The sequence below is a fragment of the Eschrichtius robustus genome, chromosome 18, assembly GCF_028021215.1.
Source record: "Eschrichtius robustus isolate mEscRob2 chromosome 18, mEscRob2.pri, whole genome shotgun sequence".
NCBI classification, from domain to species: domain Eukaryota; kingdom Metazoa; phylum Chordata; class Mammalia; order Artiodactyla; family Eschrichtiidae; genus Eschrichtius; species Eschrichtius robustus.
The window spans coordinates 26,775,189-26,919,367 of NC_090841.1; the positions used below are offsets into that span (position 1 = coordinate 26,775,189).

A 144,179-nucleotide genomic window follows, 5' to 3' on the forward strand; every position below is an offset into this window, starting at 1 on the left:
GCATTTACTTTTTATTGTTTTTCAGCCTGTAGTGCCACATGTAAAATTAGAAAAAACCCAAGAATTGGAATATCTCAGGTTAGTTCAGTTAAAAATATATTAATTGGAGGAGTCAAGATGGCGGTGTGGGAAGACGCAGAGTTAGTGTCTCCCCACAACTAGGGAGCCTGCCAGCTGCTGGTGGGGGACTCTGATGCCCAAGGAGGCGGGAGTAACCCTAGAGTGAATTAGTAGGACATAAGGGGACTAAGGGGGGAGGAGGAGTGGAGGCCAGACAAGATCGGCGCCCCTGAGGCTGGGGAGATCAGGAGAGGCAGGCGGGAGGGACTCTCCTGGAAGAGTGGGAGAGGAGTGGAGGGCGATCGCCTGGTCCACTGGGGCCAGGGAGCCTGCTGAGCTCCCAGACCGATCCCCTGTGCTCCAAAGACCCCTCCAGGCTGCGGGGGTCCTTGGGAGCATAGGAGGGAGGCTGGAGAGGTCAGAAGAGGCAGTCGGGAGGGGCCCTCTGGGAGGAATGGGGGAGGAGTGGAGGGCGATTGCCCCACCCACTCAGCACGGGGAGCCTGCTGAGGTCCCAGGCCGGTCCCCTGCCCTCTGAGACCAGGGGTGGGGGCACGCCTGGGCCCCTTCTTTTCCTTGAGCCTAAGCCCCACTCCCCACAGACCCAAGGGCCTTTTCCAGCCCTGTGGGTCCTGAGCATTGGCCCCGCCCACCACCCAAAGCTCACCCTTGCTTAGGCTCTGCTTTCCACAGCCAAGGCCTCCCCTCCTCCCTTTTTTTTCTTTTTCCTCCTCCTCTTTTTTAGTATTGTGGTACTGATGTACCTTCTGGTTGTTGATTCACTTATATTTTTATTTTTACATTCTTTCTAACATATCTGTTAGTTTCCTAGTCTAATTTTAGTTTTTACTTTGTTATTGCTTTCTTTTTTTTTTTTTCTTTTTGCCACCCCATGCAGCTTGCAGAATCCTGGTTCATGAGCCCGGGGTCGAGCAGAAGCTCCTGTGGTGGGAGCTTCAAGTCTGAACCACTGGACTAACAGAGGACCTCAGACTCCAGGGAATATTCATCAGAGTGAGGTCTCACAGAGGTCCTCATCTCAGCACCAAGACCCAGTTCTATGCAATAGCCTACAAACTCCAGTGTTGGAAGCCTCAGGCCAAACAACCAGTAAAACAGGAACACAATCCCACTCATTTAAAAATAAAAAAGTGAGACGGCAAAAAAATATGTCACAGATGAAGGAGCAATGTAAAAACGTACAAGGCCAAATAAATGAAGAGGAAATAGGCAATCTACCTGAAAAATAATTCAGAGTAGTGATAGTAAAGATGATCCAGAATCTCGGAAATAGAATGGAAGCACAGATTGAGAAAATACAAGAAATGTTTAACAAAGATCTAGAAGAACTAAAAAACCAACAAGCAAAGATGAACAACACAATAACTGAAATGAAAAATACACTAGAAGGAATCAATAACAGAATAACTGAGGCAGAAGAACGAATAAGTGAGCTGGAAGACAAAATGGTGGAAATAACTGCCAAGGAGCAGAATAAAGAAAAAAGAATGAAAAGAATTGAAGACAATCTCAGAGACCACTGGGACAACACTAAACTCACCAACATTCAAATTATAGGGGTCCCAGAAGAAGAAGAGAAAAAGAAAGGGTCTGAGAAAACATTTGAAGAGATTATAGTGGAAAACTTCCTTAACATGGGAAAGGAAATAGTGACCCAAGTCCAGGAAGCAAAGAGAGTCTCATACAGGATACACCCTAGGAAAAAAACACCAAGACACATATTAATCAAACTAACAAAAATTGAATTCAAAGAAAAAATATTAAAAGAAGCAAGGGAAAAACAAAAAATAACATACAAAGGAATCCCCATATGGTTATCAGCTGATTTTTCAGTGTAAACTCTGCAGGCCAGAAGGGAGTGGCAGGATATACTTTAAGTGATGAAAAAGAAAAACCTACAATGAAGATTACTCTACCCAGCAAGGATCTCATTCAGATTCAAAGGAGAAGTCAAAAGCTTTTCAGACAAGCAAAAGCTAAGAGAATCCAGCACCATAAAACCAGCTTTACAACAAATGACAAAGAAATTTCTCTAAGCGGGAAACACAAGAGAAGAAAAAGACCCGCAAAAACAAATCCAAAACAATTAAGAAAATGGTAATAGGAACATACATATCGATAATAACCTTGAATGCAAATGGAGTAAATGTCCCAACCAAAAGACATAGACTGGCTGAATGGATACAAAACAAGACCCAAATATATGCTGTCTACAAGAGACTGACTTCAGACCTAGGGACACATACAGACTGAAAGTGAAGGGATGGAAAAAGATATTCCATGCAAATGGAAATCAAAAGTAAGCTGGAGTAGCAATTCTCATATCCAACAAAATAGACTTTAAAATAAAGACTGTTAAAAGAGAAAAGGAGGGACACTACGTAATGATCAAAGGATCAATCCAAGAAGAAGATATAACAATTATAAATGTTTACGCACCCAACATAGGAGCACCTCAATACATAAGGCAAATGCAAACAACCATGAAAGGAGAAATTGACAGTAACACAATAATAGTAGGGGACTTTAACACCGCACTTATACCAATGGACAGATGATCCAAACAGAAAATAAATAAGGAAACACAAGCTTTAAATAACACAATAGACCAGATAGACCTAATTGATATTTATAAAGCATTCCTCCCCAAAGTGGAAGAATACACTTTCTTCTCAAGTGCACATGGAACCTTCTCCAGGATAGGTCATATCTTGGGTCACAAATGAAGCCTCGGAAAATTTAAGAAAATTGAAATTGTATCAAGCGTCTTTTCTGACCACAATGCTATGAGACTGGAAATCAATTACAGGAAGAAAACGTATAAAACACAAATATATGAAGGCTAAACAGTGCACTACTAAATAGCCAAGAGATCACTGAAGAAATCAAAGAAGAAACAAAAATATACATAGAAACAAATGACAAGGAAAACACGATGACCCAAAACCTATGGGATGCAGCAAAAGCAGTTCTAAGAGGGAAGTTTATAGTAATTCAATCTCACCTCAAGAAACAAGAAAAATCTCAAATAAACAATCTAACACTACACTTAAAACACCTAGAGAAAGAAGAACAAAGAAAACCCGAAGTCAGTAGAAGGAAAGAAATCATAAAGAGCAGAGCAGAAATAATTGAAATAGAAACAAAGAGAACAATAGCAAAGATCAATAAAACTAAAAGCTGGTTCTTTGAGAAGATAAACAAAATTGATAAATCCTTAGCCAGACTCATCAAGAAAAAAAGGGAGAGGACGCAAACCAGTAAAATTAGAAATGAAAAAGGAGAAATCACAACTGACACTGCAGAAATACAAAGGATTATAAGAGACTACTACAAACAACTATATGTCAATAAAATGGACAACCATGAAGAAATGGACAAATTCTTGGAAAGGTACAATTTTCCAAGACTGAACCAGGAAGAAATAGAGAATATAAACAGACCTATCACAAGTAATGAAATTGTTCACAGGTGATCCTTCACTGATCCTTCTCAAAGTCTTCCAAAAAATTGCAGGGGGAGAAACACTCCCAAATTCATTCTACGAAGCCACCATCACCCTGATACCAAAACCAGAAATGGATATCACAAGAAAAGAAAATTATAGACCAATAACACTGATGAACATAGATGCAAAAATCCTGAACAAAATACTAGCAAACAGAATTCAACAGCAGATTAAAAGGATCATACACCATGATCAAGGGGAATTTATCCCAGGGATGCAAGGATTCTTCAATATATGCAAATCAATCAATGTGATACACCACATTAACAAATTAAGGAATAAAAACGAGATGATCATCTCAATAGATGCAGAAAAAGCTTTTGACAAAATTCAATACCCATTTATGATAAAAAAACTATCCAGAAAATGGGCATAGAGGGAACATACCTCAACATAATAAAGACCATATATGACAAACCCACAGCAAGCATCAAACTCAATGGTGAAAACCTGAAAGTATTTCCACTAAGATCAGGAACAAGACAAGGATATCCACTCTCACCACTCTTATTCAACATCATTTTGGAAGTCCTAGCCACAACACAGAAGAAAAAGAAATAAAAGGAATACAAATTGGAAAAGGAGAAGTCAAACTGTCACTGCTTGCCACTGACATGACACTATACATAGAAAATCCTAAAGATGCCACCAGAAACCTACTAGAGCTAATCAATGAATTTGGTAAAGTTGCAGGATACAACATTAATGCACAGAAATCTCTTGCTTTGCTATACACTAACAATGAAAGATCAGAAAGAGAAATTAAGGAAACAACCCCATTCTTTTTGTTGCAACCATTGCAACAAAAAGAACAAAATACCTAGGAATAAACCTACCTAAGGAGGTAAAAGAACTGTACTCAGAAAACTATAAGACACTGATGAAAGAAATCAAAGATGACACAAACAGATGGAGAGATATACCATGTTCTTGGATTGGAAGAATCAATATTGTGAAAATGACTATACTACCCAAAGCAATATACAGATTCAATGCAATCCCTATCAAATTACCAGTGGCATTTTTTAAAGAACTAGAACAAAAAAATCTTAAAATTTGGATGGAGACACAAAAGACCCCAAACAGCCAAAACAGTCTTGAGGGAAAAAAACGGAGCTGCAGGAATCAGACTCCCTGACTTCAGACTACACTACAAAGCTATAGTAATCAAGACAATATGGTACTGGCACAAAAACAGAAATATAGGTCAATGGAACAGGATAGAAAGCCCAGAGATAAACCCACACACCTATGGTCAACTACTCTATGACAAAGGAGGCAAGGATATGCAATGGAGAAAAGACAGTCTCTTCAATATGTGGTGCTGGGAAAACTGGACAGCTACATGTAAAAGAATGGAATTAGAACACTCCTTAACACCATACACAAAAATAAACTCAAAATGGATTAAAGACCTAAATGGAAAACCAGACACTATAAAACTCTTAGAGGAAAACATAGGAAGAACACTCTTTGACATAAATCAAGCAAGATCTTTTTTGATCCACCTCCTAGAGTAATGGAAATAAAAACAAAAATATGGGACCAAATGAAACTTAAAAGCTTTTGCAAAGCAAAGGAAGCTACAAACAAGACGAAAAGACAACCCTCAGAATGGGAGAAAATATTTGCAAATGAATCAACGGACAAAGGATTAATCTCCAAAATATATAAACAGCTCATGCACCTCAATATTAAAAAAGCAAACAACCCAACCAAAAAATGGGTCGAAGACCTAAATAGACATTTCTCCAAAGAAGACATACAGATGGCCAAGAAAAGCTGCTGAAACATCACTAATTATTAGAGAAATGCAAATCAAAACTACAGTGAGGTATCACCTCACACCAGTTAGCAAGGGCATCATCAGAAATCTACAAACAACAAATGCTGGAGAGGGTGTGGAGAAAAGGGAACCCTCTTCCACTGTTGGTGGGAATGTAAATTGACACAGCCACTATGGAGAACAGTATGGAAGTTCCTTAGAAAACCAAAAATAGAACTACCATACGACCCAGCAATCCCACTACTGGGCATATACCCAGAGAAAACTATAATTCAAAAAGACACATGCACCCCAATGTTCATTGCAGCACTATTTACAATAGTCAGGTGATTGAAGCAACCTAAATGCCCATTGACTGACCAATAGATAAAGAAGATGTGGTACATATATACAATGGAATATTACTCAGCCATTAAAAAGGAACAAAATTGGGTCATTTGTAGAGACATGGATGGACCTAGAGGCTGTCATACAGAGTGAAGTAAGTCAGAAAGAGAAAAACAAATATAGTGTATTTATTAACGCATATATGTGGAACCTAGAAAAATGGTACCGATGAACCGGTTTGTAGGGCAGAAATAGAGACACAGATATAGAGAACAAACGTATGGACACCAAGGGGGAAAGTGGCGGGGGGTGGGTGGGTGGTGGTGGGATGAATTGGGAGATTGGGATTGACATGTATACACTGATATGTATAAAATAGATAACTAGTAAGAACCTGCTGTATAAAAAATATATAAAATTAAATTTAAAAAAAAGATATGGAAGCAAGATCTAGTTGCCATTAGCATCCTACCTAAATTGAAACATCTACTGAGACATTGACTCTTGGGCTTCTCTAATGGGCAGCCTCATCTTGCTGAGTCTTTAGTCTACCTGTAAATGAATATAATATATCTTACTTTGTAATAATGAGGAATACAAATTCTATTTTTAAAAGATCAGACACATAAGAAACACTTAAATGGTATCAATAATTATGTTATCATATGTTTGTACCTCAATATGAATAAATGTCTCTAATTTGTGATAATAGAATGACTACTGTTTTTCTCTTTGTCACAGCTTTTAAATGTGCTTATGTGCACTACTACTTCTAAACGGAAAGTAAGAAATTCCCATCTTAAAATTCCCTTGGGATATAGTCCCAATTGATGTTACTAACTTTGTGTTTAAGTGAAAAATTGAGCACTGAAATATTTTTGCAGCATCAATATCAGTGTTGAGTTGTCTTCCTATATGTGCCAAAAACCAGAGTTTTGTCTGTATGGGAAAGACCCACATTACTGTAAAGTCAATGAGTTGTTGTTGTTTTATGAATCTCCCACTTGGCTCAGGCTGTGAACAGTAATATTATAATTCATAAATACCTGTGCACAGAAGAGTATTCCTCAAGAATAAAGAGGCTCTGCCTCAAAATGCACCAAAAATCTGGTAGAGATAAAAGCAAAATGATTATGTTACTATTTATAAGTTACCTGCATTATTTATTTACTCTTCAGCAACAATCCTGTGATATAGGTTTTATTGTTTTTATTTCTTTTAATGAGGAAACTGGGGCTCTGAAGGTTAACATATCTTGATTTTAGTTAAACAGCTGAGATGTGGCTAAGTCAAAGTTCCATCAAGGTCTATCATTCTATCCACAAAGCCTCTGATCCACCACGTGACACTGTGATGGAGAAAAAAAGGAAAGAGATAAAAGAGAATCACAGACTGAGAAAAACTACAGAGTGAAGACAACACTGGAGGTCTACAAAAAGCTGACTGAAGGACATAAATTGCTTAACCTTGCTTTGAGAATATGTTCCTTTATTTGTGTGACTCAAGACTAAAAGGAGCTTACCTGTTTTATTCACAGCCATCTCCAACATCTAAAACGGTGTCTGGAGCACAGTGGATGAATAAATAAATAGTTGTTATTAAAGGATTACATTCTCTGGCTTGAAAAAAAAAAAAAAAGAAAATCCTAAAGATGCCACCAGAAAACTACTAGAACTAATCAATGAATTTGGTAAGGTTGCAGGATACAGAATGAATACACAGAAATCTCAGGCATTCCTATACACCAACAATGAAAAATCAGAAAGAGAAATTAAGGAAACACTCCGATTTACCCTTGAAACAAAAAGAATAAAATACCTAGGAATAAACCTGCCTAAGGAGGCGAAAGACTCGTACTCAGAAAACTATAAAACACTGATGAAAGAAATCAAAGATGATATAAACAGATTGAGAAATATACCATGTTCTTGGCTTGGAAGGATCAATATTATGAAAATGACTATACTACCCAAAGCAATCTACAGATTCAATGCAATCCCTATCAAACTACCAATGGCATTCTTCACAGAATTAGAACAAAAAATCTTACAATTCGTATGGAAACACAAAAGACTCCGAATAGCCAAAGCAATCTTGAGAAAGAGAAACGGAGTTGGAGAAATCAGGCTCCCTGACTTCAAACTATACCACAAACCTACAGTAATCAAGACAGTATGGTACTGGCACAAAAACAGAAATATAGATCCATGGTACAGGATAAATACCCAGCGATAAACCCATGCTCATATGGGCACCTAATTTATGACAAAGGAGGCAAGAACATACATTGGAGAAAAGACAGCCTCTTCAATAAGTGGTGCTCGGAAAACTGGACAGCTACATGTAAAAGAATGAAATTAGAACACTACCTAACACCATACACAAAAATAAACTCCAAATGGATTAAAGACTTAAATGTAAGACCAGACACTATAAAACTTTTAGAGGAAAACATAGGAAAAACACTGTTTGACATAAACCACAGCAAGATCTTTTTTGACCCATTTCCTAGAGTAAAAGAAATAAAAACAAAAATAAACAAATGGGACTTAATTAAACTTAAAAGCTTTTGCACAGCAAAGGAAACCATAAACAAGACAAAAAGACAACCCTCAGAATGGGAGAAAATATTTACAAATGAAACAACAGACAAAGGATTAATCTCCAAAATATACAAACAGCTCATGGAGTTCAATATCAAAAAACCAAACAATCCAGTTAAAAAATGGGTGGAAGACCTAAATAGGCATTTCACCAAGGAAGACACACCGATGGCTAAGAAGCACATGAAAAGATGCTCAACATCACTAATTATTACAGAAATGCAAATCAAAACTACAATGAGGTATCACCTCATGCCGGTCAGAATGGCCATTATCACAAGAGCTAGAAACAATAAATGCTGGAAAGGGTGTGGTGCAAAGGGAACCCTCTTACACTGTTGTTGGGAGTGTAAATTGATACAACCACTATGGAAAACAGTATGGAGGTTCCTTAAAAAACTAAAAATAGAACTACCATATGACCCAGCAATCCTACTACTGGGCATATACACTGAGAAAACCATAATTCAAAAAGACACAGGCACCCCAATATTCATTGCAGCACTGTTTACAATAGCCAGGTCATGGAAGCAACCTAAGTGCCCATCGACAGATGAATGGATAAAGAAGATATGGCACATATATACAATGGAATATTACTCAGCCATAAAAAGAAATGAAATTGAGTTATTTGTAGTGAGGTGGATGGACCTAGAGTCTGTCATACAGAGTGAAGTAAGTCAGAAGGAGAGAAACAAATACCGTATGCTAATGCATATTTATGGAATCTAAAAAAAAACAACAACAAATGGTACTGATGAACCTAGTTGCATGGCAGGAATAAAGAGGTAGACATAGAGAATGGACTTGATGACATGGGGGTCGGGCGAAGCTGGGGCGAAGTAAGAGTAGCATCGACATATATACACTACCGAATGTAAAATAGTTGGCTGGTGGGAAGCAGCAGCATAGCACAGGGAGATCGGCTCGGTGCTTTGCCATGACCTAGAGGGGTGGGATAGGGAGGATGGGAGGGAGGCTCAAGAGGGAGGGGATATGGGGACACGTGTATGCATATGGCTGATTCACTTTGTTGTGCAACAGAAACTAACACAGTATTGTGAAGCAATTATACTTCAATAAAGATCTATTTTTAAAAACCCAATCATACTGGCAAAGACTTAAAAAAATATATACATATTAATTAACTATTCTATATCAAGTACTGGAATCCTGGGTTGAGTAGGACATGATTCTTGCTCTCAAAAAGCTTACAGTCTTGGGCTTCCCTGGTGGCGCAGTGGTTGAGAATCTGCCTGCCAATGCAGGGGACACGGGTTTGAGCCCTGGTCTGGGAAGATCCCACATGCCGCGGAGCAACTAGGCCCGTGAGCCACAACTACTGAGCCTGTGCGTCTGGAGCCTGTGCCCCGCAACAAGAGAGGCCGCGATAGTGAAAGGCCCGCGCACTGCCATGAAGAGTGGCCCCCGCTTGCCGCAACTAGAGAAAGCCCTCATATGAAACGAAGACCCAACACAGCCAAAAATAAAAATAAATAAAAAATCCTTCCCTAAAAAAAAAAAAAAGCTTACAGTCTTCATGGACCTCTCAGGGATTTATAAGGAAAGTGCTGAATAAATACCACTTCTCTTCCCTGCTAACTACAAACATCCCAACTCTCACCTTCCCCTTGATATAAGGACTTTCTAAGCAGGGTGGGCAAGCACACATTAGAATCCTTCCTTAGCTTAGATTGTTCAGTTTTTTCCTACTTCTTTTTGGATATCCTTGGTACAGCATGGCATCTCTGTACTCATGTATGACTTTGCATATGCTTTTACCTCCAAACTGAGCAAGGGATGTTTGTTGAATGAATGAATGAGGGCCTGGATTGTTTATCAATTATTGTTATCAATCTGTCTTTTACTTTGGGCTCTAGGAGCTCTTCCAGGGAGGAAAGGCCACGTCTCTCTTATCTTTGTGTTCCCAAATAATATGTGCTCTCAAAAACTCTTTGATTTACATTCAATTTCATGCTGTTTTTTTTTTTTTTTTGGTAGGAAGGGAAGTTTTTTCTCTTTGCCTTCATTCCAGACACACAGGGTGTAGGGTTGTTGTGAGGCCTTATAAAGTGTGGATCCCAGTGGATCCGAGTAGCTTAGAAAGGAAGTGGTTTAGAGGATGGTGGCAGCTGTTAACACATCCATGAACAAATGCGGCAGCGTGTTTCTGCTCTGAAGCATCTGTAAGAGGGTTAGATATTCTTAGATTTCAGAATATCTGCTTTTAGACTGACTTAAAAATTCTTAGGATACTATGTCTTTGAACAACCCCTGTATTTTGTTCCTTGACAGTGACCTAGAGGCATGTTACCCTACTCTCAACTTTGGTCCATGGGATGCCCTAGCCTAGACCCTTTGACCTTGTGCTGTATCAATAGAGAAAGATGCTATTTCCCTAGGACAGTTTGTTGTTCAGACAGGTTCCAACTCTATGAGTGAATCTAAGATAAGCATCTCTCTTTCTCACCCAGAGGGCACTCAGCTGACCCTAACTTCATCCATTTGCACAGGGGTAAGAGATTTGTGGGTTCTATTTGCATCTCTCTGCTAAGGACAGTCAGAAAGTTCATGCTGACTCCTAAAAGGAGCAGGGGGATGCCATAAAGAACCTTCTTGGGATAAGAAACTAGTGAGATTGCTAGCCTCATTAAAGAAAATTCAGAACAGGACAAATCTAAAGAGATGCATCTGACACTGGACTTTTAAAGTTATCCCTCCAGCCCCAGACCTTCAACTCAAGAGAAATGGCAAGTATAGGGAAAATGAAGGATCTCTGGGCCTGGCTATGCAATGCCTTTTCATTTGTTCAGGTCATGCCTTGGACTTTGGGAAGCCATCCTTGATATCTGAAGGCTGGGTTATGTGCCCCCGCTAAGTGCCCCCTTAGCACAGTGTGCCATCCCACGGCAAGGCCCGCGTCTGTGAGATGTAGGGGTACTGAGTGCAGGGCTCAGAGAGACATTCCAGGAACTTGGAAAGGACTTGCAGGGTGAGTAGAGCAGGCAGTCCTTTTCTAGCATGTGTAGTCCACTCTGTAAAATAAACCCCATCACCTTCAATGGCTCCTATGTAACTCCCACCCAGGATGTGACGGTGAGTGTGGACTTTAGGATTTAATTTCCTTCTCCCAAAGTCTTAGGCAAACTCTGTGAATGAGCACAGTACCTTCTCCTTCTGGATTTATGAGGACTGCCTATCTCAGCCCCTGGCATAGTCTTCAACGAGGGTCAGTTTCCTTCTTATTACTTGCAAACAACCCTGGAAGAAGTGGCATTTTACCCTGTCCAAAATTAGATAACAATCTGGAGAAATTTGTGGTGAAGGTGGTTGACTCAGGCGAGAACCCAGGGGGAATTAACTGAATTAATATTTGAAAAGCACACAGCACTATTTAAGTGTTTGTTAAAATATTACTGCTGCTCTTATTATTATCAGACACTAAGGCATCATGCAGACCAGAACATTATTTCCTAAACCACTGAATTTCTGATATTGTAAAGAAAAAAAGTACACTTTAGATTTTGGAAGCCCCCAAAATAAAACATGGAAGTGCTCTTGGCTTGAGGCTTATTCTATTTAACACCTTTCAATAGGGCAACATCTGGATGTTATCATGGCTTGGCAAGATGAGATGTCGAAATTACAAATTCTGGAAATGCTGTGCATTAGGCACTCTTGTCTTTGCCTGTAATTGCCTTAAAGATATGAAAGAGCCTGATTGTAATAACTCCCCTAGTGTAACTACTCTTCATTTCTATTCTGCAAGAGAAGATAGCAGGAAGTGGTATCATTCTAAGGATATGAGTAAGGAGAGAGGGGAGCTAATCCTTCAATATGTGTGCCCCGCATCTCAAATAAGTACCAAACAACAGTGTGAAAGGATTACCAGTAATCTTATACATATATATATATATATATATATATATATATACATATATATATATATATACATATATATATATATATATACATATATATATATATATCCCTTAGCCTATTAACTGGAATAATTGTTGCACTAAGATAAGGAGTCCCTAAGTCTTCCAAGCTAGGTGGTCCTAGGTCAGAAAGCATTTATTATTTATTTCCTAAAGTCCTGTTCCCCAATGGTAGGGATGGAAATCTGGCAGAGTCGGTCTGCCCTTGTCAAGCAAGAGAAATGGTTGTTTCACTTTTAATCTGGATCTTTTGCCCTGACAGATAAACCTGAAGAGTGCTGTTAAGGATGGGATGAATTGGGCTCCTGGTGATGGCTGTGGGAAGGGTGAAAGATACGGCAGCCTAGGACTCCAGTCATTGTCATGTGACTGCAGGCCTTTTAGAGGGAAACAGGTAGAACCAGCCATTTCTGTGACTTCAGCAAGGAGAAAGTTTGTCTCAAACATGTTTTGAATTCTTTCAGTGGACTTTCTCCCTTCAGGGAATGTATTGAAGGCCTTTGGGCTGAGCTGGGATGATGGGAAAAACTGAGTACTATTCTATCTAGCTGGGTTTGTTTTGCCCCTGGGTACCATGAAGCTTTGTGGGCAGTGAGTGCTGTGGTCCAACAGCTCTAGCTGGAGGTGGGCTGCAGTGAACAAGGGCAAGTAGGGTATGTCTGAGTAACCTGTGGTATCTGTGGTCAAATGCCATGTCCACCAACAACCAAGGCAAGTAGCAGTTTAATCCTCGTGGGTCATCCATCTGATCTGTGGAGACTGCCACACTGTATGATTATAGTTCCCAAGTAGGCTTTTGTTTTGGACCCCAAAATAATTTAGATTTCATGTTATATAAGGTGGGAAGTTGCTGCAGGGTTTTAGCAGGTTTTGATGTATATTTAGAACAAAAGTGGTGAACCAGTCAGGAGAATGAACACACAATAGTAATTTAAACAGGGAAAACTAAATACTGCATACAAATTTTTAACTAGTTAAAGGTTATTACCACTAAGAACTCTAAAGGGAACCCTCAAGAACACAGGCATAAGATGTAGAAAGCAGTCATTACTTACGGGACCGAGAGAGAGCACGCAAGGAAAGGACAAAACTGGAAGAGGTTCCCCTCCCTGCCGCCAAGGGTATGACTCATTAGTGTGGTCCAGTAGAGGGCAGAGGAGTTCGCTGAGGCGCTGCAGGCTGGGCTGGTGAGCAGGAAGCCACCTGGTGGAGTGTGGAAGGAACTCGTGGGAGGGTTTGCGTCGCTGGGTCTCCTGGACACCACCGGCAAGGGAACTGTGGAATGGCGAGAAATTACGCTCAAGACTCAGTAGGAACAAAAGCGCTGGAACCAAGAAGAGAAGCCCCTTCCTCTTGCAGTCTCCCTCCAGCGCCCTCTACTGACAAGACCTGACACTGTGCCCCCTCGCAAAAGAAATGTTTATTAGGTTCAACTCCAGTATCTCCAAGTAAGGCAGAGAAGGGTATATTTGGTGCTCAGAGACAATAAAGTAACTGGTACAGGTGGTGAAGAAAAGGTTGGCTTGAAGAAGGGAGAGTCTGGGGGCTGGAGTGGATGGGGTGGCGGGTAAGGTATGATGAGTTTGCTTAGAAGGATGCACTGACCTTGGTCCTGAAACGCGGCTGAGAGAGCCGGGATACAGGGAGGGAGGGATTAGAGTGGTATTGATGAGGTAGAATAGATAGGACTTCATTGCGGATAAGATGGAGACGCTGGAGAGGGAAGCATGAAGGATGGCCCCAGGTTTAGGGGACTTCCTAGCTGGGAGAAAGAATAAATTTGGGTTTGATGGGAAGATAATGAATTCTGTTTGGACATGTCAATTTATGGTACCTGTAGAATATCCTGACAAGATTCAGAATTTCCTGGAAAAAACACTATGGATTCACATGTGTAGTGGGGCTATGGATTTCCACAATTGCAACAAAATTCCCATGTGGAAAAAAAAAAAAAAGGAATGAAAAATAAAGTTCCACCTTAAGAAGAATTTAAGTAAATTCTTTTTTACGAAAAAAAAAACTTTCTTCAAATTCATAAAAGTCATACAAATTTCAATTAAAGCCTGGAGCTATGTTACTTTTTCTTCAAAACGCCCTAAGGCTTTAATTTAGACTGTGGGTCATCATCAGAGCCCAGTGTGTGTGTGAGTGTGTGTGTGTGTGTTTATTTCTGTATGTTTTTGTTTTTTTGTACAGGAAGAAACTTTTTTAATATGTATATAATTCCCAAATGAGTGAAGTTTCTGTATTAAGCATCCTAAGAAATGTAATATTTTACTATGGTAATGATTTATTGCAGGTCAAAAGTTGGTTAGACAAACATGTATAAACTCAAAGGAAGGACGTGGGGTTAATGGGCTGAAAAGCCAAAAAAAAATATAATTCTCCCCTAGCATTCATTTCTTGTGCCAAACATCACGGCACTTAGTTGTATTCTGTATTTTGTGTCTAATTATTTTCTGTACATAACTCTTGCTTCCTCTTCTGTGCTAAATTCCAAGAGAGCAGGAAAGATTCCACATGTTATTTATTCTTCCCAGTTTAATAATAGGTTCTCAAGAAAGACTTCATTTGTATTGCTCAACTAATGTTTATTAGGCATCACTCTGACCCTACACAGGTAAAATGATCCTTGGAAATGATATGAAAAACACACAGTTTTTTTCCTTAAAGAGTTCATAATTTAAAGAGAGAAAAACACAGAAAAAGCCCATTTTCATAAAATATGGTTAGGTGCTTAAAGTGATCATCCTTTTTCTAGGCAGACCCTTCAATTTTTTTTTATTTGATTTTTATTTTACATTGGGATATAGTTGATTTACAATGTTGTGTTAATTTCAGGTGTACGGCAAAGTGGTTCAGTTATACATATATCCATTCTTTTTTAGATTCTTTTCCCATATAGGTTATTACAGAGTACTGAGTAGAGTTCCCTTTGCTATATAGTAGGTCCTTGTTGATTATCTATTTTATATATAGTACATAGTGTGTATATGTTAATCCCAACCTCCTAATTTATCCTCCCTTCCCTCACCTTTCCCCTTTGGTAACCCTAAGTTTGTTTTCGAAGCCTGAGTCTGTTTCTGTTTTGTAAATAAGTTCAGAACTTTCAATTTTCAGTGAGTCTTTGGACTAATGAGGCAGGAAGTACCATCTTTTCTTCACACTAAAATTTGTGAGCTGACTGGGTTTATCAGACACTGTGTGGGCTGATCAGATCTCCAGTAGTGTTTGTTTGCTAAAATCAAATGAATGTTCACATATTATACAGAATTATACTGGAGGGAACATCAGAACAGGCTAAAGCTTTATAAACTTGACAAGAACGTTGGGAAGATTAGCAAGTTAATATTTCACAAAGTGCTTTGAAGATAGAAAGTGCCAACATAACTGCTAATTATTATTATTAGCCCCACAACCTTTTTCTTTTTCCCTTTAATGTTAGATCTATCATAAAACTTCTTAACTTCAAGGGAAATTATTTTTTTAGATGAGTATTTTTTTAATGAAGTCAAATGTTAATATATGCATTTATGGAAATACCGTTTCTTCCATTATTATTTTTTATCCTCCCTAGAAGGCAGAGATTGTGTCATTTATCTATTTTGTAAGGGGTCTAGCAAGGCAATACTCATTTTGTCACTTTAGAAGTGTGTTGGCAATGGCTGGCTTACCTTTAAGAGAAGCAAAATGCGTGTTTAGAATCCTAGCTGTGACTGCAAACTACCAAGATTAAAAAAAAGAATCAGAACTTAAGTAACTAAAGAGATTTGCATTTTAAAGTGGTCACCAGGGGAGATTGTAGGGTCTATTCTACCAGAGATGCTGACATTACTCCAAATATTTTGGTTCTCCTTATTTGAAATTGCTTTCAGAAGCACTTTTACAAACCATATTAAGAGCTAGTGTCATTACTTCATGTCACATCTTATGTATGAAAAGAGCATGAGAGATCAAAAGCGGGAAATGTACCCAAAGGGACCTCTCTGTATTGGTGTGTGTAAGGCTCGGAGAGTTAATGAGTTAGAAATCCATTGTAATAATATGAAGCAAACCATCCTAATGCTTTACCCACTGTATAAGCTTGAGAAAATTTCAAACACAAACATTGAAAGGCTTTAGAGCATTTTAAAATTTAGATGTTCTGTTAAACTTGGTTGCTTGGGATAAAAATCAAAACTGTGCTTAAAAGACATTCACTAAAGAAGAAAAAAAAGCAAACATAATAACACCACACACACACACACACATGCACACACACACACACCCCTCTACCCACTCTTTTTCCAGTAGCTTGATTAGATATTCTGAAAAACCAGCTCAGTTCCCACCAGGTTTCTTCCTTTTTTCCATCACAGGCAATGATAGCCAGAAATTTTTGGTTACTTTCCTCCTTTTTCTCATCAACCTGATTTGTTGCCAGGAAAGAAGAGGAAAGAGAAATAGATAATGCGCAGCTGGAACACGGAGTTGGCTGAATCGTTGCAGGCTTTTATTCCTTTCCCTATCTGCCGCCTCTGTTTAAGCCTGCATTGGTTTGCTAAGGCTTCTGTAATAAAGTACCTCCAACTGGGTGGCTTAAACAACAGAAATTTATTGTCTTATGGTTCTGGAGGTTAGAAGTCCAGATCAAAGTGTCAAGAGGGCTGATTCGTGGTAAGGGCTGTGTAGAAGGATATGTTCCATGCTTTTCTCCTAGCTTCTGTGGGTTTGCTGACAATTTTTGGTGTTCCTTGTCTTGTCGACACATTACCCCGACCTCTACCATGATGTTCACCAGGCATTCTTCTTGTGTGCATGCCTGTCCTCACATTTCCCCTTTTATAAGTACACCAGTCAAGTCAGATTGGGGTACACTCTAATGACCTCATTTTAACTTAATTACCTCCGTAAAGAACCTATCCTTAAATAAGATCACATTCCGAGGTACCAGAGGGTTAGGACTTCAACATATAAATTTGAGGGGGGACATAATTCAACCTCTAACAAGCCTAGAATGGGAGTGTACAGAGAAATGAGAATGTGGGGAAACAGCAGGCATCACAGCTTGATCTTTTGTACTATGGCACGTATGAACAGGAAGTCATTCCTCTCACTTTCATAAACTGCCATGCTTATAAGGATCTAGGCTAAGAAATCTTTATCATGTCCATCTCAGGTAGATTTCCATAACACTTTACCTGTACCTAACTTATGACCCTCACAATTTTCTACCTTGTATTACAGTTCCTTACGTACCCAAGTTACCTCTCCTATAAAACTATAAACTCCTTGAAAGTAGTATCTAATTCATATTTATTTTTATTCCTTGACCTAGCAGAGTGCCTTGTACATAATAGATACTCAGTAAATTGTCATTGAATCTATAAATCCATGCAAGCTTTATAGTTACAGAGTTCCAAGAGTATACAAACTCATTGCCAAGCACTGTATCAGTCAGGATAGGTTAGGTTGTGCTGCAGGATCAACCAACTCCTAACTCTCAGTGACTCAATACAACAAAGTTTATTTCTTGCTCAGGCAAAATCTTCTGCAGGTCCAGAGAATTCTCCAAGGTGGTCATGTTCAATTGTGGGAGCAAGGCACCCCAGGAAACTCAGCATGAAACTTCAGTGTTTCCTGTGGCAGGAGAAAAGATCATGGAGAAACCAGCACTGGATCTTAAATGTTTCAGCTGAAAAGTGACACATGTCACCCTGCTCCCAGTCTGTTGGCCAGAAGTAGTGTCATGACCATAATGACCCAAATGCAAGGGGGCTAAGAAATGTTATCTTCCACATGTCAAGAAGGGGAGGAGGACTAGAAATGCTGCTGAACACTAGTAATTTCTACCTTAGGCACTTTTTCCCCTAAAAGGTATATTTTATATTAGCACTGTGTTTCATAGGGCATTTATTGAGCCCTTACTATGTGCCAGGCAATGTTCTAAATGCTGGTGGTCCAACATACAAAAGACAGACTAGAGGCTACATTCCAGTGTGGCACAAGGATGACAAAGGGGTGACCAAATAAATAAGTGAGATATCTGCATACTGTAATAAATGCTATAAAGAAAATAGAACAGGATAATATGGTGGAGAATAACTTCCCTGTGATCCCAGCACCAGTGTGTCCTAAGGCTCTTCATCTTCTATTGAAAAGTTAGTGCTTATTTTTGCTTTCTCATATAATTCAAAATGTAATATAATCATTCTTATACTGTATTATACTAACTGAAACCCAATTGAAGAGAACCTTTAAATTTCTGGAATTTGAAACCCTCCAACACATTTTTAGGTATTAAAGTCAAGTAATGAGAAAATTAAGTCACACAGAATATTTATAAAAAGAAAAAATAATTTTAAAAAAGAAACACACACAAGCTGTTTTAGTTATCTATTGCTATATAATAAACCGCCTCAAAACTTAGTGGTTTAAAACAGCAGCAATCATGTACTCACTCATGTTTCTGCAATTTGGCCCAGACTTGGTGGGGAAAGCCCATCTGTGCTCCATGTCTGCTGGGCTGGAATGTCCAAGATGTTTTCATTCTTCATTAATGACTTAGGTGGATGACTGTAATTGCAGAGGCTATCTAGGTATCTCTGTATCTCTCTGTGGCCTTTCCTCTCTCTCTTTCTAGCTTGGGCTTCCTCACAGTATGGCAGTTGGGTTTCAAGATGGAGCATTCCAAAAGGATAAGCCCAATACATAGTTGCTTATTAAGCCTTTTCTGGCATTGCAATTGCTAATGTTCAAGTAAAACCAAAGCTTGTTCCATGGTCAAGTGCAGAGTCAGTCAAGGAGGCAACTTTACGTTCTACCCTTTCTGAGTCTCCCATAGTCTCATTCCATTAGAGCATCAGACTCAGGCTTGAAGTCTAGAATCTCATTGTCTAAATCAGGTCCAGGGAGGATAAGGCTTCTTAGGTGTGGTGGTTTTCAGGCTGAATACCTCTAAGGTAAATAGATAAGTTATCTTTACCCTTTCTGCCTACCACCCACAATCTATAATCGTGGAGCAAGGACAGAAAACAAAAGCACCTATTCAGAGAGGGGAAATGGGAGAAACATGAGTCACTAGTCCTTAGCAAGTCTGAAATCTAGTTGGGTACATAATGCCAGTTTCATGGTTAGGGCCTAGTTCTGCTATCTGGTGGTGGTTCTCCATGGCTGCAACTGAGTCACTTTTTCAGTTTTCTTTCTGCACAAAGAAGGTTGAGGGGATAAGGTTTTCTTTTAATTTTGAAATTCAAGTTTCATTTTGAAATACTTCTGTCTCTTTTAGCCCAATCTGGCAATGTTGATATTGTATAATTCTCTTAAAAACTTTGTGGATTTCTTATAAATCTTATTATGGGTTCATTTCATTAGGCAGTAGTTTTGTCATATCCATAAAGATTGACCCCTTTCTAATTTTGCCTGCAAGTCAGGGTGCTGTAGGACTGTGCCCTTAATATACTTAGAAGACCTTTTTTTTTTTTTTTCCTCCTAGATGAGAGATTCTATGAGTCCTGAGGATTATTAGAAGCCCATTTGTCTAGCCAGGAGTATATGAGGCAGTGCCCTAAATCTTTCTGAGTTCTCATAAGCAACATCTTTGATTCAGTCTTTACTTTGAGGTCTCATTTTACTGGTAGTGCCCTGGATTTGATATTTTTTTGAGGCAATTTCTTACTTTGAAAATATTTCACCAACTTACACTGGGGGTAAGAATTTGTTTTATATTTAAACCCCCAATTCGTTTACATTTGCTTTAAATTCTGCTTGAAAACGAAGTTACTATTTTAGCTCATCTTACTCCTTCCATAAATTATCTTAAGCAACTAAAAGACGTCAAGTGCTACTTTCAGCGTTCTGTATCATCCTTAGCTGGATCTACAAATTAGGTATCCTTTCTGTTTTCCATGTTACTGTAGATGACAGTTTTGCTAATTAATCTGCACATACATAACTTCGGTTTTCTTTTCTCCAGCTTCAAAAAGCAATTCCTACTGCTTTTCTAATGATTACTAAGAGTCTTCTTGAGGTTTGTCAGGTCTCTGCTCACTTCACTAGTTTAGGTTTTTGTTGTAGCATTACTTCAACTCTGGGTACCAATTTCAAATTTTCAAGTTATCTTAAGGGGCTGTTTTACTAATTGTTCTGCCAGTACATACCTCAGGACCTTTTTTCTCCAGCTTCCAATAGCTATTGCTTTACTGCCTTTCCATTCTCTACTAACACAGAAGTACAAACAAAAATCTCTTCCAAGTTATTTCCTTAGGACAGTAAGTACACATTTAATTTGATCTCCTATATTTTCTGAATCAAAAGTTATAGCATGAATAGCCATAATTGCCATTATTAAAATTTCTCACTGCCAAAGATTCAGTTTTCTTAGACTTGGAAAAAATTGCATTCAATAGTTCTCTTTTCTTTCCTACTTTTTCTCTTTCTTCTTTCTCTCTTTCTCTCTCTCTTTTCCCTCCCTCCTTCTTTCCTTCCTTCTTTCCTCACTCATGCATTAATTCATAAAATATTTACTGAGTACTTCTTATGAGCCAGGCACATAGTATTTGTCATTAAGGTACAGAAATAAATAAAACAATTTGTTTGCTTGCCTGAAGCTTATATTCTAGGGAGGAACTAATTCTTAGTCACCCTAAAAATCATGTGAACCAGAGAACCTATTTTGGTTATTTGATAACCCAAGTGAAAATTCTAAAGTGAGAAAAGTTCATCTTTGATTCACTTCTTTTCACCTGTTGGTGAACTCTTTCCCTCCTTTGGAATTCCTCTCCCTGGAGCCCACCATTCTTACATTTTTCCTAGGAAGACTTTGTTGTCTGCTAGGTTTCCCCCAGAAAAGGCTTCAGGATCTACCCATATTTTTCCTGTCTTTCTTTACATGAATACATTTATCTCTACCTTCTTTGATTCCGCCAAGGCCTTGCTTTTGACTCAGGTTCCCCAAACTCATTTTCAGTAATATGATATTGAGTAATCATTGCTTTCTTGGATAAAATAATAACAGAAAAGAGTATCCTAAAAATGTAATGCCTCAACCTAAAGAGTATCTAAAATTATGCCTGGGCCTGTGATGGAGATATGTAGGGGTAAGTTGGCCTTTCAGGCTTCCTTAGATTGCTATGGCAATTCCACATGGCTTCTGTACCTCCTAAGATTCTCCATGTGAACCAGGCCACGTGCTGGAGAAGGCATGCTTTCAACTGTGGGTAAAACCAATGGCTGTGCAATTAAATTTATCCATTGTTTTTTTTTCAAACTAGAGAGGTTTGCAATGTAGGTCTTGCTTCTGCCTTGGAAAACACCTTATGGCCCCTCAAGTTGCTGATGGGACCTGACCAGCCCAGGGGTAAAATTTCTGCCTCATGGCCACCAGAACTCTGATTACAAGTGCAAGTAACTTTGTGACCAGCATTTGCTCTTCATATTTACTTGAAACAAATCTATGTTAATTTATCTCTTTTGAATATTTAACACCTGAGAAAGAAGATTTCCAACCCCACCCTCTTTTTTTCCTCATGCAATTTTCTTTTATGATTGTTTATGCCATCGTCTGCATCAGCTGGCCTGGATATCCAAGGGGAAGGTAAGACAGTGAACGTGACCCACTCATAGTGTTTGTAGCTCCCCACCACATTGGGGTTTTACTTGTGGGGATTAAATAGAGGTATCTGAACCCCAAAGAGGCAGTTCAGCCCAGGGAGATAGTCCAGCGCCTGGCTCCCAGTGAACAGATGGAGGATAGAAGCTGTGGAGTCCTGCTCTGCCCCTTGACACCTGTGGGACCTGTTAGGTCTGGAAATTGCTACATTTCTATAAACGTGGAATGTTCTCAAGTGAAGAGAATACTGGGAAAGACTCAACCTCTTCAAATGATAGTTTCTTAATGTATAAAATATGAATAAGAACATCTGCTCAGCTTTCCCAAATATGAGTTGTAGTTATAGCTCTGGTCATCCTGGGAATGGAGGTGTTCATCAATTTCTGACAGAGTTTCTGCAAACCAAAACAAAAATATATTCCTGCCGAGACAGACAGGTCTAACTGACTTTCTGACTCAGCTTGAATTGCTGTTGGTGGTCACATAAATTTGCTTTTCTGTGCTTCTTGGAGAGCAAGTTGAGATGGAGAAACAGAGAGGGACATTCCTTTGTACTTTTGTTACTATCTGAAATAATTTTATTTCCCTCTCTCTGTAGGAATAAAAATAGAATCTAAAAATGTTCCCTTTCTCTGGGGATAGTTAGGTGTGAAACAGCTTAAAGCCATCATCTAAACAGTTATGACAAAGCTACTTTTTTTTTAGGGAGGGAAGGTATAATCCTATTATCTTTGTGTGGTTATCAGAGCCACTTGAAATTCCAATTAGTGCAGCTAATCACCATGGGCTCCTCTGGCACTTAGCTGGCAAACAGCTAAGTCTAATTAATACTTTGGAGTGGTGGGTAAATGGCATTTATTTTATTCCTTCAGACACATTTTCTAAGTAAAATTCTGATTTGGGGCTTGTTTCACTGCCAACGGGCAATTTATAAAAAAGAACAAAGAAATAATTCTGTATGAAACTAACAAAATAAGGTCCTTAAGTGATCTTGTCAAATCTGAGAGGAACTAGGGGTCCCAGAGATAAAGAAAGGTGGGATACTTGATGGCCAGTCAAAAGTATATTTCTCATCTATTTATTATTTTTTTTAAATGTATAAAACAGGAGAGGCATTATTCATTTAAACTCAGATTTGTATAAAGAGTCATTACCATTTGACTCATTAACAACGATTCTTTGCCTAGAAACAGGATAAAGCATTAATAACCCAGGACTCTGGGTCTTTTTATTCAAATGGCTTAGAGCCAGGGTTGCAGGCAAGTTCATTATAATTACCTGGGTAATCTCCAAGCAAAATAATATCAATGCCTTCTCTGTGATCAGTAGGCATTTTAAATGGGAACTAGGGCTTGGCAACTGTGTTCCTTTATGCAGAAGTTCTCTATTAGCACCTGCTCCCCAAATTCAGAGTCCCACAGTCTCCTGTCCTAGAAAGGTCCTGGAGTTGACTTGGATGTGAGTCAGCTTCTCATGGGGAAGCCAGGCTTGACCACATGCCCAATGTTGACCAACATGGTCTACAGATGCCTTGGAGGAAGAGGCAGATATGCTCACAACTTAGTCAAACCCACCATGACTACCGAAAAATCTATTCTGCTGGTTATCAACCTCTCAATGTCTGAAGAAAATCACTACAATATTAATATTAACCCAAAGAGTAAGGGTCTGGTTTTCTTTCAAGGCTGTCTCTCTCCGTGGTCCTGGTGGATTCCTATACTTGTGTCTCAGAGTAACTTGTTTATAATTCAACAATTGCTTTGTTCTCTCTCTCTCTCTCTTTTTTTTTAAAGTGCATATTTACAGAGACTTCCAGACTTTCTAAACCAGAAAATGCTGTTGAGAAGAATAATGAGTCCTAAAGTTTTGTAAATTCCTCTGGTTTTGAGTTCAAGCCTTTGACTGGGCCCTGGTATGGGAAAAGGGGACACTTATTTTTAAGACAAGAATTCTGTGTTTAATTTTTGGGAATATGAAAGCACTGAATGTTTACTTGGGAAGGGATTTGAAGCCTTTTGTAGGCTTTTTGAGTTTTTCAGATAAAGGCAATCCACACCACCGTTCTTAGGCAAAGTGGTTCTGCAAGTAGCTCTTCCAGGAACCAAGAGCTGTTCCCCAATGGATAAGCATTATTCTGTATAATTATGGATATTTTCCCTTCCAAAAATATTTTTTTTTTCTAGAAGCTGCTGTTTCAAAGGCTTTCAATTCTGTGTGTCATTATCAAATAATCTTTTTTGTACTCGGGTGTTTATTATTGGATTCCAACAACGATAAAGCTCTAGGGGTTTTTGTCTCCTTTGGTATGCTAATTAGCCAGTTTCCTTTTGATCTTTTTGTCACTGAAAAGAGTGAAAAGCTATCTCGGTAGGGAATCTTAGTGCTGTACATTCATCCCCTCATCTCCATAATCTGAGGATCAGAGGAAGACAACAATTTCACTGCTGAATGAGAGCTTCTAGAAGCTTTAGTTAGAGCCCAGTGCTGCCAAATAATCCCACTGGCACTCAGAGGTGGGCACAGAGGAAGGAGACGCAGAGGGGAAAGAGGCACAGATACTTCTTTTGGCAGGGTGAGCTCAGTCGCTTTTATTTCTTCCCCAAGTATTCAGTCCATGCAGATCCTTGTCATTTCACTTAATTTTTAACTTTTAGATGTCTTTCTCCTATTGATATGTTTTTAGTGACAATGAATGAATATTTAGTTTGAGGAAAATGGCCTGAATACTGGGAAAACAAGCAGCTGACAAAATCTGTTAGACTCTAAAGCCGTCTTTCAAAAGACACAGTAAATTCACATATGCAGGAGTAGTATGTGGGAAATTTTGTGTCTCTTACGGGTTGAATGCACATACTTGTATGCTTGGGAACGGATAGGAAAAAGAAGTTATTAGATTTTTAGTTTGATCACTGATTGGTCTGCTATAGTTGTGAATATTCGCCTTTTTATTAAGATCTTAGGGTGTAAGATAAAGTCTGGGAAGTCAAATGGAAAATTTCACCATCAATATCTAATATCTCTTGAGAATGCACTGAGAGGGCAGCAGTGCATTACGAGGACCCAGCAAGTTGATACGTAAATATTCTAGTGTCAGGAATTATGCCCGGCCCATATGGGCATGCGCGCCTGCACACGCACACACACACGCACACACATTAGGTTGAGCCATATGAAATCACTGTTTTTGCAAGTAAAAAAAGCAATTTCATATGGTTCAACCTAACACAGTTTTCTGTTTGGGAGCTATGATTACAGGTAATCAAGCTTTATTTAGAAAAAAAAAATAAGAGTTCATACATTGAAAAGAGTACTGACTCCTGTAAAATCATCTCCATAGGGCTCTTGGGGCGCTGGGGGCGCGGTAGGCGACATGGCACTGGTTCGCGGGGCTTCGGGGCAGGAGCCAGAGCCTCACGGCCACGTCAGCAGATGCTCGCTGGTTGACAGCAGAGGAGAGGAACCAAGTTATACTTGACCTTAAAGCAGCAGGATGGTCGGAATTAAGTGAGAGAGATGCCATCTACAAAGAGTTCTCTTTCAAAAATTTTAATCAGGCATTTGGCTTTATGTCCTGAGTTGCCCTACAAGCAGAGAAGTTGAATCATCACCCGGAGTAGTTCAATGTGTACAACAAGGTCCAGATAACTCTCACATCACATGACTGCAGAGGACTGACCCAAAGAGATGTGAAACTGGCCAAGTTTATTAAAAAAGCAGCTGCTTCTGGATGACTTTTTCCAAAACGCATGTAAAATCTTATATACACATCTAGCTCCAATGTATTTTGAAGGCAATTTATCAATACATGAACAAATTAAGTTGTAAATTTAGTTCACCTTTTGAACGATCACATTTTGTAAAATCAGTGCTTAAACAAAAATGATTTAAACTTGAAAAAAAAAAAATCATCCCCATAGAGTTCTGTTTCTGAAAATGCTGCATGGCTTAGGGCAATTCTGGAATAGTCCTAAACCTCAGGGTTTTCATTTCCTCAATGCTTGGAAAACCATCTTTACCTTTTGAAGATGAGCTTGAATTTTGGAAATTAAAAAAAAAGTAATTCAAAATCACCTCTTTGAGTAAAATAATTTATACTGAATAAAACTAATTTGAGTTTTCTTTCAAATAAGCAAAATTTAATTATAAATAATGCAAAAAATTACTTGGGTGTCATATCAACCACCATAGCCATATCATTTTTGATTTAGAGATCAACTGGTCCAGAAGTCCTTACATTTTATTGAACCTAAAAATCCTTGGGGATTATTAATAATGCAATTTTGGGCACTTTGCTAGAGAGAGTCTGATTTATTAGGTTTAAGAAGAGACTTTGAAATCTACATTTTAAATACGCTTTTCAGATGATTCTGAGGCAGGAGGCTGTCTATCATACTCGGAATTGCCACTCTTGTCTGTAGAGATAGATACTGAAGTGCAGTGACTTGCTGACATTTACCCTAGTATACAGAAACTGGCCCGGAAGTAGAACTCCAGTCTCCTGGACTCCCAGGAGAGCCTCAGAAAGGGACTTCTTGGTCTGAATTGCAGTCCAGTACTTAATAAGCTGAGTGGCAGTCAACCACTTTTAAAAACCTGTATTTTAGGCCCATGTTTTCTCTTTTGTAAAATGGGGAAAATACTGATACCAAGCTCATAGTGTTGTCTATGTAAATTGCTTATTATGGTGCCTAGCAGTAGTAATGGCTCAATGAACACTAGCCATTCTATTCTTATCCAAAAATTTCCATTGTGGTTCTTTTATAGCTATTTCCTTTTCTGTACTTGTCCATTTTCATGGCTCCCCATGCCCCTGGCCACCCTTTTACAGGCATTTCTACATGGCATTCCTTCCCCATGACTTTGGTCACTTCTTGGTCCCTGGTACTGCCACCAGACTAGAGAATCGTGTTGAAAGGTAGCAATCAGTTATAATAACTCTCTGCAATCCTCCCTGAGAGGAACAGCTGGGTCTTTTCACATTTTGCCTTTATGCCCAATTAACCCCTAACTACAGCGCTATTGGCTTGTTTTTGTTGAAAAAAAAAAAAAGTCTTCAAGTGTGAAACCATAGAGTGCAGAGATTGAAAATATCAGCACAGAAATTCCCTCTTGGTGCCAGGTGAGTGAGGGACAAGGAGCAGGCAATGGGGAAGGGCAGCCAGAACAGCTGGTGGCATCTGCACTTGCCCAGGGCTCTTCAGAACTGGCTCAGAAGCCAGGGCACTAACGATGGTGCCAGAGGGAGAAAGCGTGAGGCATCCAAGCAAGGCACCAGTGAAGTGCCTGTATCTCTTCCCCATCTGTTCCTGTCACCCCTACACCCTCCAATTTGCTCACAAATAAATAGGCAATGGGCGACCAAATGCTGCCTGAGCTACCTGATGTTGCTAATTACTATGCCTGTTTAGAGCCAATTATCTCCACAAAAGCAAAACATCTTCATGTAGCATTCCAAATGGGTACTGTTTCGTCTGGGGCAGGGATAAATTGAACACTGGGGCTTAGTTCAGGCTAAAGGGGCTCTTCCTTGGCACAGTTTTCAAAGACACATTTGTTGTCTTTTTCTCTTTCTTTTAATTTTATTGTAGCTTTGCAGATGCTACAATTCCTAAAAATGCAGGAAGCACGATTGGGTGGGATAACTCTGTGTAGATAGATTTGTATGTATCTTTTCATCTGTGTAAAAAAAATATAAATAATACACAATAGATGCAGAATGCATATCGTCAGTTTAACAAACCAATCAGATCTTATTCCTAGTTTGAACCCTGTAAGTATTTCTCCACTCTCTCTCAATTGCATTACGGTTAAAAGGTATAATATAAATGTACTATGTGGGACCTCCATGTAACACAATTATGCATATATTTATTCAAACTTTTGCTGGGAATCTACTCTAGGACTTTATTTATTTAGTACAAATGGTTGGATAAAAACCGTTAGGCTAACTCTCTTCTCTTTAGTATTGTGAAATGATGCTTACATAAGACAAATGAAGTGTAAATCTGCAATAATGATCTGATTTTTCTGGTCAAAACATTTCACCTAAGGGAAAGGTGTGCTATAAATAATACATATTCACTGCTGCTCTGATTAGTGTCTTTGGACAATTATTCAGCTCTTACCCCTTTGTTGATAGGTACAGGCTGAGTCATTGCTCTCCAGTGTCACTATGGGAAGGAATGAAGATAATTTATATGAAAAGCATATGCATGGCTTCAGTCTCTTCTCTAAATGGAGGAAGTTGCCACAAGGAAGCCAAGTACCTGGAGAGAGAGGATGCTGACAAATGCATTTCTGAGCTGTGGAAACACCTGGGAAAGGCTGGGTTTTCTTGGGCATGCTTCCATTTTCTCCTTTGCTTCTCTAGAGGAGAGGACCCTAATATGTCATGGTGAATGTCCACAAATTAGCTGACGTCAATGTTAAATAGAGAGTTTTGCAGCATCCATCGGGTCACTCATTCCTTCACTACAGTGATGGCTGTGGGTCCCAGTGGTGAGAAGGGCACACAAGGACCTGTTCCTGTGGGGTTTCCAGTCTAGCTAAGGGGAACCTTGCAGGGAGAACAGAAGGGGTTTACTCACTAATTGGAGTTAGAGAAGCAACACCAAGATACTTTAAGGCCTAAGAATGCAGTTTTTCTTAACCTTAATTTTGCGATTACAGCTCACTTCCCTGAGATTTAAAAATACCAAGTTTATTTCTGATAGTGTCAAGACCTGCCGCTATCCTTAATATTTAGCAGAAATGTGTGTGGGAATGTGTGCTAATAATAAACAAGACTCCAATTTCTGAGACTTGCTTGCTACTGATGGCTACTATAAGATACAAATGGCAACTGGGCTGAAACCTACTAGGTACCCCTTTTTCATCACATGAGAGTCAGATAATAGCTGTTCTAGAAATAACCTGTTCACTGAGCCACTTTCACTGGATGATGTGTGTGTGTGTGTGTATGTGTGTGTGTGTGTGAGAGAGAGAGAGAGAGAGAATATATATGTGGGTGAACATGTATGTGAAAGTGTTTGCACACCTGGGTGTGAATGTCCATGTGTGTGAGTGCATGTGAGTATGTATGTTTGTGTGTGTGAATGTGTGTATTCATTATATACATCTCTTCATGCCCTGCAGAGAATTAAGAGACTCTTCTGGAGAAAGTTATTCAAATCATACAGCAGTTGAGTAATTCTGGCAAGTCAGTGCATCCCTAAATATATTTTTGCAAAGGGGCTGTGGAAAAGAAACAGCCCTTTTCAATAAGCTTTAGGTTCCTACCATAAGTATGAGGCAACATTTGGACAATGTCCATGGTAATCTGTGCAGTGGTCCATACAGCATTCATTTTAAATGTAAGGGTACTTTTAAGTGTAGATTTAAGTGTCTTCTTATAAATGAGACTGAGAAATTTCTGAGTGGGAGGAGATTCCTTGTATCCTCGCCCATGTGCTCTATAAACGTGATGTTGGTGTATAACATTTCTGCCCAGGATATAATTATATAGCACATGGGGATATTCCAGGGTATATATTTTCATTTTTTTTCCTGATGAAAAAAATGTGCCCATTGCTAAAATTCCTTTAGAAAATGAACCCCAAATAAAAGATAATTATTTTTCATTTCCTTTTCCTGTAAAAATTCTTCTCTGCATTCTATGCTAACTCCTCTTAGGGGTTGTCACATCCAAGGCTGATTTCATAACTGCTATGTTCTGGAAGGTTTCCCTAATTTCAGACTGGGTCTTCGTGACATACAGTGAGTGGAGCTTTATTAGTTGTCTGTCTAATTTAAGTATCTGGGAGTTTGATTTTTTTTTTTTTTTTAATGTTAGTCACTTAGATTTATTCAGCATACATTTATTAAGCACATTTTTGCATCATCTGTAATGACAAGCCCTGGGGAGAAAATGATGAATAATAACCCAGGGCCCTCAAGGTGCTCTCAGAGTGGAGGGGAGACTTCCTCTAAAAAGGGGACTGATTAAGTGAGACAGGAGGACAAAGGAGAGAGAAAGGAGTTCCTTTTGTGATGTTGGGGGGGCTTTACAGAAGAGATGATGTATGAGCTGAAGCTTGAATAATGGGTATGACTTTGTCATGTGACAGAGTATAATTGGGGGGAGTGGGGAATCATTTGAGGCAAAGGTCTGAGTTTATAAAAATAAACCCAATTGTTGAATTCCTATCCTCAGAATAAGCAGCCACACCTCGAGACCTATTTATCATTTTTCTCCTTTCTCACTCAGTAGTCCAGTCTTGCCATTTTCCTTCTTGTCCTGTACCTGATTTTCTTTCAGAATCTTCTGAACCAAGCACTTCACTCAGTATAAAAAATATGATACCCAGTCTAACAAAGAGGAACTCTATTCTGTGCTGTTTATTAGGCTGCCTTCCTTGTCTAGGACAAACTGATTTCTTGGTTCGGAATTGTTGTTGTTAGAGAGAAAAATAACACTTTATTCTCCCGAGCTACTACAGCCTCTATACAATCACCCTGGAAAAGGAACAAACCCTACATTCCCATAGAATAGACAAATAGTTTGGGCAAACTATAGTTCTAGCCAGAGCTTATGTGAGGCTATGTATTACCTCAAGAGACTCACATGAAGTCAAGGCTAGTTTGAAATTGTTCTCCATCTGCTTTTTAATTTTATTTCATGTTTTTGAATTGCGAGGCATTGGGGCTTAAGTGCCCTTTAGATAGTTGAAGATGGACAGACTGATAAAATGAAACCAAACCAACAAACAAAAATCACAAACCAAAATGCAAAAAAGCACCTTGTCAGATATTGCAACAAACTCAGACCTTTTGTTTATAGGAATGGATGCCAAAAGTGCTCTGTTTGTAAACAGAAAGTGAAGATTTATTGGAGTAAGGCAATGAAGGTGTCAACTAGGGGCTAGGGCAAATATTCTTCTGAAAACATCAAAGACATTCTGCTCCATTTCATACTAGGTGGGACTGTAAATCTACCAAGGTCAGAAAATGGCTTCCCTTTGGGCTCATGTGAAATGTTTGAAGATGTCAGTTTGCACTAATCTTGTTACAACGTTTCACAGCAAACAAAGCTAAATTGTGATTTAATTCATGGAAGTGTGTTCTTGATTTCTCTCTTGATTTATGTAGAGCAAAGCATTCGGTTTATGACTCCTGAAATTATCTAATTTTTGTACTAACACCTGTTTGGTCCTTTGCTTTGCATGAATGATAGTCTCCTTTTGTCTAGGGGGTGATTTTTATATGGTATGAGAAGAGAATTCTCTCTATGCTTTTACCTCTGGGATCTTACATCTTTTTTCCCCTCAGTTTTCTCTAATTCCACACCATTCAGTGTCATACAGGCATGACAAATGTGATGTGGAGACCCTGGGCTGATTTATATTATTTACTGTGATGCTTCTGGTCAACCACAGCAGAAATGAGAGCCATCAGACCTGACCTGGGAAGAGGCAATTGGAGCCTCTGGCTTCCATTATCTTCCACACTTTTGATTTCTGCTTTCCTAGTGTTGGAAAATTCTGTGATTGGGTTGACAGTTTTGGTTGGTTCCACAAATATTCATCATACGCATGTGCAAGTCTTTGTATTGGGGGTGTATGTCGGGGGAGTGCAGTTGGAAGGGTTGGGAGAACAGCATTGCGGGCAAAGATAAACAAAAATTAGTCCTTTTCTACAAAGACCCTAAGTTTTGAAGGCAGGAGGTTGACCTGTGAACAAGAAGGAATGAAATGAGTTTTATGGTAGAAGCATAAGCACAGTGCTCCGGCAACCGGGAGAAGGGAAAACTTTAGAAAAGCCGATTTTTCTTGAGCTGTAAAAGTCCTTATAAACTGGAACTCATTACTTCTAGCTTGATATATTCTCTGGAGCTGTGATATGAATAGACCCAACTCCATTTCACATGTATATTTCGAAATTGCCTCTGGTTTTGGATTTTTGTGGCGATGCGTTTTGTAGACTGAACTGGTTCCAAAGGCAGGTAGTCCGTAGTTAAGTAGTTATAAAAATGAAAGTATTTAGATTTAGAAACTCAACCTTTTCAAATCTTCTTTTTCTGGATAGCTTTATCTTGCATGTGGTCTTGAACATCAGTGCCTTTGACTGTGGCTCAGGAAGTTTCCGTCATCAATTCGCTTCCCTTGTTATTATTACACATTGTGTTTTCTTACTCATGAATAGCGTCAGGGAATCTATGCACTCACTGTAAGCATATGCAAAAATCTCTCTGTGTACATTTTTCTTGGAAGAGAGTCCATTCTTTTCATCAGATTCTCAAAAAGATCCATGAACCAGACAATGTAAAACTACTATGTTTTCACTTCATGATTTTCTCCAGTCTCAATATTTCAATACCAGCTAGATGTTGATGACTCTAAAACCTGTATTTCTAGCCTAAATTTCCTCTGAGTTTTATTCTTATATATTCTAATGTTTACCACCTATCTTTGCTTCTTTGGGCCAACACCTGCAGCCCACCAATTCCAAGATTAAAGGGAAGCGACTATTTCTTACTTGGTTTTGGAATTCAGCACTGAGCCCAGAATCATACACTCAGAAAATGCTTAGGAATCAATTAAGAGGAGAAATTAGGGGTCTTCAAAGAACTTACATTACACTTGGCTTCCAAAAATTCAGATACAGTAATAGTGGCTTGAAATATTCTGATTTCATGGCTCATGAAGTATAGAGGGAGGAAAGCTCTGTCCATTGTGGTCTGCTAACATGAAACTATTTTTAAAGTCAGATCTTAGTGCTGATTCTATGTCATTCAGCAGGAAGGAGATGGCAACTGGGTAGTAATAGCCTATATTCTCTGTGTTCTTTCTAAACTTGGAAATCTTAGTCTCCAGAGGGAATAAAATTCTATTAAGTTAAACATTTAGGTTTTAAAAGTAAAGTTTTAGAACGAAGTAATTAATAATTCATACCATCTTGTGGCAAATTGTGTTAGACACAAGTGCAAAATTTCTGAGGCTTCATGAGTTCTGGTGGAAGCATACACGACAAGTACAACAATACTTTGGCCATTGTGTTTAAGACAGAAACACTCTTAAAATAAGCACTAATGGAAAAGGAGTTTGACAATGTCCCTTGGTCCTTCACCTATCAGACATCTTTTAAAACCATTGTAGTTAGGTTTTCTGTAGTTTTCAAATGAATCAGAATTATTTCCCTTTCTCTCCTCATGGGTTAACGGTAAGGGAATGGCTCCCTCTACTCTACACCATGTAAGAGGGACTTAAGAGAAATTGTGGTGTTTGTCAGAAGGAGAGCCTAACATATCATCTTGGTTTTGACTGTTGGCTGAGCTGTAGAAATGTATCCATCCCTGTGTCACCATGGGAAAAGAGCTGAGTGCAGAGACAGTTCTAGGGAGACATCGGCTTGTGTCCTTTGGAGTCTGTACCCAGAGACTGGGCCCTGATTCTTGCATAGAAAATCCTAAAGGCAAGAGGTTATGTGGAGATGCCTTTGAAGATTAGACCAATGGAGGAAGCCACAGGAGGAGTGTCATTTCATCTAGATTTTGGAAAGACAGAGGTATAGCTTTCTCATGGGCTAACTGGACATTCTTTGGTAAGTGGCAAGTTCAGAGAAATCTTGAAAAGACTCTGTCTGAGAGGTCTCCTTGTCAGGGCAAGGTGTTCCCAATAAAGAGGCTGAATGGGGTACACTACTAGGGCAGCAGTGAGGTGAGTGGTCTAGGACTGGTGTTGGAGATACTGTATGTGTATGTTTTGGGGTGGGTTCTTTTCCCCTAATCCCATTCTCAGCTCCCACCCCCACTCAAGTTGTTGAGGGGCCAGAAAAAAGTGTTTGCAATGGAGAAGGCAAGGGAATAAGGAATACCTGGATAAGAACTGAAAAAGTAAAAAAAAAAAAAAAAAAATCTGCACTACTGAAAAGATCAGGATATCTGTTGTACTCATTGCTATTGATGCCCTCCTAGATACCCTTTTCACCTAATGTATCAGTCAGCCAGCTGCTGTGAATGGTGGCTGCTAATAGCTCACAGCTGCTCTGTGCCGCTGAGACTTGCCCTTGGCCAAACAGGACCCACCTTGCCCCGAAATCTGTGAATCTTCCCTTAGCTAAACCTAAGACATCCAGTATTTTATAGAAATGGTCAAATTTCTGCTGCTGCTGGGATTGCATGTTGAAAATATTAGAAGTATTTTGGAGGGATATCTATTCTTTGTGACAGTGAAATAAAAAATATCTAACAAAATGTATTTTATAAAAAGTCCATTTGAAGCATTGGAGAGCTACTAAAGCAACTACATCTTGAGGGGCCAAGATTTTGGAAAGAAAAGTGAAAAGAGATAAATTTGATTTTCAGGGATGCTTTCCCCTTCAAGGTATTTGCTAATTCCAAAGAAGCAGCAGAGAGGCTAAGAAATTGAGCAGAAATTGATGGCTGAAAAGTTGAGAAGCCAAATGGAGTTTCTGGTGGTCTCATGGGCCAGAGGACAAAAACTGGAATTCAGGGCCAGCTCAAGGGGGGAAACCTTGGCAAACTCTCCAGTGTTTCAATTATACCCCTGGATGGCCTATACCCTAGGAGTGAGAGTGGACCAGAAATAGACCAACCCCACAAAGCAGAGCCCAGATTAAATCAGCTTATTCCCTGATCAGATGAAGATGATCTTTCTCTGTTATGTCAGAAACAAAACTAAATGCTGTCTTGAAGGGGTTGACAGTCTCCAGAATCTCAAACTATTTCTTCAAATTTTCGTATATGTTATCTAGAATTCAATACAAAATTACCAGGCAATGCCTGGAGATAAACATGTTCCTGAAAACTAGGAGAAAAAGCACAATAGAAACAGATTTGGAGGAGATCCAGATTCTGACGTTATCTGACATAAACTTAATGAATGTGTTGAAAATAAAAAGTTAGACAATTTAAGCAAATAATAACTTTAAAAAATAATCAAATGCAAAATTTGGAGTGTAAAAGAATGACAACTGAAATTATTAACTCAATAGATATGTTTAGTAGCAGATTTTAAAAACTGCTTAAAAGAGAATTAGTGAACTGGAAGATAAGCCATAAGAAAATCTCAATACTAGAGAAATATGGGACTTAGTAAATAGATCAAACATGTTTTGAACACAACTTTTACTGAGGGGTACATTTAGAACCCCTCAATGAAAGAAGAATGAGATTAGAACAGAAGTCATATTTGAAGGGATGATGGCCAAGAGTTCTCCAAAAATAATGAAAGATACCAAGAGTTAAGGAGCAGTACAAATCCATAGTAGGATCAACATTAAAAAAATACCATACTTAGGCATATCATAGTAAAACTGCTGTAAACCGAAGAAAAAGAGTCTTAAAAGCAGACAGAAGCCCAAATAAAACTGTTATATGAACCCTCCAAAGCAACAATGGAAGCTAGCTGGCAATGAAATTATTTATTCAACATTTTGAAAAACTTGCTTTAAATAATTTACTCAAAACTAACCTAGAATTCCATCCCTGTAAAAACCTTCTTTAAAAATAAATGAAATAATTCTACACCAAAAAAGAACTGAGATAATTTTATCATTAGCTCACCTGCTTTGTAGTAAATACTAGAACAAATTCTGCTCTAGTATTTACTGTATTTCCAGATAGAAGCATGGAGATACAAGAAAAAATGAAAAGCAGTGTAAAGGGCAAATATATGGGTAGATCTAGATGAATATTTAAGGTATAAAATAATAATATCGTTTTGAAGGGTTTAAATATCTATGGGATAGACACAGGGCAAAAATAGAACAAAAGGTTGGAGAATGGATAAATGGAGCTATATTGCTCTAAAGTCCTTGTGTTATGCTGCAGTAAGAATCAAGGATGCATGTTTTATCCTAGGGTGACCCTTGAGAGAATAGTAAAAGTATAATAAACAACATAATGAAAGGGGAAATGGAATAATAAAAATATTTAATTAAAACAAAATAAGGCAAGAAATGAGAGCAAAGGGAACATGGCACATGCGAGAAGAGAAAACATATAGTAATGTGGTAGATTTAAACCTGTAAATGAAAGTCTAAATACTGCAATTAAAAGACAAATATGGTCAAACTAGATTTTTCAAAAACCTTCACGCTGCTTATAGTAAACAACTTAAAAATAAGGATGCAGAAAGTTTGACAGTAAAAAGATGATAGACATTTCTTATTAACATTAACTAAAAGAAAGCTGTTTTGTAAACTAATAACAGGCCAAGCAGGCATTAAGGTAAGAAGAATTACTAGAAGGATAGTTCACAACGATAAAATGGTTAATCTTCCAGGAAGTAGCACTGTCAAATCTGCATGGATATAATAATAAAGCCTCAAAATTTATGAAGTAAAAATTCATAGAACCAAAACAAGAAAAAGGCAAATCCACACTAGTCTTAGATAATTTTAATATATCTCTTTCAGTGACTGATAGCATAAGCGAGGAAAATAATTTGTAAGGATACAGTACATACTTGACCCAACTGACATACATTGAACACTGCACCCAACAATTGCAGTGGAACCTAAAACAAGTTTCAACAAATTTCCAGATGTTAAATTCATACAGAGTATGTCCTCCAAACACAGTGAAATTAAGCTAAAAATCAGTCATGAGATGATAACTAGAAAACCCCCATATATTTGGAAATTAAGTGATATAGTCATCTCTTGGTATCAGGGAGAGATTTGTTCCAGGATCCTCGAAGATACCAAAATCCTCAGATGTTCGCGTCCCTTATATAAAAGAGTGTATTTGCACATAACCTATGCACAACCTCCTGTATACCTAAATCATCTCTAGATTACTTATAATACCTAATACAATGTAAATAGTTGTAAATGCAATGTAAATGCTATGTAAATAATGTGCAGCAACTTCAACTTTTGCTTTTTGGAACTTTTCTGGAATTTTTTTTTTTTTTATTGTTGAATATTTTGGATCTGCAGTTGGTTGAATCTGCAGATGCAGAACCCGCAGATATGGAGGGCCAACAGTATACTTCTAAATAAACCATGGATCAAAGAAGAAGTCACGAAGGAAATTAGAACTTGTTTAGGCTTTAGAAGGAGAACTAATATCATCGTGCTAACCTCATAACTGCAGCAGTCAAGGTGCTAGCTCAAGGAAATGGAATAGATTCTTTTTCAGTCTCTTCCCATTAAAATTTCAAGGAATTTTGTATCTGTGGCACAAAAATGACATGGCAGGGCTTTTTAAGTGTCTGCTTTGTAGTTTGTATGGATCTTATAGGTCAAATGGTCAATATAGGGTGGCTTTCTGGGACAATAATGATAGCAAGATTGGGAACATTGAACCCTGTGCCAGGCATAGAAGTGATATTTCTATCATCCAAAAGATCTGTGGAATAGCTTGAGTCCTCTCCTTTTCTCATTTATGTAAAATGTTACTCTTCCCTGGAAAAAATCTGGCAGATGTTTAGGAGCACAGAGAAGCACTTCACACCATTATTTAACCAAGCATACTGTGCTGAGTAATTAAGAATCCTGCTATCCGTTTGCTCAAATATGAAGGAAAGGGCTATATAAAAAAAGTGAGACAGATGTTTTTGTGTTCAGAATAAGGGCAAAGATGGCCTTTTAATGAAAACATTTTCTTATGTGCAAACTCTCAAAAAGTTGTTTCTTCTCAGGGAATATTACATGATGAAATAATAATAATTATGCCCAGAAGTTATGAAATGGAAGATGATGCCTGTGTTTAGGAAGTGTTTCTCTTCCTAACCCTCTGATGAAGATCACAGGCTTCCAATGCCAAAAGCACTGAAGACTTGTCATAATAGAGACCTTCAGTAGCTCATGAGGCCAAAAGTTACTCTGTGGCATGAGTTACTGTGCTCTGAGGGCCCCGGTTTTCTGTTGCAGGTTACCACAAATTAAGTGTCATAGATTAATCACCCAGAGCTAAATTAGGGAGTTAAGAAGCTGTTGATTCCTCCTATAGCTTTAAACTCCAAGGCAAACTACCAGCCCATCAGCTGCAAAACGCTGCTGGCTTCTACTGGAAAAGCAAAATTCTTCCTTGATGTTAGGATGAAGGGGCTGTGTTTGTAATATGCTCATAAAACAAACTTCATTCTTTTCCAAGTAATTGGCTTCCTGCTGTCAGGAGCTCTAAAGAGACGTTTGACAAGAGTTTGAATTGGTGTGTTAGTACACTTTTTATCTGTCTCTCTCTATGCGCTGTTTATATTTCCTCCTGTTAGCATACCCTTCACTTGGTAAAGATGAATTTGGGTTTTCAATGTCTTCTTGTACAGACTTATTAGTGATTTGCAGTTGCACAGAATTTTCATGCCTTTGTAGCTGTAAAATTCACAAATAGGCTAGACCACATGAAATCTTAACGTCTTGGAAGTCTGAGTGGCTCCAAACAGCTTCAGGTTTTTGACCTTTTCCTATTCTGGGCTCCTTTGCTTGTTCTGAAAGACTCACTTGGATTTTATAAGGTGCAAAAGATAGTTCTATTTTCAGTGTCTTGCCCTTTAGCCTATTACAGAGCACAACTTGATTCTTCTTTCAGAGGATGGTTCAAACCCACATTGAATGACTGCTTTTGGGAGAAAAACATCTCAAATCCTAATGTGCTGAGACTGAAGTGGTTCTGGGCCACACATTAATAGGTAACTAAATAAGAATAAAAACATTTCTGAGGATGAATGTCATATTAAAACAATAAGAGAGGTGCAGAAATTCCTTGGTGTCAGGGCTGATTGGTGGAGTCAGAGCTTAGGGATGCTTTTGCTGGAATAATGGGTGGGAGAGAATTCAGAAGCAGGTTTTTGCATCTATAGTTATAATAACACTCCTTCCTCATTCCCACCCACCCCTAAACCATGAGGTGGAATTGCAGTGATGACATGTTCCTATTAAACTCTATAAAGAGTAAAAACTAGGAAATTCTAAATATCTTCTCATTATCAATTAGGAAGGTTTACATTTAAAATCTGTGGCTAGAATGCAGATCTTAAATATATAAACTAAGCCAGCAGTTTAAGAGACCAAAGTCCATAAAGGCAGGACTGAATCACATGAAACTCAGTTGGGATACTGCTTAATAAAGAGTGCACTGGTGTAACCATTGAAAGACCTGGATTCCAAGCTTAGTTCTTCCACTTACTTGTCGTATGACCTAATTAAAGCAAGTCACTTGATCTTTCTGGGCCTCAGTTTCTTCAAGTATAACCTAAAGGGTTTGGACAAATGTTAAGGAGCCTGTGAGTCTGTGAATTATGCCTAGGGTGCTAACCAGGCTTGGATTAGCATGTTGCAAATAACCAACATATATGGTCAGGGTTGCTATTCTAAATATTTAGCAGTCCTGTAGCATAAGTACTCACCAATCAAAATGAAGGTTTGATATAAACAACCTTCAGCAGTGTGTGCTAGATAATTATCAACTACACTTATGGGAATGGAGCCCCAGCTACTGGTGTCAAATTGCCAAAGCAGAAAAGACCTTAGGAATCACTGGTCCATCTTCCTGATTTTACTGGCCATTTCATCCTCTGTTAGAAAAAGCACATCGTGATATTTAAGAATTATTGCAGAAAGATGACACCAATGCATAAGGGCTTAGGTACATGACTGGATATGTCAATACATGTGGTAGATTGTTACTGTAATGGCACTGACGAATCATACCTTCCTGTATCCTCACCCTTTATTAATCCTCTTCCATGTTGACACTGGCCATGGCTATGTGACTTGCTTTGGCAACAGGGCATTAACAAATATGATTCAAGCAGAGTCTTACCAAATACTTTCTCATTAGGGTTTGCCCCATCTCTTGCTGCTTTTGGAACACAGCCACTATGTAAAGATGGCTCTTGGCCTGCTGGTGACACATAAAAGGCAATAAAAAAATCCATTTTATCATCATCCTAAAGTTTCTGATATCTTGCCTCTGGTGGCTGTGAGACAGAGTTAATTTAAAACAAAACCTTGAAGACTGCTGCTTTTTGTCATAAATGACTCTAAAACTGGACAAATATATGAGACAACTAATATCAGGTATTGAATAACAAGGGTACAGTCCCTAAGAGAAGGGACCTTTCTCCCCATGTTCATCCAGGTCTCTGCCCAGGTTTCCAGCTGTAGCCCAGAAAGCTGAGTCCATGCTGAGGGTGGTGGTTCAGTTGACTTGAAGAGGCAGAGATAAGAGCTTGGGACCACTCAAGTGGATGGAAGCTGCATATCTGGTCACTGGGCAGGAGGGAGCTATATTGGATGGTGAGAGAGTGAGAGAGAAGTGTACATAGGAGTTCCTGTGAATCCTTGACTGAGGACCCAAATGCATATGTGCAGAACAAGATCACAAAAGCTTACTACTAACAGGATTGAGAGCAAGACAGAGATACTAGAGGTTGAGCATTGCTAGATGTTAAAGTTCTGATTCAGCCTGAGGAGGGTTCTTGTTAACACCCTAGGCATTCATCTGAGACACTAGAAAGGCCATACCTCAGAAGACAGGACCGTGTCTTGTAGTCAGGTCTACTCTAGGCCTACCTTATTAAAGCCTAAAAATCTAAGCTTTGACAAGATCCACAGGGGAGACAGAGATTGGAAGTTGAGTTCACTAAGTTATGGGGAATGAGAAATAACTAGAGCTTTCCACAGACTAAAACCTAGGCTAACAAGTTCGAATTTACTAACAGTAATTAATTTGCCTGCCAAAGACATTGCAAGAAGAAAAAATTATAAACTAATAACCCTCATAAACATAGATGCAAAAAATAAAAATGTTAGCAAATCAAATCAAGTAATAGCTAGAAAAAAAGTAATATGTTATGACCATGGGGGGTTGATCCTAGGAAAACAAGGCTGGTTTAACATTTAAAACTAATATATGTAATTCACCATGCGAACAAAATGAAGAAGAAAAATCATATGATAATCTCAATAGATACAGAAAATAACATTTGACAAATTTCAACACCCACATATGATAAAATCTCTCAGTAAATTAGTACTAGAATAGAAGTTTCCAAATCTGATAAAGAACATTTAAGATATGTCTACTAAAAATATCATAGCTAATGGTAAAACACTGAATGCTGTTCTCTCAGACTGAGAATATGGCAAGGATGTTTGCTCTCTTTACTTTACTTCAACATCTTACTGGAGGTTCTCAGCAGTGAAATAAAGCTAGGAAAAGGAATAAAAAGGATAAAGATTGAGAAGAAAGAAGTAAGACTGCTTCTATTCACAAAAGACATGATAGAAAAAATTGAGTCTATAAAAAACAAATAAGCAGGAGATAGCTTCAAGATGGCAGAGGAGTAAGACGTGGAGATCACCTTCGTCCCCACAGATACATCAAAAAGACATCTGCATGAGGAAGAGCTCCTACAGAACACCCACTGAACGCTGGCAAAAGACCTCAGACTTCCCCAAACCTTTGCTTTTACCATTTGTCCTAAGGTTCTGTCTGTCCTTTTTTTGTTTTTGTTTTTTAGTATAGTTTTTAGCACTTATTATCATTGTGGATTTGCTTTTTGGTTTGGTTGCTCTCTTCTTTCTTTCTTTCTTATTTTTAGTTAATTTTTAATTTTTAATAATATATTCTTTATTTTTAATTTTAATTATTTTATTTTATTTGTCTTTCTTTACTTTTTTTTTTTTTTTCTCACTTTTCTTCTGAGCCGTGTACCTGACAGGGTCTTGGTGCTCTGGATGGGTGTTAGGCCTGAGCCTCTGAGGTGGAACAGCTGAGTTCAGGACAATGGTCCACCAGAGATCTCCTGGCCCCACATAATATCAAATGGCAAATGCTCTCTCAGAGATCTCTATTTCAATGCAAAGACCTAGCTCCACTCAACGACCAGCAAGATACAGTGCTGGATACCCCATGCCAAACAACTAGTAAGACAGGAACACAACCCCACCCATTAGCAGAGAGGCTGCCTAAAATCATAAGGCCACAGACACCCAAAAACACACCACCGGACATGGTCCTGCTCACCAGAAAGACAAGATTTAGTCTCATCCACCAGAACACAGGCAACAGTCCCCTCCACCAGGAAGCCTCCACAACCCACTGAACCAAACTTACCCACTGGGAGCAGGCACGAAAAACAATAGGAACTACGAACCTCTAGGCTGTGAAAAGGAGACTCCAAACACAGTAAGTTAAGCAAAATGAGAAGACAGAGAAATATGCAGCAGATGAAGGAGCAGGTAAAAACCCACCAGACCAAACAAATGAAGAGGAAATAGGCAATTTACCTGAAAAAGAATTCAGAGTAATGATAGTAAAGATGATCCGAAATCTTGGAAATAGAATGGAGAAAATACAAGAAACGTTTAACAAGGACCTAGAAGAACTAAAGAGCAAACAAACAATGATGAACAACACAACAAATGAAATTAAAAATTCTCTAGGAGTCAATAGCAGAATAACTGAGGAAGAAGAACAGATAAGTGACCTGGAAGATAAAATAGTGGAAATAACTACCACAGAGAAGAATAAAGAAAAAAGAATGAAAAGGATTGAGGACAGTCTCAGAGACCTCTGGGACAACATTAAATGCACAACATTCGAATTATAGGGGTCCCTGAAGAAGAAGAGAGAAAAAAAAAAGGGACTGAGAAAATATTTGAAGAGATTATAGTTGAAAACTTCCCTAATATGGGAAAGGAAATAGTCAATCAAATCCAGGAAGCACAGAGAGTCCAATACAGGATAAATCAAAGGAGAAACACGCCAAGATATATATTCATCAAACTATCAAAAATTAAATGCAAAGAAAAAAATATTAAAAGCAGAAAGGGAAAAACAACAAATAACATACAAGGGAATCCCTATAAGGTTAACAGCTGATCTTTCAGCAGAAACTCTGCAAACCAGAAGGGAGTGGCAGGACATATTTAAAGTGATGAAAGAGAAAACTACCTTAAATGTAAATAGATTAAATGCTCCAACCAAAAGACATAGACTGGCTGAATGGATACGAAAACAAGACCCGTATATATGCTGTGTACAAGAGACCCACTTCAGACCTACGGACACAAAGAGACTGAAAGTGAGGGGATGGAAAAAGATATTCCATGCAAATGGAAATCAAAAGAAAGCTGGAGTAGCAATTCTCATACCAGACAAAATAGATTTTACAATAAAGAGTATTACAAGAGACAAAAAAGGACACTACATAATGATCAAGGGATCAATCCAAGAAGAAGATAAAACAATTGTAAATATTTATGCACCCAACATAGGAGCACCTGAATACATAAGGCAAATGATAACAGCCATAAAAGGGGAAATCGACAGTAACCCAATCATAGCAGGGGACTTTAACATCCCACTTTCACCAATGGACAGATCATCCAAAATGAAAATAAATAAGGAAATACACGCTTTAAATGATACATTAAACAAGATGGACTTAACTGATATTTATAGCATTCCATCCAAAAACAACAAAATACACTTTTTTCTCACATGCTCATGGAACATTCTCCAGGATAGATCATATCTTGGGTCACAAATCAAGCCTTGGTAAATTTAAGAAAATTGAAATCATATCAAGTATCTTTTCCGACCACAATGCTACGAGACTAGATATCAGTTACAGGAGAAAATCTGTGAAAAATACTCACACAAGGAGGGTTAACAATACACTACTAAATAACCAAGAGATCACTGAAGAAATCAAGGAGGAAATAAAAAATACCTAGAAACAAATGACAATGAAAAGACGACGACCCAAAACCTATGGGATGCAGGAAAAGCAGTTCTAAGAGGGAAGTTTATAGCAATACAATCCTACGTCAAGAAACAAGAAACATCTCAAATAAACAACCTAACCTTACACCTAAAGCAATTATGGAAAGAAGAACAAAAAAACCCCAAAGTTAGCAGAAGGAAAGAAATCATAAAGATCAGATCAGAAATAAATAAAAAAGAAATGAAGGAAACAATTGCTAAGATCAATAAAACTAAAAGCCGGTTCTTTGAGAAGATAAATAAAATTGATAAACCGCTAGTCAGATTCATCAAGAAAAAAAGGGAGAAGACTCAAATCAATAGAATTAGAAATGAAAAAGGAGAAGTAACAAATGACACTGCAGAAATACATGAGAGATTACTACAAGCAACTATATGCCAATAAAGTGAACAACCTGGAATAAATTGACAAATTCTTAGAAAAGCACAACGTCCTGAGACTGAACCAGGAATAAATAGAAAATATAAACGACTAATCACAAGCACTGATATTGAAACTGTGAATAAAACTCTTCCAACAAACAAAAGCCCAGAACCAGATGGCTTCACAGGTGTATTCTATCAAACATTTAGAGAAGAGCTAACACCTATCCTTCTCAAACTCTTCCAAAATATAGCAGAGGGAGGAACACTCCCAAAATCATTCCACGAGGCCACCATCACCCTGATACCAAAACCAGAAAAAGATGTCACAAAAAAAGAAAATTACAGATCAATATCACTGATGAACATAGATGCAAAAATCCTCAACAAAATACTAGCAAACAGACTCCAACAGCACATTAAAAGAATCATACATCATGATCAAGTGGGGTTTATTCCAGGAATGCAAGGATTCTTCAATATACGCAAATCAATCAATGTGATAAACCATATTAACAAATTGAAGAAGAAAAAACATATGGTCACCTCAATAGATGCAGAAAAGACTTTTGACAAAATTCAACACCCATTTATGATAAAAACTCTCCAGAAAGTAGGCATAGAGGGAACTTACCAGAACATGATAAAGGCCATATATGACAAACCCACAGCCAACATTGTTCTCAATGGTGAAAAACTGAAACCATTTCCACTAAGATCAGAAACAAGACATGGTTGCCCACTCTCACCACTATTATTCAATATAGTTTTGGAAGTTTTAGCCACAGCAATCAGAGAAGAAAAAGAAATAAAAGGAATACAAATCAGAAAAGAAGAATTAAAACTGTCACTGTTTGCAGATGACATGATACTATACATAGAGAATCCTAAAGATGCTACCAGAAAACTACTAGAGCTAATCAATGAATTTGGTTAAGTAGCAGGATATAAAGTTAATGCACAGAAATCTCTTGCATTCCTAGACACTAATGATGAAAAATCTGAAAGTGAAATTAAGGGAACAGTTCCATTTACCATTGCAACAAAAAGAATAAAATATCTAGGAATAAACCTACCTAAGGGGACAAAAGACCTGTATGCAGAAAGCTATAAGACACTGATGAAAGAAATTAAAGATGATACAAATAGATGGAGAGATATACCATGTTCTTGGATTGGAAGCATCAACATTGTGAAAATGACTCTACTACCCAAAGCAATCTACAGATTCAATGCACTCCCTATCAAACTACCAATGACATTTTTCACAGAACTAGCACAAAAAATTTCACAATTTTTATGGAAACACAAAAGACCCTGAATAGCCAAAATGATCTTGAGAAAGAAAAACGGAACTGGAGGAATCAGGCTCCCTGACTTCAGACTATGCTACAAAGCTACAGTAATCAAGACAGTATGATACTGGCACAAAAACAGAAATATAGATCAATGGAACCGGATAGAAAACCTACAGATAAACCCACACACATATGGTCACCTTATCTTTGATAAAGGAGGCAAAAATATACAATGGAGAAAAGGCAGCCTCTTCAATAATTGGTGCTGGGAAAACTGGACAGCTACATGTAAAAGAATGAAATTAGAACACTCCCTAACACCATACACACAAATAAACTCAAAATGGATTAAATATAAGCCCAGACACTATAAAGCTCTTTGAAGAAAACATAGGCAGAACACTCTATGACATATATCACAGCAAGATCCTTTTTGACCCACCTCCTAGAGAAATGGAAATAAAAATAAAAATAAACAAATGGGACCTAATGAAACTTAAAAGCTATTGCACTGCAAAGGAAACCATAAACAAGATGAAAAGACAACCCTCGGATGGGAGAAAATATTTGCAAATGAACCAACTGACAAAGAATTAATCCCCAAAATATACAGGCAGCTCACGCAGCTTAATATCAAAAAAACGAACAACCCAATCCCAAAATGGGCAGAAGACCTAAATAGACATTTTTCCAGAGAAGATATACAGATTGCCAACAAACACATGAAAGGATGCTCAACATCACTAATCAACAGAGAAATGCAAATCAAAACTACAATGAGGTATCACCTCACACCGGTCAGAATGCCTATCTTCAAAAAATCTACATACAATAAATGCTGGAGAGAGTGTGGAGAAAAGGGAACCCTCTTGTACTGTTGTTGGGAATATAAATTGATATAGCCACTCTGGAGAACAGTATGGAGGTTCCTTATAAAGCTAAAAATAGAACTACCATATGACCCAGCAATTCCACTACTGGGCATATACCCTGAGAAAATCATAATTCAAAAAGAGTCATGTACCACAATGTTCATTGCAGCTCTATTTACAATAGCCAGGACATGGAAGCAACCTAGTGTCCATCGACAGATGAATGGATAAAGAAGATGTGGCACATATATACAATGGAATATTACTCAGCCATAAAAAGAAATGAAATTGAGTTATTTGTAGCGAGGTGGATGGACCTAGAGTCTGTCATACAGGGTGAAGTAAGTCAGAAAGAGAAAAACAAATACCGTATGCTAACACATATATATGGAATCTAAGAGAAAAAAAAAAAGGTCATGAAGAACCTAGGGGCAAGACGGGAATAAAGACACAGATGTAGAGAATGGACTTGAGGACATGGGGAAGGGGAAGGGTAAGCTGGGATGAAGTGAGAGAGTGGCATGGACATATATACACTACCAAACGTAAAATAGATAGCTAGTGGGAAGCAGCCACATAGCACAGGGAGATCATCTTGGTGCTTTGTGTCCATCTGGAGGCGTGGGATAGGGAGGGTGGGAGGGAGATGCAAGAGGGAGGAGATATGGGGATATATGTATATGTATAGCTGATTCACTTTGTTATACAGCAGAAACTAACACACCATTGTAAAGCAATTATACTCCAATAAAGATGTTAAAAAAATAAATAAGCAAAGAATCCACTAAATTTAATAAATGAACTTATTGTCCTCAGGATACATCCAAGTAAAAAAATTCAACTGTGTTTCTGTATATCAGTAACAAAGAGATAAAAATAAATATCAAAAAATATTTAGGATAGTATCAGAAAACATAAAATACTTTTAAGTATATGTAACAAAAGACAGGAAAGACTTGTGTATTGAAAGCAATAAATATTTCTAAGAGAAATGTTTAAAATTGTAAATAAAGAGATCTACCATATTTATGGATTGTCAGACTCAATATTGTTAAGATGTTCATTTTCGTCAAATTGAAACATAGATTCAATGAAATTCCAACCAAAGTTGCAGAGGTCATTTCTGTAGAAATTGAGAAGCTGATTCTAACATCTACACAGAAATGCAAAGGACCTAGAATAGTCAAAACAATTCTGAAAAAGAAAACTGACGTTGGAAGACTTATACTATCTGGTTTCATGACATTCCATAAATGCTACAGTAGTCAAGACAATATGGAATTGTCAGAAGGGTAGACATATAATCAATGGAACAAAATAGAGCAGTCAGAAATAGACCCATATGTGTTCATTTTGACAAAAGCAACAAGATAATTCAATGGGGAAGGGATACTCTTTTCACTAAATGTACTGGAACAACATATGAGAAAAAATAAACCTCAGCCTCCACTCCATACCATACAGAAAAATTATTTTAAAATAAATCACTACTTGGTGACCTAATCAGTTCCCTAAGGAAGCTTAATATAAGGTATAATTACTGGGTCCTGTAACAAGTCAAATCTTGGGAAGATTTGCACTGCTCTCAGTCAGGTTTGGGTGTATCAACTGCTCATGATCTGACAACTTATCTGATACACTTAACATTCCCCAACAGATCAATGACAAATAACTGCAATTTAAAACACTCATCTGGGAAAGGGAAAACCACGCTCAGTGCCCACTGTCCACAGCACGTAGGCTGTTTGCCAGAAGATGCAAGGACTCCCTAAGCTGACTGTGATGTGTGTTCCTAGATTGGCCAGGATGGCCTCCCCGGATCCTAGTCACAAAGATGTTCTTTCTTAGCCTTTTTCCTCTGTGACCACATCTGAGCTGGGAATTGAGATGATATTCCAGGGGCTTTACCATTTATTATTGAGGGTTCAGGAATCTCAGCCCCTTGTTTGCCAGGTAATAATTTAATATTTACTTGCATTTGATCAACTGCACTATCAAAGCTGAAGACAGTGCTCAAATTTACTCCCAGCCCAGGGATTTCCATCTCCTAGCAACAGCCCTGAATGTTCTGTTCATGCCTTTAACCCTCAGCTTAAATGACTTCCACCTGGGCCTCTCCAGGGTCGTTCAGAACAATATCCTGGGGTGGGAATCACAGTTAATACATGTCCCTCTGCTTCCAAGTTGCATCTCAAGGGATGGCTTTTTTGCCGTGAGGTGATTTTAATTTATCTTAACTTGGATCTTCCAAACTTAAGGGGAGTTTGAGAGGGACAGGGGACCTCAAGGCTCTGTGAGACCTCAATGTTATCTTCCTGATTATTTTTGCCATTGAGTTTTTTTGCACTAACTTTAGTTTGGTACAGACATTTTTGCTTTTTTTACCCTTAAGACTTGCCAAGATTGCCAACTCTCAACCTTCTTGGATTATTGGCCTCAGTCAGAAAAGGGACTCTTCTAGTAATATTATACTTTCTTCCCCTTCTGCTCTCAGAGGGACTATCTTCAACTGGAGACTATCCTTTTTTAAAATAAATGTAGCCTAGTCCTTCCCTCCAATCCTATTCTCTGGCTTTAGTAGACACATGATCTGAATCCCAAAATACGAGTAATGGTTTGCCAGCGGCTGTGCAAACACATAGCAAGAGAGCAGGGCAACCTCTTGACTTAGTGTATAGATAGGTCTCCATGGACCTCCTCCCTGGATCCCCTCAGATAATTACTCATTTTAGAGTCTGTTACTTAGAATTCCTTTCTCATTGTTGGAATTTGTTTTGATTGTTTAGGAGACAAATAACAGAAATCCAGCTGCTAATTTTCTTGGATATAAAAGGGGAACTTACTGTTATACTTAAATGAAAAGTCCAGTGGGAGATCAGGCATGGTTGGATCTAAGTGCTCAGAGCCATTTCAGTTTTTGGTTTTTTTTGAAAAATGTTGAATTTATACTCAGGCAAGCACTCTCAACCTAGTGGCTCATATCCAGCTTACATCTTCTTAGCTCAGCAACTCCAGAGGAAAAATATATATCCCTTTCTTAGTAATAGTAGCAACAATCCTGGAGCTGATGCCCAATGGCCCTGATTGGCCCGAGCTGGGAAACATGCACGTACCTGAGTCAATCACTGTAGCTAGGAGGATGGGCTATTTTAATCTGGCTAAGCCTGGGTCATGTGGTGATCTGAGTACCAGGAGTGGGGGTGTCTATCATACCTTACTCACCTGGACTGACTTATCAAAGAGGTGGTTTCTCAGAAAAAACCTGGATGCTGAACAGGCAAAAACAATGAATGTCCAATGTGCCCTGATAGGACAGTGTTGAAACTCACTCAAGAAACCAGTTTTGTTACTTGTGGCTGCACCAAGTCTTGCATATTATTCCGTAAGTCTCACTTATTGCAGAAGTCTCACATAATCTACAAGTTCCAAGGATCTTATGATCCTTTAGCAAGTTTTCCAGTTTAGAATTCAGATGATGTAATGTGGTAAGAATTACACAGAAGTGACATTGGGTGGTGGGACCCTCACAACTATTTCAAAATATTCACAAGCCCCTTTCATGTGGTTGGCAATGTCCTGGGCTCCGGGATACAAATTTGATGAAAACATGATTAATACCTGGAAGAATTCCTAATGGGGGTAAGAAATATACCTTTAAATAAAGGTATGTGATATGCAAGTGCCTGTAACAAAGGATTCAGTTGTCTTTTGAGACCTCACAAAATGGTAGGCACTGGGCTTTTTGCTCTTCCTACATTTTCTTACTTAAACCTCAAGGCAATCCCTCAAAGTAAGCATTCTTTCCTAAAGACATTGAAGTTTGTAGAGATAAAGTCTTTTGTGTGTGGTCATTCAGCTGGTAAGTAGCAGGGGCCTTTGGGAATTCTATTTGGGAATACCGTATTGCTCAATATTTGAGAGCAGTGAGAAAGTATGACTATTCCTTAAGCCATCCAATAGCTTTAGAATCACTTATTTGTTGCATCTTCTGCATCCCCTACAGCTTATATGCCATGAAATCCTGCCAATTTTTCCTTTTCAGTGTTTCTTAGGTTCTCACCCAATACTTCTTCAAAGTAATTGTTCAGGGCTTTAACATCTGGTATATAATTGCAGAGGCACCTAAATTGGTCTTCTCCTTGTTTCCTATCTTCTCTTTAATTCATTCTGCTACCGGGTGGGTTTTGAGGTAGGCAGAAGTTGTATACCATATCATACTGCCTTGATCATTTATTTGGCAAATATTTATGATAAGCCAGTCATTGTGCTGGATCATGGTTTAAAGTTTCCGAAAAAACCCAATCCTTTTTGAGGATTTCACCAATGTTCAGGAAAGGCAATCGTCTACATTATTTATCATACAGTAGTTCCCCATTATCTCCACCCCCTTATCTGTGGTTTCACTTTCCCTGGTTTCAGTCACCTATGGTCAACTGAAGTTTGAAAATATTAAATAGAAGGTTCCAGAAATAAACAATTCATAGGTTTTTAAATTGCATGGTGTTCTGAGTAGGGTGATGAAGTCTCATGCCGTTCTGCTCCATCCCACCCGGGACAAGAATCATCCCTTTGTCCAGTGTATCCTGACCCTTAGTCACCTAGTAGCCACCTTGGTTATCAGATAGACTGTCAGTATCACAGTGCTTGTGTTCAGGTACCCCTTATCTTACTTCATAATAGCCCCAAAGGGCCAGAAAAGTGAAGCTGGCAATTTGAATATGCAAAAGAGAAGCCATAAAGTGCTCGCTTTAAGTGAAAAGGTGAAAGTTGTCCCACTTAATAAGGAAAGAAAAAAAACTATATGCTGAGGTTGCTAAGATCTATGGTATGAATAAATTTTCTATCCATGAAATTGTGAAGAAGGAAAAAGAAATTTGTGCTAGTTTTGCTGTTGCATCTCAAACTGCAAAAGCTATGGTTACAGTGCACGAGAAGTGCTTAGTGAGCATAGAAAAGGCCTTAAATTTGTACAATAAGATATTTTGATACAGAAAGAAGGAAGAGAGAGAGATCATATTCACATAACTTTTATTACAGTATATTGTTAAAATTGTTCTATTTTATTATTAGTTATTGTTGTTAATCTCTTACTGTGCCTAATTTATAAGTTAAACTTCATCATAGGTATATATGTATAGGAAAAAACATAGTATATACAGTAGGGTTCAGTACTATCTGTTGTTTCAGGCATCCAGTGGGGGTCTTGGAACAAATCCCCCTTAGGTAAGTGGGAACTACTGTAATAGAATACATATCAACTACCTCTTTCTCCACAAACTTCAATACTTTCTCACTACTGCTTTAAAAGTGTCTAAACTCTTTAGCTTACATCAAGGTCCTCTTCAACTGTGCCACCCATTCAAGCTTGTCCTCCTAAAGCCATCCATTCCAACCAACTGGTATATTTAGTCCCCATAAAAGGCTCTGTGCCTGCCTTTCTCCGTAGCTTGTAAACATCACTCCTGGGTTCTCTACATCCCTGGCAGTTCTGGCTGACTCTGATTTTACCTGTAAAGCCTGAGATCTCTTCCTATTTGCACTTGATATAACTTTCTCCATGTCATTTGGCACTGTGTCTTCTCTGAACTCTAATGGCTTTATTTTTTTTAGCATTTAAGTATTTTCTTCTACAAGGCTGTGAGCTATATTGCGTCACCAATACTTGATCAAATATCTGTTGATAAAGGACCCCAAAGTGGGGACTTCCCTGGTGGTGCAGTGGTTAAGAATCTGCCTGCCAATGCAGGGGACACAGGTTCGTGCCCTGGTCCGGGAAGATCCCACATGCTGCGGAGCAACTAAGCCTGTGCGCCACAACTACTGAGGCTGCGCTCTAGAGCCCGTGAGCCACAACTACTGAGCCCACGTGCCACAACTACTGAAGCCCACACACCTAGAGCCCGTGCTCCGCCACAATAGAAGTGACTGCAATAAGTTCGCACACCACAATGAAGAGTAGACCCTGCTCGCCGCAACTAGAAAAAGCCTGCATGCAGCAACGAAGACCCAATGCAGCCAAAAAAAGAAAAAAAAAAGGACCCCCAAAGGGCTCTGATTACTGGTGGTCACAAGCTTTATTTTACATTAGGAATAGAGAGGTTCAGGTGAGAGGAAGAGAGATGAAGATAAAATAAGGCACAGATGAAAAGTTACTCCTTAGTCCATATTCTTTTACTCTTCTCTTGCTTTGCAACATTCTTGAGAGGGGGGCAGATATTATTTTTCCTATAGAGTGGTAAGAATCCAAAGTATGGTCCTTGAGCCAATGACCGAAGTCAAGTACCAAAGTCAATTTCTCTGGCTCAGTTGGGGTTTGAGGTATCCCTGAACGAAAAAAGTAAAATATTTTTCATTATTCATTGACTTAATTTCCTTCATAGAGCTAGGCTAATAAAATCAGCAGTTTAAAAACTAGTTTTATGTAGTATTTTAAGACTACATAGTTTTGATAATATCATTATTAACATAATGATCCTATGGGAAAATTTTTTTCTAAGTGAAGATTATGTCATTTAAATCCTTGTTTAATGTTAAGGGGAATTTATGTTTAGTGTTGATACTCTATAGTGGTTCCCTGTGATTTTCTCTAGGTTCAAGCACTTAAGTAGTTGATAAATATCATTTGTTTCTAGGCTACGCTTGTAGACAGTATTTTGGCTGACTTCAGGGCTGAATTATTTTCCCTGAAATCATTTTCCAGAAAGGACCAGCAATTTGCTGATGAGTTTTCTTATAAATGAATGCACAGTCAAGACCTAATGGGGTCAGTGGGGTAACAGGAATGTGAGATAATGACCCTTCTTATGCGAGCACTTAAAACAGTTACTCTCAATTTGGGGGGCTCATCTTGCTGAAGAATGACTTTAGCTTTTTCAGGGTATGATTTTAAAAATAGGAAAAAAAAAAAAACCCAGTTGTTAGGTTGATTTGTTTTCTTTCAGTCTTCATTGCTTCAATTTCTAGAACTTGCTGCTTTAAGACAGCAACATTGCACTTGATAATGTTTTGCTCATTATAATCTTTTCTCCAGAATGTTTGTTCAGTTGAGAAATGAAAATGGGTCTCACATAGTACACAGAGTGATTTATTCTAAATGGCACACAAACTGTTTCTGGAACTGTTAGTTCAAGGTTCTATAGAAGTTGATGCTTGCTCTCAAGTGTGGACACCATAATCTAGCCAAATATTTACATTAGGGATTTTCCCGTGGCTTCATTTTTTCCCCCTAAACATGTTATTAGTTTTATGCAATAGGAAAAGGGGAATATGCAAAGGCACAGGCACTATTTTGAATTAGGGACCATTTTCCCCCATGTTTACGGTGAAAGTTATCTCAGTTTCTGTCCAGCGTGCCTTAGTGTGTAAGGGACACACTGGAGTTACTTGTTCAGCAAAAGAGAAGATCTTTTATTAAAATGATTAGAATGCAAATCCTGTTTTACAGATCTGGTTTTCTGGCATTTTGGGGGAACACTAGCATGTCTGGTGCTTTTGTTTTAGGAACAAAAGTAAACAATGTAGGGAGTTCAACCAAATCCCCCCACCCCCCCTTCATCCCTTTTGAAACCAAACTGAGCAAGAGGACCAAACTGCTGCTTTATCCACATTTTGGTCTTCCTGTAGTGGCGGTAGTATAGTTTGGCAATATGCTGGCAAATGAGAAAACAAGCAACATAAAGCACATTTCTGCCACAGTGCTTTTAATATTGAGACAGATTTTTATCTAACAGAGCCAACAGAATGGAACATGAGAGTACCATGGGCTCAAGGCTGTAAACACGGCTTCCCGATGACACATCCTAAGGGGATAGATCATACAGTTTCTATATTATTCAGCTTGTCAATCTACGGGCACAGAAGTGATTTTTGCTTCAGAAAATGTCTCTTTCTTGAAACTCCAGCTGTCTTTCATTCATAAAGCAGTGTTTTAATAACGTGGTTGTTTACTAGGAAACAAAGCTAACGCTAATAATGAATCTCTGACAATATAGCACATTCCTTATCATAGATGGTCTCCTTGCTGCCAAACAGCTGGAGGCGAAGTGGGGAAAATGCAATCAAGCATTTAAGCATCATAGGTGGATGTTTTCAAACATTAAGTGGCCAGATGTTTAGCATTGTGGAAGTAATGTGTATGATTGCCTGGCTTTTAAAATGTTTTATCTGGGTCTTTTGATGTTCGGTAGATAGAGTCATAGACTATTCTTCATTTTCAGGATACTGAGCAGTTTTTCTGATCGTGAATGGCCAGAATGACGCTGAAGACTGGCAAGAGCCAGGCTTGGCAGGGACTCTGTGCCACGAGAGAGAGAAGGGCCAAGACTTGGACTGTGATGAAATGGGTCCCTCTCCTGGCTAAAGTGCATGGAAGCATGTGCCTTTTAAAAAGCATGGGCCGAATCAGTTTTCAGTCTTCCGATAAGGGGCATCTAGGAATGAAGAAATTGGGTAAAGGGATCAGATCCTCTTGTTTTCCCTGAGACCCAAAGACTGAATAACCAGATGCTTCCTTGGAGTACTCAGTTCTAAGAAAGAAAGCAAACTGTCTTAATACCATTGAGGCTACTGGCCAACAAGAAATCTAGTCTCACTAAACTGAAGTAGAGTTGTTTCCTTCCTCAGATGAATGCCTCGTCAGGCAAAATTTTAAAAATCTAAAGTACAGTAGGACCTTGTTGCCTATCCATCATACATATAATAGTTACCTCTGCTAATCACAAACTCCCAGTCCTTCTATATTCAATATCTTGTGATAAATCATAATGGGAAAGAATATAAAAAAAGAATGTCTATATGTGTATAACTGAGTCACTTTGCTGTACAGCAGAAATTAACACAACATTGTAAATCAACTATACTACAATAAGAAAATTAAATTTAAAAAATCTAAAGTAAACAAAATGAAGCTCTTTCTCTTTTTAGGATCTCAGAGTACCTGAGATGAAAATCAAGCCATGCTCTCACTGTACTTCTCTATCGGTTACTGGTACTTATAATTAGAGTCATTGCCAAATGCTCCACTAAATTAAAACCCCTGGAAATTAATTATCTCATCAAAGGTGGCTCAGTTTCAGAACTGGGTTCACAGATCCTGGTGCTAAAATAAGTGCAACTCCCTCTTAAGAGTGAAAGGAAAAAAAAATAGTCATTTACTGACATGTCTCTGCAGGAATCAATAACATTACAGATCATGTAGGAGCCAAGAATAGCCTGGGCGTATTAATAGCTCAGCCTGCTCACTGATTTTATTCAAGATGACTGGTTAGAGAACACTCTGCCTTGATGACGGCTCCATGGCACGAGGAACAATGTCATCATTAACATGCGGGACTGTTTAGCATTTAGAACACTTCACACATAAAGAGAACTTAATATAGGACTATTGTGCTTTAGACAGATGGTTTAATGTTTCTTTAGCCTTCAGCCTATCAGGCCACCTGCGGTTTTCTTCAGCCAAGGGCTTTTAAAAAATAATTGGTGTATAGCAATTTTCTAACAAGACTGACTGCAATATATTTCCCTAAATCTTTTTCTTACCCTTAACTATCCCTTGCAGTGAATTGTGGTAGACTAACCTCCCTGACTGACACCGAGTTTTCATGTATAAGTAATTACTGACATAAAAGGAGATGAAGGGGCTGAAATTTCATCATTAATGGTTTCTTTGCTTGGGAAAAGCTATTCAGAAATGATTACTTTGGAAAACAGTTCTTCTCTGATTAGAGACTGCCTGACTCTGGAGAAGTTGTTCCCCCAGAATCTTTCAATACAGGAAATGATAACCCAATATAGATGGATAACCGTGGGTGGCAAAGGATGCATATACGCATTTGTTTCAAAATGGTAAAGGAGAATAGCAATTGTGCCTCTGTCCGAGGACTATGTGTGCTCAGGAAGGAATAAAGACGCTGCGGGTCCCCTGCTCATACTCTCAAAGTGAGATTCGGGCACACTAGCAAAGCAAGCAGGGTGCGTTTTTATAGTGTGAACTTCTGTAGGGATCTTAATGACCCCCTGCACTGCCCTGGCCACTGTTCAGCTCTCCAGGCCCTTCTGTGAGCTCTTTCAAGGGAAGAACATGACCCAGAGGCCGAGAGACTGTGGATTGGTCCAGATGGATGCTTATTTGCATATTCTTCTCTAGGTAACCACCCCGGTAGGGTTCAGAAGAAGCTTGCTTGGGCCCCAGGCAGAGAAAAGCGATTACATAGCAGAGAGGGTTTAGTGATCAAAAGTATTTAAGACGGCAAGTGTCTCCTGACTGTGCACTCAGGAGGACTTGAGAAAGCTGGAAGTCTGAGCGCAGAGACTCGGATTGTTGGTGGTTTTCTTTCCCTTTGACGAACAGGAATGTCTCACTGGAGGCTCAGATTCCCCACTGACACTTTACACAGGGCTGGACTGGGGTCCCTGTTGCTTCTGCTGCTGCTTCTGGTGTCAGGGTCTTGCACCGAAACTGTCAATTTCCTCACCTACGAGGAAGAAGCCCTTGGCACCTCCATCGGTGTTCTGTCTCACCACATCCTGTTTAATTCCCAGCGCGAGGTGCCAGGCCAGTTCCGCCTGATTAAGTTCAACAGCTCGCTGATCCAGGTGCAAGAGGGCGATGGGCAGCTGACCGTCGGAGACGCGGGCCTGGACCCCGAGCGGCTGTGCGGCCAAGACTTCGACGTGGTCAGCTTTTGGCAGGAGCGGTTCCGGCTGGTGCACGTGGAGGTGGAGGTGAGGGACGTCAACCACCACGCGCCGCGCTTTCCCCGGGCCCAGATCCCCTTGGAGGTGTCCGAGGGTGCGGCCGTGGGCACGCGCATACCCTTAGAGGTGCCGGTGGACGAGGACGTGGGCGCCAACGGGCTGCAGAGCGTGCGCCTGGCCGAGCCGCACAGCCCCTTCCGCGTGGAGCTGCAGACGCGCGCGGACGGTGCCCAGTGCGCCGACCTGGTGCTGCTGCAGGAGCTGGACCGCGAGAGCCAGGCCGCCTACAACCTGGAGCTGGTGGCCCAGGACGGAGGCCGCCCGCCGCGCTCCGCCACGGCCGCCCTCAGTGTGCGCGTGCTGGACGCGAACGACCACAGCCCGGCCTTCCCGCAGGGCGCCGTGGCCGAGCTGGCGGAGGACGCGCCGGTGAGCTCGCTACTGCTCGACCTGGACGCGGCGGACCCCGACGAGGGCCCCAACGGCGACGTGGTGTTCGCCTTCGGCTCCTGTACCCAGCCCGAGGCGCGCCGCCTCTTCCGCCTCGACCCGCGCTCGGGTCGCCTCACCCTGGCCGGGCCCGTGGACTACGAGCGCCAGGACACTTACGAACTGGACGTGCGGGCGCAGGACCGCGGCCCCGGGCCCCGCGCCGCCACCTGCAAGGTCATCGTGCGCATCCGCGACGTCAATGACAACGCGCCGGACATCGCCATCACCCCGCTGGCCGCCCCGGGCGCGCCTGTTGCCTTGCCCTTCGCCGCCGCCGCCGCTGCTCTCGGGGGTGCGGACGCGACCTCGTCGACCGGGCCCGGAACGCCAGAGGCCGGAGCCATCTCGCTGGTGCCAGAGGGGGCGGCACGCGAGAGCCTGGTGGCGCTGGTCAGCACCTCGGACAGGGACTCGGGAGCCAACGGGCAGGTGCGCTGCGCCCTCTATGGGCACGAGCACTTCCGGCTGCAGCCGGCCTACGCGGGCAGCTACCTGGTGGTGACCGCGGGGTCGCTGGACCGCGAGCGCATCGCCGAGTACAACCTGACGCTGGTGGCCGAGGAGCGCGGCGCGCCCCCGCTGCGCACCGTAAGGCCCTACCTGGTGCGGGTGAGCGACGAGAACGACAACAAGCCGCTCTTCACGCGGTCGGTCTACGAGGTGTCGGTGCGTGAGGACAACCCGCCCGGGGCCTACTTGGCCACGGTGGCCGCCAGGGACCCGGACCTGGGCCGCAACGGCCAGGTCACCTACCGGCTGCTGGAGGCCGAGGTGGGCCGCGCTGGGGGCGCCGTGTCCACCTACGTCTCATTGGACCCCGTCACTGGGGAGCTGCACGCACGACGGTGCTTTGATCGCGAGGAAATGGCTGAGTTGCGGCTGGGGCTGGAGGCGCTCGACGGCGGCTCTCCGCCGCTCCGGGGCCGGGCCGTGGTGCGGCTGCATGTGGAGGACCAGAACGACCACGCGCCTCGGCTGGTGACCCCGCCACTCGTCAGTGACTCAGCCCAGGCCCCTCTACCCCGGGACGCGCCCCTGGGCTACCTGCTGACCCGACTGCAGGCTAGGGACGCGGACCAAGACCTCAACGCGGAGCTGACTTACATCCAGCTCCGCAGCGACTGCGGCCCCGGGGCGCTAGCGCTACACCCGGCCACGGGTGAGCTGTCCCTGCAGTGCCGCCTGTCCCCGCAGCCCGCCGACCCGCTGACGGCGGCCGTCGTGGTGCGGGACGGAGGCCGGCCGGCCCGGTAGTGCACGGCCACCTTGCTCCTCGTGCCCGCGCACTCGGCGCCACCTGGCGGAGAGGTGGTGCTGGTGCCACGGCCGCCTCCGCCGGCAAACCAGGAAGGGGAGGGACCCGCGGGACGGCGCACAGCGCATGGAGCAGGGCGGCACCCTGACCTCTCCGTGGTTGTGGTCGGGGTTTTGACCGGCGGCTGCGGCCTTCCGCTGGTGGCCATCGTCACCGTGACTTGTTCCTGCTCAGGCAAGGCTAGGACGCGGAGGAAGAGGCTTTGTGAGCACAGACAGAGCGGGTGCCATGCGAGCAGTGGCCAGGCTTGCCCATGTTGCAGGTCATCAGGGGCTGACCCTGGGAGCTTCGACCCAAGGTTCTTCGTGGAGACACCGCCGCTTTCCATTTCCTCAGAGGCGCAGGAGAACGAGGCTGCCGAGACTTCCCAGTCCGGGAACAGTGCGGTGTCCTTATGTTCCTCACCTGGGAAGAGAAGCGGGATCCCCTGGGCCCAGGTAGCGCACCCCCAGCTCTCTTAGTGTCCTCGTTAGCATTTAGTAAATTCTCACGCTGGGAGCTTTATGAAAATTCAGTGCCTGATCAGGTTTGGGACTTCAAGTGGCTAATTTTTCGGGACTTGTTTATTTTTTATTTGAGAGGAAAAATTCTTCACATATGAGAGCAGGAGGAGGCCTGATGGTCCTGTGTTCATGGAGGCCCATGTCTATTCCTGCTGTTTCGGCCCCTGGTAACTTCCTTATGGGTGCAGCTCGAATCCCTTTCCGTCAGGGTTTAAATGGTGTCTTCCTGCAGCACTCCAGGTGAGGGGTGCTGCACCTCCTCTGTCAGTTCTGATATCTAAGGGTGAAATATTACTAACTGCTGCTCTCACACCTCTTTTTAAACAGGGTTCCGTCTCAGGTCCTCTTTTCATTCCCCATTCCTGCGCGGAGAGGATAAATCTGCTGCAAGTTTAAGGTAATTGCAGAGTATTTATCATTATCTCTAAGCCATGGGTTTGAAATTTTGTACACTTTTATGGATAACAGAGTAGTTCTTTCCTTTTCACTTCCAGGACACATTCAAATCCAGATGAGTTTAGTGTGAGAGATAGTGGAAAAGGGGACAGTGAATTGAATGACAACAGTTCTGATATCAGGAGAGAACGACAACAGTTCTGATATCAAGAAAGCACCTTTTGGAATGACTACAAAGCAAGAGGGTAAGTTCACACCTGTGACCTTGAAGTTCTTGCTTTCAAAGTCATAATACTATATGCCCGAATGCATAATTTAAAAAACTAAACAAGGGGTCTTAACTGTACATTCATAGATGGGAGTACGCTGAGTGCTGCTGAATAGAGCTAACATTTTTGATCCCTGACTATATAGCTGTTTCTATGTATTTTAAATACATTTATTGACTTAATTTATTCCCCATGATAAATCTAATGAGGTAGGAAATTGAGGCACAGAGAGTTTAAGTGTTTGCCCAAGTGTTAGAGTTAAGATCTTAGCCCAGGAATTCTGGCTTTAGATTTCCTGCTCTTAATCACCCTACTAAACTTCCTCTACTAATGCAAAAGATTAAAATACTGAAAAATCAGAATATTGTGGTTATTAATACTAAAATAACTTAGTGTCATGAGCACTAAGGATAACTTCGCCCCTGTGGGCATTCCAGAAGGGAACAGCATATGAATAGGTAAATTTCATATAGGCCAGTATGTCATTTGCTGGGAACATATGGGGATAGATTTTTTTTCGTTTTTTGATATTTCTTTGTAAATTTTATTTATTTATTTTTGAGGGGTGTGTGGTTTTGTTTGGCTTTGCTCTGTTCAGTGAATCCTGCACCAATACAGCCTTATGCTATTCAGTCCATCTCCTGTAGTGTTGAGGTCAAAATCTCTGTAATGGTGTCTGGTTCTGGAACGGTAGCTCCTGTGGGGAAAGGCATAGTCAATTTTGAGGTGTTTTATGTTAGTCTCCACAAAAGTGGGCATTAGATGTTTAGTCTCTCAAAGATGAGTCCTGATGGTATGTCCTACTGATTCAAGTGCCTCTTCACCATCATAGATATTTTTGCCCACCCTATGTTTAGTTCCTTCAACATTTTTTTCTTTAAATGGTATGGCTTTTAAAAGTATCTGCATCCTGGTCCCCTTCTTCTGAATATTCTCTAATTTGTATATATCTTTCCTAAAATGAGGCACTTAAAGTTGAACATAGTACTATGGAAACAGCCTCTCTCCTGACCTCCAAATTCATATACCTACGTGCTTCTTTCACATCTCCATTTGGGTGTTTAATGAACATATCACATGTTCAAAACTGAACTCTTGATTTCTGTTCTCCAAACCCACTCTTCCTCTAATGTTTGTAGCTCTGGAAATGACACCTCTATTCACTTAGTTGCTTTCTCTGGCCAAAATCCTTTGTGTCATTCTTGATTTGTATCTTCCCACACACAACTTCCAATCCATCAGCAAATCCTATTGGAATTACTTTGAAACTATATTGTCAATCAAAGCTCTTCTCACTATCTTCATTGCTGCTGCCCTAGCTGGGACACTATCATCTCTTGCTTGGACAACTGCAATAGGCTCCAAACTGGCCTCTCTGCTTGCATGCTTGCCCTCTTGCAGTCTGTTCTCCCTGCAGGAACTAGAGTGATCCTCTTACTTCATAAATCAGATTATGTTAATCAACTCTCCAAAGATTTCTCACTTATCCAAAATCCCTATCATGGTGTCCCAGTTATGAATGCTGGGTAACAAACTAGCCCCAAATGCAGCAATTTACAACAATCATTATATTATGCTCATGGATTCTCTGGGCCATTTTGGACGGGACATAGCTTATGTCTGTTTCAGTTTCTGAGGCTTTAGCTGAGAAGATGTGATGGCTGGGAGCTGGAATCATCCGAAGGCTTATTCAGTCATGTGTCTGGCGTGGTAACTAGGATGACTAAAATTCTAGGATTGCAGACTTGGGGGTGGGAAGGGGAGCTACATGTGTCCTGTACACGTGGCTTGATTCTCTCACAGCATGGCAGCCTCAGGAAAGTCACATGCCAGCTTACGGTTGCAAACATGAATGCTCCACCAAACAAGACAAAGACCCATCTTCTTTTATGACCCAACCTCAGAAAGACATAGTCATTTCCATCATATTCTACTGGTCCAAGCAATCTTAAGCCCACCAGATTCAAAGGAAGGGGACAAAGACCCCACGTCTACATTGGAAAATTATTAAAGAATTTTGGGGCCATGTTTGTAAACAAGCCACGCATGGCCCATAAAGTCCTGTATTATCTGGCTCCTGGCTGCTTCTCCCATCTGATTTCTTACCACTCTTCCCCTTGATAATTTAGGTCATTTTATTGGCTTTCTTGTTTTTTTTGAATTGACCAAGCGTGTCTTTATTTTAGACCTCAGGATCTTGCTGTTCCCTCTGCCTGGTAAGCTCTTTCTCAAGATGTCCATATTGTTTGCTTTCTGCCTTCATTTAGTTCTTTGCTCAAATATCCATCCTCAAAGAGGTCTTCCTAACTGCAGATCGCTTCTCCCCACTTTCAATGTCACTCTCCACCCTGCTTTATTTTCCATCATAGCATTTATCACTGCCTGATATTATTTTATATATTTGTTTGTTTATTATTTGTTCCCTGTTCCATGCTGAATCACTGGCATCAAATGTGTACTAACATTTTTTTACTGAATGGATGAATGAAGGTGTGGTCTAACCAGAATATACATTGCAACTGTATGACTATTTCAGATGATAGCATCACATTTTATATTAGGGTAAAATAATGTTGTTGTTTTTACAAGTTCCATTGTGCTGCTTTGTTTTGTGGAAAATTTTAGTGTCATCTTAAAACTTGAAGATTTTACAGTAAATGTATCTTTCCAGATCATTTAATGGTAAATAAGCCTTTTCCAAAAAAAAAAAAAAAAAAAAAATCAAATTCCTGGAACTCCTACTGTTTATTCACTATTTAGGGAATTACCAGCTTATTCTTGCCTTATCTCAGTTTCCTCTTTATAGTAATAGGCAAGCTCTCTAGATCCATGATAGCTCAAGGTGTAGCTTTAGCAAACAATAATGTGCTCAAGGCAATGTGTTCAGCATGAGAAAATACCGTTTCTTGTTTCTCGGTAATAACAATCACATTTCCTCTTACCAGTATGCAACAGCTACATTTTATTTATTTATTGAGCATTTATACAAGTTTTACCATGTGCCAGGAACTGTTCTAGGTGCTTTACAAGTATTAATTCACTTCATCCTCATGATAATGCTATTAAGTAGGTACTGTCATTTAACACCGTTTCGCACATGGGGAAACTGAGGCATAGACTTGTTGGAGTAATTTGACCACGGCCACCCAGCTGTAAGGGGTAGAGCTGGATTTCCAACTCTGGAAGTCTGGCTTTGGAGTCCATGCTTTTAAAATGTTCTGCTATAGCGTAGTTTCAGTAGCGTTTTACATACTTATTTTATGAGCCTGCTGAAGATTTAGGACCGATTTACATTTCTGAGGATGTTTCTGTCTTTGACTTCATGAGCTGCTCTGATTTATGATTTGGTTTATACTTCAACTCTCTGCTGCATTTTCTTGTAAAACTTTTAGTGGGAGTGTTGAAAGGATGCCACGTGGGTGATGGCAAGATAATTAAATTAGATGTTGACAGCTGGAGATAAGATGTTTATCGCAGGTATTTTTAATTGTTTTTTGCATCTCACTTTTAATAGTTAACAGAGGGGATGAGTGGCTTGACCCGATAATCTTCAGAAACTTCATTTTAGACTGTAATTCTGACCATTTCTCCTACCAAACCTGTATCAGAGATTCTCGCAAATCGTTTAATTTACTTGCTTGGATTTTATTTCCATTTCATTTCCTCAGTGCACCAGCAGGTGGAGGTACAAGTCATTGGTAGAAAATCCAGAGGAAGAAAAAATAAACAGCTAGAAAACCAGTCTCTGGACAACTGAATGCTGTTTGCATTTTTAAGTATATCACTATGTAGCATTCTTGTTATTTAAAACATTTAAAACTATTTCACTTTATTTCCAAGTTGTTTCAGATCATTCAGAACAAAAAACATTTAAGGATCCTGAAAGGTTAATCCAGGCATTTCATCACATCATGAAAACAGCTACAGGACTGTACTCTCTTCAAGTACCCGTTGCCCTCACGTTTCCCAGCTGAGAAATAAGGGTTTCCAGCCCGAACACTAAGAGCTCAAAGGATGTTATTTTCAAGCCTATGCCTCCCCAAGTGATGGCAGCCAAGTGTATATGACAGAGTTCAAATCTGCAGGCCAGCAGGGCCACCTTCCACACTTCTTGAACAGAATGATGAATTAAATCATCCTTCAGTGGACGAATCACCTTCACGTGCCTCAGAAATAGCCACTTCATTCTGAAATGCTGCAACTCATATAGACAGTTACGTCTGGGGAATATACACATTTATGTTTCTGTCAAGTATTTATAAGCCAAGCTGCACCCACGAGCCTCCTGGTTTTGATAGACATTTCCCTAAATTACGATAATAGTCAATGTCAGAGTACATGATGATTTTATATAATCCATGCTATTTTACCAAAGAGTTCTAGATGAGAGCCTTGTATTGCCACAAATATAATAAGTGAACATATATTTTATTTTCTAGGATCATTTATGAATGTAAATAAAATATTTATCTAGCTGTTCATATACAGTTAAGTGTTTACAGTTTTACTGGGAACATAATTTAACTTTGAATAACTTTAGGCTGGATGAAGAATTTGGACCCCAGCTGTAACCATAGGCCCAGTGGGGAGAAAGAAGAAGCTGTGGACGGGCACCACTGGGGTGGGGGAACCCAAACCATTTCTCTAGCCTAACATCTGAGAGGGTTGCCTGGTGCTTAGTGGGTAGAGCAGTGGCAGATTCTGGCAATGGGTGAAAACCAAATACAGATGACTGGTGATGTTGTGCTTTTGGGCACTCAGCCCGTTCACAGCTGCAGCTCCATCTGAGGCAGGGCTGCAGGGAGAAGGGGTGGCAGGACCTAGAGAGAGTTTTAAGGCCTCAGTCATCTGGGTTAGAGCCCCCAACAGGACTCTTCCCCTAGCTGTGAACAAGAAGCTAGGCAGACACTGAGGCAGAAGACCAGGGGGCAAAAGGAGAGATCAAACGCCCAATGCAGTGACTGGCAGACTAGGTGAACAGCTGACCAGATCCAGGGGCAGCAAGGTCGGGTGATGGGATGGAAGGATCTGGATTATGTCTTGTTGGCTTCAAGATTGGCTCAGACCATGGGAAGAATTGGGTCTGCAAGGGCAGGACACTAGTATCTCCCCAACAGGAAGGGTCCGGGCTCATCAAGATCTGACTGGCAAGAACTGTCCACCCAATTCAATAATCACTCGCCACATGTGGCTGCTTAAATTTAAATGAATTAAAATTCAATACAATGAAGAATTCAGTTCCTTGGTCACATTAGCCATGTGTGGCTAGTGGCTACGGTATTGGGCAGAGAAGCTGTACAACCTTTCCATTATCACAGTTCTAGTGGATTTAGAAGGAGGGCCAGGCTGGAGGACCACGTCCATGGGCTGGACTTGTTGAGGGAGCCACTGACCCACCATCGTTGCTCGGCACGTTTACAGGGTGACTGTGTTCTCATTGTTCTCCACGCTTCCCTGGTTCATGACATCAGTCTTTTATTGGTTCATAGAAGTATCTAAACATGGGTGGACACATTATATTATTTATTATAAAATATTTGAAAAATGTCTAATGACAAGAATTCCTGGGAATTCCCTGGAGGTCCTGTGATTAGGCCTCCTCGCTTCCACTGCCGGGGCTAGATTCGATTCCTGGTCGGGGAACTAAGATCCCACAAGTTGTGGCAGTGCGATCTTTAAAAAAAAAAAAAAAACAAAAAGAATTCCCAATACTACAAGGTTTTCTGCAGGCAGAAACTCTAATTTCTAACGGCTCCTCTGCTAGTCTAGCTAGCACCTTAAATTTGTAGTCCTCATATTCAGCCCTATAACCTTAGAGATTTTGCAGCAATGGTCATGATAAAATCAACCTGCTCTTATTCCTAAACTTGCCCAAGAAGTAACTCAGCCATTTTCATGATCAGTAATTCATTCTTTACCTACGCTCAGGCGAGACGCTAGAAAGTCCTTTAAACTCCTTTGGCTGCTGGCCTTCCATAGAAAATCACTGCTGTAGAAATCAGTTTCCAGGTCCTGTGGTATCTTCGGAGTTAGTATGTGGCCCCAAGCATCAGCTTTCCAGAATCGGTGGTCTAGGCCCCAGCGAGAATGGAGCAAACATGAACGAGTGTACCTAAAATTACATGAGACATACCTTCAAAGTGAAATGTACACCCATCTTTTGGTTTACGTTGAATAGTATTTCAACTTCATTAGAGTAATTTGTTATGTAAATGAATTCTGTGGGAAACAATATTTAGAAGCTGAGAATCTAAAATTTTCCCTCAAGTTTATAAACATAGGATTAGATGTCTTTGTTTTTCTTAAAACCAGGTTCACATACATTTGTGATGTTAGCTTCTATCTTAAATATGATTCCTCAAGCAATTTATAACTCCTGAATCCTGACTGTTGATGACTGCATTCTCAGTGAGAGACCACAATGGGCAACATTTATCAAATGCTCATTGTATACAAGGCTCCATGCTAAATGCTTTACATGAATTATTGCATTTATACCTCATAATTATCCTAGGAGGTAGTTATATTATCATTCCCATTCTATAGATGAGGAAATGGAGGTTTAGAGAGGATGATTCGTTTGAGGTCATATAGTCGGTGAAGGAATTATGATATAACATTAAAGTACATGAATTTTAGGTTTACAGCTGGATGGAATTTTATATGTATACACACTCACGTTACCACCACCCAGATCAAGGAATAGAACATTTCCAGCTCCCTTGATGGCTCCTTTTCATGCACCTTTCCCAGGCAGTAACTCTTCCCAAAGTTACCACTATTCAAACCTCTTTCACCATCTGACTTTTTCCTGTACTTGAACTTTATATAAACGGAACGGTACAGCCTGGCTCACCGTTATGTCTGTGAGCTTCATCCATGCTGTTCATTCTTTCTTACTGCTGTGTAGTATTTGATTTGTGAATTTGCCACAATTTATTTATCTACTCTACAGTTGATGGTCATTAGGGTGATTTCAAGTTTTTAGCTTTTGTGAATTCATTTACACATTTTTTGGTGGATGTAACGCTTGCTTCTGTTGGCCGTATACCCAGGAGTAGAACTGTTGCGTCAAGAGTGATGATATTGTAACTCTATCATATGATCCTGCAATCCCACACCTGGGCATATATTCAGAGAAAACTCTAATTCGAAAAGATACATGCACCCCAGTGTTCATAGCAGCACTATTCGCAATAGCCAAGACATGGAAGCCACCTAAATGTCCATTGACAGAGGAATGGTTAAAGAAGATGTGGTATATTTATACAATGGAATATTACTCAGCCATAAAAAAGAATGAAATAATGCTATTTGCAGCAACATGGATGGACCTAGAGATTATCATACTAAGTGAAGTAAGTCAGACAAAGACAAATATCATATGATATCACTTATAGGTAGAATCTAAAAAAAGATACAAACGAACCTATTTACAAAGCATAAACAGACTCACAGACATAGAAAACAAACTTATGGTTACCAAAGGGGATAGTGGGGGTGGAGGAGATAAATTAGGAGTTCGGGATTAGCATATACACACTACTATATATCAAATAGATAAACCACAAGGACCTATACTGGATAGCACACGGAACCATCCTCAATATCTTATAATAACCTATAATGGAAAGGAATCTGAAAAAGAATATATATACATATGTGTATGTATATATACACATACGATAACTGAATCACTTAGCTGTACACTTGAAACTAACACAACATTGTAAATTAACTATATTGCAATTAAAAATGAATTTTTGAAAACCCAAGCAAAAGGGTGATGGATCTAGTATATGAACCTCAAGTTTCCTGACTCCAGTGTTACCCATTGTACACCACCCACTACATCAATAACAGCTAACATTGTCTGAGCGCTGTCTATGATGTGCCAGACACTCTGCGAAGCTCTATTTTTCCAAATAGGCTCTTGATAAAACTGAGAACTTTTTATACGCTTAACTAATAACCACAGGGGAAGTTTCACATTTGTTCAACAAACAAGACAGTCTTTTAAATTAACATTAACTAACTGATATATTACAACGTATGTGGAACACTTAGTAGCTTCTCTTTGTAAAGACCATCATAATATCCATCTTTGACAGACTTCTTTTGCTCATGGAAACGTATACAGTAAAAGTAGAGGTAGCAATTGATTATGAATTCACTCATGTACTGTAATTAGCTAAGGAAGAAACAAATCCATTTAAAACCAATTTCCATAGTCTACACAGGCACAGGAATTGATTGCAGACTTGAATTTGCTGAATGAAAAGTGAAGCTAGCTAATCTCAATTAGTATTTCATTGAGCAAATGTCAGCTATTGATTTCTGTGGCTGACTACCCGTGAGGCTATGTGTCTGTCATGCTGTAAAGGTGACACAGCACCATCACTATGCAGTTTAATTAGGTGTGGGCTGGTCATTTCACTTGCTTGAGGCAGATGAAATATTTAGCTGTAGTGGGAGGAAAAACTTCAGCCAGCTGCCTGTCCTATGACCCTCTTTCAGACTCTTACTCATCTCAATTTAAGGTCCATTGATTCTTATTGTTGGATGTTGTACAGAGGAGCCCTTTTGTAATGTAGTGTCGGAAGCTTGGACTAAGACTGACTTACAGGCTAACTGAATTCTCCCAAGCTCTCTTGAACTCTTTCTTTTTTTAAAATAAATTTATTTATCTTATTTATTTATTTTTGCCTGCGTTGGGTCTTCGTTGCTGTGCACGGGCTTTCTCTAGTTGCGGCGAGCGGGGGCCACTCCTTGTTGCTGTGCGCGGGCTTCTCACTGCGGTGGCTTCTCTTGCTGCGGAGCACGGGGCTCTAGGTGCATGGGCTTCAGTAGTTGAGGCACATAGGCTCAGTAGTTGTGATGCACGGGCTTAGTTGCTCCGCGGCATATGGGATCTTCCCAGACTAGGGTTCGAACCCGTGTCCCCTGCATTGGCAGGTGGATTTTTAACCACTGTGCCACCAGGGAAGTCCCAGGTTACCCACTCTTGCCACTTTTTATTCAACATAGTTTTAGAAGTCCTAAATATATGACTGGACACCATAAAACTCCTAGAGGAAGACATAGGCAGAACACTCTTTGACGTAAGTTGTAGAGATAGTTTTTTGTTTTTTTTTTTGGATCTGTCTCCTTCCTCAACTTACAACGGAGTTACATCCTGATAAACCCTCATGATCACATACATGGCTAACTGGGAACTGCACCTCGTTGCCGCTGCCCAGCAACATGAGAGAATATCTTACTAGCCTTCAGAGTGGAAGTGAAACAGCAGCTCTCCTCAGAACTCAGTCCACCAGTTTCGCTTTCTTGAACTCTTGACAATGCAGCATTACATCTTAGGGTAATGACTTGACCCGTATATTACACAACAGGTTTCCACAATGTGCCTGGTTTTCTTAAAGATTAATCCATGCTGCCTTGCTCAGATGGGATTTGTATAGGATTTGACAAGTTGTGATGCCTTGTGACCTAGAGTAACACAGAATGTGTAACCTTGCCCTGTCCTCGAATGCTACTATTCATATAAAAAGTGACCTAAAGGAACAGTGAAAATAATGTCTTCTTTCTCAAAAGGAATACTGTAATCTCTTTGGTTTTGGTTTCCTCATCTGAAATGGGGATAACAGTACCTACTTTATAGGGATTTTGTAATAGCTAAATGAGATAGTACATATAAAATGCTTAGAGCAATGCTTTGCCCATAGTTATCACTTAATATTTATTACTACCATCAGAAACATTTTTCATTTCCCTCTTGGATGGATGTAGTTTGTTATTCCAAATATTCCTAATTTTTTCTCTTTTTTTCCTTTCTGTTTGGTGCAATTAGTTTTTTCTTTTTTCATCTCTTTTGGTTGGCTATTATTATTAATTTTTAACTAACTTTTCAAGTAGGTGAACAATAATAAAGTCCCCTATGGATTTGACAGTGGTATGAGCCTCTGATTTTAAAAAAAGACCATTTAGTAGAAACATATTTTTACAGTAGTTCTTGGAAAGTTAGATCAGTCGATCATTTTGCCTTCTGGCTATATTTCAAGCCAGCAGTGAACTTGACAGGCACATGAGGGCATTTAAACGGAAAGGTTAGAGCTCAGTAATAATAAATGCACTGTTTCTTTAGTTCAAGAATCCTTTGGAAAACTCACAAAAACTTGGTAGCCCACTTTTTTCTGCTTTGGTGAATGTTAATGTGCCATTTAATTGAGCCTGTAGGCCACCTGCTCTGCACCTCGTGCACCCCCGTCAGCCCATGGTGCTGTCGTGATACCCTGCAAGAGGCATGAAGTAATAAAGTGGTGGATGATCAGCTTCTAGCTCAGGCCACTGTAGCTGGGGAGATGATTGATAGGCATTTCTAAGTAATGGGAGAGAGTCTTCCAGATAGCACGCAGCCTGAAAGGTACTTTCTTTCCAACCTGGAGCCAAGAAAACCTGTAGAACTTCTCCCACGTAAGGCCCAGAAGGCAGTCACGGACATGCATAGATATTTTGGTAGACATATTTTATAGATGGCATATGCTCTAGTCCATGCTTAGTTTTCAGTTCTATCTCCTGCCACTTTCCTGCTTATGTGCCCTGCCCCAGCCTCAATGGTCTGCCTCCCCTAAAATGGAGATGGGACAGCCATATAAACAGTACCCCAAGCCCTGATCACAGGAGCCAGGCCCACCTCTCAGATAGCCCTGAGGACATATTACACCTGAGGGCCTGTAAAGAGATGGACACCTGAAATGTGCTGATTACCTACCCATCTGAGTTCTTATCCCCAAGCAACCTTCCTCTTTCTGCCTATGATTTGGTTTTCCATGTAAGCTTGTTTTCAGGGAGAGAATGGGCTGGACCTATGGAAGCATGTATTCTGTTCCTATGCAAAGTAGAATTTTCATTGTAAATTAATTAGATTGCAATTTTGGGTTTATACATCAGAACCATGAGGTTGCTTGAAGTGATTTTGCTATTCAGAAAGGGATCTATTTTCATAGTGCTGAAAAATCAGGGATTTGAATCTGCCTCTCTGAGGGCTGGACACTGTATTATGATAAATAGACAAAGATAATGAATGCAATTCCCTGAGGTCTCCTAGGGGACAGCCTGCTGGTCGTTCCCCAGGTAGTATGCCACCCCCCAGCCCTGCATTGGCCATGCCAATGCATTTCCTAATTAAATGTCTGCATCAGCTGATGATGTAGTGGTAACTAATATCTGTCAGGCTTTTCGTGTGTACAATGATACTTCAATCCTGTGAAGCAGGCAGTGTTATTGTCTTCTACACATAAGAAAATCGAGGTTAAATTACTTAGGCAAGTCCCAGTACTGGTGAGTGGCGGAGCTTCAATGCCAGACCACATCTTCCGGGTTCAGGGCATGTTCCACCTTGCCTTACTGCCTTTCCTTTAGCTTGTTAGTTCTTCATTTTATAGGTCTATAGGTCTAGAAAGCAAAGTACTTAAAAACCCATTTTGGTAGTTTCTCTGCTCAAATCACCAGGAGCGGATGAACAATCTAAATGCATGTTCAACCACTCAAAGATGTGATCTGTCCTCTGGCTGCGTGTCCCTCATCCATCATGCATGCTCCTAATAGACTCGGCAGGCTTGCACAAAGGGGTGCTTTGCTTCCTCTCTCCGTGCTGCTTCCTTTGAGGCATGCTACTGTTCAGGGCCCTGTTGAGATTTTGATTAAAAAAGACAGATATTGTGCAACTTCCATTAATGTTCTATTTCTCCTGTAGCAAAACATAGGCCTTTGCAACTTCCTCAAGGGAATTTAATTTTCCATGTCTGTTGGCAAATTCAATTTTGAGTTTTACGTAAAACACTAGAAAACAGTTAATGACCTGGTCAGGGGTTATGCTTGTAATTCAGTGATTCTCTGAGGTGACTTTAACCCTTTTGCAACCCATTCCCCTTTTCTGAAATCCACAAACCACTAGCTTTCTAAAGTAGAAGAAAACTACTTTTACAAGTATAAAGGGCCTAAGGTATTTAACTTTCTTTTGCCCTCCTCTTTCTGGTTATGGTAATGCCACTTGACTTATTTTTATAATGTTCTCTGAAGGTAACAAAACCTTTGTAAGCTAAGAGATTATGAACATGTATTTTGAAAATGCTCCGTTCATGACAACTAAAAGTGAAGAAAGCTCACTGTATATCTGAGCAGCTTTATAACACCTCCACTGATAGTGTGCCCTTGTATATATATATATATATATCTTGGTGCCCCCCAGTCTTTACCTAGCTCAATGTATATATAATTTACATTAATTAATTCTGAGACTTATTACAGATTTGTGGATTATCTGAATCTTTTCTGTCTCTCTCTCTTGCCCCTTGAATAGTGTTCCTTTTTTCCCCAACTTATTAACACTTTTCTGGTGTTGAAACTAGGATAGGAGAGTGGGGAAAGTCAAACACATAAATTTGACTTCTTTTGTGATTTGATCAAACCAGTGTTTTAGAAAAGTGGTCAAATAAATCAAGCAACTGGTACAAAATTTGGAGCTGCAGCTTCTATTAATTTTTTTTTTTTCCTGGAGATGGGGAATAAACTGGGGTAGGGAGTAGATATGAGTCTTTCTTCTCTTAATATGAGCTTGCTCTCTTAAGGCTACTATTTTTTCTTCTGGGATCCTAACTGTCATACTTACAATACCATGCAATCAACTGCCCACATTCCCTCAGAAAGACTAAGATAAACTTGGAAAATGATTGAGCTAGATATTAAACTTTGTGTTTTTAAAAAAGCTTCGAGATTATTGACTACAAGAGTCACATTTATAGACTCCATTTAACCATAAATATACAGAAAACTGAAAGAATCCAGTTTTATGCCACGAGTTTTTGTTGTTGTTGCTGCTGTTTTTTAAACAGCTATCTGAGCTGGAACCCATGCTTTCTAAAGCGAACCAAAGAACAATTTAGTGAAAAAAATGTTTCATAGTTTTCGTTACTAAAATTACTTTATGAGAAAAAGGTCAGAACATACATGTTCTTCTCTCAGCCCTAAAGCTTGTCCACATTTGACTGGACTTGGAAACCCCTTTACAGAGCTTTCCTTCTTGCTAAGCATCTGCTCTGCCCTGAGGGGAAGGAGACAGCTAAGCTTGGGGACAGTTGGGGGCACAGGTGTCTGTCAGAGCCGTCTGTTCTGTAGCCATCTACTCTTTGCTTGGTGAGTTCCCTTCTCAGGCGCCCGAGTCCACAGCAGCCTGGGAAGATGATGGATTTCCCACTGTCATGGAGGGTAGAGATGGTTGACTCTGATGGGTAAGATAACTTCTCACATGTAGTTTTGTGTGGACCTGGGCTGGGGTGGTTTGGGAAATAGAAAATATACGCTGTGACCTGATTTTACTCATACTTCCCTCTCCTGTTTCTTTTTGTACTTCAGATCTGGTAAAGTTAGGGGGTATCAAAAATCTGGTCCTTATGCAACTCATCTAAAGAGAAAGCAGAGCAACTTTTCCCTTCTCTCTCTGTATAGGGCTTTAGTGAGCATCTTGTTTGACTCCAGTAGACTTTCAGGAAATGCTTGTTAAATAGTGAAACTAAATGGAATTTTAGTCTAAAAATATTTAGTTCATTTATGTTGATATAAGTACTATTTAATGTACTTAAGTCTACTGTTTTACTATTTGTTTTCTTTGTTTTTCTTCTTTCATGCCTTCTTTTGAACTAATCAACAATTTTAAACATTGCTATTCCATTTTCCCCCTTTATTTACTTGCCTTTGGCTATACTTTGTTTTATTTTTCTTTTAGTGTTTAGGGATTATAACATACATACTCGACTTAATAAGAATCTACTATGAATTAGTACTCTTTTTTTTTTTTGCCATTTCCTGGAAAATGTAAGCATGTAGAATACTTTGCATTGATACCATTCTTATCTTTTGTGCTGTTATCATGTATTTTAATTCTACATATACTTTATACTTCATAAGATACTATTCTTATTGTTTTATACAGTCAATATTGATTTGGTTTGACATACCTATTTATAGTCTGTTATTCTTCATGCTTTCTTTCATTTCCACTTTTCCACCTGGAATCATTTTCTTCTGCCTGAAAAGCTCACAATAATAATTATTTTACTCTGGACCTGCTGGCTCTGAATTCTCTGTATTTTATTTATCTGAAAGCATTTTTATTTCTTCATTTAAAGAAAAACTTTATCAGAGTATAATATATGTACAGAAAAGTGCACACATAATAAGCATCCAGCTCAATGGATTTTTACAACCTGATTACACCTGTGTAACCAGCACTCAGATCAAGAAACTGAACGTGACTGTGAGCGGCATTCCGGGAGCCCTCATGCTCCTCTCCAGTCTATTCCCATCAAAGCATGTCCGCTCTCCTGACTCTAACGTCATAGATTACATTGGACTGTTTTTGCATTTTGTGTATATGGAATCATATGTTAGATGCTCTTTTGTGATGACTTCCTTTACTCATTTATATTTGCGAGATTCACTTACATTGTTGCATTCAGTTATAAAGAGTGGAGGCTAACCTTTATAGCATTCTGTTGTGTGGATCTACCAATATTCATTTATCCATTTTACTATTTTTTTATATATATTTCTTTTAAAAAAGTTATTTATTTAAATTTTTTTTTTGCTGCATTGGGTCTTTGTTGCTGCACTCGGGCTTTCTTTAGTTGCACCGAGCAGGGGTTACTCTTCGTTGCAGTGAGTGGGCTTCTCATTGCTGTGGCTTCTCTTGTTGCCTGGCACAGGCTCTAGGCATGCGGGCTTCAGTAGTTGAGGCACGTGGGCTCAGTAGTTGTGGCTCACAGGCTCTAGAGCACAGGCTCGGTAGTTGTGGCGCACGGTCTTAGTTGCTCCGTGGCATGTGGGATCTTCCTGGACCAGGGCTCAAACCTGTGTCCCCTGCATAGGCAGGTGGATTCTTAACCACTGCGCCACCAGCGAAGTCCCTCCATTTTACTATTAATAGGCCTTTAGGTAGTTGCCAGTTTTGGTTGATTACATATAGTGCAGCTATGAATGAATATTTTAGCACAAAATTCATGTCCTTCTCACATGCAAAATACACTCACTCTATCCCAGCAGCTCCAGAAGTCTTAACCAATTCCAGCATCAACTCCAAGTCCGAAGTCTCTGCTAACTAGCATCTCAATCAGATATGGGTGAGGCTTGAGATTCCAAAAGGGAGAAGTTGGAAAGAAGAAAGAGGTGATGGATCCCAAGCAAGTCTGAAACCTAGCAAGGCAAATTCCATTAGATCTTAAGGCTCAAGAATAATCCTTTTTTAGTTTTTTAAGGAACCTCCATACTGTTCTCCATAGTGGCTGTATCAATTTACATTCCCACCGACAGTGCAAGAGGGCTCCCTTTTCTCCACACCCTCTCCAGTATTTATTGTTTGTAGATTTTTTGATGATGGCCATTCTGACCGGTGTGAGATGATTTAGCATTGTAGTTTTGATTTGCATTTCTCTAATGATTAATGATGTTGAGCATTCTTTCATGTGTTTGTTGGCAATCTGTATATCTTCTTTGGAGAAATGTCTATTTAGGTCTTCTGCCCATTTTTGGATTGGGTTGTTTGTTTTTTTGATATTGAGATGCACGAGCTGCTTGTAAATTTTGGAGATTAATCCTTTGTCAGTTGCTTCATTTGCAAATATTTTCTCCCATTCTGAGGGTTGTCTTTTCATCTTGTTTATGGGTTCCTTTGCTGTGCAAAAGCTTTTAAGTTTCATTAGGTCCCATTTGTTTATTTTTGTTTTTATTTCCATTTCTCTAGGAGGTGGGTCAAAAAGGATCTTGCTGTGATTTATGTCATAGAGTGTTCTGCCTATGTTTTCCTCTAAGAGTTTGATAGTGTCTGGCCTTACACTTAGGTCTTTAATCCATTTTGAGTTTATTTTTGTGTATGGTGTCAGGGAGTGTTCTAATTTCATCCTTTTACATGTAGCTGTCCAGTTTTCCCAGCACCACTTATTGAAGTGGCTGTCTTTTCTCCACTGTATATTCTTGCCTCATACGACCCAGCAATCCCACTACTGGGCATATACCCTGAGAAAACCATAATTCAAAAAGAGTCATTTACCACAATGTTCATTGCAGCTCTATTTACAATAGCCAGGACATGGAAGCAACTTAAGTGTCCATCGACAGATGAATGGATAAAGAAGATGTGGCACATATATACAATGGAATATTAGTCAGCCATAAAAAGAAATGAAATTGAGTTATTTGTAGTGAGGTGGATGGACCTAGAGTCTGTCATACAGAGTGAAGTAAGTCAGAAAGAGAAAAACAAATACCGTATGCTAACACATATATATGGAATCTAAAAAAAAAAAAAAAAGGTCATGAAGAACCTAGGGGCAAGACAGGAATAAAGACGCAGACCTACTAGAGAATGGACTTGAGGACACAGAGAGGGGGAAGGGTAAACTGGGACGAAGTGAGAGAGTGGCATGGACATATATACACTACCAAATGTAAAATAGATAGCTAGTGGGAAGCAGTCGCATAGCACAGGGAGATCATCTCGGTGCTTTGTGACCAGCTAGAGGGGTGGGATAGGGAGGGTGGGAGAGAGGGAGACACAAGAGGGAAGAGATATGGGGATATATGTATATGTATAACTGATTCACTTTGTTATAAAGCAGAAACTAACACACCATTGTAGAGCAATTATACTCCAATAAAAATGTTAAAAAAAAAAAAAAGAAAACAGAAGAATAATGAAAATAAAAAAAAAAAAAGAAAAAGAATAATCTTTTTGGGCTTGATTCTCCTCTCTCTGAGCCCACGGGGGCAGCATTGTCCCTTCCACAGTCCTAGGTAGCAGCTCTGCCCCTGAGGCTCTGGCTGGTGTCCCCACCTCCAAGGTTCTGGGTGGCAGCCTGTCTCTGAGGCACTAGTGGCAACAGCCTGGCCCTCTGAAGCCAAGGAGAAGACAGCCCTGTACCCTGGGCCTGTGCTCTCTGGACCTTTAGTGGCAGTGGCAGTCCTGCCCATCTCTGAATCAACTTCGGGATCATTCATCCTTTTTCTTGAGGGATAAGGCATGTTCACAGCCAAATAGCTCTATTGTTCCATCCTGTGGAATCCCAGAAGTCCAAAAGCCTTCCTTCCTTCCTTTTGTCCATTATCTGTTTCCTTTAGCCCAAGCTGGCAGTGTTTCTCCTGGTATAATCCCATCTCTGTTCCTGGCTTCTACTGAGCTGGCTGCTGGACAATCTCTTTATGGAGTGATTGTCTAGCCACACCTGTGCTGATCTCTTCAGAGCATGCTTTCTCATTTTTGGCAATATGAGTAGACTGAGGATTTTCCACATCTTTAGTTTCTGGTTCCGTTTTGCCTGACAATTCCTTTAATTTATCTCTCTTCTCTCACATTTCACTATAAGCAGTAAGGAGAAACCAGGTCATGTATTTTTTCCCTAACATGGATATCCAGTGGCCCAGGACTGTTTATTGAAAAGATAAATCTTTTTGTACTGAATTGCCTCTTTGCTATTGTTATTAATCAGGGGACCATGTATGCATGGGTCTGTTTCTGACATCTCTATTATGTTCCATAGGTCAGTCTGTCTATTCCTGCATCATTACCACCTTGACTCTATAATAGGTGTTGATATATAGTAGAATAAGATCCCAGCTTTGTTCTTCTAGATCACTTCATTTATTTTTAACTCTTTTCATTTCCATGAGAAGAACCAGTGAATTATGTAAAAGCAGTGGCTTGAATTTTAATTTTGATTGTACTGAGTCTGTAAGTCTTTAAAAAATATCTCTTATTCAGTGTCAAAGTCTTGCACATAGTTTAGATTTAGTTCTAGGAATTTGATGTCCTTTGATGCTATTGTAAATTATATCTTTTTACTTTTTTCATTTTTGTAGCTTATTTCTGTTAGATATATAATTCCAAGTTGGCAGTTATTTTCTTTCAGCAAGTAACTGGATTTAAATTAAAAATGTTGGGACTTCCCTGGTGGTCCAGTTGTAAAGAATCTGTCTTCCAATGCAGGGGATGCAGGTTCGATCCCTGGTCAGGCAACTAAGATCCCACATGCCGTGGGGCAACTAAGCCCGCACGCCACAACTATTGAGCTCGCGCGCCTCAACCAGAGAACCTGCGTGCCGCAAACTACAGAGCCCACACATTCTGGAGCCCGAGCGCCACAACTAGAAAGAAAAAACACACGTGCCACAACTAGAGAGAAGCCTGAGAGCCACAACGAAGAGACCGCGCTCCGTAATGAAAGACCCCACATGCCACAACGAAGATCCCGTCTGCCACAACTAAGATCTGACACAGCCAAAAAAAAAAGGAAAATAAATTTAAAAAATTAAAAATGTTATTCCATTATCTTCTGGATCCTATCATTTTATTTTTGAAAAGCCAGCATTAGTCCTCTTGTTGGTCCTTTGAAGGTAATATGGCATATTTTATTTGACTGTTTTTTAGAGTTTTCTCTTTGTTTTTCAATGGTTTTACTGTATTAGTCTCCAAAGGTGTGCCTTTAATGAATCGTGCCCCCTAGTATTTTTGTCCTGCCCCTTTGAAAAAAAAAGTGAGCCCTGTGACTCACTTTTGACCAATAGGGCACATCTGCTTTGACACTGTGTGATTTCTGAGGCTCAGGAGTAAGTCTTGCTGCTTACCTGGCCTCTTGGAACACTCACTCTTGGGATGTGCCCTTTGAGAACCTCACTGTTAAGATGAGAAATTACTCTGACACCACCATGCTATAAGAGAATCATGCCACCTGGAGAGGCACTGGAGGATAAATTCTAGGAGAGAGAGCAGGGGTGGGGGAGATAGAGAGGGAGAGGGAGAGAAAGAATGAGAATCTGAGATGCCTGATGTAAGAGTGAATGGGCCATTAGGAGATCTTGCCCAGCCAAGCATTCAAATGGCTTCAGCCCTGCCACTGTGTAACTGCTACTGTGCAAGAGACCCCAAGCAAGAACTGTGCAGCTGAAGTTAGTCAATCTGCAGAGCTGTGAGATCTAAGAATAAATTACTTTAAGACATTAAGTTATGGGGTGGTCAGTTACACAATAATAGACAAGTGGAACAGAAAATAATACCTAGAAGTAGGATATGATTGAAACAAAACCTTAAAACATGTGGCATCAGCTTTGGGACTCAGAGGTAGGAGGAGCCTGGAAGATCCTCAAAGGAATTGTTGATGCAACTGGAAGGACAGGGAAGGGGCTATTACTAGAGGCTGGAGGAAAGGCAACCCGTGTTACGTAGTGGCACAAAATGTAGCGTAACTGTTGCCTGGCGTAACTCGGACAATAGGAAATGTAATTAAATTACATTCACTAATTAAATAGTGAACCTGCATAAGGAGCTTTTCAGAAAGAATGTCAAAAGTGCTAATTGGTGATTTTTAGCCATGTATGATAAAATATTATACAAGAGTGAGAAAGAGAAAGATACTAAGAAGGAACTTTTTCAGTTTCAAGCAGAAGTTAGAGGAAATATAAAGGATCCAGAGCTTACTAAGTGTACAAATAAAACTGTATCTTATTTTCAGCCTCTCCATATTGCAAAGGCTCTCAATATCTATCAGACCTGATCTCAGGATAAAGATTATCTTAAGGGCACAGCTATAGGGCACATTGTTAAGATTTCAGAAAGATTTAAGGGTGCACTTTAGAGACCATTAGAATTAGACAAAAATTTTCTTAGAATCTTAAGGGTGTTATTTCTCAGCTCCCTGACTTTCAGCACAAGACAGACTGGGGCCTACATCAAAAAGATTTCTGAGTGGAGTTTTGTCTAGTGGAGTGAATCCCACTACTGTTCATAGGAAGCCCAAAGATCTTTAAGAGAACTGTGTTGACAGAAGCGTCATAAGCTTGGAGTATAATGGATGGACATAGTTCAAAATGAAAAAAGCCTCTGGGTCCCTAATCTTATGTAGGCAGGAAGCAGGCTGAGACTGCTGCTTACTTGCAAACATGGACCATTTCTTGTGGAAAAGAAAGCTTGCAATAATAACCAAGAGGGAGGAGACAAAATTCCAGAGGGTAGAACCAAGAGCCTTAGAAAACCACTCCCAGAACTGAGCCCTAATCAAGGAACTGGCAATATATGCCCAAATGAATTTCAGAATTGCTTTGGACCAGCGACTGCTATGTGACTCTTTTTCCCTTATGTCCCCCACCCTGACCCTCTGACCCCCACTTTTGAATGACAGTGTCTATCACAGTTATAATACTCTGGTATTATTATTGTATGTTGAGCGTGTGGGGCAGATCATTTATGTCTTTAGTTCACAGGTCTTCAGATTGAGAAGAGCTGTACTCAGGGGTTGCCCTGAGCATTTGCACTTGCTAAGCCTTATTGACATTTGACCCTGATTTAATACTGCTTTATGCTTGGCTTCTCATCATGGGAAGTTTAGAAATCAGCAGATAATTTTAGGGGGAATGTGACAAAACGTTGGCTTACTTTCTTTTACTTCTCTTTTGTCCAAGATCTTGTTGTGGCTGTTCCAGATGTTTTTGATGCTTACAAAGAGATGTTTTTGCATTTTACTCATTTTATAGTTGTTCTTAGTAGTAAGGTCAATCTGATGCAAGCTACTCTATCATAGTCCAAGAAGTCCAAGTCTTTCATGTGGCTGCTTTGTGAGAACATGGTACACTTACACTGTGTTGTCTTTTAGGGGATCAAAAGAAGACTTTCTAGACTCAGTCCCAAGAAGAGCGCTTCTTCTAATCAGCTAGTACATTTTTATCAAACAGACAAAATGAACTATGTAGCTGATTATGTTCCCTTCTTCCCATTTCTGTTTTATTTCTAACAGATACGTGGGATTTTATTAGATACATTTTTCCTTAGGAGATAGGAGTGACCTCATATATGACCTTTCTCATTTACTTACTCAGTATACTTTATTTTTCTAATCTTTCAAAAATATATTTGGGAATGAGATAGTGTGTGAATTAAGAAATAATGATAACTTTTTCCACTTGGAAGTTGGGGAAGTTCATAGAAGTTTAGCAATTAGAGAGGATTCCTTCTTACAGATTAACCAAGGTCTCAAAGTTGATGTTTACATAATCATGAAAAATCTTTTAAATAAAATGAGGGTAACATTGGTAAAATCCTTTGATGAATGACCTGCACTATTTCCTAAGTGCAAAGTATTCATCCACGGGAAGTGAATAAACCTGGATTTCCAGGTAATAAACTACTTCTTTCCAGACACCAGGGAGTTCACTGATGCCCTGGAACACGGTATTTAAATATCAGGAACAAACACTTAATTCACTGACAGAAGGGAGGTTTATACTATCCCTAACACTCCACTGTTTAGGTTTTTTTGACAACCAGGTGGTGCTAGTTCAAATACAATCTACCCTAGTATAAACAGAACAAGAACAAGGTGTTGTTTAATTCAGTTTACCTGTTTAAGGAAGAGAGTCGTATGCATGGTAGTTTACAAATCATGTTAATTTCAAAATCTAATTCTTGGAATCTGTTATGTGACAAGTGTAAAATAACAAAGTATGCCAGCACTAATCCCCTCCTACCTCCCTTTCTTTCTTCTTCTTCTCTTCATGTCCTTTACTCATCATGTATCATTCTGTTACTTGTTGCACACAAACAAGTCAGCAACCTTAGTACTTCTATTGTGGAGTTACAGGCAGGGGCAATAATGAAATATTTAACAACATGGGTACCAGTCAGTCAGAACAGCTGCCTGATCAGTCAGAAAAGGGGCCAGACATGAGCACGACATGGCTGTTCTTGGCAGAGCAGCCCAACACCAACTCTGGTTATGGCCACCATGTTTTTTTGACAGAGAAAAAGTAAGAAAGTAAGAAGCTAAAATTCAATTCTCCTATTCCTATAGTGTGTTGCCTACTAGGTCATATTATTATGGAATGGACTACATTTTTCTTTGTCTTAAAAGTTTTATTCTGTTGCAAGATATTTAAAACAAAAACTGCCGTAAGTGAAAGGATTTCTTAGTACAATTTATTTCCTTTCAAGTTACAAAAGAATTTAGAAAGAAAAACATTTCATCTTACCACACTCCTTCTTTCTTGAAGGAAGTCTCCAGGGTAATGAAGTAGTTGGTGACTTTTGAGGAAGAGGATGTGAGCAAGGAGATAATTTGGTGATTCCCTTTATCATTGAAACTGAAACAAAGTATGTGGTTGTATTAATGAAAAGAATGCATCTTAGGCCAAAAAAAAAAAAAAAGCCCCCCCAAACCATACTTCTCACGATGTAGAAAAATATTTTCCTTTTAATGAGATAATTTGCCTGAGGAAAATTTGAAGTATTGGAGGGAAGAAAGATAAGTTAAAGTATATTTTGTGTGGTGGTGGGGCTGGTTCGGTGGCGGGAGGGGAGTAGAAACAGGGTAATTTGTCATAGAATCAGGATTTTATGGCTGGGAGGAAAATTGAATGCCATCATGTCCTCTTCTCTCCCATTTTACATAAAGAAATGGAGATCCAGAGAGGTTAAGTGGCTTACTCAGAGTCACACATCTAGTTATTTACTGAGAAAAAGAGAAAAGTAGAAAGAAAACTTAATTCCTGAACCAATTACCTTTTTTTTTTAATACTGCAGGTACCACAGTAACTGATTAATTCTAAAAAAAAAAACCTGGGAAAATCCTTCCTCCCTGAGGCCTTCCTGCTGCTCCTGCATCTGCCCAGATTCCTTCTATGAGGATCTATCCCCCGCCTAAACCCCCCTGCCCCTCATTCAAGCTCTCACAGCTCTGTCAAGTGATAGCTGTTTCCTGCTAAATAGAGGATGATCATCGGAATTTTGGAGGTGGCTTTTATCCCCTCCTGTTTTGAGTAATTGGTATACTTGTTTGTTTTTCTTTCAATGTGTTTAAACATTAAATGTGGTAAAATACACATTTACTATCTTAACCATTTTTAAGTGTATACTGCAGTAGTGTTAAGTACATTCACATTATTGTGCAGCCATCACCACCATCCGTCTTCAGAACACTTTGCATCTTGCAGATCTGTAACCCAGTCCCCATTAAACAACAACTCTCCATTCCCCCTTCCTCCAGCCCCTGGCAACCACCACATTCCACTTTCTGTCTCGATGGATTTGACTATTCAAGCGCCCTCATACAAGTGGAATCATACAGTCTGTCTTTTCTGTGACTGGCTTATTTCACTTAGCGTCATGTCCTCAAGGTTCATCCACATTGTAGCGTGTGCGAGAATGTCCTTCCTTTTTAGAGTTGAGTAATATTCCATCGTGTGTATACACCACATTTTATTTATCCATTTATCTATTCGATGAACACACGGGTTTTTTTTCCACCTGTTCCCTCTTTAATGACCCATTTTGGATGTGCACAGGCACTTCCAAAGTGCATGTTCAAGGAAAGATTGAAACATTCCATATGTTCCCTATGTGACCCTCGTGTGACAAAGGAGTAAACCGCATATTAATTTACAAACATCATGCAATAGGATACGTTTTCTTCACAAACTTATTTAGTTGTAGGAGGAGGAAAGGAGCTCACAGCTCGTCTGGCACATGATGTTCGAGGCCGTAGATGTTTCTTAACATGATAGAATTTATGACAGTTAGAGACGGAAGGCATCTTAAAGGAGACAGGAATTTGAGCATTTGGGCATCGGCATCAGGAACACCTAGGCTTGGGTTTCTAGGGCTTTATTAGCTGTGTGACCTTGAGCAGATTATTTAAACTCTTGAATGGAATTGAACTCTTCATGGAATTACTGAGGATTAAATGAGACAATGCAATTGAAGTGGTCAACACAATTCTTTGTACAGAGGGAATGCTCAATAAATTCTAGCCAAGGGATGAATCTCCTCTTTACAGATAAGTGAAGGGAAAGTGACTTGCCTGAGGTCACACAGACAAAACCACAAAACTGGCATTTGATTTGCTTTTCAAAAAGAATGAGAGGGATTCATTTTTAACAAATACATTTTTTTCTCATTGAAACTTTATTAGTTATTTGTGAACGTTCACAGAAACTCATGCCAAGAAGAAACATGGCACATATTCTTTTTTCCACTTCTTATTTGTTCTGTCATTTAGTCATTCAAGGAATTCCTTCATTTAATAAATGGTCACTGAGTGCCTGTCATGTACAACCACTGGATGGGCACTGGGGACATCACAGTTTCATGGAGGAGGTGGGTGCGTGTGCTAAGTGTCCCAGTGGGGACTAACCTAAGAGAATGTGGGAACCAACAGGACAGAGAGGTGCAGAACCCTGGCCTTTGGGGCAGGAAGTAGGGAAAACTGGATATGTATAGGGCCAGGCCTCAGGTTGCCCTTTGGTTGCATAAAACATTGAAATAAATCTGGCCTCCACCTTTGAACCTAGTGGGAGAGTAGCCATAAAAACAGTGACTAAGAATATAATTAAAAAGTGCAATGTATGTACCAAGTGGTAGGGGGCGCAGTGGAGAGAGTAAGTGATTCTGCCTAGAGGTTTTGGGGGAGGAGTGATGATATGGGGTGGAGGGAGGACTTAATGGAGGAGCTGGCAAATGAGGTACCTTGTAGGCTGAGTGGGATGTCACCAGCCACAGAGGAAGGGAAAGGTGCTCTAGGAAGAAGACCCAGAAGCATGTGAGCACAGGGGTCCAGGTCCCTGGGACACAGGTTATCCACGAGATGCTGGGGATGCAGAGTGGAGGAAGATGATCCTCCCATGGGGATGTCCCAGACCTTACCTGCTGGTGAGTATAATGGGGTCGTGTTAGCATTTACTGTCTTGATTCTGGGGGCTTTTCACTGCTATCATCTTATCCTTTAGGATATGCCCAAAGTCTCCCCCAGGTATTTCTGGGCACTTCCTCCCCACCCCCCCCCCACCCCCCCCCCCCAGCAAGGCATCTATCTCATCTGGACTCAGGATCAGCTGCTTCCATTTTCTGCTCTGGTGTTCTCATCAAGGTTTCTTGAGCTTTCCACTGCTGACCGTACCTCCACCAAAACATTCTGCCTAGCTTGGGCACCTCGGCTGGCGACCACCCTCAACTCTCAGGGACACAAACCTGTCCCATGATCTGTGACTGGGAATGGGGAGTGGGGATAGAGCAGGGTCTTTTCTACTCCATTTCATGTGAGTGTGTGTGTGTGTGTGTGTGTGTGTGTGAGAGAGAGAGAGAGAGAGCTGTCCATGGGGCTATGTTTCTCAAGACCAGAATCTTATAGACTCCCCTGAACACACTTCAGCTTATATCCTAAACTCTTCCCTCATTAGGGCTCATAAAGGGAAGAGATTTGCCATCTCATTCCCTCCTCTGACTTTATCTCTTCCACTATTACACAGGCACCATTATTAATGCACTGTTTTCTTCCCCTTTCTTTTGTCAATTAAAAAAAAAATCTTTGAATACGTATAAATTAATGAAAACAGATACTTGGTGAGCGGGTGTCTGCCTTGTGCCTGTGCATCTGGTTCTCAACTTTGGTCCAGCAAGCAGCTTTTGAAGGTCTCTCATGGTGGAGCTGAGAAGTTCCTGGCATTTGGGAGATATTCAAGAAACTACTATTGAATGGAACTGACTCTCCTGTAGGGAAGGAAGCCACTAAGGGTGGGTTTGTTTGTTGGCAGGTGAATGGTCTGAAGGAAACTGATGGTTTTAGGAGAAGAGAGAGAGTTGCGGCAGGAAGACCAAGTAGGAAGCTGAGGCAGCCATCAGGGTGATGCAGGCTTGAGCCAGGAAAGAGGGACCATGGGGATGAAGTAATGTGGGCAGAGCTGAAAAACAGTGGGGACAGGAGAACTGGTAGAGAACTTAAAGGCTGTATTTCCTGTGACTCAAAGAGTAGTTCTTGGAAACATACCCTTCCTCTTGGGCAGAAGTTATAGGATGCTAATAATCCTTGTGTCCCATCCTCAATGCCCCCCGCCCCTGACCCTGCTCCAGATCCCCCAGCATCTTTCTCCCTTTACTCCACTGACCCACGTGGGAGAGGACCGAAGAGATGATGACTCTGAAGTTTGTCTTGGGAGAGTTGGGTGGATGGTGATGAGATGAACATCATTCGATCCATTTTACATAGAGGTTAAGTGATTTGCCCAAGATCAGTGAACATACTGATAGCAGCATTATGTGTCCTTACTGTGCTAAAAACTCCAAGCCAGAATAGTTTCTACTTCATTACCCCCATGGCCTTTTCCCATTTCATAAAAAATTCTACACACAGAACAGACTCAAATAATTTTCTAAAATGTCATTAAAGTTAAGAAGATACTTAAAAGGACATATGAGAAGCCACATTCAACAAGTGCAGAAATAAATTGGAGATGAGAAAATATTAAAATACCTGACCTGCGTGGGTATTTGCATAATATTTAAAATTATCTCATCCATTTAGTTCTAGTGTTTGGTGTCAATCTGAAATATGAAAAATGTTCTCACGGAGATGCAGGCAAACTGAAGGAGGATATCTTAATATACAGGGAAATATAAATTACAAAGCTCTCTAAAGCTATTAGTAAAAGTACCGAAATACATTAGCAGGTGCATGGGTTCAACTTTGGATGAATGTTCTTTGAAATCGGATTCATCACCAAAATTAATCTGAGAGGCGTCAAATCTGTGCTGGGTTAAAGAGGTGACAAATGGGAAGATTTCATTGAAGTTCCAAATTGTAAAAGGATCAGAATTAATAATCCTCTGTCATGAGGAACTTGATCACTTAGGAGTTTAAGGAGCTTACATCTTGAAAGAGAGTAGAAAAGAAATCTGAAATATTTCTGGTGAAAGAAGTAGTCTGGTTATCAGTTGGATTGATTTGGTTTGATAAATAACTTCAGATCGACCACAGATAACCATGAAGATACGTGTCTGCAACTTTCACATGAACAGGGTTTATGTCTTTCAACAGGCTGGTCAATTTATTCTCTTAGAATGGAGTAAGTACAGTATTTTCCTCCCTTGTTATTTTTTTTAAATTGAAGTATAGTTGCTTTACAATGTTGTGTTAGTTTCAGGTGTACAGCACAATGATTCAATAATGTATATTTACATATATATATAAATTCTTTTTCAGATTTTTTTTCCTTGTAGCTTTATTACAAAATATTGAATATAGTTCCCTGTGCTATATAGTAGGTTCTTGTTGGTTATCTATTTTATATATAGTAGTGTGTATATGTTAATCCCAAACTCCTAATTTATCCCTCCCCTCCCTTTCCCCTTTGGTAACCATAAACTTGTTTTTTATGTTTTGTAAATAAGTTCATTTGTATGTTATTTTCTTTCTTTAGATTCCACGTATAAGCAATACCGTATGATATTTGCCTTTCCCTGTCTGGCTTACTTCACTTAGTATGATAATCTCTAAGTCCATCCATGTTGCTGCAAATGGCATTATTTCCATTGTATATAAGTACCATATCTTCTTTATCTGCTCATCTTTTGAACACTTAGGTTGTTTCCATGTCTTGGCTATTGTGAATAGTGCTGCTATGAACATAGGGGTGCATGTATCTTTTCGAATTACAGTTTTCTCCGGATTGGTAGAGCCACTATGGAGAACAGTATGGAGATTCCTTAAAAAACTAAAAATAGAGTTACCATGTGATCCTGCAATTCCACTCTTGGGCAATATGTCCAGAGAAAAGTATAATTCAAAAAGATACACTCACCCCAATGTTCATTTCCTCCCTTGTATTTAATTCAGAGCTTCTTGGGGGTGATGCCCTTTAGAAGCACCAATCTTCCTTCATTAGTGGCTTCTATTATGGCTCTTCATTCATATGGACTCACATAAAGAAAACAGGGGTCGGGGGGGGTGCTGGGAATATTGCAACACTCCACACATGTATCTTGCTCCAATACCTCAAATAACATTTTTTCTTAGTCAGAAAGACATATCCCTTGGCCATTTCGCAGGCAGTTTTCCCTGTTCCAAGTGACGAGTTTGGGTTTACGTATTAATGGGATGTGTTTGCATCTCTGCATCATAATCTCAAGGTTAGGCAGACGGTCCCTGGCACCCTGCTCAATTACGCATGAATAGCAATGGGAAAGGATATGGCTGATGATTCTTATGAGTTGAGCTTATGATGCTTTTCTTTTTTTTTTTTTAATTTATTTTTACTTATTTTTGGCTGCGTTGGGTCTTCGTTGCTGTGCGCGGGCTTTCTCCAGTTGCGGCGAGCGGGGGCCACTCTTCATCGCGGTGTGCAGGCTTCTCACTGCAGTGGCCTCTCCTGTTGCGGAGCACAGTCTCTAGGCACGCGGGCTTCAGTAGTTGTGGCACACGGGCTCAGTAGTTGTGGTTCACGGGCTTTAGAGCACAGGCTCAGTAGCTGTGGCGCACGGGCTTAGCTGCTCCGCGGCATGTGGGATCCTCCCGGGCCAGGGCTCGAACCCGTGTCTCCTGCATTGGCAGACGGACTCCCAACCACTGCGCCACCAGGGAAGCCCTATGATGCTTTTCTGCAAGAACAAAGCTGCGGCTGGTATTTGAGCATGCTACCAACTTTACCTCACGGCTGCAGCAGGGGGCTGCCTGATGTTTAGCAGCCCTGGGATTGGCATGATCCCCCTGAAACTGAAGCTCTGATGAATCAAACAGCTGCAAGAGGACTCAGCAACCTCAAGTCCTCAACTAAGCCTCCAGTCCATCCCCTGTTAGTACCCATGTCTATAGGAAGAGCTTGGCTATGGGGCCAGAGTATATTTCAGGGTCACTTTGCATGTGGATCCTTAGTTTTATCCCGCATCCCCAAATGAAGACTCTTGGAGGCCATCCTTTGGAAGATGGCCTCTAAGTAGGTTGAAAGAGAAAGAATCTTATATCATTTATACTTTTGAGTACCTAATAGATATCTGATCTATCATATTTCCAAAATAGAATTCTTCATCTTATATTTCTAGTTTTAACAATCTAAATAAAACACTTCAGTGTCAAAAGAAAAAAATAGAATTCTTAGCGCCCCCTCCACTGATAGTGTTAGTTGTTCCCATGTCAATAATGTAACGACCAACTCCTTAGTTACTGAAGCCAAAAATCTAGATGTTATCCTTAGTTTTTTTTTTTTTTTTCAAGGAGAATGAGCTTTTATTTTATTTATTTATTTATTTTTTTACATCTTTATTGAAGTATAATTGCCTTACAATGGTGTGTTAGCTTCTGCTTTACAACAAAGTGAATCAGTTATACATATACAATATGTTCCCATTTCTCTTCCCTCTTGCATCTCCCTCCCTCCCACCCTCCCCATCCCACCCCTCTAGATGGTCACAAAGCACCGAGCTGATCTCCCTGTGCTATGCGGCTGCTTCCCACTAGTTATCTATTTTACATTTGGTAGTGTATATATGTCCATGACACTCTCTTACCCTGTCACATCTCACCCCACCCCCTCCCCATATCCTCAATCCATTCTCTAGTAGGTCTGTGTCTTTATTCCCGTCTTGCCACTAGGTTCTTCATGGCCTTTTTTTTTTTTTTTTTTTTCCCCTCTGATTCCGTATATATGTGTTAGCATACTGTATTTGTTTTTCTCTTTCTGACTTACTTCACTCTGTATGACAGACTCTAACTCCATCCACCGCATTACAAATACCTCCATTTCATTTCTTTTTATGGCTGAGTAATATTCCATTGTATATATGTGCCACATCTTCTTTATCCATTCATCTGTCGATGGACATTTAGGTTGCTTCCATGTCCTGGCTATTGTAAATAGAGCTGCGATGAACATTTTGGTACATGACTCTTTTTGACCTATGGTTTTCTCAGGGTATATGCCCAGTATTGGGATTGCTGGGTCGTATGGTAGTTCTATTTGTAGTTTTTTAAGGAACCTCCATACTGTTCTCCATAGTGGCTGTATCAATTTACATTCCCACCAACAGTGCAAGAGTGTTCCCTTTCCTCCACACCCTCTCCAGCATTTATTGTTTCTAGATTTTTTGATGATGGCCATTCTGACTGGTGTGAGATGATATCTCATTGTAGTTTTGATTTGCATTTCTCTAATGATTAATGATGTTGAGCATTTTTTCATGTGTCTGTAGGCCATCTGTATATCTTCTTTGGAGAAATGTCTATTTAGGTCTTCTGCCCATTTTTGGATTGGGTTGTTGGTTTTTTTGTTATTGAGCTGCATGAGCTGCTTGTAAATCTTGGAGATTAATCCTTTGTCAGTTGCTTCATTTGCAAATATTTTCTCCCATTCTGATGGTTGTCTTTTGGTCTTGTTTATGGTTTTCTTTGCTGTGCAAAAGCTTTTAGGTTTCATTAGGTCCCATTTGTTTATTTGTGTTCTTATTTCCATTTCTCTGGGAGCTGGGTCAAAAAGAATCTTGCTGTGATGTATGTCATAGAGTGTTCTGCCTATGTTTTCCTCTAAGAGTTTGATAGTGTCTGCCCTTACACTTAGGTCTTTAATCCATTTTGAGTTTATTTTTGTGCATGGTGTCAGGGAGTGTTCTAATTTCATACTTTTACATGTACCTGTCCAATTTTCCCAGCACCACTTATTGAAGAGGCTGTCTTTTCTCCACTGTATATGCTTGCCTCCTTTATCAAAGATAAGGTGACCATATGTGTGTGGGTTTATCTCTGGGCTTTCTATCCTGTTCCATTGATCTATATTTCTGTTTTTGTGCCAGTACCAAACTGTCTTGATTACTGAAGCTTTGTAATATAGTCTGAAGTCAGGGAGCCTGATTCCCCCAGCTCCATTTTTCGTTCTCAAGATTGCTTTGGCTATTCGGGGTCTTTTGTGTTTCCATACAAATTGTGAAATTTTTTGTTCTAGTTCTGTGAAAAATGCCAGTGGTAGTTTGATAGGGATTGCATTGAATCTGTAGATTGCTTTGGGTAGTAGAGTCATTTTCACAATGTTGATTCTTCCAATCCAGGAACATGGTATATCTCTCCATCTATTTGTATCATCTTTAATTTCTTTCATCAGTGTCTTATAATTTTCTGCATACAGGTCTTTTGTCTCCTTAGGCAGGTTTATTCCTAGATATTTTATTCTTTTTGTTGCAATGGTAAATGGGAGTGTTTTCTTAATTTCACTTTCAGATTTTTCGTCATTAGTGTATAGAAATGCAAGAGATTTCTGTGCATTTATTTTGTATCCTGCTACTTTACCAAATTCATTGATTAGCTCTAGGAGTTTTCTGGTAGCATCTTTAGGATTCTCTATGTATAGTATCATGTCATCTGCAAATAGTGACAGCTTTACTTCTTCTTTTCCGATTTGGATTCCTTTTATTTCTTTGTCTTCTCTGATTGCTGTGGCTAACACTTCCAAAACTATGTTGAATAATAGTGGTGAGAGTGGGCAACCTTGTCTTGTTCCTGATCTTAGTGGAAATGGTTTCAGTTTTTCACCATTGAGGACAATGTTGGCTGTGGGTTTGTCATATATGGCCTTTATTATGTTGAGGAAAGTTCCCTCTATGCCTACTTTCTGCAGGGCTTTTATCATAAATGGGTGTTGAATTTTGTCGAAAGCTTTCTCTGCATCTATTGAGATGATCATATGGTTTTTCTCCTTCAATTTGTTAATATGGTGTATCACATTGATTGATTTGCGTATATTGAAGAATCCTTGCATTCCTGGGATAAACCCCACTTGATCATGGTGTATGATCCTTTTAATGTGCTGTTGGATTCTGTTTGCTAGTATTTTGTTGAGGATTTTTGCATCTATGTTCATCAGTGATATTGGCCTGTAGTTTTCTTTCTTTGTGACATCTTTGTCTGGTTTTGGTATCAGGGTGATGGTGGCCTCGTAGAATGAGTTTGGGAGTGTTCCTCCCTCTGCAATATTTTGGAAGAGTTTGAGAAGGATAGGTGTTAGCTCGTCTCTAAATGTTTGATAGAATTCACCTGTGAAGCCATCTGGTCCTGGGCTTTTGTTTGTTGGAAGGTTTTTAATCACAGTTTCAATTTCAGTGCTTGTGATTGGTCTGTTCATATTTTCTATTTCTTCCTGGTTCAGTCTCGGCAGTTTGTGCATTTCTAAGAATCTGTCCATTTCTTCCAGGTTGTCCATTTTATTGGCATAGAGTTGCTTGTAGTAATCTCTCATGATCTTTTGTATTTCTGCAGTGTCAGTGGTTACTTCTCCTTTTTCATTTCTAATTCTATTGATCTGAGTCTTCTCCCTTTTTCTCTTGATGAGTCTGGCTAATGGTTTATCAATTTTGTTTATCTTCTCAAAGAACCAGCTTTTAGTTTCATTGATTTTTGCTATTGTTTCCTTCATTTCTTTTTCATTTATTTCTGACCTGATCTTTATAATTTCTTTCCTTCTGCTGGCTTTGGGGATTTTTTGTTCTTCTTTCTCTAATTGCTTCAGGTGCAAGGTTAGGTTGTTTATTCGAGATGTTTCCTGTTTCTTGAGGTAGGCTTGTATTGCTATAAACTTCCCTCTTAGCACTGCTTTTGCTGCGTCCCATAGGTTTTGGGTCGTCGTATCTCCATTGTCATTTGTTTCTAGGTATTTTTTGATTTCCCCTTTGATTTCTTCAGTAATCACTTCGTTATTAAGTAATGTATTGTGTAGCCTCCATGTGTTTGTATTTTTTACAGATCTTTTCCTGTAATTGATATCTAGTCTCATAGCGTTGTGGTCGGAAAAGATACTTGATACGATTTCAATTTTCTTAAATTTACCAAGGCTTGATTTGTGACCCAAGATATGATCTATCCTGGAGAATGTTCCATGAGCACTTGAGAAAAATGTGTATTCTGTTGTTTTTGGGTGGAATGTCCTATAAATATCAATTAAGTCCATCTTGTTTAATGTATCATTTAAAGCTTGTGTTTCCTTATTTATTTTCATTTTGGATGATCTGTCCATTGGTGAAAGTGGGGTGTTAAAGTCCCCTACTATGATTGTGTTGCTGTCGATTTCCCCTTTTATGGCTCTTAGTATTTGCCTTATGTATTGAGGTGCTCCTATGTTGGGTGCATAAATATTTACAATTGTTATAGCTTCCTCTTGGATCGATCCCTTGATCATTATATAGTGTCCTTCTTTGTCTCTTGTAATAGTCTTTATTTTAAAGTCTATTTTGTCTGATATGAGAATTGCTACTCCAGCTTTCTTTTGATTTCCATTTGCATGGAATATCTTTTTCCATCCCCTCACTTTCAGTCTGTATGTGTCTCTAGGTCTGACGTGGGTCTCTTGTAGACAGCATATATATGTGTCTTGTTTTTGTATCCATTCAGCCAGCCTGTGTCTTTTGGTGGGAGCATTTAATCCATTTACATTCAAGGTAATTATCGATATGTATGTTCCTATTCCCATTTTCTTAAATGTTTTGGGTTTGTTATTGTAGGTGTTTTCCTTCTCTTGTGTTTCTTGCCTAGAGAAGTTCCTTTAGCATTTGTTGTAAAGCTGGTTTGGTGGTGCTGAACTCTCTCAGCTTTTGCTTGTCTGTAAAGGTTTTAATTTCTCCATCGAATCTGAATGAGATCCTTGCTGGGTAGAGTAATCTTGGTTGTAGGTTTTTCTCCTTCATCACTTTAAGTATATCCTGCCACTCCCTTCTGGCTTGCAGAGTTTCTGCTGAAAGATCAGATGTTAACCTTATGGGGATTCCCATGTGTGTTATTTGTTTTTTTTCCCTTGCTGCCTTTAATATGCTTTCCTTATATTTAATTTTTGACAGTTTGATTAATATGTGTCTTGGCGTGTTTCTCGTTGGGTTTATCCTGTATGGGACTCTCTGTGCTTCCAGGACTTGATTAACTATTTCCTTTCCCATATTAGGGAAGTTTTCAACTATAATCTCTTCAAATATTTTCTCAGTCCCTTTCTTTTTCTCTTCTTCTTCTGGGACCCCTATAATTCGAATGTTGGTGCATTTAATGTTGTCCCAGAGGTCTCTGAGACTGTCCTCAGTTCTTTTCATTCTTTTTTCTTTATCGTGCTCTGTAGTAGTTATTTCCACCATTTTATCTTCCAGGTCACTTATCCTTTCTTCTGCCTCAGTTATTCTGCTATTGATCCCATCTAGAGTATTTTTAATTTCATTTATTGTGTTTTTCATCATTGCTTGGTTCCTCTTTAGTTCTTCTATGTCCTTGTTAAATGTTTCTTGCATTTTGTCTATTCTATTTCCAAGATTTTGGATCATCCTTACTATCATTATTCTGAATTCTTTTTCAGGTAGACTACCTATTTCCTCTTCATTTGTTAAGTCTAGTGTGCTTTGACCCTGCCCCTTCATCTGCTGTGTGTTTTTCTGTCGTCTCATTTTGCTTATCTTACTGTGTTTGGGGTCTCGTTTTCACAGACTGCAGGTTTGTAGTTCCCGTTGTTTTTGGTATCTGTCCCCAGTGGCTAAGGTTGGTTCAGTGGGTTGTGTAGGGAACTAGTGCCTGAGCTCCGGTGGATGAGGCTGGATCTTGTCTTTCTGGTGGGCACATCCACGTCTGGTGGTGTATTTTGGGGTGTCTGTGGCCTTATTATGATTTTAGGCAGCCTCTCTGCTAATGGATGGGGCTGTGTTCCTGTCTTGCTAGTTGTTTGGCATAGGGTGTTCAGCACTGTAGCTTGCTGGTCATTGAGTGATGCTGGGTCTTGATGTTGAGATGGAGATCTCTGAGAGATTTTTGCCGTTTGGTATTACGTGGAGCAGGGAGGTCTCTTGTGGACCAGTGTCCTGAAGTTGGCTCTCCCACCTCAGAGGCACGGCCCTGATGCCTGGCTGGAGCACCAGGAGCCTTTCGTCCACACGGCTCAGAGTAAAAGGGAGAAAAAATAGAAAGAAAGAAAGAAAGAGGCTATAATATAGTGAAGTAAAATAAAGCTATTGTAAAGCAAAGCTATACAGACAAAATCTCACCCAGAAGCATATACATATACACTCACAAAAAAAAAAAAGGAAAAGGGGGAAAATTAATATATCCTGCTCCCAAAGTCCACCTCCTGAATTTGGGATGATTCGTTGTCTATTCAGGTATTCAACCGATGCAGGCACATCAAGTTGTTTAGGAGTTTTAATCCGCTGCTTCTGAGGCTGCTGGGAGAGATTTCCCCTTCCCTTCCCTGTTCGCACAGCTCCTGGGGTTCAGCTTTGGATTTGGACCCGCCTCTGCGTGTAGGTCGCCTGAGGGCGTCTATTCCCCGCCCAGACAGAACGGGGTTAAAGGAGCCGCTGCTTCGGGGGCGCTGGCTCACTCAGGCCGCGGGGAGGGAGGGGTACAGAGGAGGCGGGGCGAGCCTGCGGCGTCAGAGGCCGGCGTGACGTTGCACCAGCCTGAGGCGCGCAGTGCGTTCTCCCGGGGAATTTGTCCCTGGATCATGGGACCCTGGCAGTGGCGGGCTGCACCGGCTCCCGGGAGGGGCGGTGTGGAGAGTGACCTGTGCTCACACACAGGCTTTTTGGAGGCGGCAGCAGCAGCCCCAGCGTCTCACGCCCGTCTCTGGGGTCCGCGCTGATCGCCGCGGCTCGCGCCCTTCTCTGGAGTTCGTTTAGGCGGAGCTCTGAATCCCCTCTCCTTGCGCGCAGCTAAACAAAGAGGCAAGAAAAAGTCTCTTGCCTCTTCGGCAGCTGCAGTCTTTTTCCCGGTCTCCCTCCCAGCCAGCTGTGGTGCGCTAACCCCTTCAGGCTGTGTTCACGCCGCCAACCCCAGTCCTCTCCCTGCGATCCGACCGAAGCTGAGCCTCAGCTCCCAGCCCCGCCTGCCCCGGCGGGGGAGAAGACAAGCCTCTCCGGCTGGTGAGCGCTGCTCGGCGCCGAGCCTCTGTGCGGGAGTCTCTCCGCTTTTTCCTCTGTGCCCCTGTTGCTGTGGGATCCACGCTGTTAGCTGCGGCTCACGCCAGTCTCTGAAGTTCGTTTAGGCGGCGCTCTGAATCCCCTCTCCTCGCGCACCAGGAAACAAAGAGGGAAGAAAAAGTCTCTTGCCTCTTCGGCAGCTGCAGACTTTTTCCCGGGCTCCCTCCCGGCTAGCTGTGGTGCACTAACCCCTTCAGGCTGTGTTCACGCCGCCAGCCCCAGTCCTCTCCCTGCGATCCGACCGAAGCCCGAGCCTCAGCTCCCAGCCCCGCCCGCCCCGGCGGGGGAGCAGAGAAGCCTCTCGGGCTGGAGAGTGCTGGTCGGCACCGCTCCTCCGTGCGGGAACCTCTCCGCTTTGCCCTCCGCACCCCTGTGGCTGCGCTCTCCTCCGTGGCTCCGAAGCTTCCCCCCTCTGCCACCCGCAGTCTCTGCCCGCGAAGGGGCTTCCTAGTGTGTGGAAATCTTTCCTCCTTCACAGCTCCCTCCCACTGGTGCAGGTGCCGTCCCTATTCTTTTGTCTCTGTTATTTCTTTTTTCTTTTGCCCTACCCAAGTACGGGGGGAGTTTCTTGCCTTTTTGGAGGTCGGACGTTTTCTGCCAGCGTTCAGTGGGTGTTCTGTAGGAGCAGTTCCACGTGTAGATGTATTTCTACTGTATCTGTGGGAAGGAAGGTGATCTCCGCGTCTTACTTTTCCGCCATCTTCTCTCCTCCCCTATCCTTAGTTTTAATGATTTCAATCTCCCTACCCACTTGGATCCTGGAATCTTTAGAGCCTCTGTCTGTGCTTATTATTATTATTATTATTTAAAATTATTTTTTGGCTGCGTTGGGTCTTCATTGCTGCACACAGGCTTTCTCTAGTTGCGGTGAGTGGGGGCTACTCTTCGTTGCTGTGCACGGGCTTCTCATTGCAGTGGCTTCTCTTGTTGTGGAGCACGGGCCCTAGAACACGTGGGCTTCAGTAGTTGTGGCATGTGGGCTCAGTAGTTGTGGCTCGTGGGCTCTAGAGCGCAGGCTCAGTAGTTGTGGCGCACGGGCTTAGTTGCTCCACAGCATGTGGGATCTTCCCAGACCAGAGATCGAACCCGTGTTCCCTGCACTGGCAGGCGGATTCTTAACCACTGCGCCACCAGGGAAGCCCCTGTCTGTGCTTTTTCTCACCTTAGGGCTTTGCACCTTCCACGCTTCTCTGGTAGTGCCCAGGGCCTGGAACATTCGCCTATATGGAAGCTGAGTGCCAAGCTGTCACTGGGCTCCAGATTCTTCTTTCTTTTTAGGAGCCTACTTCCCCCTGTTTTGGGTTTGCAATGAAAATGCTCCGCACCCCTCCCCACCCCGCAAGATATCTCTCTGCTTACAAATTAATCACGTCGCACTCACCTTACTTGGGCTATCAAGTGTATACTCCCATAAAGCACAATGTGTATTAGTCTGAACTTCATCTGTAACATACTCTTGAAAGATAACCTGCATGCACAGGAAGACTTTGTAAACTGCAAGATATTGTGCAAATGCTGGCTTTTCTTATTGGCTTAATTCCTGAGTCCTAAGACTTCACAGGGACTCCTCGGCACCTTCATGGGGGGATCAGAGCTTCCCATCTCTCTTCACCCCAAGTGGCTCGACTTTTATCTCTTTTATGTTCTGCTGCTAAAAAGTTTGAAAATCACTGACTTCATCAAACACTTGGCTTATGCATTAATCTCCTTTACAACATCTCTTACAGTTGGTTGTCCAGTCTTTGCTTGACTATGTCCAGTGACAGGGACCTCATTACTTTAGGAAGTAGCTATTTTAAGACCGTTCTATTCATTTTAGTTCTGTTCTATTTTTGGAAAGTTTGTTTTGTTGTTCTTGGTTCATAATTCTTTAGGTCAAGAGAGAAGAAATACTAGCTAACCGATTCCACAGTTGGGTCCTGGTTAATTAAGGCTTTCCCCTGTAAATATTTTTTATGCACGGATAATCATTCTAGGCATTTTGTTGATTCATGCCCTTATTTTACGCCCTTTCTGAGTAGAGATGAGTGTAGGCATTTTGCCCATACCCCACCCTGCCCCACTTTCACTTTTACATCTTAATAATGAGATATAACCATAAAGTGACTCTGGGTTACCACAAGCAATTCAGCAGGCAATACAGTAGTTCCTCCTTATCCAGGGTATCACTTTCTGTGGTTTCACTTACAGGCAACTGCAGACTGAAAATATTAAGTGGAAAATTCCAGAAATAAACAATTTATAAGTTTTAAGTCGCTGTTCTGAGTAGCATGATGAAATCTCCTGCCATCCCACTTCATCCCACCTGGGACGTGAACCATCTCTTTGTCCTGCCTGTTAGTCACTTAGTAGCCATCTGGGTTATCAGACTGACGGTCTGTGTTATCCTGGGGCTTGTGTTCAAGTCACCCTTATTCTATTTAATAATGGCCCCAAAGCACAGGAGTACTGATGCTGGCAATTCAGATATTCTTTTACTGTGCCTAATTTATAAATTAAATTTTAGCATAGGTATGTATGTATAGGAAAAACCTTATATATGTAGAGTTCAGTGCTACCGGTGGTTTCAGGCATCCACTGGGGGTCTTGGAACATACGCCTGGTGGATGGGGGGAGGACTGTGGCTCATGAGATGTGAGACTGAGATAGGGACAGAGAAAGGGACAGGTGTGTATTTTTGAGGTCCTCCTCTGTGCTAAGCCATCATATATTTTTTTATATGCAATGCTTACAAAAATCAATCATAGATGTAATTATTTTGCAGCCCAGATACATTAGAAAATGGTATAAAATTCACAGCTAGGAAGTACTGGAGTTGGGATTTCCAGGACTATCTGATTCTGAAATCTGATTTCTTTCCTCTGCTCCAGAAGATAATTTCCGTTAATAACTCTGGCCACTACCACCATTGTCATTATATTGTTATAAAAACACACAGTTTTGCAGTCATTAATGTCTACTTAATAATTTCTCCTGACCTCAGTTTGCTTACCTGCAAAATGGGGATAATAATCATAGCTTTATCACAGGGTAGTTATGAGTAAAAAGGCAATTACAAGTTATGCACTTGGTGTCTGCCTGGCACATAGTTAGTAAGCATGGGCTATACGGTCACTTTTGATTGTTATTGTTATTCCATGCCAGGCCCTTCCCTGAGTCAATTAGGGAGCACAAGGGCATTCACACATGCATAGTCGAATGAAGAACTAAAGGAAAAAACTTGTGTGTGTTGGAATGTTAAATCCCTTTTATGCCTAGGATCCTGGCTGCTGAGTCGGATCATGAAGCCAAGTGGCAGGGTGCAGGCATGGGGGTAGGGGCCGTGAAGGTGGTTGAGGGGAAACACTCTAGCTGCTTCCAGACTAAGAAGGACCCTGGAGGGTGCACATACCCTGCCTTCAACACTCCAGACACGTGGATGTAAGCAGGGGGCAGCCCACTTGATAGGCATGCCAGGCTGGTTCAAAGGCATCACCATAGCACTGGTTCTATCTGCTCTCTATTCGTGACCTCCTGATAGGGGAAACAAATCCATTGAACCAAATAAGATGAAGCTGCAAACCCTGGCTCGCGATGCTCGTCAGGCAGCCGTCTCCCTGCTGGTTTCACAGATTGTGGTGCCGAATCCCAAGCCCAGGCTGTCCCACCCCCCAGGCGAGTGCGAGGCCCAGGCCGCCGAGTACCACACGCTCCTGTAATGTATCACAATTACCGAGACAGCTGTGCTAAGTAACTTTCCACGGATCTGCTCTGAAAACGTTCAGCGTGTTCAATAGCCCTCGAAATTTGTCATTTGGAACCTGCGGTGTGGTGGTATGGTGGTGCTTATACTGAGCTGTGGCAGAATAAATACAGTCACCTCACGAGACTGTATGTTTCCTTTGAAGTGGAGCGCATGTAAAAGAGTTGGGTTCTTTCAGCTTCGATTATACTTCAATTTAGCACATTGAAAGGGAAGGAAGGGAAGTTGCAAAGACAGCACAGGTGCGAGAGACTGTAGAGCTGGTCATGTACGTCGCCCAGAAGCAGGCGTGTGCTTTGTTGGGAACATTATTTTGCATTTGCAAAGCAAGGATCTGCCCGGCATCCTGAGAGGGCCCCGTACGTGAATTGCCCATTAGCACTGCCGGGGGTGCTGGGCGAGGTGCCCAGTGTCAAACACGGCTGGGGACAGAGCGGGGAATGTCCCTAATCTCTGGGGACATCCTTAGTAGGACTCAGACACCCCTCACCTGTCTCTCGTGAGTGGAGCTTTGGAGCCCAGGCTGCTGGAAAGAAGCACTAATCATTTACCCAGAATACAATCCAGAAGCTAACCCAGATCTGCAAAATGCCTTCTGTTATTATCAAGAGCACTGCTTCTCAAATCCCAGCTTTTGCACCTCAGAAAGAGGTGAAAATGAGAATGGGAGGGAGGTGGCAGCTCTGGGGGCTCCGGGCACTGCTTCCTTGGAAGCCATTCATCCCTCCTCTGCGGAAGGCGTATCAGCGCTTCTCTTGCAGGTGATAGATAAGGACGGGGTACTAAGGACAGCCCCGTTCTCTCTGAAAGGCCCACACTCCAGTTAAAGAGAAGGCTGTGAACGAAGGTGAACGAAGCGCTAATGGGCAGGTGAGGAATTGTTGAACAGAGCCCAGGAAGGGGCTGAGTGTCTGCAGGTTCCTCTAAGGAAAGCAGAGTTCTCTCCTGTTTACTCAGGTGCCAGAAGTGGGTTCCTTAGTCTCAGGGGCTGTTGCGCCCTTTGAAGGCAGCCTGGTTGGTTTATCACACAGGACAGTAACAGCTTCACCCCGTGCGTTGGGTTGCCCTTTCTTGGGGCAGAGGAGAAGGGTGGCTGACATACAAGAACTTATTCCAGCCTCCTTTGGGACAGGCGTTAGATCAGCAGTAACTAGAAAACCACTAAAGTCATCCATCTTCTGACTGCCATCTTCCTTTCCAGCTGAGCTCCCGGATATTCCCTCCATTCAGGGGCCTGGACTCTTTCCTCCCCAAAGATGCCCTGCTTTTGTTTTCTTTAACATCTTTATTGGAGTATAATTGCTTTACAATGGTGTGTTAGTTTCTGCTGTATAACAAAGTGAATCAGTTATACATATACATATGTTCCCATATCTCTTCCCTCCTGTGTCTCCCTCCCACCCTCCCTATCCCACCCCTCTAGGTGGTCACAAAGCACTTAGCTGATCTCCCTGTGCTATGCAGCTGCTTCCCACTAGCTATCTATTTTACATGTGGTAGTATTTATAAGTCCACGCCACTCTCTCACTTCGTCCCAGCTTACCCTTCCCCCTCCCTGTGCCCTCAAGTCCATTCTCTACGTCTGCGTCTTTATTCCTGTGATGCCCTGCTTTTGAAACACTCCACGCTATTTCATGTCTCCTGCTTTAGCTTGTGTGGTGCTATCTGTCAGCAGGCAGAAGCCTTCCTCCCCTCCCTACCTGAGCATCCTGCGGGGCGTGGCTCAGCTGTCGTCTACGTGAGTCCGCACCCAACCCCACAGGCACACTAAGTCATGGAAACATTTCCATGGTGCTTTGAGCTTACCTGGATTGTGTTGCCTTTCACATGTGCTCACGTTATTTATTCACCTTTCTGTCTGCTCTATTACCTTGTTAACTCCTCTAGAGAAGGACCCGTGTCTTATTTATTTTTGCATCCTCAGGGCCTCCAGATGGTAGACACCCACTGAAAGTTTTGGGAAAGAAGAAATGCACAGTCACTTCTGCACTGGGTATGAGTCCTGGCTGTTCTCCTATCATGCTGTGTATCTTTAATTAAGATATAATGTGTCACCCTTCCTGCTTCTCATCTGTTAGGAAGAAACGGGTGTGAGAACGGTACAGACCTACCTTAGGGGACCTTGTAAGAATTAGCAAATTCGAGACTTATGCAAATGTCCCTTTTAATGGCTGCCAGACCTTGAGATGAAGCTGAGCTTGTGATTGGGAGGCATCCGGCTGCTTCAGTCCACTTAGGAGCAGATAATCAAATGCACAATCTCTCTGACAGCTGCTGATCACAGACACCATTAAAAAAGAAATGGTCATAGTAGCAGGTGACAAAGAGAGAGGCAAGCCTTCTGCGTGGCAAGTTAGTACCGCGAGGAAAACTACAAAGCCACGGAGGCCTTGCCCGGAAGGCATGGCCAACTGCTACCCTTGGCTGTGGGCGGGAGCAGCTGGGAAAGAGAGGGCTTATGCAGACAATCATTTACATTTTATTAAAAATAATTGGAGAAGATTACAGACATTTCTTGCCAACATGCAACTGTCAGGCATGGGTGGAAAAGAAGCCTTCTCCCAAATTGTGAGAGATTCTAATGTCGTGGCAAAAAAATCTGGAGTCTGATGATTAAATGTGGAGAGCTGTCATCTCGGCATTGTATTAAAATAACTCGCCTCCAGCAAGTGCGCGGTATTTCTTCCTTTAAATCTGTCATTTTTCGGGAGGCCATTGCTCCGGTTGGCTGCACCAGTGGCTTTGTAGCCATGGCGGTTTAACAGCAACTGGGACATTCAGAGGCTTTCTGGGGGCAGGGAGGGGGCTGATGCTTGGGGCGGGGGCTCATTCACTGCTGCTTGGATGCAGCAAGCCATCTGTAGACCTCTTTCTCCGTGACTTAGTGGGGTCTCCGGCATCCAAAAGCTTAAGCAGAACACAGACAGACACATTATTTTCAGCAGTGGTCCTCAGACAGTGATGTCAGGCTGCAGGCAGAATGAATTGCATTTGTTTATGAAATCTGTTGCTTAATTGGACAATCAGTGTCTCATTTCAGCCTCCGGTCATGATACTTTTAATGATGTCCACACTGTGCTGCTTTTCCATGCAAACCGTGCAGGGGGCAGAACAATGGCAAAAGCTTCCATTGGCGGAAGGGAAGGGCGATGCTGGGTTAGGGACGCATCCGTCTCTGCTCCGTCTGTTAAATGCAGCAGATGGATCTCTGCAAGTGTCTCCTCCCTCTTGCTTTTGCTTATGAGGCCGTTTAGCCTCCTTACCTAGTCAAATGTTTTCTGGGGATCCCAGGGTAGGCCCTCCTGCTTCTCTGCTTCCCTGACTCCTGCATGTCATATAACCGACAAGCGCTCCAACTCTTGAAATGTTCATGATATTAACACTTCAGTTGGTAACACCTTTTGGCTTTTGGAAGCACATTCACATCTAAATCCTACATGTCCCTAACAGAAGAGAGCAGAGTGGGCTCAAGGGCAGTGGTGTTGTATATTTGCCAGTCTTCATGGTTGGCAAGGCCTGTCGACACACATTGTGGCTGAGTTCGGTTTTGGTCCTTATGACGGCTAGCCCCATAACACAGGTGAGAAGAGTAAGGTGGAGGAGACAGCATGGTCAGTTACTAAGAGCGTAGGGTTTGGGCTCACGTGCGTTCTGTGGCTTATTTCTGTGTGACCTTGGACCAGCTACTTAACCTGTCAGAGCTTTGATTTCTTCCATAAAATAGAAGCAATCATTACTTCCTCAGAGGTTCTTGCGAGGATCACATGCGATTGGGCATAAGTAAAGCATGTAGTACAGAGGCTGTTTAACAGCTATTATTATTAGCGATGGTATTACAGAAATCAAGATTATGAGGATTGGCTGAAGGCCTGCTTCCTGGAGAGCCTCGTTCTCACCACTTTCTTCCCTGCCCTGGCTGTCTTTCCAAACGCCTAAGGAATGTGCAGATTTCCCACCTTTCAGCAATTCCAGAGACAGCCGGCAAGGATATAAAAAGCAAGTGAAGAGCCTGCAGAAACGCAGGTGCAGTCTGGGGTCCCTCTGCTAAAAGTGCAGCTTTTCTTCAAAGCCCTTAAATGTCACCTGGCCTCGCTCGGCCCGGCTGGAAACGCCCTCACCATTGCCTCTTCTGCCCAGGGGTGACGTCGCCGGAGTCATCTGAGTCTGAAAGAGGGATTCACCTTGACCTTCCTTTTTCCCAGAAGAAGACAAGACGCAAATGAGGCCATCAAAAGCAGCACGGTTCCTCCCCCTCGGCATGTCTCAAAGCCCTCACTCTGACCCCCATCGATCAGCCATAAAACACAAAATCAACAGAGTTCTGCTTTTCTATTTCATGCAGAAAAAAATCAGCATTGACCAGCACGGTCAGCCAAGCTCACGGAAACAGCCAGTAAAAATGGGAACGTCTACAGACTTCTCTCTCAGATGCTCTTAAGCTTCTTCTTTGTCCTGGTCCCGGATGACAGCTGTGGGGCAGGGCAGATCCTGCTGCTAAGTACTAAGTAGGAGAAGTGTTCACTGTCATTCCCACGCAGAGGGTGCTTTGAGTGACTCAGTGACTGACAGCCTGAACAAGCGGTTATTTCTCCCGGCTCAGGTGCGGGGGCACAAGCAACCCCCTGCCTGACCTTATGCAGCTGAGCTTGGCACTCTGGGGCCAGCTCGCTGCCACCATTACCTGTTAAGGTGAAAATATGGTTGAGTTGATGGATGTTGAAGCTCTGATCATGTTACTCTCTCGCTGAAATAATTTTTGACTGTGCTCCAAGTTCTCCAGGGTCAGGTCAAATGCCCTCCCCTGGCATTCATGGCTTATCACAATCTGACCCCAATCCACCTTCCCAGTTGCATCTCTGATTACCAGGCTTCACGAGTCCTGTGATGCAGACAAGCTGAACCACTCTCTGAATCTGCCCCGTACTTTCCCATTTCTGTGTTGTTGCTTCTGTTGGTCCTTCTCCTGGGATGCTCATTTTCCTGACTGTACATGTCTCTCTTAGTCTGCTAGGGCTGCTGGAACAAAATACCATCGACTGGGTGCCTTAAACAATAGATATTTACTTCTTACGATTCTGGAGACTGAGAAATCCAAGATCAAGGTCCGGCAGATTTGGTTCCTGCCTTGCAGACAGCTGCCTTCTTGCTGTGTGTCCTCATAAGGTGGAGAGAGAGAGAGAGCTCTGGGCTCTTCCTGTTCTAAGGACACTAATCCCATCACGGCAGCCCCACCCTCATGACCTCATCAACATCTAATTACCCACCAAAGGCCCCACCTGCAAATACTATCATGGGGGGTTCGGGTTAAGGCTTCAACATATGGATTTGCGGGGGACACAGACATTCAGTCCATAACAATGTCTAAATCCCATCTATTCTTCAAGCCTCATTTAAAATACAACCTCTTCCATGAAGAGTTCTCTGTTTCCTCCAGCTATAAATAATTCTCCATCTTCTCAACTCCTGTAACTCTTTGTGCATAAGCCTATTAGGGCAGTTATGCTTTCTACTGTGTATTATGTTTTTGTATGTGTTTTGTTTCCTCTACTACATTCTGAGCTCCTTGAGGGCAGGGGCCATACCTTTTTCTTCTAGGAATCACTAACACTTAGCCCAGGGTCTCTGAAGTACACTTAGTAGTGAGAGCTTGTTATTAAGTAAATAGATGCTCCCATCTACAGGAGAGCCTCGACTGAGCAAATGCAAGTCTTGTGTTCATGACAAATGTATTGGTAAGGCCAGGGTCCTTTCTGAAGGCCACATGCCTGGGTGGCTGTTAAATATATAACCCCCGGTTTGAGGGATTGACTCAGTATGTTTTTCTTTAAGGGGATGAGTTGTATCCTCCCATATCAGTGAGGAATCTTGTGGCTGCAGGCACACATACACACCCACCCACACTTATACGGAGATGATTTGGCCAAACTCTCTTGAAAACAATCTGCTCTTATCTCCTTGGTGCAACTTTTGTTCTTAGTATAAAAAAGAATCCATAAACAATACTTAGAAGATGTTAATGATTCTAACTCTTTATATTGACTCCTGAACATACACTGAGACCTGACATTGGACCACAGGCCCAAAACATCCTAAAAAAGGCATCATCCTTCCAGGAACCCCTGATTGTTACATACCATCTTCCCAGGGGTTGGCCTTTCAGAACACGTGAAGGCTGGCTAATGATCGTCGCCTCCACCACCACCACCACCAACAAGTCTATCCATCTTATATTCAGATGGACTTCAATTATTAATTTTATTTACAGCATCCATTCTGTATTCTCCTGGGCACGCACACTGAGGCCCAGAAGGCTCTGGTGCCTTGGATGTGTTCTAATTTGTACTGCCAAGAAAGGATGACCTGAGTATTGTTATTCTCTAGAGTGAAATAATTAATCAAAATACACATTCCTGTGGCAAGCCACAAGTGGAACTTCATTTAAGGACTATGAACGCAATATTCTCTGGGAAGCTGTTACTCGGGCCACGCCGGGGCTGCTCCCATTTGCATAACCGCAGATAAAGGGAGATGTTCTCCTGCATATTTAAATTATATATATTTCCATTTCATTAATGAAACACCACCGAAGTTCAGGAGGGAACCTGTAGGTTATCCTGGCTACTGATTCCCTTGCACCAAAAAGCAACCGGGGCATAAAAGCAACAGAGATGACCTTTAGCTACAAGGGTGGCAAGTTATATTACTAGTCATCAGGGCTCAAAACCAAGCACCAGGCACCGGGCAGAATACAGAAAAGGATCCTGGCCATCGGCCTCCACCACCCGAAGCATGAAGGCGAGAACAAGGAGAGATGGTCCTCAGTGTTGGTGTTAGAATGCCTGCCTCCACCTCTTTGCCCCAGAGCAGCTCTTTTTATTTTCATTTCCATGCTAACAAGGTAGACTGTCCTAGCGTGTGTTCTGAAGAGGTTCTTTCATGTTCAGGGCCCGGGGAGCTTTAACATAGTTAGATGTACTCTAACAGCAGGTTGCTATCAAAACTTCTATAATAGGATTAAAATAAAAGAGAAATGCGCTCGCAGTGGAATGGCAGTGATGATTTAACACGTTTCAAGGGCTTGGTAGGGAGGTGCAGCGCAAACACAGCAGACGGGCCTGCTGTGTGGGTGTGTTGCCGTCTTAACAATCAGGGTTCTGTGTTGTGATCATGGATATTTGGAGTTCGGCGTCGGAGTGTGTCCAAGTGTTCCGGCAAGGCTCTGGGAAAAGAGCCTGATCGCTATCGGAGAAGCTCACATTGATTTATCCTTGCTTTCGTGCTTGCAGTCTGTCGGCCCCACCTAGACTGTGAACTCTGGGAAGGAGGGGAATCTGTCTGCCTTGTTCGTTTTTCGCTTCCCAGTGTCCACAGCTGTACCTGGCACATTCTAGGTGCTTGGTGAATATGACTTACATGAGAGCACGGGCTCCAAGCAAGGGCTCTGCAGCCAGATTGTTCAAGGGTGACCTTGGACAACTTGCTTAATAATATTCAGCTTCAGTTCCTGCATCCCTAAATGAGGAATGGTGATACAGTGATTTTCTAGCCTTCTTGTCAGGACATCTAAAGCAACTGAAGCAAGGCGCCTGTTTTCCACATCTGGCATTCTGGGCTTCAGACAGATGTTTGCTGTGGATCGACTAGCTTCAAGCTAGTAGAACCTCAGCTTTCAGATCTGCAGTGGCAGAAGTGCTTTTGGAGGTTTCTGCTTCTTCCTTGTGTCACTCTGAAGATACAGCATGTGTGGGCTCTAGAGAGATAGCGGGCAGTAGTGGTATCAGAGGAAAGGAGAGCCTTTTAGAATACACCCAGAGGGGAGCCTGGAATGAGCCAGTTGAACCAAATGCCTGCAACCCACAGTATCATTGTCATCTGGGACACCAGGAGGGAGATCTCAGTGCAGCAGTTACTTCTGGAGTCTGGAGAAGAGCACTTAGGAGGGTCCTGTGCTTGGTGTCATCAAAATCGCCCTTATCTTGACCACCTGCCCTCCTTATTCTGCCACCTCATAGGAAGGTCCCTGAACTCCAGCAAGTATCTCCACTCATTCCGGTACCTACAAGCTCTCCATCTTTCCTGGCTATTTTTCTTCAGTCTCTGTGCTGGTAACTCTCCATCATGCCTTGGCATGCCCCCCTCTCCTGCCAGGTCCCATTTCTTCCCTTCCCAGTCCCGCTCTGCCCCCCAGGAGGCTGACCCCACCCTTGCCCTTTGGTTACCAGTTGGGTTCTGCCAATGGGAAGTGTTGGCAAGAGATTAGAGGGTGCGAGAAAAGGTAGATGAGGATTTTTCTCCCCCACTGAGTCTCCGCTTGGGCACCACGGTCTGGTGATGGCTCTGTTCTTCCACCACTACAGCTCCAGCCTGATGGTTCCTGCTTCAGGGCTCCATTTCTGGCAACACTATTTCTTCCTGTTGCCCCTTCAGATCCGGGGATGTCAGTGGCTTCCTGCTGCTTCAGCTCTTGGTGCCATGCCACTCCTCATGGTCCCATTTATTGTGCCTGGACCTCTACAAACAGCATTATCATTAAGTCTCTTATTTGAACTACCTGATGGAATTCTGTGGTTGCTAGGTCACTGATGAATGAACGCTACATGGTACCTATCTCAAAGAAACCTCAAGTGACAGCCCTTTCTCTCTCCTTATCTTCACAGCAAGCTTCCTGAAACTATCCTGTATGTACTTACTATGCCCTTGAGTGCACTGTATCCTTGCTCTCCACCCTGTCAGAAATCTCACCCACTTCCAGTGCACTCAGCTACCCCCACAGATTGATGATCATCAAGTTCATTCATTTCTTCAACAAATATTTACTGAGCACCTACTACATGTCAAGTACTGCTCTAGGCGTGGAATGTACCGGTGAACAAAACACTCAAAGATTCATGCCCTTATTAGATGATGTTTTTCTAGGATCAAATCTGTACTATCAGCCCTTCGCCTGACCTCCAGAGTTCTAATTCTAGTTTCCCAACGAATGTCCGACACGCCCTACAAGCTCATCACATCTGAACCCAAATTCATTATGACTCTTAAGGTATGACATCACCGCCCCTGCCACCCGTTCTACCCAAGTTAGTCACCTTGTCCTTTTCCCTCATTTCCAATAGATTCTTTAAATTCGGCTTCAGATTTCTCTCCCAAATCTCTGTCTTGCTTTTCATTTCTAATTCTTTGTCCACAGTTAAGGATCTTACCATCTCTCACTTGGACCACTGCAATAACCTCTTACCTGGTCTGTCTGTCTCTTTTTTCCTCTTTCATCTTTCTTATCACCACTGCCAAAGTTCATCTCTACAGTGCTTCCTTGCTTAAAGAGTTCTGCCAGCTTCCCATTGCCTACTTCTTGGCAAGACAGTTTCCAACCAATACGGACCACCCCACTGCTGCAGGCCTAGCACCCATAACACGGACTCCGCTCAGTTCCCTGGACTTGCATGGTCGCCCGGGCCTCCCCACCTTTGCCCGGAGCCTTTTCTTGCATTGCCATCACCTCCCTTCCCGTCTCTTGTTCCTCAAGCCCCTATAGATGTCACCTTTTCTGTAAGGGTTTCCCTGACCCTTCCCAGAACAATGAATTCCTTTGTCCTTTTTACTCCCATAGACTTGGCTTTTTCTATTTACCCTGTTGCTCCACAGCTAGTTATATAAGTGCTGTGTCTCCTTCTAGCCTGAGAGCCCTTTGAACCTTCCTGGCTCTTTTGAATCTTTGGTGTTTAGCACAGAGTTTGGCATAGAAGAATGATCAGGGTGTATTTATGTTATACATTAGCAATGTATTTTTCTAGAGCTTCATGGTGTCTCCAGCAAAAGCACTTTCTGAGGCCCTAAATCCTCTTCTTGCCATTAGCTCAGCCCACTGTGGGCAGCTGCTCTTGTGGTTTCTCGTCCACAGAACACATTCTTGCCTCCAGCTTGTGTCTCTAATCTCTATTATAACAGCTAATTGATCTGATAGCTAAGAGCTGGAATAGCGTCTAAGATTTAGTGAACTGAAATAATGTTCGGCCCTCTGTTTTATTTATCTATTTGGAGGCGTTGATAAGCTAAGCAGCTTTGTGAAGACATTGGCCCCAGAGATCAGAAAGCTCAAGCCATCTCAGGGAAGATGCCAGCAGGCAGAAGCTAAAACTCAAAACCTCATTTATGTGCAGTCAGAATGTCACCCAAGCCCTGGGGCCCCCTTCCTCATCCCCTACCCCCAGTCTGCTGGCACTTTTATCCCCCTTCAAATCTGATCTGGGGATGGCCATGGGGAGAGAGGAAGGAGAGAGAGGAATGAATAACCTGTAGTAGTTCCTCTGTGATCAATATCAGCCTGGAGATGGTCTTGCTAATAATATCCTAGACAGAAGCATTACTGAAATCCTTTGCTCTGGTTCCCAAACGGCTTGGGAGTTGGGCCAGACCAGGCCTCTGCTGCTTGGAGTGCCAAATTTTAAAGTGCTGTGAGCTCGGAGGCTGGCTTCAGATGTGGTATTTCTTTCTCTGGGGTGATCAGATCAACTTATTTTTCATGTTCACCCTCAATCCTTTTCCACCTCCCCTCATCCCCCCGAATAAACAACAAACAAAATAAATAAGGATTAATGAGACCCTTGGCACCAAGGGGAAAGCCTTCTCTGGGGCCACCTTTATGGGGTTGACCAATGACCTGAGGTTATCTGTACATCTGTAAAGGGCCAGCCCATCAGTGCTCACCTCCAGCATCAAATGGTCACAGTGAAGAGAAGAGATTCGGGGTCCTTGTTTAGGACTGGAGCACATGGGAAGAGGAGGGGGACTAGATGCCTTGAAGCGAGGAAAAGAAGCAATGAAGAAGGATGGGGAGAGGGAGGCTCCCATTCCCTTCAGTCAGTAAAAAAACTTTAAACCGGTTTTGATTTTCTGAAACTAAATTTGGTACCACATGGCAAATCTACAGTCGGCACTTCACTGCATTTCAGCACAAAGTAGATTTACAGCCACTGAGATAGTGTGTCAAATTCCTGACAACCCCCCAAATGGAGCTCACAGCTGCAGCTGCAGAGGTGGTTTCTGACACTGGGGGGAAAAAATCCCCCCAAACCTTTTCATCTCACCAAAGGAGGACTCTGGGGAGATTTCAAAACGTATGAGAGGAGAGAGCAATGAAATTACATCCTTGAAACATCACAAGCAGGCTCCCATCTGATCCTACGTGCTGCTCTCACTGCGGCCGGATTCCCGGGCATGAGGTGGGGTAATGAACACGTTGTCATTCATGGTCTCCAGCGCTCTGCAAAAGGGATTCTCCTCTGGCATGGAGGAAATTCCAGGAAGAGGTCAAGTGCAGGGCCTAGAAATTGTTAAATATGCAGAAGTATCTGCATATTTAACAATATTAGGGCTATTAGACAACCAGTATGTTTTAAATCTATTCCTCACACAAAGGAGATAAAAAGGCTGAGAAATAGCTCAATTTCTCCATCTTCTTTCAGGTTACTGTGGAGGATGAATGAAGTTACTATGGTTCTAATATGTGTATTGTTCCATTTGAAGTAAAATTGCATTTTTCATATAAGGCTGCATTAATTTGAGCATACACACCCTCCTTTTATCTTCCTTTTGCAAATTTATTTAATAAATGCTGACTTTTAGTTTCAAATATCAATATGCTGAATAAGGTTCATTTTCTTTTGGTAATTGTAATTTGAGGAAATTGCACTAAATGAATATTTGCTTCCCCCTAAAAAACCCATGTTCTTTTATGTTTCTGCTGAATGACTAGTCTGGGAAATGCCCACTAGATGGCAGTGTCACTACATAGCTGAAGAATATCTAAGCAGGGGATCCAGAAAATAAGGCTAGTTTACGTCTTAGCTGTCCTGGAAAATCCAGAAGGTGGCAGATTTTAGCTATTTATGAAAAGACAAGCACAGAGAACAATGTTGCCTTTTAGAAAAATTATTTTTGTTTATTGTTCCAGGAGGAGATTATGAGCTGAATAAAATTATCTGTGATATTTAAAACATTTGAAAATGTTTCACATTTTTAGAGTATGTAATACAAGCTGAAGGGCTAGCAAAGCAAACAGTGACACAAAATCAAGGTGAAATTGACCAGTAAATTGAGAACTCCATTACAGGAACAATTTCCCCGAGTACGAGTCGCAGTGTTTGAGTGATAACCTAAACCTGTCTAAACTTTGTGAAGCATTCAAGGCGAAGATGGAAGGAGATAGCGAGGGAGCTGGCAGAGGAGTGCCAGTGTGGGCACGGATGTTTGTATTTTTCACCAACTTTTCCGGGCTCCCGGAGGACATCCGGCAGACCTGTGCTTTAGAGTTCAGTTCTTTTCAAGGTTACTGATTACCTGAAGGGATCCTGGTTTTAAAAATGAAAAATGACAGCTTGAATACAATAGTCCAATTTAGAAGGATCGTGTACCCGAGGCAGCTTTGCTGGCTACTGCGGGCATTCGCGGTGAATGCAGAGCCACATCCATTTTGTGGAAGACAACACTGCCACAGTTTTGATGCCTCACCTGAAACCTTGGGTTAGAGTGTGCTAGCTCATTCGAAGGGAATACCTGTGTCTTAGTTGATTTTGGCCCCAAGCAGTATGGATGGGCTTGTCTTTTCACCTCCTGCAGCAAATACACATTCATGAGATGGTACTGGGGGGTGGCAGGACAGCAGGACAGCGGGATGGCGGCTGAGAAGTCATCCTTCTGAGTGACAGCTCTGCGTGGCTCTTGGCACTCCAACATGTCAGGGAACTGCTGTTCCAACCGGCGTCATTTATCTCATTTAATTATTCCAGAGAGATTAGCCTCCGTACTCGAGTTAGATTCATTTCTGTCTTTGTGCTCTAAAAGGGCCTGGCAGCCTCTCTCAAATGGAGGAGAAAAAAAAAAAAAAAAGGAAGGAAGAGAGAAAGAAAAAAAATGGTGAGGAAATGCAGCAAGTGAGTGATATATAGGGTGAACACAGAATTCAATATCTAGAATGAGGACACACACGTCTTGGACCCCAGATATATAGCTCCGAACTGATGGAGAAATGGGCAGGAAGAGAGATAATCTTTATCTCTGTTCCCAAACCTTTAGAAATACCAAAGGCTAAATCACCCTGGGAAGAAAGCAGGAAATGAAGACTGCTCCAAGCCACCCATGAGGTTTCAGAGGGCAAGCCACTGGCTGAGCGCACTTTTTCTTCTTTTTTTCTTTTTTTTCTGACTCACAGCTTGAGATCAGGGCCAGTTGGTAAATGGAAACCTCAGTGAAGTGTTTGGGTCTAGGCTAAGATTCTGGATTCCAGTTTTATTCAGGAATAATTGCTGGACTTGAACTTGGATTTACCATCTGAAATCTTGGCAAGAGGGAAAGCAGGGGGAGGTTTCGGTGTTTGTCACAGCCTAATTTCTTCCTGGGAAAACCATGTTAGAGCACTCATTTCTTTTTCTAACATTTCAAGTGCCCAGTCATGTATGCATGAGTTTTTGTACCTACCAAACACAATCTTTTGGGTTACTTATTTCTTTTATGAAGTTAGTCATCACTACAGCAGGTTTTTAATAGTTTGGAGTTATAATAATAGAGTGATGAGAATGAACTTTGGTGCTCAAGAGAAAGTGAGCCCATTCTACAATACATGGTATTCTGGGTTGAGTTATGCATATTCCTCCTTTACGGTATTTGGAACTGCTTCTCCACAAAGAGGCTCTGTGATCGAAGAAGAGAGCAAGGACTCAGAAAGTGCTTTGGTGGCCTCTAACTTGTGAAAAGTCCATTATCTGTTTTGGTCCATCATAGCCAAACCAATCCATTGGAATTGATGTTCTGTGAGTTTCCTTGAATTGTTTGGAAACTATTTCAGTCCTCCAGGCAGCTGGCTTAGTTAGCCTATGGCATTCACTATTGGTGTGGTTCAAGTAATTTTATGAGAGCATTTTGGCAAGAACTATTTACTCTACCCAATGTAAGGAAGTATTAGTTTATAATTACCCATGAGGAAGGATCAAGGGGGCATAGATGTCATTAGTGCAGTTCACCATAACATATCCGGTCCTTTTCCCTTTCAGCCCATGGTAGGGTGCCCTTTTCTGCCCTCTTCAAGTTGGATGTGGTCATATGATTTGTGTTGGCCAAAGAAACATGAATGTCACTTTTAGGCTGAAGCTTTAAGAACCTGATCTGAATGGCTATGTTCTGTTCCCCTTACCTAAGTCACTCTGAAGAATTTTTGGAGATGGAACTTTCATCATCTTGAGTTCCTAAAGTGATCACAATGAGAAAGCCCCCTCCCCAATCATGTGTCTGTAATTCCAAGTTGGGCATTCAGTAGAAGTAAGAAGTAAATGTTTGTGTACCAAGCTACTGAGCTTTGGAGATTATTTGTTACCACTGCAAAACCTGGACTCTTCTGATTCATGCCTGGGAATTGCATTCCGATTTGTTTTCCATAGGCTGAGAAAGCAATGATATACTTCCACTTTACAAGGTTCTACATCATGTGGCCTTTATTATTTTTTTAGAGTTTTTTTCTCTGCCTTTGAGTAGTGAAATTCTTTTGGTGCTTCTGACAATGAGCACTTTATTGGTCCTTCAAATACATGTTCTATCTCCCTGGCACCCTCTGATACTCCAGCTTCTCCTGCTATCTCCTACCATCATTTAGGTGCTGGCTGAGACATTGCTTTTACAGGAACATCTTTCTGGATTTTTTGTCTGTCCCTTCTTTATGCTCCCAAGCACCTTGTGTTATCTTATCAGTATTTAAACACTGTATTGTAATTGCCTTTTCTGGTATGTCTCTCTATGTGACAATTTCTTGTATCTTTACCATTTGGTTCCAGTGTACCACTAATAATAAATGCCATATTTTAAAAATAACATGAGTGATAGAACCGAGTACTTAATGAATCTGGGATCTGGATTCCTTTCATTTCTGTTCTGCCTTTCCCCCACTTTGTGCTTCTGTTTTCTAAGCTGGCCAAAATGAGAGAGTACTGATGGGAGAAGGTCAGCAACCGAGATACACACCAATGATCCACAGCCAGATGGGGTCATACCTTTGACTTTTCGCCTGCAGCTCTGCAGTGGGGCCACTGCAAGCTCCTCAGAAGCTCTGCAAGGCCCACCATCCCTCTGGATTCCTGCTCCCCCACTGCCCCCAGACCTCTGATCCTCCATCCACCAGAGCCTCCCCTCTGTTGACTGTGTTGTTTTTATTGTTGCTGTCTTGGAGTAGACCACAGGAAGATGGGAGTGGTTAGTACAAGTAACCTGGGGTAGAAATAGTTCAACTCTGTCCCTGAAACGGTACTGAGAGTTCAGACCTTAGGCAAAACCTTAGGGATGGGAGATATTTGGAGATAGTACTCTTCATCCTCTGGACCTGACCCGTCTGCCACCAAGGCAGCTGTCCAGGGTACTAGGCTTATAAAATCTCATTGGTCTAGTTCCTTATTGCTAATCTCCTCACCTATGAGTTGGCAGTCAAGATTAACTGCTTACCCTGCCTTGACTAATTTGTAATAACAATATTGATGTCATTGTCATCAAAAACAAGACAGTTAACATTTCGGAGTTGCTTCTGATGTTCCGTGAACTTAGCTAAGGGCTTTATAAGTGCAATTCCATTTAATGTTTGCAACAGGGTTAACATGGAGTTGGGACTATTGCTATTGACATATAAGGAATCAAGGCTCAGCTTGGTGAAGCAACTTGCCAATGTCACACAGCTAGTAAGTGACAGAGATGGGACTTCAATCAAGGTTTCCTGATTCCTCACCCCAGGTTTTCCCCCCTTGTGTTCTTTGTCCTGGAGACTAAAACACCTTCGAGTAATTCTATAATTTCAGCATCAAATTAATTTAAGGGAAGTGATATTTTGGTTGGGGTTTCTCATCTGGCCTCCTTCACATCACATGCAGGGAAGGGTCACCTGTTTGGCTTATCCTGAAATCCAGTCCCAGGCATTGCCTAAATCTGGAAGACTGTCCCTGGCTTCAGATGGTTCCTTTTGGCACCCTTTTGGGAGAAGAAGTTTTCCTGGAGATTTGATTTTGGCTGGCACAGAGGCAGCAAAAGGACTTTTAGAAAAAAGCATATGGTCCTTTGGCATTATTATTCTGAGGTGCTGAGATCTAATGGAACAAGGAAAGCACTGAGAGCCAAGGTCATTATGAATATAATTCAGATTTTAAATTGCTATTTGTGGAAACTATTCCTTCAGCCAGTTGAACCAGGTTAAATCGCTACAGCAATTATATTTACAGGCAATTGCTTGGCCCTGTACTTCCCTCTGCCTGTGCGGACACAGTAAGCTTTTGAGTTAGTAGGTGGTAAGGCAGTACATAAAAACGGAATACTGTTATGGCCTCATTAAGAGAGACCCTGATTCTTTTACGTCTGCTGTAACAAGAGCCTTTGGAAAAACAAGAGAAATTTCCGAACATATGATTAATTTAGACTGAGCAATTAACAAAGTGATACAGTTAACAGTACACTTAGTATCGCTCATTAGGAGGCAGCCTGTGACTTGGGAAGGAGGCTGTTAGGATCAAGTGCCACCACGCATCTGCAAGTCAGCCCCAGTGAGTCGTGTTAAGCAATCAGGTTCCTGTCTTTGAGGCTTACAGAGGCTGAAAAATCTACTTTTTGGTGGTGCTGGTTTTTATCCTAGCAGAGGATGAAATTGCTAGAGAAATAATGTAATTTCTACAGTTCATGTTTTCTTTAGCTTCAAAAGCTGAGCTGCTGATGGGGCGGCTCCTCTCTGTGCATATCAATGGGGGCTGGGTGGATGCCCTCCGGTACCTGAGGTACAGGGTCCTGTGGCTTGAGGAGACCATTGCTGGACCTCCACACCTGAGTGGTCTTGGCTGGGCCTCTTGCTGGGTTTCTGTGGAGGCAATCACTGAAATTAAACCATGAAGAAATTGGTCGTTCCTTAGATATTTCCAAATACACCTCCGAATACCTGAACTAGAGCCCCATCCAATGTTTAATCAGAGTGACCAGGTGAAACTGACCTGGTTACTATAGGGTCACTGTGAATGGCTCTAATTAATAATGGGCTATTTGACTGATGGCAGGCTGCCCGAAGAGAGGGCACACCATCATTTCCCTTCACTCTTGTAGTGGCACTGAGAGTAAGGGCAACTCAAGTGGTGGTAGGGACATCGAAGCCTGTTCAGGTGGGAACAGTTGAAAATAAGGTAAGTCCTGAAGCCAAGTGTTTGGGGCAGCTTAGGCAGCCACTGAAGCCATGAGGGGTGGGAGTGAGTTGGCCCTGGGAGAGGACCTTTCATTAGATCTGGGAATGAGGGATTAGCCAGGAGCCGTCTAATGAGAGCTGCTGGACTATCCAAGATCAGCGTCTGATGCCTACAACAATCAGTGAGTCTGAGTTAGTCCATTCATAGAGGCTGGGTCCCGAGATGTGGTGGTTGGAATTGTGAGAGCCAAGTGGGAGGTAGCAGGGGCCAGAAGGCCTTAACACATGTGACCAGGCTCCACTGCCCCCCCCCACCCTCCGAGTACAAGGAAACAACCCCAGCTTCTGGGGAAGAGGGCTTGTGGAGCATGGGGGCCCCTGGGGCCCCAATCATGCCAGGGTTCAGAGCAGGTCTGCACACCTAGGCTCAGAAGTTGATGTGAACTATCTCTGACACAGGGAATGAATGCTGAAGGTCTGTCTTACGGACGGGACCAGAATGGGAGGGGCCGAGAGGACTGTGGAATGGAGTGACCTGGACACCCAGGGCTCCCTGTGGGTGCTCCACATCCCGCGACTGCTGGATTTGAAACAAATGTGTTGGGAGGGCAACGTAGGAACCCAGCAATTGTACAGACTTCTCACATTTGAGGTCTGGAACCCATGCTTTGATCTGAAGCCACGGAGAGCAGACAGAATGCAGGCTGCTACTCTGCAGAGGGGTTTGAAGTAGAAGGTGGGCCTTTTCAGAAACGCAAGCTGCAGTGAATTGGGGAAGACAAAGATGTGCAGAGAGAGGACTGATGCCCAGTTACTAAGAACAGTTCCTCCGTGTCCCATAAAGCCCACCCTTTCCATTGGCCAGGGCCTTGCCCTCCATCGAGGTACCCAGCAAACAGCTGCTGAATGAAGATGCCGAAAGCAACATCTGAACCCTTTATATGGCCAGCGTCTTTAGATAATCACAACCTAGAAAGCATTCAGATGCTTAAAATACAGTTGACGCTTGAACGACATGGGGATTAGAGGTGCCAACTCTCCAGGTAGTCAAAAATCCACATATAACTTTACAGTCGGCCTTCCATATCCATGGTTCTGCAACCGGGGATTCAACCAATTGCTGATTATGTAGTGCTGTATGTACGCATTTAGTGAAAAAATCCTGTGTGTAACTGGACCGCGCAGTTCAAACCCATGTTGTTCAAGGGTCAACTGCGTAAAGAATCCGTACAGAGGCTACTGGCCATACGTTCTAAATCCTGGTGTAAACTGTAACTCTGAATAAATCCTATTTTTCAGGTTTCTCTAGAGTATAGTGTCCAGAGCTTGACAGAAATGGTTTGAATTTTAGCTTTGCTATTCACGAGCCAAGTAACATTGGGCAAATGATTTCTTTGAGAAACCTCAGATTCCTCATCAATAAAATGGGAATCAGAACATTGCCTTTGGGGATTTGTGGAGATAAAGCATGTGGAATGCCTGGCCCAGAGTCGCTGCTTAGTATCTGGAAGTGGCCTGTACATGCATCCATATGTACTTAGGAAGCCATGTCAGGGAGCACAGGACCACACTTGCCATGAACTGAGGATGTCAGAAACAATGATAAAATGATTTTATTCTTTTTGGCCTTTTGCTGTTGATCGAAAACCACATGGAAACTCTCCACTGTAGATCTGGCATTTCGTTCTGGACACATTACAGACTGTATGCACTAGTGATTCCTGCCCTTCATCCTGGCCCCGCACTCCAGTTGGGATTGTGGGTATAAGGAGACCTGTGAGTGACAGCTGAGTGTTTACATCTGAACGGTACTGTGTTAGAATGAAATGATACACGTTGCACATGCCGGAAACTCCCAGAGGTACTATATCCCCATTTAGATTCTTTTTAAGGGAAAAATTCAGTAAATTGCATTTTGCTCAAGTTTATGCCAACACAAAAGCCAGGAAGAGTCAGTTCAAAAGAGAAGGTGGAACATCTCCTTGGTCCAGTAGTAAAAAGACTGCCCAATACCCTCCTTTATCTAGCTCAGAAAACCTTGCAGAGGTTAATTTTCTAACAATGGTGGTTCTGCTAACAACAGAGCGATTATCGCAAGCTAGACCACTGCTCCGTGGATAGCAGCTACTTCTGGTCCCCACACCCTCCTGCTCCAAAGAGGGGTTCTTGTCTTGGGGGGTGACAGAGGGAAATGGAGAATGAGATGGTAAGTTCACACTGGGGAGATGACTATGTGTATGAGGGCTCAGGAAACGCAGGAGGGGAGAAAGGAGACGGGAGGGAGGAAAGTCAGCTAACAAGAGATGCGAGTGGCTCTGCCTGAATCATTGTCCTGGTCTCTAAGCAGCAGAACAGTGTGTGTCTGAGAAGCGCTCAGCTGGAACAGGGAGGAACGGAGCTTGACAGTAACCGTTAGTCAAATGCTCTCTTCTGAGTAACAACACACGTACGTACGAAGAGTGACGGAGACAAAGTTAACAGAAATGGGAACGGCTCTGATGTCAGTTTACCTGGAGAAAGGCACCATGTGAACTTTGTTTGGCAGAGCACCAAGGAAGCACCTCTTAACTGATGATCAATTCTTTCCATCCTTAAAAAGGGCTTGAAGTTCAATGTAATTCTGCAAGAAACTGAGGATTTCTTCATTGAATTGGCATTAATTACTTTTTAAATGTAAATTTTCAGCTGCAAGCCTTTTTTAATATTAAGAAAACACCCCTCCCCCAAGTACATCAGGGTAAATCAAAGACTAATTGGTGACCAAATTATAGGGTTTAAAGTATTTTTTTTTTTGGCCATAAGTGAGTGAAAAGTAATTAGCAAATGTGAATACACGCTTTTTCTTTCATTAATAATGAATTGTATGGTGAGAACCCATTTTTAGCAAAATTAAAATTTCAATTTCGGACTGAGAGCTGCAATTCCATTAGGTGGCACTTTATATTTAGTCAGTGCTTGTTCATCTGCTGGTGTCTCCTCGTGCCCAGACCAGGGCTGGTCTGACTCTTAGGATGGCTGTGATCACAGGACAGGATGGAAATGGACAACCTTAGTGGGTCTTGGGGATGGGATTAAATAAGACCATCTACAAATGTGTTACTGGGGCTTCCATTTAAGATGTAAGCACGGAGGGTTACAGAGAGCTTGGGGCTTTGGTCAGAGACCCTTACAAGACCCGAAGCAGAGCGTGGTCAGAGAATCCATCCACTTGGGTGCTGTTTGCTCTGCTTGATGACAGTTTCAACCTACTTCCTATCAGCCATAGCTATTTATATTCAGAGACACAGATTCCACAGCTGTACAGAGTGCCTCCCAGTGACTCTGAAATCGGTTTCTTCTCCTTTTCTCTCAGGGAAGATTTACAAAGTTGTTGTTGAAGATAATCACAGAGAAAAAGCAGACTCGGCAGGGGGTGGAGGAGGGTTCTTTTGTTCCCTTCATAGCTTCCTCTTCTCTCTGAGATACTGTTACTTTCTCACCTCTTATTCCCAGATACCCACATCCCTTTTATAATGAAACAGAGAATTGGTCCTTATCTTGACCTTGCAGAAAAGGTGTTTTGCTCTCGGCCATCTCTACAAAGATCCTACAAGCCTCCAGGTGAGGGTCATTCCATAAGTCAAGCTACTAACTCTGGCTGGAAGAGGGGAAGAGACCTGAGGGGCAAAACCAGAAAGTACTGGTGGTTCTGGGGAAGGGCATTGCGACGTGTTGCCAAATCACTCATCAGGGGTGGAGAGAATTGGAATCCAGTCCAGGCTTGGCCACGGACAACAGGCTGGGGCAACACAGGGAAATCTGTTCACCTTTCTGGCCTCAGCCTTCTCATCTGTGAAGAGAGGGCGCTGCTCAAGATGACCTCTCATGTCGCTTTCAGCTATGAAATTCTGTGATTGCTGCAAGGATCATTTTCCCTATTTCTGTGAAGCAATAACAGCTCTGGGGTTGGAAAATGATCTAACAGCTTTGCTTCCTGAATGAAAATGTGTCTAAGCGTTTTGCTGAGAACAGCCCAGTTTCCCGCCTAGGAAAACAATGGCCCCCCAAATGCAAATGTGGTGGCGGTGGTAGAAATGAAGAATAATACCACCACTTTGTATTTTTACCTTTCATGATAAAACAGTAGTTTTAAAAATCGTAAAAGTGTACCAGTTTGACAAATGGCACATTTAAAACCTGACTTAACAAAGGGGTTTTACCTTTGTAATTTTAAAATTGTCACTTGAACTAAAAATATAGGTGAGTGAGTTGGCCTTTCATATTTAATGTTTTCTTTTTTCCCTTTTTACTTGCAATTCATTCTGTTCAGCTTTGATTAAGGAAGTAGAAGAAACGGAACAAAGAATGGCCAGTCCTTGGCTAATTCATTATTGAGAAGATGGTAGATGTGACTCTTCCCACCAGTTCAGAACTGAACCTTTTCAACACCAGTCTCAGTTGGCTTTGGGGCATTAGCCATATCTCTTACCCTTAAACATTAACAGAGAATCACCTAAGAATATTTGACTTAAAGAGGACAAAGATAATTGGAGGATTGCTCTCTCCTCTGATCGAAATCTCAAGATTTTATATGTTTGTTAAAATAAGTACGTGATGGCCCCAGATTAATTGGTAATTATAGCAGGTCAGAAAGAATCTGGAACAAAAATGAGAACCCGGGGTGTCCCTGAGTGTGGAATATTAAAAGCAGCTACGCAGGATTAATGGAATGTTTACAGATGTGCTTTCCATTTTCAGGGGAGAACTTAGGCAAGTTGCTGCATTTCTTTGAACTTTAGTGACCTGATCTATAAAAGGAGGGAGTTGGAGTAGCTGAAAAATGCTTCTGAATATTCTAGTCTTTAATTGTGCTTTGTTTTTTCCTTGTGCAGGACTTTGCTCACGAAGGGTACTTACCTATTGTTGGAATCCGCAGAGTTAACGATTTGTTTAAAGGGGAGCCCCAGGTTCTGGGGTTGGTCCTGGGCCTCGTGGATGGGGGAATCTCGGCTTTCCTGTTTATAAAATGGGGATGATTAGCCTCGCTCCTAGGGGTCTTTTAAGTCTCAAATGTGATAACAGAACTGCAAGCTCTCAAAAGACAGTGCAAGTGGAAGGTATTTGTATAAAAGGCTCTTTCTAAACAGTATTGATGGAAACATCTTTATGCAGCCGTGCATGTCAGTATTGAACTGTTTATTCACTTATTAGCTGTCATTAGCTTCTGATTCCAGACTGTTGATCTATCCTATGAGCATAATAGATGTATTCACAACAATGGCGGGCCTGAATAATACCAATGCATCCGGGGCTCACCTTCCAGAAATCACTGCCCTCCAGTTCCATGGATCAGTGCCAGGCATTGTAGAGTCTCAGGGTCATCAACGTCCTCACCCTGAAGTGAGCATGCTCGTTGTAACTTCCTTCAAGGGTGTCGATTGAAACTCGGCTTGAACATCTCAAGTGATGAAGGGGGTAATTGAGGTGAAGGGAAGGAGACCTACAATCTTGAACGATCTGCTTTGTGTAGAGGCTGTGATTGATAGGTTCTTTATACCCCTCAACTCATTTAATTCTTATCACCATCCCTACAAGTTGATTTTCATTATCCCCATTCCTTCAGATGAGCGAATTGAGTCTGAAGAGGTTAATTAAATGAAGAAATGGAGTCCCTAAATGGTAGAGTTGGGTTAAAACCAAAGGTCTCACTTTGTCCACATGCCATATACAACATTTCCTGAGAAACTTATTGTTGCCATTGACAGATTCCCCTGCCCCTGCCCTGGCCCCCATATCTTTTGACAGCTCTGTTAAAACAAAACAAAACTATTGATATTTCTTATAGCTCAGAGATGACTCCTTAAAGCGTGGTCCATAGACCAGCATGATGGGCCTCACCAGTAGCTTGTTTGAAGTGTGGGAACTCGGCACCACCTCAGGTCTACTGATTCAGAATCTGCACTTCAGTAAGACCTTCAGTGGTTCATAGGCACACCAAAGCTTCACGATTACTAGCTAGAGCATGCAGAGCTGGTCAACTTCCACCTTTTTAAGATGGCTCTCTAAATATCTCTCCTGACCACATCAGAACTTTTGTCCCAAACAGAAACATGTGCCAGGGACACCTGTAGCTCTCATCTTTCAAACACATTTCAGAATCCTGGAAGTTTCTATGAAGTTTCCTCATCTGACTTGAGAGAGGTAATCCTTTCTCTAACCCCCCAGATGTAAGTTTCAAAACATTTCCTGCCCCTTGCCCTGTGAAAATGCCTGGATATTTGTGATTCTGTGAATTGTGGTTCTTACCCTGCATAATTACTTATCAATTAGTCAATCAGAAGTCAGGTAGAGGAATTTAGGCTTTACGGGCTAAGTTTTTAAGCAGGAGAATGAAGTAGAAAATGGTGAAATAAACCGAAACAGGGAGATTTATCTTGTGTTTTGCAGTGTGGTTAAAGAGGGAAGAGAATGAAGGCTCTGAAAGTAATTACAAATTATAGAAAAGAGAGCCCTTTGAAAGCTTTTATTGGCTGTCATCTGATGCATTGACTCATGGGTTTCATGTGATGTAAATTTATTCCCTTGATAAATGAACCAAATTTTGTCAAGATCAGTCAACTGATTTGAGATTTATTATGAAATAACCACACAGACATATGCAATTTATAGAACACTTAATTTGAAACTTAATCCAGACCATTATTATGGTATCTGCCATATATTTATAACTGCACATTTGTCCCATTATTAATATGCTGATCATCAATGCCAATCTTTTCTAATAAGGGCAGAGTCTATCTATGTCTATTAATTTGCTTCTATAGATGCAGCTGTAGTTGATAAAGTGAAGCCCTTTCCCCTGTTCTGAATGTTTACCATGGGATACAAAACACTCTTTCTCCCAGGAAGATACCAAGACCCTTTAACCAGAGAATTCTATCCAGTCACCAACACCAAAGACAGAAGCGAGAAGGCTCTTCCAGGTGAGAAGGGGATTGGCTCGCTGCTCTCTGACCTGTAATCTTGCTTCTTGCTGCTTCCTCCATCTTTTGTCCACCTGTCTCAGCCAACAGGGGGTTGCCCTATAACTCTTCCCTCTACTTCATTCCTCGAATGTATTTCTTTTCCACTGTTGATGGTGTCCAAAAGAATACTTCAAAATCTCATACCTCCCAGAATAATAAAGAGAGAATCGTGGAAAGAAATTTCAGAACCATCGGATTTAGGTTATTGGTTTAAATACCTCTAAAGTGATACAGACCCAACACCTTCTACTGGCCATATTTCAGAGACAGAAATACTGAAGCCTGGGAGTCAAACAATATTTGCAACCAAAATAACATCTGAAGAGAACCAGCCATGTGACAATCCACATTCAGTACTCCTGCTGTAATCTCTCACGTGTGTATTTCATCATGAATAACTCTACTGAACTTTTTAAAATCACAATTTTTCTCTCCAAAAAGTGGGTTGAAATTGTCAGTCTCATCTTTTGGCCACTACGAGGGAGCTGTCTCATGTAATGCTGGAGGAGAATCTAAATAAACACCAGTACCTGGGATAGGATGAGAGAATCTCTCCTTTAGTTGCTTGTCCTCAACAGAGAGACCCCTTGGCTTCTCACCCAGTAAGGGAGTAGCTTCCATGGTTAGTAGGGAAAAGACTTCAGGAATAATACTTGAGAATATTATCAATATAGATAATATTCAGTACAGAATTCAGACAATAGAGGGCCTGAATCCAAAAGAGATAAGGAATTTTATTAATGTCTCTGGTCTTTGAAATAAAAACTCCAAATTACCTTCCCATCAGCTAAATGACTTAGTGGCTTTGGAGAAGACTCCATCCATCTTAGTAGGATAAGCCATCTTGTTTAACATCCTTTTTTTTTTTTTTTTTTTTTTTTTCCACCTGTAAAATTAAGATCAATTGTTTAGAGGATTAGTGAGTATTTAGGAGTATTTCAGGTGCCTGGTACCTGAAAAGCTTTAATAAACATTAGCTTTTTCCCCCTTCTCCTACTTAGGGGCTGTGTAGGTTGTTGAAAGAAATCAGATGATGTGTTTGTGATCTAAAGGGTTTATGTTTCAATGGGGAGGAAAGCCACACAATTGACAATCATATGGGGCTGAATGAAGTAAGTGTGTTAATAGGAGAGATAGAAGGATATAGGAGAAAAAGCTAAGATTGATTCTGCTGGAAAGGGGGCTGGGAAGGCTTTTTGGGACAGGTGACATTAACACAGGTCCTGAAGGATTTGAAACAGTTGCTTCTAATCTTGCTGATGAGAAATACCCAGGAAAATGCCTTCAGAGCCAACTACTCGGAAAAGACTAGTAGAGTGTGGAGGAACCAAGCTTATTAACAAAACAGATGTGTAGAGACTCAGGAAGCAAAGGAAGGAAACTATGTCAGAGGAACTCTCAAGGGTAGGGCGAAGTCTAATTACCCAAATTGAAATCTGGCCTTTGTAACAGACCTAAGACTTCTCTTGAACCCATAAAGACCTGCTGGAATAGCAGAGACATGCCCGAAATAATTAGCTTTGTATTTCAGCTCTTGTTTGGGAATTCTTGGTTTGTATCAGCCTTTTCCCAGGAAGCATGAGAGGTATTTGACAGTGGCTAGAAAATTGCCTGGACAGGAGCAGGGCAGGAAAATGTAAAATCAATGAATAATCAGGCTGAATTTTAATTGAATATATTACTAAGGCCCTGCTGACATGTAAATTTAAAAACTACTCACTAGAGGAAATCAGTGCTATCCCTCTTGTAGATATTTGGGTTTCAGGAGATACATTAAAGGCTGGCTTCTGTAACCCTTCCTTGGCAGGTCCCACATTCTGTGTTTCCTTGTGTGCACAGGAGGCCCGTGTCAAACCACTTTCCTGCCTTTCTCTTTTCTGCATAAGGGAATAGGTATTTACTTTGGAAAAAAATTAGTTAACCTAAAATTCATGTAGAAACAAAGATCTGAGAGAGGAAGAAGGGCTCCTTTGATGTTGTACTTGTCCCTTGGGGCAGAAATGTAGTTCCTTTTCAGAAGGGGATTTGGGTTCCATAAGTTCATCACTGTCATTCTGCCTTGTGAAATCTCAAGGCCAAAGAGATCATCACATTTGTTTCCGAGATACGAGTCTGTTTTCGTTTTACTTGTATTTTCTGTAAATATTTTCTTTGTACTCCTGTGTAGCATTTGGCCAAGTTATTTCTTGAATTTTGAGTGAGATTCAGGAGTGCAGAGGCATGAAGGAGAGCAGCTTTGACTCAAACTGGGGCTCAGGAAGCCACCCCCCTTTCTGCTCCCCTCTCCCCAGGGACCAGCATGGGAGCAGTGGAAGGAATCAAAGTGAGACAAGCCCAGGAATTTTCCTTGAGTATTTTTCTCCCAGGCAGCTCATTTTGTATTTGGTTTTGTAGCCCTGTGTTTGTATAACGAAGGCTCTTGTCACCTTAACCTCTGCACAGACACTGTTGCTCAGTTGAAAAAAAAAGGGTTGCATCTGAACAAATTTGTTTCTACATGGATTTAATTAGGTACCTACCAGGTGCTCAATTCTGTGCTTCATGCTGCCAGGATATGGAAGATTTATGAGACACAGCCTTTGACTTTAGAGGGTGCCAGCATGCTATAGATGCTGGTAAATAAACTTTAGTGGATCTGAGTCTCCTGCAGAGATTGTCAAACCATGCCTGGAGATTCTGATTCTATAGATCCAGGAAGAGGCCCTTGAATCTACATTTTAAGAGGTAGACCAGGTGCTTCTGATTCAGGAAGTCCACGGCTTGGGCTTTGAAAGACACTAATAGGATGGACTTAACATCTTCATTAGTCAGAAAGACCTGCTGTTTATAGACCCACCCTGCTACGTATTAGTCAAGTGACTTAGCACAAGATATTTACATTTGCCAACCTTTATTTCTTCATCTATAAAATTACAACAGTGATGTCTAGCTCATAGTAATACTGTAATAATTAAATGAGACAAATATTAGAAGAGTTCCTGGAACATTCTAGAAAGACAATAAACACATTTTCTAATCTTCCTCCTCAAAGATCTGGTTGGGAAGATAACACAGGCTACTTTAGCATTCAGGTTATTTCTTATTTGCAAAAATGATAATATTTATAATCTATGCCACACACTTGGCTCTTTGTATCACCTAAATTGCATTGTTAGGCATCTGTCTGTCTATTTGTGTTTCTAACTGAAGGCTCTGGTGATGCGTCATTGGCTCACCAAGCCCAGGAACTCTGATGTGACACTTCAGGCCACCAGAAATTCTAATTGCATGAAATTGAAGGACAGTATCTGGATTCGGGGTTGAAGAGTTTTATACCAAAGATGGAAGAGAAAAGCTGCCCTCAAATCTCGGAGAAGGTTCTCTGGAATGGGCAAGAATGAACCTTGGGTGAAAGAGAATATAGGGGAGAACTAAGGGCAGAAACTCTGCTTCAAGGCATAGTTAGGGCCTCGGGCATTTTGAAGAGAGACAGTAACACAGCTTAGAGGACTATTTCCTTGGCTCACTTCAGGCCAGATCTTGAAAGATGGTTCTAGATCTAGATCTAGTCCATGACCTTGTTGGTACTAGAGAGAATTCTTTGCTGGCCGCCAGAAAGAACCATTGAACAGTGGTCTTTGGGACCTTCAAGGAAACTGTCATAATCCAGGGGAGAGTTTATAACTTGGGGTCAAAAGAGCTCAAACCAGGAGGAGGTGCAAGTCGAAATGGCTGTGTGACAAGGCCGTGGTAGAGGGAAGTTGGAGCTTGCAAAACTGTTGAGGATCATGCTAATGACTCTAGATCATCTTGGGACCATGCTTAGGTGATGCACTGGTAATGCCATTGACCCAGAGATGTAGGATGGGGGATCCTGAGCCTGAGAAGGATTGAGAGGACTGTGGGTAATTCTTTTAGATCAAGAGTAATGCCTGAAGCCAAGAGACCCAGCCAAGCCAAATGACTTTTGGGTTATCACACTAGCCTTTGATTCTAACTCTGTACTCCCTCCAAACCTCAACCTTCACAGGCTGTGGAGGGTGAGGACTTTGTTTATCTGCGTGTGCTCACTCCATCAGGATGGGACTCTCAATTAATCCAGAGTGGCAGCCATTTGAATGCTTCTCCATACAGCCTGACTCAATAAGTATTTCAAGGAGAATCACAGAATGTTAGAAAGGGAAGGGGCCTTAGGAATGATCTAGTCCAGTCTTGTTATTTTCCTGATAAGATTTAGAGAAATCACATGACCTTCTCAAGGTCACAGCTGCTCAGTAACAGCTGCACCTGGAACCAGGCTTCCCATGCCACTCACGTTACCAGGTCGTGCTTTCTCGTGATGATTTATTCTTGCCTGAATTTCCCTTGATCTTCCTAGGAGCCTGGATTGACATGCCTGCTCAGGCTGGGTGAACCATTGCTCAGCACTTAAAATACAACAGGCTCCCTTTGCTCTCACTCTTCACATGCTAACCACGAAGCACAAGATGGAGCTGCCACTCACCGCTCACGCCAATGACAATTTCATTAACTGCGTTCTTGGGCTCTGGCAAGCCACTCATCTCATAGTAGTGCTCAGCTCATTCCGATGAAAAGTGCGTGAAGATTTCTGAGTAGTTCATAATGAGGAAATCATGGTTAAAGTTTCAACAAAATTAGTGTTAGGTATTCATGAATACTTGAAAACACCAGGATCTGAGATGTCAGTGCAGAAATAATTGTGGTAGCCCTGGCCAGTGGCCTCCTGCATTTACACACTCACCTTTTGGGAGGATGTCTTTGGCAGCAAGCAGTCTGCTGAGTACAGCCTTTGAAGTTGCTGGCTCTAAAAGATAAGCATCCCTTCAGTCAGCAAACTGCTATGGTGAAATGTCAGATGGAGCTGATATTTTTGACCACACAACTGTGGGGAATGTGGCACCTGAAACATACAAGGGTTGGAGAGATTTCTCTTTGGTCTTCTTTGCCCTCTCCTGCCCCACAATTACTGTCTCCGGTCTACCTTGAGCTTGGAGTACAAAGGCACCTGAAATTCCACGAAACGTTTTCATGCTGCAGTCAAGTTAGGAGAATATGTTTTGGCACCAAGGCCAACAGATAAGGGTATAAATTCAGGATTTTCCTGTTTAGATGGAAATTGAGGGCAATGCAGATCTCTGTGCCAGCAGTTCTGTGTTGTATGCCACTTCAGCCTTAGCCACTGGAGCAAATAACGCTCTTTTTCTGATTTAGTTTTCTTAGACTCACTGAAAGTGGAAGCTCCAGATAACATCTCATTTTGAATAGATCAAACAGCTCTGATATGGATGGTGTAAATGTGTCCTGTCCCTCTACAGTGTCCGCCCCTGTTGTAGTGTTAATTGATCTGCCAATAGTCAGTCAGATCTCCTACTTGGGGAAATATGTGAAATAAAGGCCCTGACTTAAGCTGAACTCTTTACTTCCTTCTAATTTTCTTTTGGGTCTATTTCCTAGCCTTCAATTTCAAAGAAAATAATAATAATACCTTGCATTGATATGCTTTTTCTAACACATTCAAAGTGCATTTGTAGTTGTCAGGTTCTAAGTAGCATAAACCAAAAAGGTTTATTTCTTGCTGACACTGCATGGATTGGCTGGGATGCCTGATATCTGTCATCCTCACTCTGGGCTACCCTCTAGAATACGGCCAGTCTCTGTGGAAAAAAAGAAAGAGGAAGTGGTAAAATTACACCTAGCTCTGAGAACTTCCACTCAGAAGTGATATGCATCCCTTCCACTAACATAGAAAACCACATGGGCCAGTATAATTTTAAAGGGTAAGAAGATGCAATCCTACTACATGCCCAGGAGGAGAATAGGCAACATTTGTTGAGCAGCAAGGACTACCAAGCCTTCCTTAAATTAATCTGATTTTATTTCTGAATATTTACAATAACTCTGTTCTGGTCACAGCCAAGAGAGAATTATAGATTTATTCTACATTTTCCAACATAATATTCCCAAACTTTTAGACTTCACAGACAGTCAATTCTTTTAATTGAGGAGGGGTTTCTTGACATAGGGTTGCTGTCTTTTATTTTATGAACTATCTGCTATCACCATCATTTTATAAAAGAAAATTCTGGAGTTGTAAAATTGAGAGAATTCATAAAATGTAGGAAGCATATAATCTCAGCCCAAAGGTTAGTTCTTCAGATATATCTAACTATATGAAAAACTCTCAATACTGCCCTTATTTTTTTATCCCTTCCTGATACCTGTTGTGATCTAGTCATTGAGAACTTCTTCTCTGAGAGGTTATAATGCCAAATTATAACATGAACCACATATATAGGACTTGCACTCAAGGAGCTGAAGTATTAAATGGACCAGTGAAGTATAAGAATGGAAGCAAGGTTTTACTAGTTAGGCATGTGGAAAGTAGATTGTCAGGTTGAGGGGTAAAAACAAACTACTGTCTCACACACTGGTTTGGAGAAGCCTTGACTGAATGGGCCAAGGTAGAAGGAAAGGAGGGGTGAGCAGTGCCCTGGGCAAAAGGTTTGGAGCCTAAGTTAAAAGCCTTGGCCTTGGGACTTTTCAAAGCCATGTTCAGAGAAGACAACCGAAGTTAGAGGGATGCATGGCACAGGCCTTGAATTGGAAGTCCTGTGATAGCAAAATGCTTGGACAAGTCATTTAACCTTTAGAGGCTGTTGGCCCCTTGGAGCATCTGTATCTATGTGGGTTGACTTTAGACTCTGGTGTCTGCATGAGGGAGCAGAGGAGTAGAGACGTTTGGGATCATAGTGGCCTTCCTGGATTCTAAGTATTCCACCTAGAAGACTGTCTATTCTGTTGGCCGGTGAAGGAGGCTATAGAAAGAGCTCCATGAGAAAGATGCTTTACTGTGAGATAAAGTAGAATTCGGCTACTAATTCATTGTGAAAGTGAAGGAAAGACAGGAGCTGAAGATTAATCTGTGGTTTCTGTCTTCAGATCAGAGTTGCTGACACTTGCACACATCAGGAGCATAATGATAAGGATGCCAAGAGATTCATCTGGATAGAGGAAAACGGAATCTATCAGAGTATGGAGTACTATCCAGTTTTGTAGTCCTACCACCCCCTTTCCTCAGAAAAACATTGATAATTAAGGAACTACCACGAAAGCTCCCCCTTTGCACTTGAAGACCTCCGTGTTTTGCAGAGAATGCCATTATAATCATTGGAAGCGATGCCTTGGACATTAGAATATGCTCAGCAAAGTCCAGCTCAGTAGTGGAGCAGTCATTCTGGGAAATGTGGGTTGAGTTAGACAAACTACTTTCTTGAGAAAATCATCCAAATCACTTCCAGACATGTTAAGGTTTTATGTGAATGGCTATCATACAGAAATGTAAATTTATAACTCCCAAGATGTATTATAGAATATGCAGAGAACACCTGTATGAAAACATCTTTACCTTAAAAAATACAGCAACAAGAACTTGTCTTTTTTTAGTGTGGATTTTATTAGTTCTTCTGTGAAGCTACCAAGCTGGTCCAGAATCTCTGATACAAAGGGCTTCTGAATTGTTGCTCAAGGCACTTGCACATCTAGGTGAAGTGGAAGGTTGCAAATGCTCCTGAAAAGGGTGAGTGGGAGCCCTGGGCTTTGGTCTGGCTCTGTTCACCATGGGCCTTTGGGGCAGTCACTTCTATAGGTCTCCACTTCCTTGTGCATCTGATCAGAGGGTTAGATTGGATGACCGCTAGTATCTGTTCTGGTTCTGTGATTTCAGTAGTTTGTAATTCTTGAAATAGAAATATAAGATGGCTCCTGGAAAAACTGTATGAATTTCTGTATTATTTAAGTCAACAGCAATGGTTGGACTTTGTGCCCATCCAAAATCCTTTCAGAACGGCTTGTGTCTCTTCTTTTCCATTCGATTACACAGGATTTTTCAGTGTAAATAAAAATTCCTTTTTAAAATTAAGCTTTCCCTGCTGTCTGATTCATTCACTGATGTTACAATCCACAGCTTGAGATATGACATTTCCTTTCATTCTGGTAAAATTGTGGTGTCACAAAATTTGAATTGATGCATCCAACTGAATTAAGCAGTTAAGAATTAATTACAAATGAGAATGCTCCTATCTATACGCATATGTGTCTAGGTAATCAGCAGTGATGGGAAAGGAAATATAGGCAAGGCACTTGGCAAAATTTGCCAGACTGTGGCTGCAGGCAAATGTATTTTTAGATAGAGCATCTTGTTTTAGAGATTATAGTGAATGCTTGAATATAGCCCCAGAAAGAAGCAATTCAGCATTACCTGTGCAACATGGACCACTACCAACTAAATCATATCACTTTGGCCTTTGGCCTTTGATTCCCAAGTTTATTAACCTCAGAGGTGCTAATGTTTATTAGATTTGGAATTTTCTTCTTGTGTATGCAAAGGCAGTTATCTTTTCTTTGAAAATCATGATACTGACAGATCGCTTATCTGTAGGAACTTTATGACTCTGACTAGAGAAGTATATTCTCGTTCATGGATGGTGGGTCTATGACTCATAAAGATTTTTTTTCTAATTTAATTTTTATTTTATATTGGAGTGTAGTTGATTTACAATGTTATGTTAGTTTCAGGTGTACAGCTAAGTGATTCAGTTATACGTATACATATATCCATCCTTTTTCAGATTCCTTTCCCATATAGGTTATTATGTAGATTATTGAAGATTGACACTGAGAAATTCATACTATTTTAGCACCAACCCAGAAAATATTAACAGTGTTTCAGCTTCATGTGAAAGAGCCAAAGGTGACATAGGTGTTCTATGTCTTTTGCTTTTGATATGAACTCTTGGTGACAGTGTTGAAAATCCAATGCTATTTAAACAGGAGCAATCTAACATGTTGGTGCAGGTTTGTTCAATTTCACCATAACAAAGAGGGTTACCCTTTCAGCTGATTGTTTGATGTGGCAATTTTTAGAGAGTTTTAGAGCAGGACAATCAAGCCAAAGTTAGGATGGAAGAGTTAAATTATATAGAATTTTGGCACTTAAATGATGCATTTGTAGCTCTGCCACTGGGGGGAGAGAGATGCTTTTATTATTAACATGCCAAGTTAGTCTTACCCACAACTCAATCTTAAGAGTTCTAAATACGCAGCTCCTATGATTTCGCAGAATTTAATTATTCCTCTTGATTTCACTATTTCTGAAGCTAGGGCAACTTTTCCCCATATTTTTGAGGCATGAAACATTGAGCTGATTTTCAATATCTTATCTTTCTCTTTTCTTCTTTACTCTTTACCTCTAATCACTTGGCAGTTTCTAGCAATTTTTCCTTTCAAAATTATATTTGTACCTGTTCTTTCTATCCCTTTGACCAGCAACCAAGATTAGGCCATAATGACTTTACACATAGATTATGACCCTGGCTCATCCAGTCATCTTCCTGCTTCCAGAATTTTCCTCATTCTCAATCCATTTTGCACCTTATGGACCGATTAATTTTATTACAGAGTTCCTTCATGTCATTCTTCTGCTTAAAAATCTTCAATGGCTTCCAGTTTTTGTGTTTTTTTGTTTGTTTGTTTTTGGCCCTGCCATGAGGCAGGCAGGATCTCGATTCCCCGAGCAGGGATTGAACCCATGCCCCCTGCGGTGGAAGTTCGGAGTCTTAACCACAGGACCACCAGGGAAGTCCAACTTCCAGTTTTCTATAGAATGAAATTTCCAACTGTGGATCTGGGAATTAGGAGAGCTCTAAAGTTTCCATTTCCAGCCTCAGTCTCTCATTATTCACCATATCAACCCTAGGCTCCAGTCAGTCTGGTTACTAGAAAGCAGAACAAGTAGAAGTTTCCCAAACATACATTGTTTTGTTTTTCATCCCATGGGCTTTACAAAAAAAACATTTAGAAAATTCCCTAGATCTGCAAAACCATAAGGAAAAGAAAAGGAGAAATGTTGAAAAAAGGTAGTGTCTTGGATGGGATCTTAAAACAGGAAAGGACTTTAGATAAAACTTAAGGAAATTTGAAATAACAATAATGTATCAATATTGGTTCATCAGTTAGGCAAATGTATCACACTAACGTGGGATAACAATGGGGAAAACTGTGTGTGGGGAGGGGGATTTATATGGGAACTCTCTGTACTATCCTTACAACTTTCTCTAAATTGAAAACTATTCTAAAACTAAAAGTTTATTAAAAAAAATATATGAATAGGGTAAATAGAGGAACCAGAGTATGAAAGACAGAGATAGTCAGGTTCAATTAGAAGTGAAGTGGTACCGACAGGGCTAGAGGGAGGTGAAATACATGGTCTGGCTGTTGCATGTCAGAGAAATAAATACGAGAGTTCCTTTCACGTTATTTTAGCCCAGTTATTGATTTGCAATGTGATTATGGACTCCCTTAGATGGAGGAAAAGATTCTGAGTTCAGCTCTCTCTCTGAAAGAGTTGAAGGTAGTCCTGAGGGTGCTGTCCAGGGCCCTTGGTGACCTGGCCCCTCAGTGAGTCTCTGGATGGATCTTTGGGCAGACATCTGAGGGGATGCTCAGGCCTTAAGGAAAGGACTCCTGAGTGTGTGTGTTTTGGGGGTAGGAAGGTTCTGAGGCTTCCCTGTGAGTTCTTAGGTGTCCAGTGACCAGTAAATGTCTCCCTCAGTTTGACTGAACTTTAGGCAGGTTTCTTCCTGACTCTAGGCCCAGACCTCCCTTTTCTTAAAAACAGCATTTATTTTATAGAAAACTTGCAATTGTAAATTATTTCTTTGTCGCCCTTTGAGATGTAAATCTACTATGGTGCAAGAATGTCTTTCTCGAGGACCTGCAAGGCATACCTTTGGAATGTCATCATCAAGAAAGAGAGGACTACCAAACGTAAAATAGATAGCTAGTGGGAAGCAGCCACATAGCACAGGGAGATCAGCTCTGTGCTTTGTGACCACCTAGAGGGGTGGGATAGGGAGGGTGGGAGGGAGGGAGATGCAAGAGGGAAGAGATATGGGAACATATGTATATGTATAACTGATTCACTTTGTTATAAAGCAGAAATAACACACCATTGTAAAGCAATTATACTCCAATAAAGATGTTAAAAAAAAAAAAAAAGAAAGAGAGGGCCTCTGCCTCCCAGTCTCTAACGGAGGGCAGGGAATCTAGCTGCAGGAAGCGACAGTTAGCAGCACACACCCCCTTCCTGTAATGTCCTCCAGTACTTTTCTACCAGCTCACCCCAGTGTTTAAAAATCCTCCCACCTTTTGTTTCAGTGGAGTTGAGTCCAGTTTCTCTCTCTTATTTCAGTAGGTTTGACCCCAATTGTAATAATCTCAAGTAAAACTTCTTGCTGTTTTTAGCACACGTCCAGTGAGATGGTTCTTTTATGCCAGGAGAAGATCCTGAGTGAGGCTAAGAGAATGTGGCATAACCAGGCCAGGAGTGGGGTGAGGAGCTGAGTTGAGATGATAGTGTTAGAGGTTGAGATTACTTTCAGAGGACTATATGTAAATTGCAGAAAACTTATTTAAGATACTGAGAGACTATAGAATTTTGCTGTCTTGTTGAGGAATACATAATGTTTAATTTTAAAATGTATCTTTTTCTCTAACGTGTTTGTGATCACTATGCTTATATATATATATTATGCTTGTTCTCTTATTGAACTATCTGCTGAGATTCCTCTAGGATTCTGAGTGGAAATTCAAATGAGAAGACACAGGGCAGTCGGGTGTAATGTGGAACTCTCAACTCACAGATATCTCTGATACTTCATTTCTGAACTTTCTGATTTAGGGACAACACACCCATAGCTGTAATATGCTTGGGAGATGTGTATCTTCTTTTGAACCTGTTTATGTCAAGGGGTGGGCAAACTAAGACACGTGGGCCAACTCAGCGCCTGCCTGTTTTGTAAATAAAATTGTAACGGCTCTCAGCCATGCTTACACATTTTTGTATTGTCTATGGTTATTTTCACGCTTCCGTGGCAGAGTTGAGGACTTAACGGCAAGAGTGGTATGGCCCTCAAAGCTTAAAATATTTAATATGTGACCTTTTATAGAAAAACGCTGCCCTTGGTTTGTATCACCAGTTAGTCAAACGGCATTCATACAATGTCTTCTTTCCAAGGGAAAAAACCTTATTTACTTACTTATCAATCAATACAATTCAATAAGTATACAAAAGCAGCATAGCATGATTGTTAATAGTATGGGTTATGGAACTAGATACTCAGCCTGGCTTTGAAATGTGACTTTGCCATTTACTAGCTGGATGCCAACTCAACTTTTAGTAACCTCTCTGTGCCTCAGTTTCCTCATCTGTAAAACAGAGATAAGTCATTGGGTCCTTAAAGGGATTAAATGAGTTAATGAATATAAACACTCACAACATTATAGTTGGTGTCATATATGTATTAGCCATTATTATTATTAATAGCAGTTTATCATTACTATGGTTAGAATCTCTCTTTTATGAAGAGAGATAAGAACCAACTTGGTAATTATTGCCTAAGCAGCCCTGTGACCTACGAGAGTGAACGCTCAAAATATTCTGTAAGGAGATGCTTCCTTCTTGTCCATTTTATTTTCAGCACTGTCCTACCCTTTCCTGACATTTTACCATTTTGTGTCTCATTTTAGCAGGGACTTTCTCAGTTTGTTAATAACCAATATCACATACTGTGTTTATGGAAAAACTTTTAACAGTCAAAGGAATGAATGAATTACTAATGGTGGAATTTCATGCATAATAGTGGCAATGGAGAAGATAGAAATGATTCCATTTTTCCCTCCCAAATTATAGTACATTCCTAAAATTTACATTTCCTTTCAAGTTCATTTGGTAGCATTCCTAACCACCACCTCTTCTTTCTGTCCTACCTCCTAACTCTCCAGATTTGTAGTAAAGGAGCCCTGAATTCAAGTTGTACCTCTGTTTCCTCATCTGTAAAATGGGGTAAAGCTTCTCTCTCTGCTTATTTCATTGGAGCATTTGCGACATCAACTGTAACTGAAATCCGAAGTCCTTCCCATACATAACAGGTCCTATGTGACATGCTTCTGGCCACCTCTGATCCTGTCTACCCCTCTCCCTCCTGCTTGATTCTTATCACAATGCCTCTGGGGTGCATTTGAGTTTGAAACTCGACCAGCAATTGAGTTTCAACCTCAGGGCTTTTGCAGTTGCTGTTCCTTTTGCCTGGAAGGCTCGTCCCCCAAATGCTTCCTTCTTTTGAGTCTCTTAGTTGCCACTTAGTTGTCAACTCCCCCAAAAGACTTCCTTGACCATCCTATTTAAATTGTCACCATTTGTCACTTAGTAACCTCTTACCTTGCTTTGTTTTCCATCACAGTGCTTGTCATTACCGATCTTTCATGTTTATTTACTGCTGTCTGCCTCCCGTCCAGAATTTAAGCACCATGAGGATAAGATTTTGTCTGTTTTATTCACTGCTGTGTTCCCAGTGCTGAGAACTGTGACTGACACACGGCAGGTATTCAATATAAATTTGTTGAATAAATGAAAAGACAGGAGGGTTTGCACATTAACTTGCTTTGAAAATCACAAAGTTGGAAGGCAATTTAAAAGATGAGGCTGAATAACTTTTGCTTTTTCTATTCCTTGCCCTTGCTGCTGCTACAACATCCCTTTTTTCTTTTCCGATCAGCCTGCATCTTGATGGACCTCCTTCACTGGCCCCTGGCTTCCTTTCACCAACTTTCTCTCACCAGCTTTCCATCAAATTTCCAATCTCCTCTGAAATCTCATTGTTTCTCTCTTTCTTCTTAATCTCCGATCCCACTTGGTACCCTGTAACTCTATCACTGAGAGTACATCGACGCTGTGGAGAGCAGAGCCATTCTGGGAGGTACAATTAAGTAATGGATAAAAGGTTTAAAAAGTCATAGCATCTTGTGAACTATTATCAATTTATAAACTATCAAAGCAGCCCCAAATTCATGAATTCCATAATGGCTTTGGAGAGCCATTCTACAATGGCTAGAAAATACTGTACATGATTTGAAATGGGATACTCCCTTTGGATAATTCATTTCTGACACATGTATCAGGACAAAGTTGGGAGAGAAACCCTGGCGGGACAAGATTCACAGCCTCTATTGTTTCCACGTTCCTTGATTCCTGCTTCTCTTCCCCATCTCTCCCCATCTCTCCAAATTTGGAGCCGGGGTAGATTCACCACCCAGAACCTGGCTTCAGGGACCACATTGATCCTCTAACTTGAATTCTTTGGATTTTAAATTAAGACATCCAAAAGAGTCCCTTAATGGAAACTCAGGAAAACAAAGAATCTTGACAACGACAACAATAAAACAACAAAAAGAAAAAGACGTATTAAGACAGGTCTAGAGAGAGAGTTGCTAGACCAGTTTGAGGTCTTTTTTTGGATCTCGTAGGTTTTTAGTTAAGGGTGATATCTTGCTTCTCAGACTGTGATTTCTAAGCATTTGGAAAATAAGTGCCACTAACCCAAGCAGAGCATCTGAGGAAGACGGAATTTACATTAGGTAAAGAGAGGTTGGTCTGTGGACTAGGAACGGTTGATTTTGAGTATAACAAGGATCATTCCTTAAATTGTCTCCAATCCTGGCTCCTCAGAAACGTATGCCAGGCTCATAAGGAGAGAGTAGTAATCAGAAGTGAGTCAGTTTAGAGCAGCTGGAAGAATCAAGGATAGAATTTCCCTCTACCCTAAGGCTTTGTAGCAGATGATAATGTAGTTCTAGGGCATGGGGCGATGGGATGGGCATGCAGGTAACTGGATGTTTCACTTCAATGCAGCATGTTGGGAGAGTAATTAGGATAAGGCCAATGCTGAAGTTATCAGGAAACGTCAGTGCTGTAACCTGGGAGCCCTGTGGTCATGCCAAGAGGAGCAGAAATCTTCAGAATCTGGCTAGGAAAGATTTACAGGAGCTGGATGCTCTCCCACCCCTTACCAGTGACCCAGTCATAGGAGATTTATTGCTTCAGCTTTATTTCTGGGGCTTCTTTACATTTCCATGTTTGTGTTGGGGAAACAAGGGCAGGACAGTAAAGTGGGTTTATAGACAAGCTCAGCTTTCTGGGCACTCAGGTCCCATTTCTGTACCTTCAGTCTGTCCTGTACTTTGTCCACTTACCCTTTGGCTTCTGACAAAGAGGCCACCCCAAGTATCATTTAAAGACTTGCTACGATGTGTCAAGGACTGCGCTATCTGCTTTCCTAATTTACTTAATCCTTCCCACATTCCAGGAACTAGAAATCATATGATCCTAATTCTACCTGCTCAGGTTCACATAGATAGTAAGATGCAGATCTGGGATGTGAGGTTGGCCTTTTCTGATTACAAAATCCAAGCATTTAACTTCTATCTTATATAGATTTTTTTTGGGGGGGGGCAGGGGCTATATAAAAGAGCAGTTTGTACAGGGTTTGGCCCATTGCAGGTACTCAAAAATATTAGGAGGGATATTTTTATTATGCAGATAAGACTGGCCCACACACCTAGAGCTTTACAAATAGATTTTTTACCAGCCTTCTAGAGAACAACCACAGATACAGAAGCTAGGGAAATGTTTCAAATAAAACAGGTATTGATAAGAGTCAAAAGTAGTCTAGAAACCAGAGTTCTTGGCAAAGTTATCCATGCGGGAAAGAAATTTGAATTCAGTCACATTAAAAAAAAAAAAAATCTCTATGTAAGCAAGCTTTGAGCCACCTGGGAGTTCTCCAGGCATTGACCATCACATTGCTTCCATGCCTACCTCTCTGCTCTCGCATCAGTCCTTCAGTATCCCTGGTTTCTCTCTCCTCCCGGACTTCCTTCCTGCCAGCCATCTCCTATCCTCTTTGACCACAAACCTAAGGCCAGATGTGGAAGGCAAGAGTGATCTCTCCCACTCAAGTCCTTTGGGAAGAAGAGGTTTTGCTATCAGCCATCTCTCCTTCAATTAAGAAGGTCAGCGTTTTTATAGGACTTGTTTGATTTCCAGGATCTGAATCCACTTAGCCCTTCTTCCAGAGTAAGATAAATTGTGAAGGTTGCAAGGTACCTCATTTTACCTCAACCTCAGAGGGATGCCCCAAAGTCAATTAGAACCACCGAAGTCAATTACTTCTTAAACAGCACAGCTTCCTTGAGTTCCCTGCATCCATCTGGGTAGGACAGGGGGTAGGGCGGTGGACAGGCAGGTAGGACTCTGACAGCTCCTGTCCTTCTTTAGTCACCTGTTCTACCTAGAGGATTGGTGTGAATAAGCAAGAAGGGATTATTACATTCTCTCCCCTCAGGGAGGGTTAGTAATTCCCCAGCCCCTCCAATTTTAGATTCCCTGAGTGTGCTCAGAGAAATTAGAAGTAAAGAAAACACCCAGCGCTCCTGCACTAATAAATTACAGAGTGCTCACCTAATTAATAAGGTAACAGTGCCCTGCCGACTTATAATCACAAGGCATGAACCATTTAAACAATTCATTCTTAAAGAATAGCAAGTGATCTCAGTGAGTGCAATGGGAAGGCATATCTCAGGACTGAAGGCAGGTACGCCGGGTCCTGACAGGGGTGATGGAGTACATGGGCCAATGTTTCCAGCAGTGGCTCGGGAATTAATGACTCCAAGCCTTTCCAAGGACCACAGCATTTTGGAAGGTCTCAGGCAAATCATTTAGGCATGTTAAGTCAGAAAAAATCTATCTCACCATTTCTGAAATAGTCCTATTAAATGCTGATCATTTTCCTTTTGGTGGTGCTTGGGAAAGACTCATGACATGCCATATACATTGAGCAGAACAGTCACCAATAGTTATAGGGAAATGAAGCTATCTCCTTAAGATATTTTCCTTAACGCGTCTTGGTGATTTCTTAGTGATTTTTCTTAACGCGTCTTGGTGATTTAACAATATTTTCCTTAACAACCCTGTACGAATATTGTTTTGTTGTGAAGCCCTCCCACTGGTTCATTGTAGCTAACAGCAAGGCTAGAACTTTCTGTTTCCTTAAAACATCCAGGAACTGTCCTTCAGTCCAGGAAAAAAAAAAAGCTGTGAAGATTGTTGTTTGATTCTAACCTTTCTGTGTTGAGACTCAGTAATAATGTTAATAAACTGCAAAATGTACTCCTCCGTAGGCTGCTTGCCTTGGAAGGCATCTGTCCAAACATGCATGCATTCAGAAGGCTGATTCCATTTCAGATCTCTGCAAATGAAGGAAAAGTGAGATATCACTGTAAGGAGAATGCAGTTGTTAAATGATTACCTTAAGGGGGAGAGGCAGTAAATACATTGTGTTTCTCATTCTTTGTAGGTTCCATTTCTTGTCTTTCTAATGTCCCCCACTGACTTACATTTGCTTTCTAATCCTCAATCTTGTCTCTGTGGATCCTCCTGTATGCTATACTTTGTAGTTTATGTTGGATCTTAACGAACTCTCAGGACATGCTCTCATCACAAGGAACCTCTAGGATATACTCTATTCATAACTATACCTCCCATGAATGATCTAGAAGTCTGGATCATACCACACGCTGAGGATCATGCATGAGAAAGTTGATATCTGCTAGAACGGAGCTGGGACTCCCAGAATCTCTGACCAGCTACATACTTCTACCAGTTTCAAGGGAACAGACACCTTGTGACTACTCCATGAAAATCATAGTCTCCTGGTGAATTAGGCTGGATCACTCAGAGCTACAAGGACTTCTTTCATTTGGCATTGGTGGGTCTAAAATACAAGTGGGAAACAGTGTATTTCTAGAGTAAACCTCAAAATATAAGCAAGGGCAAGCCTATCATTATGTCTGTTTGAAGATCCTGCCTATTCCCTCTTCTGTGATTCTCAACACAGACTATTAAGTTCTGATGTTGGTTGAAAGCTAACTCCCTCAACTGTGCAGAATGATTCATTGGTTCATATGGCTTATAAACCCAAGTTTTAATTTCAGAGCTGAGTGAAGGAGATCCGAGCCTGCCATTGTGCCGGTGTAGAATGGCAGGGATGTAATACAGTGTAATACACATCCACTGGGAGATGGCATGAGCGTCGCCTCCCATAACTTAATCTTTAAAGCTACTTATGGAAGGCTTTTGTTGAAGCAGACAGGGTTTCCACAATTAAATTACCATACATTAAAAAGGTTTCATTATGGCATGATTCTATTATTAAAATAGGCAGCAAATAAGCAGTGTGAGCTACCTGGCTGTAAGCCTACATTACTGAGACTAGCATTCTTTTTTTTTTTTTTTTTTTAATTTTATTTATTTTTGGCTGCATTGGGTCTTCGTTGCTGCACGTGGGCTTTCTCTAGCTGTGGTGAGCGGGGGCTACTCTTCGTTTTGGTGCACGGGCTTCTTATTGCAGTGGCTTCTCTTGTTGCAGAGCACGGGTTCTAGGCGGGTGGGCTTCAGTAGTTGCAGCACGTGGGCTCAGTAGTTGCGGTGTAGGGGCTTAGTTGCTCTGCGGCATGTGGGATCTTCCCGGACCAGGGATTGAACCCGTGTCCCCTGCACTGGCAGGCGGATTCTTAACCACTGCGCCACCAGGGAAGTCCCAGACTAGCATTCTTTTTTAATGGGTAAAAGAATATTAACCTTTAGATGGCTCTAAAATAACATGTTCTCAAGAATATGCAAATAGAAAGTTGCACACTACAACTCTCAAAATGTGAGAGAGAACCACTGAGAAGACTGATCTTACAAATTATATGGCAGGCTGTTGGCTGCTAGAAACTCCACTCTGTTGAGGGAGGGAGAGAGGCAGATACTGGGTAGCTCAAAGCTGTCGGGATTAACGAGGCTTTGATGCTTTCCTAATGCTCGAATGATAGCTGGTCAAGATCTGTCATCTCTATCAGCCTCCATCAGCCAGTCTTCCTATCTCACATAAGGCATTTATCTTTCAAAAGACTGCTGGACTCCAAAGCAACTTAGTGGACCCAGACAAATGGAATGCCTTCTCAGGGACTTGTCATAATTCTCTGTGTCCATCCTTTTATGGTCGGCAGGAGCTGTTTTTGTGGACTTTGGGTTGCCAATTTAAGATGGACTCAGAGATGCTTAAATAAATACTGACCCAAATTTAAAGTATGATTTTCTGAAATCAATAGTCTTGCTTGACCAAATTGATCTTTCTTTATGTGTTTCTATTTAGAGGTTTTGTCTACTACAACCCACTGGGAAAAAACCTTCCAAACTTTTCAAATCTGGTTTTATTTTGCACTTGCTATTTGAAAAAGTAGCTGTTGGGAATAATAACTGAATAAAATTACATCAGACAAATGGTTGTTTCCAACCAATGTGCCTCAGGAAATAATCAATAGCTCCAGTGTTGGAAAATCAAATATGTCGACATTAATATTATTATTGTTTTCCCCTTCCCACTAACATTTTAGATTGTTCCTCTAAAGCGTTTATTGTTTAAGATTAGCAATCTTATTTCAGATGTATCTTAGTAATTCAGCATTCGTATTTTATAAGCAGTTGATTGTTGTCTCCTGGGTATGTTATATAATTTCATTAGAGTCTGTGTTTGTTTGCATATGCATATATTATTTCTTCTCAGTAATCGGAGGTCAGTATATTTTAATGTATTAATTTGTCTGTGTTTGTATATGTATGTTGTTCTCTGCTCACAAATAGGTTGCCATTGTATTTTTATATATCTATATATTTTATGGCGATGCTTGCTATTAGTTAAAATGTACACAGTTTATTTTCGAAACATTATTTATTTGTATGCATTTGATATATAAAAAAGTCTTCATGAAACAAACAAGCAAAAAGCACTGGCAAATATCCAACTGAACCACCTTGCCACAGCCATTGGCAACACCAGTCTCCATTGTGAGAATTCTCACCTGTAATGACTTCGTTGTAGTCATGGCTGTCATGGGCTTAGCAGTTGCCTTAATCTTGGTGATATTCTGCCTATGCTTGGCACAGCCTATAACAGTGATATGTTCACCTATTTGAAAAAGGTTCATAAGCTCAGACTTTTTTTTTTTTTTTTTTTGATCCAGCGGTGAGAGCTTTTCAGTATAAATTAAGCATATGTATCATATTTCAGATACATAAAATCTGGTTATAAAATAAAACGTTCTTGTGCTCTCCCACCACTTCACAGGCTCCCCATCCCCCAGATTTATCCCCCAGAGGTAACCACCTCCAATCACTTCCCCACAACTCTGGGCAGAGGTACTAACAGCTGTGGTGTTGGTCCCAGGCTAAAGAGGAGATCAGCTCTCTGAAGAAGCTGAACCAGCCATTGGGAGGACAAAGCCTGACAGGCCCATTGTTTCTATTAGTAATTCTTCTGGCTATTTCTAGTTCTTCAGGTAGTTATCTGTATAACTTGGAATACTATTGATTCAATAGTATTGAATTGACTGACGGATTTCAGACAGAATCTACTGCCACCCTGTTGTGAAACGAGGAATGTAGCATATCTACATAAGCCCATGCCTTTCTCTCCTTTTACTCCATCGGTTTTGAATGTAAGTGACGTCTCTTGACTCTTTATTACATAAGATGAGATTTATGTTCTTCTTTTCCCAACTTCTAATCAGCTCGACCATTATTTTTACATTATGCAGTTTTACCATTTCAACTTTATGAGGTTCCATGTAGGTGTAGTTTTTTCTAAGGTCAGTGGGTTCTTTCAAACTAGCCTTTTTTTCAGCATTGGGAAATTTTATTTTTACTTTCTGGAAATTATTATCTATCTTTTGTTTTTTCTAGTTTCTTTTTCTGGAA

General features: G+C 41.2%; 1 protein-coding gene and 1 pseudogene across 1 annotated transcript; both read left to right on the plus strand.

Annotated features, from left to right (window-relative positions):
* The first annotated feature begins 11,326 nt into the window (after positions 1 to 11,326).
* LOC137751844 (pterin-4-alpha-carbinolamine dehydratase 2-like) lies at positions 11,327 to 25,566 on the plus strand (annotated as a pseudogene).
* Positions 25,567 to 55,988: 30,422 nt separating this feature from the next.
* LOC137751845 (protocadherin-8-like) lies at positions 55,989 to 103,234 on the plus strand. The gene is made up of 8 exons (XM_068526516.1): positions 55,989 to 56,043; positions 56,456 to 58,518; positions 58,549 to 58,990; positions 59,301 to 59,352; positions 98,815 to 98,976; positions 99,077 to 99,250; positions 100,974 to 101,036; positions 103,138 to 103,234. The coding sequence occupies exons 1-8, from the start codon at positions 55,989 to 55,991 to the stop codon at positions 103,232 to 103,234; spliced, it is 3,108 nt and encodes a 1,035-aa protein (XP_068382617.1).
* The last annotated feature ends 40,945 nt before the right edge of the window (positions 103,235 to 144,179 follow it).

Coding starts and splice junctions, on each gene's coding strand:
- LOC137751845 (XM_068526516.1), top strand. CDS start 55,989: ATGTGTGCTCAGGAAGGAATAAAGACGCTGCGGGTCCCCTGCTCATAC. Junction 58,991..59,300: donor GACTTCCCAGTCCGGGAACA/GTGCGGTGTCCT, acceptor TTATGGGTGCAG/CTCGAATCCCTTTCCGTCAG. Junction 99,251..100,973: donor GCCGAGTACCACACGCTCCT/GTAATGTATCAC, acceptor ATCTGTCAGCAG/GCAGAAGCCTTCCTCCCCTC.